At 40.7% G+C, this 121,896-nt stretch overlaps 5 protein-coding genes across 14 annotated transcripts; 2 read left to right on the top strand and 3 right to left on the bottom strand.

Moving 5' to 3' along the window:
- Positions 1–2,331: 2,331 nt before the first annotated feature.
- NIPSNAP2 (nipsnap homolog 2) lies at positions 2,332–28,800 on the bottom strand. Of its 2 annotated transcripts, XM_070461255.1 has the most exons (10): positions 28,601–28,797; positions 19,192–19,331; positions 19,064–19,109; positions 16,110–16,204; positions 15,704–15,774; positions 14,757–14,897; positions 13,565–13,596; positions 8,716–8,810; positions 4,622–4,705; positions 2,332–3,475 (listed from the first exon to the last, which is right to left on the bottom strand). In XM_070461255.1, the coding sequence occupies exons 1-10, from the start codon at positions 28,690–28,692 to the stop codon at positions 3,411–3,413; spliced, it is 861 nt and encodes a 286-aa protein (XP_070317356.1). In that variant the 5' UTR covers positions 28,693–28,797; the 3' UTR covers positions 2,332–3,410. The 2 variants fall into 2 exon arrangements, with proteins under 2 accessions (XP_070317356.1, XP_070317357.1); XM_070461256.1 differs by lacking the exons at positions 15,704–15,774; positions 19,064–19,109 and having other exon boundaries at positions 28,601–28,800.
- A 5,012-nt stretch (positions 28,801–33,812) lies between these two features.
- LOC110137419 (small ribosomal subunit protein uS17m) lies at positions 33,813–67,953 on the bottom strand. 8 transcript variants are annotated; one of them, XM_070461254.1, is made up of 6 exons: positions 66,779–66,961; positions 61,318–61,403; positions 55,915–56,041; positions 55,217–55,309; positions 37,536–37,675; positions 33,813–34,238 (listed from the first exon to the last, which is right to left on the bottom strand). In XM_070461254.1, the coding sequence occupies exons 2-6, from the start codon at positions 61,399–61,401 to the stop codon at positions 33,969–33,971; spliced, it is 714 nt and encodes a 237-aa protein (XP_070317355.1). In that variant the 5' UTR covers positions 61,402–61,403; positions 66,779–66,961; the 3' UTR covers positions 33,813–33,968. The 8 variants fall into 8 exon arrangements, with proteins under 8 accessions (XP_070317355.1, XP_020749392.1, XP_020749391.1 ...); XM_070461252.1 differs by lacking the exons at positions 33,813–34,238; positions 37,536–37,675 and adding exons at positions 49,317–50,974; positions 63,062–63,502 and having other exon boundaries at positions 66,779–66,868; XM_070461253.1 differs by lacking the exons at positions 33,813–34,238; positions 37,536–37,675; positions 66,779–66,961 and adding exons at positions 49,317–50,974; positions 67,389–67,953.
- Positions 67,954–72,343: 4,390 nt separating this feature from the next.
- SEPTIN14 (septin 14) lies at positions 72,344–98,819 on the top strand. The gene is made up of 10 exons (XM_020893735.2): positions 72,344–72,549; positions 73,743–73,811; positions 83,040–83,160; positions 83,532–83,727; positions 87,223–87,409; positions 88,559–88,720; positions 92,797–92,893; positions 95,174–95,342; positions 96,526–96,658; positions 97,794–98,819. The coding sequence occupies exons 2-10, from the start codon at positions 73,758–73,760 to the stop codon at positions 97,971–97,973; spliced, it is 1,299 nt and encodes a 432-aa protein (XP_020749394.2). The 5' UTR covers positions 72,344–72,549; positions 73,743–73,757; the 3' UTR covers positions 97,974–98,819.
- On the bottom strand, positions 93,221–100,118 carry LOC110137408 (olfactory receptor 7A10-like). Of its 2 annotated transcripts, XM_070461249.1 has the most exons (2): positions 99,212–100,118; positions 93,221–93,252 (listed from the first exon to the last, which is right to left on the bottom strand). In XM_070461249.1, exons 1-2 carry the CDS (start codon positions 100,116–100,118, stop codon positions 93,221–93,223), a joined length of 939 nt encoding a protein of 312 aa, XP_070317350.1. The 2 variants fall into 2 exon arrangements, with proteins under 2 accessions (XP_070317350.1, XP_020749372.2); XM_020893713.2 differs by lacking the exon at positions 93,221–93,252 and having other exon boundaries at positions 99,180–100,118.
- A 17,722-nt stretch (positions 100,119–117,840) lies between these two features.
- On the top strand, positions 117,841–118,809 carry LOC110137409 (olfactory receptor 7A10-like). Its single transcript, XM_020893714.2, has one exon. It carries the CDS (start codon positions 117,841–117,843, stop codon positions 118,807–118,809), a length of 969 nt encoding a protein of 322 aa, XP_020749373.2.
- The last annotated feature ends 3,087 nt before the right edge of the window (positions 118,810–121,896 follow it).

Raw genomic sequence — 121,896 nt, 5'->3', positions numbered from 1 at the left:
GTCAGAGTATATTTAGAATCTGACCATGCTCCCTAGTTCCACTGCTACTGCTAGTCTGGGCCACCACTTACAATGTCAAGTCAGACCATATGCCCTTCCTCTGCTCAGAACCTTCCAGTGGATCCTGTCTCAGAGTAAAGTCCTTCCAGTGGCCTCCAGCCCCCTATGGATCCAGGTTCGTGACCTCTTCTTCCCCAGCCGCAGCGGTCTCCCCGCACACCAGGCCGGAGCCTGCCTCAGGGCCTGTGCTGTAGCCATGCCCTCAGCAGGAAGGGGTTTCTCCCCAAACACTGGCTAACTTCCTCACCTCCTTCAAGTTTAAGCTTGAATCTCAGCTTTTCAGTGAGGCCAACTCAGACTAAACATTTTTAATATTACGTACTGCCCCTCCCAGCCCAGCCCCAGATTCGTGATCCCCGTTACCTTCTTCCGCTATGGCATTTATCAACTTCTGCCATAGCATGTGGCTTACAAAGTTTTGTATTTAATTGCCAGTCTCCTTTCACTGGACTGCAAGCTTCACAAGGACAGGGATCATGATTTATGTTATTCCAAGTGCCTGGTGTTGGGCACATAATAGCAGCTCAATGTTTGTTGAATTGAATGAAGGGCAAAACCCAGTTTTTACTGCCTCAAGTTGTGAAACCTAATGACTTAATTAGAACAGAAATCGCTCCAGACTCTAGCGGAGGGTGTACTCTGACAGAATTCCATTTTAGACTTGCTTTATTGCTCTGTGCTTTTTTGAACAGAAAGGTTGTTTAAGAAAGCAAAACAAAAAGATAGCAAACTATTTCTAAAAGATCATTTTTTCATAGTCTATTGATATTTAGCACCTAGACATCCAGGTCCTCACTAAGAATGGCCCATGGACGAGCAGTCAGGTAGATGAGGCAATTTAGGGAGGCTCTCAAGCCCAGTTAGTTTTAAGTATCAACTTGCCTGGCCTAAGGGATGCCCAGACAAGTGGTAAAACTTTATTTCTAGGTGTGTCTGTCAGGGTTTTCTTGGAAGGGATTAGCAGGAGATCCCACTGCCCTCCCCAGTGTGGGTGGATATCACCCCATCCATTGAGGCCCAAATGGAACAAAAAGGTGAAAGGAGGGTGAATTCACTCTCTTCGTGAGCTGGATTCCCACCTTCTGCTCTGATACTAGAGCTGGTTCTTGGGCCTTTGACCTCAGACTGGGACTTACATCATCTGCTCCCCCTGATTCTCAGGCCTTTGGACTTGGACAGAATCCTACCACTGGGGCTCTTGGTTTGCCAGCTGGCAGACGGCAAACTATGGAACTTCTTGATTTCCATAATGGCACAAGCCAATTCCTATAAGTCTCTCCTCTTAAATACATCTTTCAAAACAATTTTTATTGAAGTACAGTTGATTTAGAATGTTAATTTCTGCTGTATAGCAAAGTGACTCAGTTATACACACACACACACACACACACATTCTTTTTCATATTCGTTTCCATTATGGTTTGTCACACGACACTGAATATAGTTCCCTGTGCTATACAGTAAGACCTTGATATTTGTCCATCCTATACATAATAGTTTGCATCTACTAATTCCAAACTCCCCATCCTTCTCTCCCCCAAATACATCTATATCTAGATAGCCTATTGGCTCTGTTTCTCTGGAGAACTCTAACACACCAGTGCATGACAGGAGATTCTTAACTTCTACAGGGTTTGTTTCATTTACAAGTCCACATAATTTTGTAAGTGAAAATTCCCTCTGTCCAGAGCAACTTTTTTTTTTTTCAGTTCTGAATAGCTAGATTACCTTTACTAGTAATAGTCATTCTACCAGTTTTCATTAAGTAGTTTAGAAAGTACTTTCTAAATCAATGATTCTTTCATTCACAACCTGCAAACACACTCTGAGCATCTAATCAGTAGAGTAGCTGCTGCTGAACTGCAGGTTTGCCATGGCAGTTCACTACACCCACTTTCCTCAACTGTTTCCTGTGCCAGCAAGAAGAGCCAGTTACAGAAATTCAGAGCTGAAGGGACCTTAGATGCTATTGAATTCAACCTCCACATTTTATAGGCTAAGGACCCAACACCAAAGAGGGGAGGGACCCCATCAACGAGCAGAGCCTGATCTTCCATCAGCAGCCCCAGCTCCCAAACACCAGACCATTATGCGCTGGTATATAGACACCCACTCCCCATAACACCTACCATGTGGCCATAAGAACCAGCTGATGAGCTTACTTTATTCTGTAGACTCACACATGCCCGCTGAACTGGGACAAGCCATCTTTCAAGAGTGATGGGCTCACTCTCAGCATCAGTTCATTAAAAAAAGATCACATACATGTAATATGTTAAAATTAAGAGGATTTTTATTAATTTTTATATGTTCTTGGAGAAAACCATTCACATGTAAAAGCTTGACATTTGATATGAGATTTATTCACACTTTAACATAAATTCTTTGATCTGGGGGTCAGACATAATTTTTCATTTCAACAGGACTTTCACATGATTACAGTCACAAAATTGGCACTATTAAAAAACAAAATCAGAGCTAGACAAAGTATGCAGTTTTATGTCAATTTAAATCTCAACATGCACACCTCCCTCCCCCCATTCATGATCTTGGAAGAATCTGCTGTGAGCTTACTAAAATGCAGGTCACAGATGACTGTTTACAAAATAAAACCTCTTTTCCTAGTGCTACTCGTTTTGTTGTAGAAAAATATTACAAATAAAAATTAGTGCTATTCAAGGTGTTCATTTCAAAGTCACATATGATACACAGGTTCAAGCCATCTTTTCCTCGTGTATAAAGACATCACAATATATAAAGTGGAGACTGAATTACTGATCAACCACTTCCCCCTCAGTAATGACAGTTTACTATGCTGACATTAAAAATGAGAATGAAGCAAAACATTTCCAGGTATTGAGTACACTTATAATTTGTTAGTCTGAAACTCAGAAAAAAATGCTACAGAAACATGATGAAATTTATATTTCTTCCTGATACAAGAAATCTGTCTAAAAAATCTGTAATTATAAAACAGATTTGCTCTTTATAAAGAAATGGCTAACTTTTTTTTCCCATGGTTAGATTCTTACTTGGAGATGACTCCAATTTTCAACTGGGCTCTCTTTTCCTGGGGGGGGTGGGGAGAGGTGGCTTGGTGTTAATATTATACGGTACATTCGACAAACCTAGGGATATTTCAGAGGACTACAGCGCACTTTTACAATCAGCTGAACTGTAACAGTTTCCTGTCCTGTGATTGCATAAATTTTAAAGAAAAGAGGTCTTTTACAAGCTATATACAGCAGTTGACACTTCAGTGTTTCTCTCTCACTGTAACACAGTTCAAGTTGACTGATGACAAGCACATGTCACCTAAACTTCTGTAGGCACATCTCCAGTCCGTCGCTTCACTGGAGGGGCGAGGTCTTCTGTGGGATCATGATTCTGGACTCCATTTCCTGAATAAGTGGGACTGAAAACAAGGGCCATAATCACTGGGGCTCACTGTTTTCTAAACAGATGGCAATAAATACACACTAACAAGTAGGCTGCAAGGATATTCATTCAGAAGACATGCTGCCTGAAATCAGAGTACTGGAATACTTAGGACTGGTCTCGGGCAGAAATATACAAGCTAATGACAGATCAGCTGACATCCTATAATGTGTCATTAAAATATTGTCAGGAGATGTATTTCATGTGTTGGAAATCAGGAAAGTCTATATTGTGAGTAAAATGGTGCTTTCTTAAAAGGCTCTTTGAACTGAATTAAAATGTATATAGAATCAAATAATCTGTATCCTATATACAGCAACAAGACACTGTACCTGTAACGCTGTCAGTGCTGGGGAAACATGTCTTTGGGACCCGATGAAAGTGTAAGAATAAGCAGCAAAGCCACACACAGTTGGAGGACTTATGTTATATATGTGAACTAACAGACAAGATAACCGTTATTTTCCAGAACAAACTACTCTTTGGTCTTCCTGGTAGGGTACAGGCTTAAGTGCACCTGATGTGCATCATGGGTGTACTTATTACCTGCATTGGTGTCACTGGGTGGCATTCAGTCTGGCTGTTTTCTTCTAAAAATCAAGCAACTAGGATTTCATAGTGTATGTATTATATATACACATATGAGTATACACAGATGTATAGGCTTACATGTATGTACACAGGCATACACATGTACATATGGAAAGTTTAAATATCAAAATAATTTTCAAAATTACTTTTTAATTGCTGTATTAAATTGTAATGCTTTAGGGAATAAACAGTTTTGATGAGAAAGCTTAGGAAAAATTTATTGGTATGATAAATTTTCAGAGAATACAGAAATGTACCAAAAAAATGTAATGACGTAAAATTTACAACACACAAAGATCTGAAAACTGTACTAGACAACATGTATACTTGAAAGAATGAATACTCTCTATTGAAAAAGTCATGTAACTATCAAAGAAAAATATGACTATTTCTCTATTCCCTCAACCTTACAATTCATCATCTGACAGCAACACATTATTTTTTTTCAAATACACCATGAGCTTCAGGGTGAAAGAACATTAAAACAATGAGATGAGAAGAATGAAATGCTTTATGCCTATTAAGATATTACCTGTATAATATACTAGTTCTTCCCAGCCATGTTTATGCCATGCTGCATTCCGTATATCTTCCCTGGTCTGAAGATCCTTGTAAGCTTAAAAACAGCCACACAGAAGAATTAACCAAACATAATGCCCTACATTCCACTCGTACAGTGGGGGAATGACTCCAGGACCCGCCATGAACACCAAGACCTGCAGGTGCTCAAGTCCCACTGCTGGCCCTATGTATCCATGGCTCTGCACCCTCGGATTTAACCAGCTGTGGGTTGCATAGGACTGTGCGTATCAACTGAAAAAGATCCATGCGGTCGAAACCTGTGTTGTTCAAGGGTCAGCTGGATGTCCAGTAAGTGCTGATTCAGCTGCTCGTCTTGTTTTCTCAAACAGCCTACATATCTTCCTCGACCTATGATGGGGTTACATCCCAATAAACCCATCATAAGCTAAAAATATTGTAAATCGAAAATGCATTCAATACATCTAATCCACTAGAACATCCCAGCTGAGTCTCCCTTACCTTGTGTGTGTTATGTGTTAGTCATTCAATCGTGTCCGACTCTTTGTGACCCCATGGACTGTAGCCCGCCAGGCTTGTTTGTCCATGGGATTCTCCAGGCAAGAATACTGGAGTGATTGCCATTCCCTTTTCCAGAGGATGTTCCTGACCCAGGGATCAAACCCTGGTCTCTTGTATTGCCGGAAGATTCCTTCCGTTTGAACTACAGGGAAGTCCTTCCCTACCTTAAATGTGCTCAGAACACTCATGTTACCCTACAGCTAGGCAAAATCATCTGATGCCAAGTATATTTCATATCAAGTGTTTAGTATCTCACGTAACTGAATACTGCACAAAAAGCGAAAACCACAATCGTTGTGAGTGTACTGGCTATTCACCCTTGTGACTGCGCAGCTGACCGCTGCCACCGCCCAGCATCATGAGCGAGTGTACCAAAAGCCTGGGGGAAAAGCACAATTCACACTTCAAAGTTTCTACTGAACGTGGATCACTTTTGCACTGTCATAAAGTTGAACAATTTTAAGTTGAACCATCGTTAAGTCAGGGACCATCTATATTCCATGAACTTAGTACTAAGCTGGGCTGTGAGCTGGTTATTCTGAGTAGAATTGTCAGGCCATGTGGGAGAGGCAAAACAATCTGCTCTCAAGGCTTACAGTCCAGTGGATTCAAGATGTGCCTTTACCAACCAAGTGAACTTCCTCATTAATTTGTTAAATCCATAACCAGAAACTGTCAGGCCACAGATAAGCAATAGGAAATTCAATTTTACGCAGTATTTATAAGGCCCTGCAATGATCTGGGAGACCGTGTTCACAATAGTGGAGAACAAGGCGACTCCACAGGGTAAACACAGCTGACCAGGGAAAGCTCCCTGGAAGGTACGATGTGACCAAGTGGGGCTTCCAGGTTGAAACCGACACTTCATTGTCCACATGCAGGAACCGGAGAGAAAAGCCCTCCAGTGGAGGGAAGGGCATGGGCTGAGGGTCAGGGTCCTGGGGGTACAATTCAGATACCCCACTGGGTGCTTTGGTTTCTGCTTCCCGGCCCGGCAAGATCCTTCCAACCACTGAGCCGGGAGGGCTCCCCACTCAGTTCTAGTCCTGTTTTGGGTCTTCCTTCTCCCTGTGAGAAGACCTAACCTTGCAGGCCGAGTAATTTGACCCAAAGTTCCCCACTAGTAAGGGAGTGTAAATTGATTACATAACATTTTGAAGACACTGAAGAACAGAAGGAAAAGGAAATCCTCTACCTCTCACGACCCGGGTGAAAATGGCTAAGATCCAGGTGACAAGTGGCAGTCTTCTTCTCGGGGTCAGGCACACCCCATGTGCACTGTGTGGGGACTCCCCCTTGGAGGGAACACAGGTGGGAGAGGCCTGTGTTCTTTAAAAAATTTTCTTAGTTAAAACAAATTTGGGGGGATAAAATATACATAACAAAATTTACTATTTTCTTTAAAAAAAAAAAATTTTTTTTTGCCACAGCATGCGGCACGCAGGATGTTAGTTCCCTGTTCAGGGATCAAACACATTCCCTTTGCAGTGGAAGTGCGGAGTCTTAATCACTGGACCGCCAGGGAAGTCCCTATTGTAACTATTTTTAAATGTATAATTCAGAGGCAATAAGTACATTACATTGTGCCACTACCATTATCATCCAGGTCCAAAACTTTTTTATCAGCCTCAATTAAAACTTTATCCATTATAAACCATCTCTTCCCATTTCCCTTCTCCCCTCAACCCCTGGTACCTTCCATTCTACGTTCAGTTTCTATGAATTTGCACAAACCACATTTTGTTCATCTGTTAATGGACTTCTGGGTTTGGGGAGGCTTTTAAAGATGGGAGGCACTGAGACTGTTCGTATACTGAGGGAAGGAGCCCACGGATGGGGTGGTGGAGCAGCTGTGGCCGCAGCAAGTCCTCGAGGGAGGAGGGGTGCTGGTGGTGGGAGTGGAAGGCCGGCATCACGTGCGAGGGTAACAGGAAGGGGAGCTCTGCCGGGGGAAGACCTGCTTTGAAGCCAGACGGGCTGACGTCTGAGGCTGGCCCAGCTCCTCCACAGCTGCGGCTGGGGTGATTTCTTTACCACGTCTGAGTCATGGTATCTCATTTTGGTGTGTGGCTGTCAGGGCTAAAGGGAATGGTGCATAAATAACCAACACACGGAGGTGCCTGGTAAGTGTTGGTTCTCTTTCTCTAAAACAGATGGATAAGTGAGGGTAAGTTGTGGCCAACTGAGCATACATCTCTGCATATCTCAATACTTTTTCCTATGAGGTAGGAAGTGGGCAGTGGACATTTGGGGCACTGGCTGGAGACACAAAGGAAGGTGGAGATGGGTGCTGCCTGAGAGTAGACACGAGTCTGACCTTGGCCTGAGCCAGAGGATGGGGTCCAGACCCTCCGGTCCCCATGCTCACTCACTAGAGGCCGCTCTCAGAGGCCCCTCCAGGCTGGGGAAGGGGAGGGGCCTGTCTTTTCAGTTTAAATCCTCTGGACAGATGATACACTAAAAAATCACAATAAAAACGACCTCATCCCTACCTCAAGCCTGTAAAGGTTAAGTTATACTTAACTGGTCTGCTTGGCAGACGTCACCTTGTCCCTGAGCCTCCAGCTGCCCCAGCAGGCGCACGCCCCTGCAGCACTCGGCAGGACCAGAGAAGGCAAACCCACACCTCAGCAAATTAATATGGTTTAGGGTTTGGAAATGAGTCAGGCTTTTCATCTTTTTAACGTTGATAACCATTTACAAGTGTTCCCTGGTAGCTCAGATGGTAAAGGATCCGCCTCCAATGCCAGAGACCTGGGTTTGATCCCTGGGTCAGGAAGGTCCCCTGGAGAAGGGAATGGCTACCCACTCCAGTATTTCTTGCCCAGAGAATTCCATGGATGGAGAAGCCTGGTGGGCTACAGTCCATGGGGTCGCAAAGAGTCAGACATGACTGAGTGACACATAACTACTTACAAATGTGCCCAGAATAAGCCAAGCTGCCGCTGTGACCCGCTTCCTGCTCAGCAAGAGAGACGGACACACACAGTCACGACCATGACCACGCATGTGGTAGCAGGCTCTGGGAGCTTGGGGACAGTGACATTCACCGGGGCATGAGGAACATCTGAGTCAGGCCCAGAAAGGCACCAAAGAAGGTGTCAAACCAAAGGGGGCGGAGACGGGAAAGGTGCGAGAAGACGCCTCAGAGGACAACAGATCCAGACCCGAGGCAGTCATGGGCCCTCTTGGAGGACATCTTTCTGTGTGGAGTGTGGGACTGCCCCTGAGGGAGCTGGGGCATGTTCAGAAAGGGAGGCTCGGAAGCCCTGTGAAAGGCCTGCAGCACCTCTCTCAGCCCTGCTCTCACTCACACCAGCTCACGAGGAGCTGCGTGTCTGGGGACCCTTCACTGTGGACCTTTTGTGCTGGGGGGCCTAACACCTACCTTCCATCTGGGACATCTGGGTCAGCTGCAGTGTTCCAGGTTCCTGACCGGAGGTATGATTTACAGGCTAGGACAACTTATTTAGTAATGAATTCTGAAATCCCAGGAACATAAAAATGAAAGGGAAAAAAACATACCCCAAAGATGGTGCACCATATAGAGCTGCCCAATCTGGGAGAAGAACCCTCCAACTGCTTCATTACCATCCTGTCTGAAGCGAATGGCGCGAGCCCTACGAGAAAAAACAACGCTCAGATACCGCGTTAGGTATGTTAACAAAGTGAGTTTCCTCCATTCTCAGCGCAAGTTGTTCGCAACAAAGAATACTTTATTATTGAATGTATTCAAAAGTTATGTTAATGTACATCAGATGTCAATCTACCTTTCTGTAGCAATATTAGTAATTTTTGTAAAACGTGGAGTAATTTGTAACTATTAAAATAAAAACAGCATGAGTTACATGGTTGCAGTCCTGATTTTTTTAAAAAATGGGAGATGTCTTTATTTTATTTTGCATGGCATGTTGGATCTTAGTTCCCTGACCAGGGATCAAACCTGCACCCCGTGCCTTGGAAGCTCAGAGTCTTTAATCATGGACCACCAGGGAAGTCCCTGATGCTAACTTCTTTAACCTTACATTAGGTGTTACATGATCATAATCATCACCCAAAATTACAAACCTGATTAGTAAATTATTAAAATTAGGCAAATCAATATAGTGTGCATTTTAACCCAAAGAGGGGAAAGCCCTCCATATTCATCCATAGTGATAAATGTTCAGGATTGTTCACTTCATTCGGAATTTTTCTCATCCACTTTCTCAGTAGGCAAAGAAAACATACTTGCCTTAGCCTGGAAATAATCAGAAGCATGTAGAGGAGGAGATCACCATCTTAAATAGTTACCTATGTGCCAAAATATAAATTGCATGCTGAACTGGGCTTTGTAAATAATTTTTTAAAATAACTGAAGAATAAACTAAGTACTTCTCTGTGGATTCCACATTGGACATGTCTCAGTAACATGGAAAAATAGAAATGAGTGATTCTGTCCTGTGGGCAACTAAATTACTACACTTCAGGAGACCACCCACCAATTCCTTAATAAAATGATGTCTATAATCAAAGTGTTAGGTAGTTAAAACAGGAAAAAGGAATCCAAAATGGTGGTGGCTGAAGGACAAAGAAAGGAAAAGCCTATGAAAATGAAACAAAAGAAAATCCAAAGACTGGAGTGAGAACATCAGGTCAAACAGCCCTCCTGGCTAGCCCAATTTGCATAGGACAGGCTCAGGGGGGAAGAGACAAAATGTATAAAAGGAGGACGCCAAGACAGACTGGGACCTCTCCTTTGGGGTGGGCAGATACCTATTCAGGACTACAAATGAGTGCCATTCTAATGAACACCCCCCAAATTAAGTTTCTGGGGATAAGCTTTCTCAGGATAGCTCTGAAGAGCCAACACAGCTTGTCAGGAATTATACTCCAAATAGATAGGAGACAGATCGCCTGATCCCTGAGCAAGGAGGGACTTGAGCCATTATGAATGAGGCATGTTGTTTCTGGGTAAATACCTCCAGCTAAGTTGAAGAAAGTTTCACAGTTCTCAAGAAAGATATTCAGATCCTATATCTCAAAGAACGAGCTGGAGAGTTCTCAGGGTGGCTACAATCTCCCTCTGGGGGACCCTTCTCCTGGCAGGGGGGAATTTGGTTGGCTAATGCCCCTACTAATCCCTGTTATCACCACACTGATGCTGCTTTTGATTGCTCCACGTATTATCAATTGTCTAACCCATTTTGTCTCTGCCCAGGTCAACAAGCTACAACATGCAGTGCCAGTTCAACAAAGATATATAAAACTACACCCGACCACGGAAAATATCACTCACTCTTAGATGGACACCGCTATAAGCACTCTGAGGCTTAGATTACCAAGAGGGGGAGACTCAATGCCCCTCACCATCCCAGCTCAGCAGGAAGTAGCCAGAGAAACCTCGATGCCCCTATTCCCAAAGAATTGGGCCTCCCATCTCTTGAGGGGGGAATGTTAAGGAGTTAGAATAGGAAAAAGGAGTACAAAACAGTGGTGGCTAAAAGACAAAGAAAGGAAAAGCCCACAAAAACAGAAGAAAAGAAAACCTGCAGACTTCAGGTGAAACAAACATGCTCCCTTCTTAGCTAGCCCAATTTGCATAGGGCAAGCTCAGTGGGGAGGAGACAAAAGGAGGCAAAAAAAAAAGGAGGAAGTCAAGAGGAAGGCCTCTCCTTTGGGGGTGGCCTGCCCTCACACCTTGAGGGTGTACTATCCTTTGTTTGCCAAATAAAACTGAGTTGTAACCAAGCTGTAACACTGGTCCACCGTTTCAAATTTTTTTTTTTTCCGTTTCAAATCTTTGCTGCAGCAAGACAGAACCGAGGAAATTACACACTCCCCCAACAAGAGCATACAATCAAATATGTATTTCTTAAGTTTTCAAATGAAAGGGAACGCTATCTTGTATTAGTTAGCCTTGATGATCTAAGAAGAAAAGAGTTATTAGAAAGAAAGGTTCCAGAACTGTTTTTGGAGGTAAAAAGATCTTAGAAATTATCAAGCCCAAAGCAATAAATTTCATAACAAGAAAAGAGAACATATATAAACTGAAAATAAAAAGTCATAGCTCTCCGGTTCCAAAGTGGCTGTGCCATTTTACATTCTCACCAGCAATGTATAAAGGCATCAATTCACTGACAACCTCATCAACACTTGTTATTCTTTTTAATTACAGCCATCCTGGGGGGTATGAACAGTTTTCTCAATGTGGTTTACTTCGCATTTCCACAGTGACTAAGGACATCGAGCAGTTTTTCACATGTTTATCAGGCGTTCAAAGAGCTCCTTTGAGGAAATGTCTATTTGAATGCTTTGCCTATTAACTTTTTTTTCAAATTTACTCTACAATTTTATTTTTTATTGTGGTAGAAAGCACCTGACATTAAATTTACCTCAACCATTTCCTACTGTACAGGCCAGTGGGGCCAAGTCTATTCACACACTGTTGTGCAACACATCTCTCCCACATTTCACATGTAAAACTAAAACCACCCACTAGGCACCAACTCCCCTCTGCCCACCCAGGCCCTGGCAGCCACCATTTTGTTTTCTGTTTCTTTGGTTTTGACTACTTTAGAAACTTTGCATTAGTACTTGTCATTTTGTAATGGGCTCACTTTGCTTAGCACAGTGTTCTCAAGGGTAACTGCATTGGCAGGATTTCCTTCTTTGTAAAGGCTGCATAAAATTCCACTATATGTGCATGCAACATTTGTATCCATTCATCTGTTGATGGAAATTTACCTTCCTTCCACCTCTTACCTCTGTGAATGCTGTGATGAACAGTGCTGTGCAAATATCTCTCAGAGATGCTGCTTTGAATTCTTTTGAAGTAGGATTGTTGCATCAGATATAATGCTATTTTTAATGTTTTTAAGAAGTGCTGTATGAGAAAACATTTTCCATGATGGCTGCCCCATTTTATATTCCTACCTACATTACACAAGGGTCCCAACTTCTCTGTGTCTTTGCCAACACTTGATATTCTCTGTTCTTTTGATAATGGCCCTTCTAAAGGGCATGAGATGGTTGGCATATATTTGTGGTTTTGAATTGCATTTCTCTTCTGATCAGTGATGCTGACCATCTTTTCATCTCCTTTTTGGCTATTTGTATATCTTGGGAGAACTGCTTTTACAAGTCTTTTGCCCATTTTTAAATTGGGTCATCTTCTCATTATTGAGTTGTACGATTTCCTCATATATTTGGGATATAAGTCCTTTATCAGATATGTGATTTGCAAAATTTTCTCTCAGTCTGTGACCTCTCTTTTAATTTTTAAAATTGTATCCTTTGAATCACACAGAAGTTTTTTAATTTTGGTGAAATATAATTTATCAATTTTTTTCTTTTGTAGATTGTGATTTTGGTGTTTATCTAAGAACTCTTCGCCTAACCCTACGTTACAAAGATTTTCCCTTATGTTTCCTTCTGAAAATGTTATATTTTAGCTCTTACACCTAGGTCTACAATTCATTTTCAGTTAATTTTTGTATATAATATGAGGTAGGGATCTAAATTCATCTTTCTGCAAGGATAGCCAACGTTTCAGAACCCTTTGATGAAAAGACTATCTGTCCCCATTGAATTGCCTTTGTACATCTGTCAAAAACCAATTGTTCACATACGTGAAAATCTGTTTCTTATCTTTCAACTCTATTCCATTGACCTAAATGCTGTCTGTAGGTCAGTACCATACTGTCTTGATTACTCTAGCTTTGTAGTCAGGTTTGAAGTTGAGCAGTGAGTCCCCCAACTTTGTTCCTCTTTTTCAAGGCTGTTTTAGCTATTTTGGGGTCCTTTGCATTTTTAGAGTCTGCTGAGATTTTGACTGGGATTCTGTTGAATCTGTAGATCTACAAGATAGAAAAACTGGTATTTTGCTAACTAAAAAAAGAAGAAAAAATGGAAGCAGTTATATCATTGTGGTGTCCTGTTTATGTGACAAAAGCAACATTTCAGAAAAGATAATATCCAAGAATATGAAATAACCTCATGTACCACTGGGGTTTTGTTTTATAGAGAGTCCTTATCTCTTGGGAGATATATGCTCACTTAAATACCCAGAGATGCAATGTTATGTTGTTTGGGATTTACTTTCAAATACTCTGGGTGGGGCATTTAGACTTAAGCAAGACTGGCCATGTGTTGATAATTACTGAAGTTAAGCAATAGGGGGAAGGAAGGGGGACTGGTGGTATTATTCTCTCTAGTTTTGTACTTGTTTGAAAAATCTCATAATACAAATATGTCAAACAAAGCAACAGTCTAATATAAAATTGTGGCATGGACCCCAGATTTTATTTCTAGAATTAACACTATGGGGTAAAAGACTCTAAGACTTACAAATCAGTCTAAGACTTACAAACTCATCATTTGGTAATATACTCACCAGTAATTGCCCCATTCAATCATAGTTCCTGGCTGAAAAGAGATTTGGATTTCATTTGTTAATTTTTCTATGAAGAAATATGGAAACAGCAGCATGAAAAATATCAGATAACGAGACTAACAAAAAAATTAACTTTTAATAATGTGAGATCTAACAAGTAAAAAAATATAACAAAGCAACATTATGCACTCTGTTCATACCTATCCTATAGTGGGAGTAATAATCCTATGGCTTCATCTAAGGAGACAACATATACACAAGGTTAAGAGTTAAGGTCATCCAGTTATAGCTATGAAAATCAGTTAGGCCAAAACATGATTAAATTGTTGGTACCTATCAGACTTTATTGAGAAATTTTAGTTTTTTATTTATTAATTTTTTTGCTGTGAAGCATGTGGGATCTTGCTTCCCCGACCAGGCATTGAACCCATGCCCTGTGTAGTGGAAACACAGAGTCCTAACCAGGGAAGTCCCTACTGTGAAATTTTAAAATAATTCAATTTAAGTAAACCTAACAAAGACATTCCTTGATTTCTGCCCTCCCCCCAGTATAATACTGAATGTTAGACCACTGAGATCTACTGATATGTTTTCACTTTAACTATGCTGTTATCTGGACATTTTTTTTCAGTTGTGTCCTAGCAGGGAAACATCTAGAAAGTTGTAGAAATATTATTCCCCTTTTCTCTTACAGTGCTGTATAATGTATTCGTAATCACATGCTTATTAGTTGCTCTAGTTCAATGACAATAGATGCTATATAATGTACCTGGTCCTGCATTTTAGGTCTTTTCTCTTATGTCTAAGGCTATAAAAAACAAATGTGCTTAGCAGAAGAGAAAGAATGAGAAAGAAGATTAAAAAAAAAAAAAAAAAGAAACAAGGGACTTCCCTGGTGGTCCAGTGGTTAAGACTCTGCTTCCAATGAAGAGGGGTATGGGTTCGATCCCTGGTCAGGGAACTAAGATCCCACATACTGCACAGCAAAAAAAAAAAAAAAAAAACCAAACAAACTAAAAAAGGAAATGAGGAGAAGAACTGGACAGGGGAGAAAATGAACTGGACAGGGGAGAAAATGAGCCAAGCACACATCACAGAACACATGCCCAGTGACTGCTCTCAACATCAGGCGTGTGTGTCCTGCTGCACACAAGAACGAGGGGACGTGGTGACCTCCTACTCCAGGACTTACTCGGAGCTGGTAGGATCTGAGTTCGTATATGTTCGGTCCTGACCGTGGGATGGGTTCATTCCAGAAACTGAACTCCAACAGCAGCTGATTCTTTCTCGAGAGAAGCATGTTGCTTCTTGCCTTACGGAATTCTGAAAATTCCTTTGAGTGAACAAAGGCGCTCATGAGATTTGCTAATATTTATATACAATATAAACCTACCCGAGTAACATGTATGTTCCTCTTCTAGTAGAATACTATTATAAACAGGGTCCCTTGGCTTGAGACAGTCCCAGTTCACATCTTGTTGAGTCAGCATAATGGCTATTAGCATTCCCTTTCACTTTCAAAAGTGTCCAGGTTTATACAACAAACTTCACAGTCATCTTGATTATTTAAATGACAATGGAAACAAATTTAATTTCCTATGTTTTTAGGTCGTCCTGACAGTGTTTGACAGCATTTTAAGGCAGATGACATGGATACCTCAAAACATCAGATAATCTAAAAGCCACTTATATAGGGAAAGGGAATCTACACAAAACATTTTCTTCTCTAATAATGTTAAGCTGGTAGAATTTTTCCATGAACACTTTTCTATTAGTGAAGGGAGGGAAGAACAGCAAAGTCAGCCCAAGGTGAATATGTGGTTGGCAGTTCATAAAGCAGGTATGTGTTAGGTAACTCAGGCTGACTATGGTGACTAGGCTAACTTACTGGCTTCAAAGTACCAGCCTATCAGTTTCAAAGTACAACTGACTTTTACAATAAGAACTGTTATTCTAATAGTATTATAACTGATGACTCTGTTCAAATACAACTGCAAGAAACCAAATAATAAAATCTTTACTACCAAAAACCAACAGTTTGCTTACAAAAACTGATGCTAGAAAAGAGTCATTTAATTCTGTACTAACATCTACTATATCGATAGTCTGAATAAAGCAAATATTTTTCAAAATTATTACCTGATTTTCTTTGAGTTTACTCATCACCTCTGTGAGGGCTGGATAGCCTCCTTCATACCTCCAAAGGTGAACTGAAATATATTTTAAAAGATAACGTACATTTAGACTTTTATGATACTCTGATCTTGAAAATATTCCAGATATGCTTAGTGTTAATACAGTATAAAACTGTAATGTGTGTTGGCCTGAGTTATACCGTAAAGTTTCTATAATAGATTCAAATGTGAAAAATAATCAAAAAGGAGTTTTTGCAGTGATTTACTGAGAAACTACTTCAACCATAACGCTAGATCAAAGACTTGGAAAACCTTGATTATAAAAACAAGCACTAAGTTGAAAATCATTTAAGTGATGACAGTAAAGGCTTAAGGAACAAGTGTTTATTCCAAAGACTTCTGCTTCCTACCAGCTTGATCCTGCTCGCCATACCACGTGTTCCAAGTCCCCACCAAAGTACAAGGGTAATGTTTATCTTCATGAATCTTTGGCAACACCTCTTGACTTAAAGAGAAGAAAGAGCAACACTAATTAAACAAGCAACAAAATTACATCAGGTGGATAACACACGGTCAATAATAGGAAAAGGTCATCTACTCTGTCTTCTGACAACTGACCTCAGAATACGTTTATGATGCAACAAACGACAGAATTACCTTTTTAGCTGAATTCTGTTGTAAAACCCTAATGGCCCAGTTATCAAATGCTTAGGTGACTGATAACCCAGCTATCTAGAACAGTGGTAAGTAACTCAAGTATATTGATAAAAATGATAAAGAGCCAAAGGTCCCCGAATTCCACAACTATGAGTCTATTATTCATCATTTCAGGAGAAAAAAGCACTTAGGAACGGTGATATGTATAAAAGCTAAGTTCTGGTAGTTCCAAAGATAGGACGGATGAGAGTAATGGGAAAAGAACGTGCGAGAAGCAAGAAAGAGATGAAAGTAATGTTGAGGATGGGGGAGATGACAGAAGCGGCCTGAGAGGCAGAGGAAGCAGGGGCAGAGACGGGCGGGCTTTAAGGAAGAAGATGAAGCTGAAACACAACAGAGTCTGGAAGTACCTCCACCCCACCGATCCCAAAGGGCATCCATGGTGCAGGAGAATCCAAACGAAAGACACAACATGAAGTACAAATTGGTTTCTACCCAATTCAACCAGCTAAGGGGATGTGAAAGGTATCGCAGAATGCCACGCTGGAAACAGTGCCCAGGCTGTTGCTGTCCATCACACGTGGTCAGGGCAGGGTGTTAGCTAGCAGAGGTGGCAGGGCCTCATCCCACGGAAACCCTCCCACAGTACAGATTTTAATGGACAGGGAAAGACAGAGGGAAGAGGCATAGCTGAATCATACCAAGAGGAAAGCTAAAACCTGCACGCTTTTTTGAGTAGAAAAATTAAGATGAAGAAGTACAATACAGATCCAACAATGGGTACAAAAAGATATCAAGGGTCAGAAATGGAAACTGTTCAGATTATTTGCTGACATCAGGTGATATTAAGCTAGTGATCATCACTCGATGTTGGGGCCCTAAGACGGGGTGGATGTGACTGGATAATGGAGAAAAGCTCTGAATGGTCTTATGTCTAACTAACTGAAAACTCAAATGTCTTTCTGACCAAGTACAATGACCAAACCATGTATTATTTTTTGAAGGGTAGCATTTACTTTTACAATTAAGACCAGATATTAAATCTATTTGATATATGACCCATGAATGTTCAGAAGTAACACGGGATTGACGGAAATCGGGAAAGATGGATTATGTTAGGGAAACAAGTGGGTTTTCTTTTTGCCATATGACACGAGCAGGAAGTAAAGAACCCAGCACTGGAGCAAGTGTGGCTGACGGAAGCCTGCACAGATGACTGACGTGAATCGGGGCTGTTAGGTAGCTAACCCTAGTACCAGAACTGGATGGGTTGGGCAGAACCGCATTACTGGAGCCCCTAAAAACCAGGCAGGTGTTAAGTCTTTATGTACTGGAAACAGGTTGCTGCTGAAAGTTCCAGAGAAAAGGAAAACAAACAGGATGAAGGAGAAAAGAACTCAAGCAGACCAATTTGACAAACTTTTGGGTAATGGACTGCAGTGGGTTGTGGGGAGGGAAGGTCTGAGGCACCGGTGCAGCTTCAAGCCCAGGAAGGCAGTCAGAAAGGGCTACCTGGAAATGGGCCTCAGCCGGCCTGGAGAGGGCAACAAGCAAAGAGAAGCAAAATGCACGTCAAATGAAGACGCCCAGCCCTTAGCGACGGACTGGTCACAGCAAACTAAGGCAAGAGCCAATAAAACCGCAGTGAGTCTCACACATGGGGAAGCGGGAGGAGCGGGGTGATTCTACATTTTGAGTTTGAAGTGAGAACAAGACTTTCAAATAGAAACACGAGTAGATGGGCAGGAATCTGAGACAGGAGATGAACTGATAAAAAAAACAGAACAGGAAAGATAATCTGGGGAAATATAAGCATACAGAAAATTTTCATCTTATGAAAAGAGGGTTAGAGAAAAACCATCTGCTTTGTTTTAGGTCATTTTTTAAATAAAGAGAACAGTGCCGAGGTGAGCAAGAAACTACCCTAATGTTACCTTTTGAGACCCACCTCCAAAAATAAAACAACAACAGTTTTTTTTGCTTCTGAAAGTTAGGCTCATTATGGTAACAAAATCATTTGCTTTCTCATGAAAGCAGTAGATATGAATGGTTTTTAAAAAGTGCTTTTAAATCATGTTAGCAGACAACTGATCATTGAACTGCTATTTCTATTAACTTAAGAGCTGGTACACTTAATTCTCTTTGGTCTTAAAGTTACAAATTCTATAAGAGTATATGGATTTCACATCACTCTAAGAATCTGCTGAATGGATCTGAACCCAGGCAGATGGAAGACTGAAAGAAATGGCAGCTCTACTGAAATCATACAGGGCTCTCACATTGCAGGGGTATTTCGGCGTAAAACTGGAAATAGGGGCAGTCCCAGGGACGTGCAATCTAACTCTCAATGTTCAGAGCTGTCCAGAGATGGAGCCTATGAATGTATTTGAGAACAGTGTCAGGAAGGACTCCAGAAAAGACTCAAGCCCTGGATGAGTAGCTGGACTGCACAGACTAGCAAGGTTCCTTGCAACCTGAAAGTCTAGTAACATTCCAAAGTCTGACAGTCTATGCAGACTTCGGTTAACCAGTGCTTAAAATCAGAATGCCCTTGGTAACCCCACACAGAGCTCAACTTAAGAGCCTCTCAATGTTCAGCTTTAAGAAGAGGCAAGAAAGATCTCGTTCTGCTATCAAGGGTTAGCGCAACCAACAAATATTAAAATCATTACTTTTCCCCAAGTAAAGGATAGTTTGGTATACACACCAAATTTTGTTGTATGCTTCTAGGCATTCCGGTTTAACATTGTGAACTGAAACAAAAGAAAATTCAACGATAAACTTATGAACCAAGGGAAAAACGTTAACTATGAAGATAGCAAACCTAGGACTCACACTGTAATTTGTACAGACTGCTGGTTTCCTTTTTGGCTAGGAGGTTAGAGTGAGCATCTTTCCTTGGGTCAACTTTCCGGACAAACAAGGATTTTAACCAGCTGTCCTCTCGAGGTCTGTTATTGGAAGATGTCAATTTCCTACGGAATCACAAATGCAAAAATTTGAGTTAAAAAAAAAAAATCTGAGTTTAATCAGAGGTACAAAGATGTCAGGGTCTTTGGGTGGCAGCGCGTGGCACACCGTTTTCATAAACTCATCAATCCATCAGCAAACATGCCCTGGGCACACATTCGAAGCCCTGCTCTAGAACTTGAGATATCATGTGTCCACTTTCCACGCCAACCGTGTGCACTCTGAACGCAGGAGCAAAGTGTGAGAAAAGGAACTTCGGCAATCCTCGGAGAATCCTCACGTGCATCTCCACGAGTCCCACTGTGTTCTTCCCTCCTCCGAGGAAAATTTTCAACATAGGAAAAACACTTGGAAACTGAGAACAGTCAAATTCACAGAGAAAGAAAGTAGACCAGTAGGTTCCAGGGGCAGAGGAGAGAATGGGGAGATATTAGTGGGTGAGGAAGATGACAAGGTTCTGCAGGTAGATAACAGTGACAATTATACAACAGTGTGAATATACTTAATGCCACTGAACTGTACCCTTAAAAATGGCAAATGTTTTATGTAATTTACCACAATAAAAAATGTGAAAAGGAATATACGGAGAAAGTGACATGAATTCCTTCTTTAAAAAAATTATCTTACCCCTAGAGTCAAGATTTTTAACTCACAAAAACTTAAGAATATAAACCTCATGAACATATAAATGACTTGCTAATTTTCATCTTATAACTGAACTTCTACTGTACACACTGTTGGAGTGATGATAAATCTGACTGAACTAACAAGCAACACTTTACCAGTGAAATTTGAGCTGAGTGTTTAACTCCCATATACTTGCTAGTGGGATCACAGATTTGTGTGACTTCCCTAGAGGGCAGTGTGGCATTTATCTACAGCAAAATGCAAACTGTGTAGGCCTTTTGGCCTAAGGGCTGTACTTGCAGTTATGTCCGAAGGGCAGCTATATTTAGACAAGTGCACACAGCTGAATGCAGGAGAGCATTCCTTACTGCCTTCCAGTTTGTTCCTGGTAAAGGCAATCTGGACTCCATTAATGGGGCCTGGTCAGATAAAACAAGGCAGATCCAAAATCAGGACAGAATGCAGTCATTAAAAAGAATGAGGCACACCTACACGCACTGACATGCTGGTATCTGAGATGAGTTCCGTGGAGAAAGCAGGCCCAGAACAGTGCCATAAATACACACGCACAGTGAAATGCTAATAGTGAGGACATCCAGGCTATGTGACTGGGCTTGGGGTGTGAGGAGTGAGTTTTCCTTTTCACTGGCTAACCTTCTGCACTCTGTGAATTTTCCATATACATATATTATTTTTATACTTAACATTAGCTAAAATATCTAAAAGTGCATGTTTAAAAACTCCTTTATGGGTAAGCTAGATAGGTATATATAACCTGAGAAAAGATTTAAAAAATTAAAGCCTGGTAGGGACTTCCCTTGTGGTCTAGTGGTTAAGACTCTGTCGCACCTCAAATGCAAGGGCTGAAGGTTCAGTCCCTGGTCGGGGAACTAAGACCCCACATGTTGCATGGCGTGGCAAAAAAAAAAAAAAGAATGAATGAATTACAATTCACACATCACATAAAATTCTACTCTTCCACTGAGTGGAAGAGCCAGATACGTAAGTTCAAAACCAGACAAAATTAATCCAAGATGTCAGAAGTCAGGGTAGTGTTACCCTTGACAGAGCTCACCGAAAGGGACACAAGAAGGGCTTTGAGGGCTTGTGATGTCCTGTATCTTGACGTGGGTGCTGGTTACATGGTTGTGTTTATACTGGGAAAAATTCATTAAGCTATAAATCTAGAATCTGTGTACTTTCTTGACTGTATGCTATACTTCAATAACAATTTTTAAGTTAAAAGGGCAAGTATTTTAAATAAAATAACGCATGTAGGATCTTAGTTCCCTCACCAGGAATTGAACCCACACCCCCTGCACTGGAAGGGGAAGTCTCAACCACTGAGCCAGGGAAATACCTCTCTTGTATATTTTTAAATAAGTACACATTTAACACACTTAAAACATGTAGGACAGTACCTGATTAATGGTCAGAGATTTAAAAATTATTTTTAAAACTACTTTAAAAAACGAAAAAAAGTTATATATAAAAACGATTAGATCTTTGAAAGTTGCTCAGTTGTGTGACTCCTTGCAACCCCATGGACTACAGTCCATGGACTTCTCCAGGCCAGAATACTGGAGTGGGTAGCCTTTCCCTTCTCCAGAGGATCTTCTCAACCCAGGGATCGAACCCAGGTCTCCTGCATTGCGGGTGGATTCTTTACCAGCTGAACCACAAGGGAAGCCCAAGAATATTGGAGTGGGTAGCCTATCCCTTCTCCAGCAGATCTTCCCGACCTAGGAATTGAACCTGGGAACCCGGGTCTCCTGCACTGCGGATTCTTTACCAATTGAGCTATCAGGGAAGCCCTTAAGTATTAGCCCTTTAGTAAAAATCAAAATCATATGGTATTTATCTCTGTTTTCAATTCATTCTTTAATTATATAAACTAATTCTGAAGATGGCAGTTCTCCAATGAGTCATGGTAAAATTCATTTCAGCAAAAATAAAAACATTTTGTCAGTTTGCTTGAAGCATTTTCCTTTCTTTTTTGGCCCTACCCTATGGCTTGTGGGATCTTAGTTCCCCAACCAGGGACTGAATCCAGGTCCTATGCAGTGAAAGCGCTGAGTCCTAACCACTGTTCTATCAGGGAAGTCCCGTGTTTAAAGTATTTTAAACACACCACGTTTTAGGATACTGGGTTAAATAATATCATGAAGCAAAATGGCAAGCATAAAAAATTAGTGATATGCAAAGTAGAAAGTTTTAATATTTGTGAGCAGGACTTTGTATAGTTCCTCGAGTTTTAATTTTAGATTTCCAATTTACTAAACAGAAATTGTGTTTAAAAATATGTTTTGGTTAAATGAATTTTAAGACTTTAGGAATAACAATTATGAAAAACTAGGAAAGAGATACAATGGAAGTTTCTGAAAACATCAGTACTAAGGAACTTCATTAAGAAGTAACTCACTTGAATTAGCCTCCAACTAATAAAAATAAATGAAAAAAAAAAAAAAAAAGAAGTAACTCACCAAGGTAAGCACTACTCACAGTTCTTAATGAATCCTTCCAGAAGTACATAGACAAGCATATGTCATGTACACATATATCGCTATTTAACTCCTAGTGTATTTAATGCTTTGTAAAATAAGAGCATAATAAAGAATTATTGACAGGCTAAATCTGGAGGGGAAAAAATTCTGAAGTAATTCTTCCCTTCCTCTTTAGAATTTAAGGGGATTACAAGTTAATAAGCACAGACTTCCTGTCAAGCTCTGGACAATTTGTCTATGTCTTCTCATTTAATCCCCAGAACAATCTAACAAGGTAGGTTACTATTGCATTTTAAGGACTGGACCCCAGAAGTTATTATTATTCAACCTGAACTAAGAAGTGGCAAGATAAAAAATATGAACCCAGATCTAACTATAAAGTTCAAAATATTTTCACTGATAAGGGACACCTCACCCACACGGATCTCCCAAGTAAGCATTTGTTCCAGATTTTTACCACCAAAGGGATTTACTTTAGGATGGGTAAGATGAAGTAAGGGTTATGACAACACTTTGTAAACTAAGATTAACGTAATAAGAAACAGTCAACATCACGGGACACACATAAGAACCCACGTGCTGTTTACTTGTCAAAGTTGGGTGGCAATTGTCTTGACAAATGAAAGGCAGTATGACTCAGCATTAGTGCCAAATGACTCTTGACCTCTGAAATCTTTCAAGCGGCAGGTGACTGAAGCTGCCCCGGGTGCCCAGGCCACCTCACTGAGCCACGGCAGTGGGCTGAAGGAGCCAGGCCAACAGCCATTGGCACTGCAAGGCCTGGGCTGGCTCTTGACTGAGAGCAGCAAACAGTGATCAGCTGTTTTTACACCATCATATACGGGTCAGGTGGTACTTTACGGAGTGTGGGGTAGGGGGCAGCATATCCAACCAAACATCTTCTTTTATTAATTTACTATTATTTCTTTTGACTAAGCTGCAGGGCTTGTGGGATTTTTTTAGACCCCGGACCAGAGATTGGAACCTGGGCCCTTGGCAGTGAGAGGTAAGAGTCCTAACCACTGGATTTCCAGGGAATTCCCCCAAACACTAGGTTTTAAACAGAATAAGCATTGAGGGCCTGGCTCAGTGGATACAAAGATGAACAGATGCTAACTCTGCCCAGTCTCAGGGGAAAAACCTATTAGTAAACACACAGAGCGGTCATGGATGCCGTGGACTCGCAGGCACTGTGGGAACTTGAGGGAGTGACCCGTCCTGGCCTTGGCCGGCAAGGAGCCGGAGGGACTTCGGGGCAGGGACTCCGGCTTCGTCTTGGAGGACAGGCAAGACAGGTGCACGAAGCCGGTGATAATTCTAGTCATAGGACAACGTGTCCAGGGGTATGGAATCGTGAAGCCATGTGGCATATTTCTGGAACAGCAAAGCATTCAGGAAGGCAAGAGAACGCAGTGGGAGGACATTGAGGGGGACAATGGGAAGGCAAGGCGGGGCAGGGGACAGGGAGGGCTGGGCTCTATCCTATACATGGGGCAATGTCAGCAAGTTTTCAGAAAAGATCTAGGAGTAAAAAGCAGCCTGGCAGTGGTGAGGTGGGTGGGCAGCAGGAAGAAAGTACGGGGTACGCACCCAGCAGGACCGGGCATTCGATGCTTGCTGGACAGACCAAAGGATGATCCTGGGTTCAGACGATGACAGGAGGGATGAAGGGGAAAGAATACATTCAAAAGATACTCCTGGGAATTCCCTGGCAGTCCGGTGGTTTGGACTCTGTTCACTGCTAAGGGCCTGGGTTCAATCCCTGTTCAGGAACTAAGATCCCACAAGCTGCATGGCATGGCAAAAAATTAAAAGAAAACCCCAACCAAACAAAAGGAAAAACTCCTGAGGTGAAGAGGAGGAGACTTGGGTCCTGATTAGGTGTGGAAGATAGTTTTGGGTTCAGTTGGAGCAAATTACAGAAGGGAAATACATTTAACATGGAGACCATGGGATGAGGAAGCAGTGGTGCAAAGGGCTTTGGTCACCTCATCACCGGCATTTACTGATTACGCACTGCACGTGCCAGGCTGAGGAATAAACCCGGCCCCGACTTCATAGAGCTTGCTGTGCCGTGGAAGCAGGCAGACAGAAGTAATCACAGTGCAAAGCAGCAGGAAGGAGCCCCTCGGTGGAGATGGAGGTGGTGGGTGTGGCAGCGACAGCGGAAGGTCGGCCTCACGGAGACATGGACCAACTCTCTGGGGAGACACTTGTTGAGCTGGACCAACTCTCTGGGGAGACACTTGTTGAGCTCCGGACTTGGAAGACGGGGAGCAGTCTGTCAGGTTGCTGCCGGTGGGAGGATGGACATTCTCGGAAACAGAACTCTACCTGCTGCCAAAGCCAGGAGTGTGTGAATATGGCAGGGGTGAGGGGGAGAGGGGAGGCCGAAGGACTGGATCCAGAGAAGAGTTCTGCCTTAAAAAGGAAGCTATCGGACTCCCCTCTCCACCACCCAACGCCCCCCTCCCCCCGGAATCCCAGTGAATCTGTCTTCACCGTGGCTGCTAGAGAGAGCTGTCCCCAACATTTCATTCTAAAAAACTTCAAACACAGAAATGAAAGAACAGTACAATAAAGACCTCTATGCCCTTCATCTAGATGGAAAGATGATGACTATTTTATCCTTCTGAGTCTTTATGTGTATTTGTTTATTTTTACCAAACCATATGAAACCAGAGTGCAGACATTATACTACTCCATCCTTCAATACTTCGGCACACAGCTCCTAAGATCAAGGACAAACTGAATCTCTAATAATGTCACATCTAAGGAAAACAGTAATCCTATAATATCTAATACCTACTTCATATTAAAATATCCCCAATGGTTCCTAAAATGTTGTTTACACCTTTTCTTGGTGGAGGTGGGGTGGAAGGGAAGAGGAATGAGGACCCGGGCAAGGTTGACGTCATAGAGATCTTTCTAGCAAGAGACGGTCCTGCTCAGAGTTCTCCAGCTGCCCCTTCACCAATGGCTTCACGTCCACACTCTTCACAGGAACCTAGCCAAGAGCCGCGCAGCTGGGCTAGGGGCATGTTCCTGCAGAGGCAGAGTCAAGACATGCCGGAGGCAGAATCAACAGGTCTGGCACCTGACTAGATGGGCGGGAGCAGGGGCAGAAGGGCATGGGGAAGATCTTCTGGTTTCTGGCCTGGGGCACTCAGTGGAAGATGTTCCCTTAGCGGGGAGAGCGAGCCCAGAAGGAGCAAGCAGGATTAGCAGGAGGAAGATGAGTTAAGTTTCCACGCCTGGTCATTTCCAGGGCCTGGGGGAAAGTTCAGTATGCAGCTGAGCGGGGGGCCTGGCACTGAGCAGCGCTAAGATGTGTGTGGCAAACAGGCCTCCCAGGAACACTTCCGCCTTCCCCCTGAAACCACTCTTGCATAGTCACCCACAATACCCTGCTGGTAAGCGGTTTTCTTCTGTCATCTTAACCTTTTACCAGCATCTGGCACAGCTGACCCACTCTGTCTTTGAAATACCTCCTGCCCGGGCACTGACCCATAACAATGACCTCACGGCTGTCCCCTCTGGCTCTCTCGCTGCCTCTCCTTCCAGTGTCCGGCTTGTAAACGACCAGATGTCCCAGGGTTTGTTTCTCAGCTCTTTTCTATCCACACTCCTCAAGCAATCGCACCCAATCCCATAGTTTAAAAAAGCATTTTATTATAAAAAATGTCAATCAAAGAGTACACTGAAACCCATGGATCTATTAACGTTTTGGAGTCCTATGTGCTCACGACTCTCAAATGCGGGTCAGACATCTCGCGGAGGAGTCATACAACTGCCTACTGGGCCTTTCTGTCTGAACAGCTCACAGCCTGTCTAGCATCACCAGGTTCAGAACTGCCCTGGACCCTCCCCTTCCCTCCCTGAATCTGTCCCTCCTTCTCTGAATGACCAGCAGTCTCCCAGATGGCAAGTACCTGTGTGCCTTATTCACTGATGTCTCCCTGGCATGCAGTGGGCACGCTCACCGTGGGAACAGCTGACTCTCGGTGAATGGCACCAGGATCTGCCCAGTTGACCATCATCCTGATGTGGTCCCCTTTTCAAAGTCAGACTGATCTTTTAAAAATATAGATCAGATGACGTCACACTCGAGTGTATACCTTTAAATGTTTTCCATGGCTCTCAGTATAAAAATCCAAGCTCTCAAAATGGCTTGTAAGGCCTGGAATTATCCATCCCTGATCCTGGCCACCTGTTCCCTGTCTTCACTGCTGCTCCTAGATTTTTCTGGGGTTTCCCAGCATGCTCTCCTATTCCCATTTGGTGCCTTCATGGCCACTGATCCTTCAGGTCTCAAGTCGAATGTCACCTTCTCAAAGAGGCCTTCCAAGACTTTGGCTGGGAGGTTCCCTGAGTTTCCCCCAGGGCACCTACCTCATTCTGTAAGTCTACAAGGGTTTTCCCCGTGGCTTCCTGGGGAAAGCAACCTGCGCTATTATGCTCAAGTCGACAGAGCCTCAGTGACACTGTATACATTCAGTATCTGATAGAATCAGTGAATTCACTGGGTCTGGACTGAGTCCTTTCCAATGAAGGAAAAAGTCCTGATGCTGGGAAAGACTAAAGGCAAAAGGAGAAGGGGCAGCAGAAGATGAGATGGTTATATAGCATCACCGGCTCAATGGACGTGAATCTGAGCAAACCCCAGGAGACAGTGAAGGACGGGTGCGTGGTGTGCTGCGTCCATGGGCTTGCAAAGAGCTGGACAGGACTGAACAACAATACTGAGTCCTAAAGATCAGAACACCAACAGTTAAGGCAGACTAGAGCCCTGTACAGAGTCAGAAGGTACTGAGGACCCTGGATATAGACAAAGACTGCAGTGTCAAGAGCACTGGTCCCACCAGGAAGTGGGGGTACCAGGTCCAGTTCTGCAGTTTACAAGCTTAAAGGGATCTTGGGCACTTTAGGTGAACACTCAGTGTCAGCTGTCTTTTTTGTCAAGAATAAAATATCAATTTCACGGGCTTTTATCACTTGTGTGAAAAAAAGCAACAGGAGATACTAAATAACAAAATAAAGATAAAAGGAGGCCGACTTGGTGATCAACTTGGAAACAATAACAAATTGTGAAACATAACTTGAGCATGAGTCCCAGGAAGGGTACTGGGCCTGAAGCCTGACAAACTTGGGTTCAAATGCCTTTTCCAGCCACGTGTCTCAAGTTCTCTGAGGTTCCTTCTCCTCTCTAAAATGCAGATCCTATTAACTTCTTAAGATTGTTACAGGATTACGTTAAATAAACCATATCAGAATCAAGCTGGCCCGCATTAACAACAGGTAGCTAGCTCCTTCCCTCTTTCATTTTTAAGTGTCAACTGTATTTTCTACGGGCTCATTGTTTAATCAACAAACAAAAACATAAACGTTCAAAGTACCTAACAGAAAGACACCGAGTCAGCAAATTGACGTGCAACTTCGTACGGGCTTTGCTTTTTCAATTTGGGAAAACGGGGAATGGTGATGTCAGGGATGGATTCAGAAAACGGAACACTGAATCCAATGAGGTTAGAAAAAAAAGTTTAAACATGAACCCCACGCCGACTCAGTGCTGATAACTGTCCATACTTTTTGGTCCGCTACCTACTTTTAAATACTCGTCTTCACTACCACTCCCCTGACCTCCACTGAGGGCTCACCCCGGACGATGCGTTATTTTATTTTCTTCCTCCCAACAACCCAGGACGTGAGGGTGTCTCTACTGCCACGTGCGATGCTGACACTGAGGCTTCGCGCGGGCGAGCAGCGGTCTCGGGCGGTCCGGCCGGAGCCCCGGGGGCCAAGTTGAAGGCCTGCAGCCTCAGCCACGCGCCCGCCGCTCGGCCACCGCTCCGGGTCAAGGTCCCCCAGGCCGGGCCGGCTCGGCGCGCGGACGTGGCTTCGGCGCCGAGCGTCGTTCTCGCCATGACCTTGAGCCCGGCCGGCCGGACAGGCGCTCGGACCCCGCCGAGGCTCCGGCTTGCCCCGCTGCGCCGACCGCGGCCCCGGTCCCGCCGCCCCGTAGCCCGGGCGGCCCGGCCCCGTGGGGAACGCGGCCGGGGCGGAGACCCGCGCCAGGGATCCCGCGCCCTCCGCCCCGCAGCGGCCCCTCCCCGGCCGCTCCCGGAAAGGGCGGCGCTGCTCACCGGAGCCCGGGCAGGAGGCTGCCGGGGCTGGCCCGCCGCAGGAAGCCGCTGGCTGAGGCCGCTCCGCCGGCGCGCAGCACTCGCGCCGCCATCTTGCTCCGGCACCTCGGCTCCCACTACCCGGGCCGCCGCTGACGCCGCCGCCGCCTCCGCCGCCACGGCCGCCGCGACCCCTCCCCCGGCCGGGCCCGCCGAGGCGGGGGCGGGGCAGGGCGGGGCGGGGCGCGCGACCGCTGCCGTGCGGGGCGCGGCCGCCAGGGGGCGCTGTGTGGCCACAGTGGGTCCCAGCGCCGAGGTCCCGCGACTGCGAGAAAGGAGCGGGAAACCGGAGAGGAACAGATTTTGACTTTAAGCGCCAGCGAAAGGAGTTCGGTGCGCAGCACAGGTTGCGCCAAAGGAACAAGGGCCAGGCTTGTACGTACATGGAGAGATCCACAAGGAGAGAGTAACACGGTCCCTGGAGGAATCCAGGGCCTGGGGGGCGAAGCTGGGAGGCGGGCTTCTCCCCAGATAACTTGTTTTGGACTTCGCACCATGTAAATATATTGACTTTCAAAAGTAAAATACGCTTTATTTTTATTTATTTATTCTATTTAATTTATTTATTTTACTTTACAACATTGTATTGGTTTTGCCATACATTGACTTGAATCCACCATGGGTGTACATGTGTTCCCCATTCTGAACCCCCCTCCCAACTCCCTCCCCATCCCATCTATCTGGGTCATCCCAGTGCACCAGCCCCTAGCATCCTGTATCATGCATCGAACCTGGATGGGCGATTCGTTTCATATATAATTTACATGTTTCAATGCCCTTAGCCAGGACATGGAAGCAACCTAGATGCCCATCAGGAGACGAATGGATAAGAAAGCTGTGGTACATATACACAATGGAATATTATTCAGCCATTAAAAAGAATACATTTGAATCAGTTCTAATGAGGTGGATGAAACTGGAGCCTATTATACAGAGTGAAGTAAGCCAGAAAGCAAAACACCAATACAGTATACTAACGCATATTTTTAGAATTTAGAAAGATGGTAATGATAGCCCTGTATGCGAGACAGCAGGACGGACACAGATGTATTGAACAGTCTTTTGGACTCTGTGGGAGAGGGCGAGGGCTGGATGATATGGGAGAATGGCATTGAAACATGTAAAATACACTTTAATAGAAGCATCCTGGGTGGAAGCATAATGAGGTTCTCTCATGGTCTCAGAACTCCGATGTTCCTGTTGATCTCAGCACTGGTGGCCCCATCCTCGCCCGCAAGCAGTCCCAGTCAAGTGAGGCAGGGTGTGAAATGATGGAGTGTCAAGTGTCGAGATGGAGAGAAGGGAACTGGGACGGAAAGAATGTAACCTGCTCTGGTGCCTGGGAAGGGGAACATAGACCCTGGTGTGCTGGCAGGATAGCTCAGTCCCAAGGGAAGGAGGTGACCTGTGCAAGGAGGTAGGACAACTCCGCCTGGCCAAGGACACAACTTAAAGGCATGGGCCAGGATGGCACTGTATGGAGGAAAATGTATCCTGCGAAAAGATAAGAGCCACAGGTATACTCATGAAACTGCAACCAAGACAAGGTGGGCAGAGAGCGAGCTGGATGGCTCTTCCCTGGTGGTCCAGTGGATGAGACTCCCAATATAGGGGGCCCAGGTTCCATCCCTGGTTGGGGGACTAGATTCCCACCTGCTGCACTGAGGATGCATGTAGCCAACTAAATATGTAAGGAAGGGGAGCTAGACAGTTAGAAGGGGGGTGGGGGGGAGGGGCGGACAGGGATGAGCTCCCCAGCCGCCAGGGGGAGCATTTCGAGGCCAGCTGGAGTCTCAAGAGGAAAGTGCCCTCAGGACTGGGTGGGGCTGGGAGTTCTCTGCTACCTTCTGGTCTTTGCCTAGGAGTGATGGGGGCAATAACTGGGCTTGTGGGACTGGGTTTGGGAGGTGAGGGCAGAGGAGGAGACTCTGACTGGGGCAATGTTCTAATATGTTAAGGCAAGGAGCTGCCAGGGACAGAAATGAGTCCTGTGGACAGAGAAGTGACAGCAGGATCTGCCCCACATCAGGGAGAGGCGAAGGTGGGAAGGAGGCCCAGGCACTCAGGGACAGGAGGCTGGAGGCTGAGTTCCGGATCTGGCTGACACTTCATGAGCCTGGAGAGGATGCAGAGACCCAACAGGGAGGCTGGGGTGAGCTCTCCCCAGGGTGGAGAGGACACGTCCCCAGTTAGCACTGTGGGAGGCAGGGCCTCTTCAAGCCAGTGGTGTCCGTGTGACCTTCTCACATCTTCCCCTGACTTCTCAGTGCTATTTCTGGAGACAAAGTCTTTCAAATCTATTTTCCTGACATGTAAATTTGGTAGGCATGTCCTTACAGACCTGGCTTTTGTGTTTAGTGTTAGGTCCCTCATTCTGCACCTTTTTTCCCACCATCATTTTGCTCTGAAGTTTCATTAATCTGATGCTTTCTCCTGAGGGGAGAGAGGTACTTTTATTTCACAGGTGTGTGACTTAGGTTAAAATATCATCCGGTCAACAGAGGGCATTTTCCTGGAGCAGGATTTTATATCAAGATTGTCAGGAAAAATATCTATGTTAAGATAAAAATGACATATGTTAGTACATAGTAAACATTTGAAATATTTGAGCTTTTCGAGATAACTTGGACAGGTGTCCTGTTCCCTCCGCGGTAACTGGTACCACAGAGCCCCACTTAGATAACACTGAGGTGCCTCCCTTCGGCTCACCCTCCCTGGTGCCAAGCCCTGGGAGCCTGGCACATCATCTACCCAATCTCTATTAACTTCCCTGACCAACTTAGTTCAGGTCTTAGGATCAGGTCACTGCCTCCCACTGGAATCTTTCTCATTCCAGTCTCTTCCTGACACTGATGCTGTTTTTCTTATTGACTCTTATTTACTCTTTAAAAATGTTTCATGGGACTTCCCTGTGGTCCAGTAGCTAGGACTCTGCGCTAGCAATGCAGGGGGCCCGGGTTCAATCCCTGGTCAGGGAACTAGATTCCCACATACCCCAACTAAGAGTTCACAAGATGCAACTAAGGATCCCTCATGCTACAATGAAGATGGAAGATCCTGAGAGCTGCAATTAAGACCTGGCACAGTCAAATAAATATATATATTTTTAAAAGTTACATAACCCAGACTTCCCTGGTAGTCCAGGAGTTGAGTCTCCACTTCCACTTCAGGGGGTGTGGGTTTGATTCCTGGTCAAGGAACCAAGACCCCACATGTCTGCAAGCTGTGCAATGTGCCCCTCCTCCAAAATGCCGAATAACCCACCACCACTTAAGAGTATGAAAAATGAAAATGTGAGTTTCTCAGTCATGTCTGACTCCTTGTGACCCCATGGACTGTAGCACACCAGGCTCCTCTGTCCATGGATTTCTTCAGGCAAGAATACTGCAGTGGGTTGCTATTCCTTTCTTCAGGGAATCTTCCCAACTTAGGGATCGAAGTCAGGTCGCCTGCATTCTGGGCAGATTCTTTACTGTCTGAGCCACGTATAACTCATGCCTACTTCTCTACCTGAAGTGCTCACCACTTCCAGAACCCCACAGTTACACACTTCTCTCATCCTTTGAGGACTTTATACTCCCTTCCCCCTGCCTGGAATGTTCTTTCCACATGCCTCACATACTAACCTGGAGACTCTTCCTTTAAGACTCTATTCTAGCATTCTCTCACTTTTTCTGGAAAGTCGCCTAACTTCTCCCGTACCCATGTACTTCTGAGTTTGCCATGAAGGCACCTGTGCATACCTGTCCAGGAGATTATAAGCCTGGGGCAGGGTGGGAGAGGGAAGGGGGTGGGAGGAGGGCAGAGCCTGAGGTTATTACTGGAACCCAGTGCTTGCACAATACACTTATTAGCTGAGGTTGAAATATAATCCAAGTCCCTTCTGGGAGCCAGAACACTGAAATGTAACTCAGTGTTACATCAGGTCAAAATCTAAATTATCATGGTTTATCAATGAACAGCAGTAAAATTCTGAAACTCTCCAACTTCAATGCATGTGTGAAGGACTTCCCTGGCAGTCTAGTGGTTAAGACTCCACATTCCTGGGAATTTAGGGGAGAATAGATACATGTATATGTATGGCTGAGTTCCTTCACTGTTCAACTGAAACTGTCACATGGTTCATCAGCTATACAGCAATACAAAAGTTAAAAAAAAAAAAGACTCTACCCTCCCAGGAATTAGGGGGAGAATGGATACCTGTATCTGTATGGCTGAGTCCTGCTGCTGCTCACCTGAAACTGTCACAACATTGTTAATTTGTATAGCTGTATACACCAATACAAAAGGAAACCTTTAAAAAAAAAAAAAAAAGACTCTGAGCTCCCAGTGCAGCAGGCACGGGTTCAATCATTGGTCGGGGAAATAAGATCCCAGTGCTGAAAGATGCAGCTGAGGGGAAGAAAAAAGATGCATGGATGAGAAATTCCACTACTTCATCAATGTATTGGATTTTAAGAACTCAGTCCTATTTAATCTAGCCTAGGATACAGGATAAAAGAAAAATGATAGAACTTTAGTTTTACTTCTACATGCCAACATTCTAATTAATACAGACTTTAATCAGATAAAGTCTGACCCAAGCATATTAACTGTTTCTGTCCGTGGTTAAATCAGGAAAACCTGAATTAATTTTGAATATATACGATCAAAACTAAATATTCAGGAAATCAGTCCTGAATGTTCATTGGAAGGACTGATGCTGAAGCTGAAACTCCAATACTTTGGCCACCTGATGCAAAGAACTGACTCACTGGAAAAGACCCTGATGCTGAGAAAGATTGAAGGTGGGAGGAGGGGATGACAGGATAAGATGTTTGGATGGCATCACCGACTCAATGGACATGAGTTTGAGTAGGTTCCGGGAGTTGGTGATGGACAGGGAGGCCTGGCATGCTGTGGTCCATGGGATTGCAAACAGCAGGACACAAATGAGCAACTGAACTGAACTGAAGATTCACTTAATGTGGTCTTATCTGTTTATGATCTCAAAAGGTTTTCTTCTCCCAAAATAAAAGTTTTAAGATAAATTCAAGATTCCTCTGAATGAGAAAAATATATATACCTTCTAAAACAGTGAGCTTACAAAACAATGTAGTGGACTGCTAGGCATATTCTGTGTAACAGAAAAGTACGTTCACCAAGAAGGAAATCTGAAACATGACCATAAACCTTTATGAAAAATTATAACAAAAACTTTACTTCATTTATTTTTAGTGATTTTATAAATACCAGACGAGAAACTGGACGGTTTGCGAGCAAACTGAGAAAAACTTGTCCATAGAGTAAACTTAGAAATTCCCTTTTGGCTCTGTTTTCCGATCCTCCTTCACTGTGTTGTGGAGAGATTGAGTTCTTCCAGGTTTTTGGCTAGGGGCGTGGCCTCCAGATCAACTGGGCTCTCCAGGTAGGTGGTTCCTGCACAGCGCTTTCCGGTCACTGGATCTACGACTTGTCCAACTTTGAAAACGATCTCAGCCAGTTCATGCTTCACGTGCTTTGTTCTCGGGACAGGGAGCGCTTTGAGAAGCACAATATCCCCAACGGTGCACTGCTGGAGAGCATCATGGGCAAAGTAGGTTTTTCGCTTATTAAAATACTGTTGAGAGAAGGAGGAAACACATCAGTAGTTCCCATTCATGACCTGGCAAGGTAGTAGACAGTCTGAAAAAGGAATGTCCAGAAAACAAGCTGGGACTTGGGGAAAAGAAACAGGTAATATACTTATGGAATCCACCTTCCAAATCCACCCTGATGCTGGGAAAGATTGAAGGCAAAAGGAGAAGAGGGCAGCAGAGGAAAAGGTGGTTAGACCGTATCACTGACTCAATGGACATGAATTTGAGCAAATTCTGCAAGATAGTGGAGGACAGGGAAGACAGGCGGGCTGCAGTCCACGGGATCGCAAAGAGTTGGACATGACTTAGAGTCCGAACAAAACATATTTATGGAGGCTTCCAACACAAAAATTAGCTGCTTAGTTTCTGGAAAACAACAATGACTTTTCCAGAGCTGATCTTGTCCCTGAGTTCTCTAGTCCACTGCCTGCAGTATCCTTGCTCTAAATTATCATCCTTTTCTACACTATTTAAACTTCCTGGGATTTCCCTGGTGATCCAGTGGTTAAGAATCCACCTTCCAATGTAGAAGATGGGGGTTCATTCCCTGGTCAGGGAACTAGGATTCCACATAGTTGCCTCGGGGCAACTATGCCTGAGTATCACAACTACTGAGCTCCAGTGTTGCAACAAGAGAAGCTAGAGAGCCTCAACAAAGACCCAAAATATAAATAAATAAACAAACTCTTCCTTCCTGGTAGAGTCTTCTCTCCAGCCAAAAAACACCCAAAGTTATCAAGAGAACAAAACGTTATAATGTATGTAAAGCACTTAGCTCCATGCCTCGCTCAAAGTACTGCAAACAAGCCACAGACAAGAACCAGAACCATCTCTTCCTCCAGACAACCCTGCTACAGCAGGTAGTTCCATTTAAGAGATAAGAAAAACAAGCTCAGGGAGGTTAAGTAGGGTGCAGAGCCAGCAAACAACAGCCGAGGGACTTCTCTGGTGGTCCAGTGGTTAAGAATTCGCCTTCCAATGCAGAGGGCATGGGTTTGATTCCTGGTCGGGAAAACTAAGACCCCATGCGCCATGGGGCAATTAAGCCCGCATGTCCCAACTCCAGAGCCGACCTGGTCTGGAGCCCAAGTGCCACAACTAGCGAGAAACCCACGTAATGCAACTATTAGTAAGACTCGATGCAGCCAAAAATAAACAAACATACATTAAAAAATAACAAAAAACAGCCAGTACCCAAACTAAGGTCTTCTGATGCTAAGACCAATGAACATGTTGTCACTCTTCAGCTTGCTCCTGTGGTTTTATTTTTGTTTTTGCTTTGGGATCAAGCCATTTTATGGAGCGTTTGAAGCAGTCAATGGGCTGGGAGGATGATGAGACTGGCTGTTCTTCTCCTGACTGGGATCTACCCAGCTTCACAAGATCCTATAAGGACTCTGAAAAGGCCCCTGTATTTTTAATACCAGATAACAAACAGCATTTGGGCCTACCAGGGTGCCTAACCTTGCATGCAGAAACATCCCTGGCACTTGCCCCTCCCTAGCACAACTATGTAATCAAGGACTCTGTCCCTTTCTGCCTGAAATCTACCTTTTCCACTCCATCCTCACTGCTCCACAGACTGTTCAGTCCTTTACCAGTTCCACCCTAGACTTTTGCAATAGCCTCCTCACCTATTTCCTTACCTCCTGTCTCTTTTTCTCATGAAGTGAAGTGAAGTGAAGTCACTCAGTCATGTCTGACTCTTTGCGACCCCATGGACTGTAGCCTACCGGGCTCCTCTGTCCACGGGATTTTTCCAGGCAAGAGTACTGGAATGGGTTGTTGCCATTGTCTTCTCCAGAGGATCTTCCCAACCCAGGGATCGAACCCGAGTATCCTGCATTGCAGGCAGACGCTTTACCGTCTGAGCCACCAGGGAAGCCTTTTCTCATAGGCTGAAATCAAAACTATGACAGAGCAGACTCTTCCCACTCCGATTCCAATCATTCTCACATTCATTCAAAGACAAGGCCTACTTAGTGCCAAGCTCTGAGCTCAACCTTGCCAAAGCATTCGCTGCTCCAGTACAGTGTCATGCCTTTTCATGTGTAAGAAATTAATAAACAGAAACTTCAATTAAACAGAGTCAAGGGACTTCCCCAGTGATCTTGAGGTTAAGAATCCACTCGCCAGGGCAGGGGAGATGGGCTCAATCTCTGGTTGGGGAACTAAGATTCCACATGCTGCAGGGCAACTAAGCCAGTGCATCACAACTGTTGAGCCCACGCACAGCAATGAAGACACAGCGTGGTCAAAAATAAATAAGTTACTAAAACACAAAAACAAAAAACTCAGAATTGGGAGACCAGAAGGGGAAGCTCTCATACCCTGTCATGACAGCAGAGCTTAACAGGAAGAAAGATCTCCTTCTCTTCTTTCCCAGCAACAATTCAGCCGACGAAACGCCATGGGCTCTCTGTTTACCGTCCCCTCCCAACTTCTGTCCCCTCTGTAAAAGCATGCTCCTCTCTGGTCACCTCCACTTTTGTGGGAGACCTGCACGTGGCTCATCATGGTTGCAGACCCCGATCTGCAATTCTCTGCTGATTCCAAATAAACCTGTTTTTGCTGTATAAATAACTGGCAGTGTATTTGTTTTAGGTGAATACATGGCTAAAGGAACTTTCACAAACTATTCACCATGGCTGGAATGACTTCCCCCACTCCTGCCCCCAACCTGGTCTTCTGGCTAAAATCTTTTTTTTTTTTTGGCTGCACTGCATGGCATGTAGGGTCTTAATTCCTGATTGAACCCCGATTGGAAGGCGGAGTCTTGACACTGGACCGCCAAGGAAGTTCCTGGATAAAATCCTTTCGAAGATTCAGCTTGATCTTATATAACTAAGAATGCTCTTGGGACTTCCCTGCTGGTCTAGCGATGAGGACTTTGTGCTTCCACTGCAGGGGGTACCGGTTCAGTCCTTAGTTGGGGAATGAAGACCCCACATGTGGTCTGGAATGGCCAGGAAAAAAAAAAAAACAAACCTCTCCTTCAGCAGGCAGGAAAGGAAGATGAGTCTTACCTTCTGCTTCCGCAGTACTCTACACATAGAACGTCTATAGCAGTGTCATCAGACTGAATTGAAATGAACTCTGTGCAGTCTCTAAAGTGTGAGTGTGAACCAGGAATCATCCGTTGTGTTACACCCACTGACCAGCACAATGCCTGATGTTCAGCATTGGCTCAGCCCACCTTCCCTGACAGTGTTTCTGCTCAGAACTCTGAACGTGTTGGTGATTCATCAATGCCATCTGCAAAAAGCGATGTTCCTTACCTTTAATAAATAGGGATCCAGAACAAGTCTGGTCACTCTCACTTTAGCAGTTTTTTGCATGGCTGTCCCAATCACCTTACCCACGACCCATTTGGCATGGACGGATGAACGAACTACGGACATGATGTGGCTTTGGTCACCTGAAAATAAATTCCAAAGTTTAGTCTGACGATTGTGACTCACCAAAAGAATTGTCACTAGAACCACCCAAGTGCAGAAACAGCTTTTGTTGGCCTTCTGGAATCATCACTTCATAGAGGTCCTTACACATTTCACTATTGTAGTTTTAACCTCAAGCCTCAGTTTCCCCCTCTACCAAATGGGAATAACAACTGGGCTTACTCACAGAAGTGCTTCGAGGATTTAACCAATAAGGCGCTCAACAGCGCGAATAAACGCTGGCATTCGCTGGCGTCCCTATTTCTTTCCATCCCGCTGGGCTGCCTCTCCCTAAAGGCTCAGAGCCCGGCTACTTGGGGCGTGCGAGGCTGAGGCGGGCGGCCCGGGAGTTCACCCCACCGGAGACCTTGACTTGGCATTCTTTTCGAGATCAATTAATACTGAGTCCATGTCGCCCAGCCAGGGGAAGGTTTGCGGTGATTGCTCCCTTCGCCCCTAAAACCCGAGGTCATGTAAGTCGACTCTACTCGCCTAAAGGGCTCCCACGCTGCGGCAATTCGAGACCCGCAAACAACCCACTTCTGCGACGGCGCGCGGCCAGCGGTCACCTCAGAACTCCACAGTTTCGGCGTACGCCGGCAGAGCGCCGAGCGGAGCGTGATGCCGTCACGTCGTACGCAGGTCGCTCCGCCCCAGACCGCCCACTCATTGGCTGCGAGTCCTCTCAGTCGTGGGCGGGGTTAAAGACAGGGCTCCACCCTGTCTTTTAATTGCAGCCGCGGGTTGTGGCTCCGCTGAAGACCTTGATGTCTGCTTTTTGCACCCGTACCTAGTCCGGTGCGTGGGGGACTTGGCCTTTACTTTACCTATTCCACTTAGTTTCTCTCTGCTTTTGTTGAGCTCCCAGACATTGGACAAGGCCTTCCAAATAAAAGGAGCTTCATTCATCAAACATTGAAACATTGGAGGCTGCCAAACGCTGAGACTGAAATGCTTTAGCATTTCCACCCCCAGCAGTTGCATTTAAGATAAACTTATGTAGATCTTTATGTCTGGTATGACTTTAGGTGTTAATTCTCAATATTGTGAGATGGAGAGAAGTCTGATGTGGGTACATATATATGTGTGCCAGTTAGGAACATTTTAGATGGGCCATGAGCAGGCTACTGCTGCTGCCTTCTCAGATAGAAGAAAGTCTGGGAATATACCAGGCTTTTGTTAGGCAATTGCTAGACTAGGAGAGACCTAATGGATAGTTAAAAAAATTATACCTATATAGTGATCGTGGCCTTAGATTGAAGTGTGTTTTCAGATAAAGAATTAAGGCCAAGGGCACACTTAGCACATAGATTTAAAAGGAGGGATGGTGATGGGGAGAGTGTGAGATATCTGAAATTTCAGAAATGGGAGCTGATTTTCAATAAAAGTAATTATTTTATATGCAGCGTTGCAGGAGGATTCTTTACCCACTGAACCAGCAGGGAAACCCTATAACTTTATGTACCTTGTTTCATATAAATGAAAACTTTTCCAAGATATTTCCCTCTAGCTATGAAATTAAATCCCTTTCTTTTACAAGCAAGCTTAAACCTCTCTTGCTAATGACACCAATAACATACCCAAAGTGATTTTTTTAAAATGCAAATCAAACCATTTCACACCATCAAAGGTAGAATAAACATCTGTTGATTTTTTTCCAACCCTCTACTTTCCCTCAACTTTCCCTCTTCTAATTTAGGTTTGTGTTTGTGGTGGGACTGTGAATGAACCGGTAATAGCTCACCAGGCAAAAAAAACAGGTTTATTCACAAATGCACTCAAGAGCAAAAGGAGAGACTTGAAAAACTAGATGCAGGGGATATATATACCAAAACTAGAAATGGGGGATTGAGATCAGGAGAAGGGGGCGACAGAGGATGAGATGGTTGGATGGCATCACCAACTCAACGGACATGAATTTGAGCAAGCAAACTCTGGAAGACAGTGAAAGACACAAAGTTTGACATGCTGCAGTTCATGGGGTCGCAAAGGGTTGGATACGACTTAGCGACTGAACAACATATACTAACTTAACAGGGTAAAGGAAGGAGGGAGAAAGGGCCTCTGGGAAAACAAATGGACTTTTAGACAAGGCAGATGGGCTTTTATGAGAACCACAGAAAGTTCAACATTTTGTGATAGTGTTTGTTTAGGCAATTTCTCATCCTGGTGTCAGTGGTTGGTTGATCTCCTTCCTAGTTGGAATCTCCCCTGAGCGGAGATTAACAACAGCTTCACTCTTAGAAAGTTCTGCCTGTAGTCAGATAAGCAACACTCTGAAAAGGTTTTTTGTTTCTATTTCCCTGCATCTGCTGTATCTTCAATGTCCTCAGTTTAAGAGAATCTTTGTACCATTTTGGTGGATTTGATAGAGTCCCATCACCCCTTAGTGTCCTGTCTTTTGGGGTGAGAGCACTTTGTGAATTCCTGTGTCTGCACCTGTTAGGATTCACAAGGGGCTCATAGCGTATAATTAAAATATGGCCCATCGTGGTGACCTGACAAATAAGGGATGAAGTCACAGTGGCCACATTGCCCTGGTGGGCATCCTGTTTTTTTCCTTAAGGTGATACCCTGTTTTTCCCTGCTGGTGCCAGTTTCTCAAGACTACGTGACCACCCAACCATGAGACCCCCCTTCACTACATGAGCACAAGACCCCAGCTGTGGGCTAAAGATAAACTGAGGTCCCATCCCTGAAGGGCACGATTTCCCATTGATAGGGTATAAGAAGGGTTGGCTCTAAGGGGAGAGTGCTGGCTTCTCTCTAAAGCCAGTCTTTCTTCCTATAATAAATCTTCCTCTGCCTGAATGCCCAGCTTGCTATCATTTTCTCCACGCTCGCCTTACATTTCTGGTGCGGAAACCTGGGAGGGAAGACCCAACGCGACTAGGTATGCTCCTCTCCAGAGATTCCCTCCCTTGGACCTCGCCAAGAAACTGGGACGAGCCCCCGGGACGGGACTCTTCACTTACCTTGCTGGATTGACATCCACACACCGGCTCTCATTTCATCGCCTGCAGGGGTGAGTGAATTCCTTCTCTCTCGGATCCTTTTTCTCTCTGGTTTTTGAAACCCTAGCGCTAGGCGGAGGATCCCACGGCCCTTGGGCCCTGGTCTCACTTTGAAATAGGGGATGCCCATTTCATGGGAGACCCTGTCGCTGTCTGAGAATGCCGTGAGAACAGGGGACGCCTTTTCTTTCGGACCCTTCTCCTCCTTTTTTTCATTTGCCCTTGTTTGCCCTCCCTCCCTATTCGACTATAATGGGAAATTCTCAGTCCCAACCTACCCCTTTTAGCCTGCCTTCTCCAAAATATAAAGAATCTTGGGTTTTCAAGGAGAAAGAAGGCCAAAGTGACTCACTTATTACTCTCACACTGTACGGCGACTGGATAATAGGGCCCAGTGGCGAGAATGCAGAACTCTCGATGACACTGCTCTACGGGACCTCGGTAACTTCTGCTACCGCAGTGGCAGTGGTCAGAGATCCCTTACGTTCAGGCTTTCTTTGCTCTCTGCTCTCGGCCCTTCTCTGTACTTCCTCTCCTACTTCCCAAATACTTTTAGCCCATTCTGGGCCACATCCCCCCAGTACTTTGTCTCCTGATCCCTGTTTGGATTTTTCCTCTTCTCTTGACCCTTCTGACCACAGTGCACCTCCAGTCGCCTCTAATCCTATCTTAGCAGACCCGGTCCCACAACCTCCACCTTACATTCCCCTGGCTCCTCTCCCCTGTCAGGCGCAGGCCGCCTCCGCTTCCGACCCTCCCCCCAGGGCTGTTTAGGAAAGGGGCTCTGGGGCTTCGGCTCAACCCCCTACTCCGGAGTCTCAAGTCCCTATCCCGACCTTCCTAAATCCCCTCCTTTTACCCAGCTGCAAACGGCCTTAAAGAGACAGGACCTCGAATCCCTCCCCACTCCCCTCCTTCCCTTATGAGAGGTGGGTGGTACAGAAGGCATTGTTTGGGTGCACGTCCCATTCTCCCTCTCCAATTTGTTTCAAATTGAAAAACGTCTTGGCTCTTTTTCCTCTGACCCTGACACTTATTTAAAAGAATTTAAATACCTCACCCAGTCTTATGACTTGACCGGGCATGATATTTACATTATACTCTTCTCTACTGTCCTCCCAGAAGAAAAAGAACAAGTCTGGCAAGTCACTCAGGCTCATGCCCATGAAATACATCAGACTGATGATTCTAAGCCTGTAGGCTCAGCTGCCGTTCCCAGGGATGACCCTAATTGGGACTACCAGGCAGGTGTCCTGGGCAAACAGCCGGTAATCACATGGTGACTTGCCTTATTGCAGGCCTCCAAAAAGCAGGACATAAAGCTGTTAACTTTGATAAACTAAGAAATAATTCAAGGGCCATATGAAAATCAGCACAATTTCTAGCTAGATTAACAGAAGCCCTACAAAAATATACAAAATTAGATCCAATTTCAATAGAAGGTACTATTGTCCTTAATACTCGTTTTATTTCCTAGTAGTCCTCAGACATTTGAAAGAAGCTAAAAAAGGCAGAGGAAGTCCCTCATACCTCTCAATGAGATCTTTTAAATTTGGCTTTAAAAAATTTTTCAATAACCAGGAAGAACAGGCAAAACCAGAAAAGGCGCAGAGAGATCAGGCTAAATATCATCTCTTAGCCACTGCCCTACACGGCTCCAAACCTCAATCCTCTGACAGAGAAAATAAATCATCTAGGTCCCGTTACAAGTGTGATAAAGAGGGGCACTAGGCCGGCTCATGCCTAAAGCCCAGGCCCCCTCCGGGTCCGTGTCCTAATTGTGGCATAAAGGGACATTGGAAGGTAGACAGACCTAATCCCCCTCTAGGGATCTAGACATATCCCCCCGGTCCTGAGCAGGAGTCCTCAGACCCATCTCTGCCCAGACTCCTCGGACTGGCCGCTGAGGACTGAAGGTGCCCAGGGCCCCAGGCCCCAAGCTCTATCCTTCAATATGTAGATGATCTTCTCCATAGTAGCCCCTCACTCATACACTCTCAGCGACATACAATACAACGCCTCAACTTCCTAGCTGATCGGAGGCTATCAAGCATCTCCTATTAAGGCTGAACTTTCCCTTCCTGAGGTCACCTATCTTGGAGTTCTCCTGACATCACCAAAGAGACATATAACTACTGATAGAAAGTCCTTTATATCTGCCCTACCACTTCCTACATCAAAAACAGAAATTCTGTCCTTTTTGGGCTTAGCTGGGTATCTGTGATCCCCAATTTTGCCCTCCTAGCACAACGTTATACCAAGCTACCCCGGGGGGTTGGGGGGGGGCAGATCTTTCAGAGCCTCTTGAGCCTATGTCAAATGTCTGTTCAGGAGGTAATGCTCTAAAACAAGCTATTCTCTCAGCCCCAGCTTTAACACTGCCTGATCTTTCTCGCCCTTTTATATTCCATATACTGAGAGACATAAAATTGCCCTAGGAGTCTTAGGACAAATACAGGGCCCTTTCTTTGCCGCCAGTGCTTAAAACAACTGGATACCACCATACAGGGATGGCCAGGCTGCCTGCATGTTCTGGCCGCAGCTACACTTCTCGCTCAAGAAAGCAAGGAAACTTACTTTTGGGACACCCACGGTCATTCACTCATCACATGACCTTAAGGACTTAACTCTCACACAGGGCCAGGGCTCTTCTATCACTGTCGTGTATCCAACTAATTCACATCACCCCCCTAGAATCTCCTGAGTTCTCTTTTGAACGCTGCCCTACTCTTAACCCCACCACCCTCATCCCTAATTTTCCTGAGCCTCCAATTCACACCTGCAATGAGAAGACTTGATACCTCAATTCTCCCGTATCTCCTCAGCCCTTTTAAATAACCCTGATCTTGCCAGTCCAGGTTCGATGCATGAGACAGGGTGCTCAGGGCTGGTGCACTGGGATGACCCTGAGGGATGGGATGGGGAAGGAGGTGGGTGGGGGTTCAGGATGGGGAACACATGTACACCAACAAATGATTCATGTCAATGTATGGCAAAAACCACTACAATATTGTAAAGTAATTAGCCTACTATTAAAATAATTAAAAAAAAAATCCAGGGCTGGCAAAGGTATAAGGAAGTGTGCATTTCCAAATACAGTCATGTGACTTGTTTACAAACTTGAAAATAATTAAATAAATAACCCTGATCTTACTTGGTATATCTTTATTGCTCCTAACAACCAAACCTTCCGTATCCCACTAATCCACAATGGACTCAAAAAAGCAATTCAATTTATTCCCTTATTAATAATCCAGCAGGGATTGGAACAGGGACTGCAGGGCTCATGACCTCTTTAAACTACTATCAAGTCTCTCTAAGGATCTTACTGAAAGCCTAGAAGAAGTAGCCGCTGGCCTCATCACTCTCCAGGGCTAACTAGATTCCCTGGCAGCTGTGGTCCTTCAAAACAGAAGAGGGTTAGACCTTCTCACAGCAGAAAAAGGAGGCCTATGTTTTTTTCTAGACAAAGCCTGCTGTTTCTACGCCAATAAATCTGGTGTTGTAAAGGAGGCAGCAAGGAGTCTGAAAAGTAGGGCCTCAAGAATAAGTCAACGTCTCAGTAATTCATGGGAAAACTGGTTAAGCAGTTGGGATTGGATGCCATGGGTTCTACCTTTAGTGGGCCCCCTTCTCATATTAACCCTCATTCTAACTTTCAGCCCCTGTCTAGTGAGTTTTTTTCAAAGTTTCTCCAGGATCGCCTATGAGCCTTCACCAACCAGACTGTTCATGAACTACTTCTAATTTGCTCCAGTTATCAAAAGCTTCAAGCCCACTTAGACTTCCTTTAACCCACATTAACCCACATTCCAGTCTTTTCTAATCTTATCCCGTGACGTCGCCCCAAACCAGCGCAAAGCAGATATAGAAGACTGACTTCGGCCCTTATCCTGTACCAAAAAGGCTAGAATGTTAGGGTTCACAAGGGGCTCATAATGTATAGTTAAAATATGGCCCATTGTGGTGATCTGACAAATGAGGGATGAAGTCACAGTGGCCACATTGCCCTGGTGGGCATCCTGTTTTTCCTTAAGGTGATACCCTGTTTTTCCCTGCTGGTGCCAGTTTCTCAAAACTACGTGACCACCTGACCGTGGGACCCCTTCGACTACATGACCATCCAACCATGAGATCCCTTCACTACATGACCACAAGACCCCAGTTGCGGGCTAAAGATCAACTGAGGCCCCCTCCCTCGGCACACAATTCCCCATTGATAGGGTATAAGAAGGGTTGTCTGTAAAGGGAGGGCACTGGTTTCTCTCTAAAGCCAGTCACTTTCTTTCTTCCTATAATAAATCTTTCTCTGCCTGAATGCCCGGCTCACTTTTTCTCTGCTCGCCTTACAGCACCCTCAGTGGGTCTGCCAATCAATATGCTCTGTCTTCGTTTAGCACAAGGCCCAAGCTGGACCGATCAGATTACCTTCCAGGAATGTGAATCTTGAGTGCTCTGATGGGAGAATGGGAGGTGACAGGGGATAATGGATCCTGGGGGAGGTGTTCTGAAGAGTCAATTCTGCTGCTTGCACCAACAGAAAATTAACCTATAAAGAAGTTGGCACTCGGAAAATAAAAAACAACATGTAATCATTCATGGTGTAAGACACAAATTAGATGCTTATTTCGAAAAGACTGAAAGGTCCCCATATTTGATAAACTTCTTTCTCAGCCATCAGCCCCAACCCATCATTCATTCTCATAGTCAATCTTCCTCACTCTTCCCTCTGCCCTCCCCCAACCCATCCTTCTTGCTATTTCTCTTCATGGTCACTGTTACGTTTGTATCCTGGAGTTTGTATCCTTCCAGGATTCTTATTTTGGATCCTGACCCCCATGGTGAAGATATTAGGAGATGGGGCTTTGAGGAAGTGACTAGGTTTTGCCCTCATGAATGGGATTCAATCTCTTATAAAAGGACTCCAAGAAAACTTTCTTCTACTGGGTGAGGGCACCAGGAAGTGGGTCCCTATTAACACAGATCTTTTGGCACCTTGATCTTTGATTTCCTAGTCTCCAGAAGTGTATGCAATTAATTTCTGCTTTTATAAATCACTCAGTCTATGGTCCCAGGTGGCACTAGTGGTAAATAACCCACCTGCCAATGCAGGAGACCTAAGAGACACGGGTTTGATCCCTGGGTCAGGAAGATCCCTTCGAAAAGGGCATGGCAACCCACTCCAGTATTCTTGCCTGAAGAATCCCATGGACAGAGGAGTCTGCAAAGCTACAGTCATGGGGCCACAATGAGTCAGACATGACTGAAGCAATTTAGCAGTCTATGGTATTTTGTATATGTTGTTGATGTTGTTTAGTTGTTAAGTTGTGTCCAGCTCTTTGCGACCCCATGGACTGTAGACCCTCAGGCTCCTCTGTCCATGGGATTTCCCAGGCAAGAATACTGGAGTGGCTTGCCATTTCCTTCTCCAGGGTATCTTCCCAGATCAGGGATCAAACCTGTGTCTCTTGTGTTGGCAGGCAGATTCTTTACCACTGAACCACAAGGGAAGCCTCATTTTGTATATATAAAGAGATGGAATTTGTATTTACATACACACACACATACAACGTAAGAAATACATATGTAGTATTTTTTTTGTGTGTACATATATATATATATATATATAACTTATACATATATATATATATATATATATATATATATATATATATAACTTTTCCTTTTCCATTCATCAAATAGTACTCAGGTTGTTTCCCTTTTAAAACATTTTTATGATTTTTTAAAATATTATTTAGCATCGCTGGGTCTTAGCTGTGGCATGTGAACTCTTTAGTTGTGCATATGAGATCTAGTTCCCCGACCAGGGATGGAACCTGGGTCCCCTCATTGGGAGCTTGGAGTCTTAACCACTGAACTGTCAGGGAAGTCTGACATTTTTACAACTAGTTTTGGTATAATTATTTTTATATTCTGGATACCTCTTACCTGTTTCTGAATGTGTTTAAGGCACTTAAGTAACATTTGAAATTTTAGGTCTGTGACTTCAATGAAATGTTTCAGTTCAGTTTAGTTCAGTCGCTCAGTCGTGTCCGACTCTTTGCAACCCCATGAATCTCAGCAAGCCAGGCCTCCCTGTCCATCACAAACTCCTGGAGTTTACTCAAACTCATGTCCATCGAGTCGGTGATGCCATCCAGCCATCTCATCCTCTGTCATCCCCTTCTCCTCCTGCCCCCAATCCCTCCCAGCATCAAATATTTAGATGTGTTTAAATCTGATCAGTATTAAGGATATCTCATTTTAGAAATTCTAAAGTATTTATTATTTGCACACCTATGAATAATTAGAGGAATGCTGGCTATTTAAGGAATGTCATTTGGTTTCTTAAATTAATAAACTGAAAATTAATCAAAATCCAAGTGAGTATTTTTCTCCCAGCCCATAAGCCCTTTGGACATAAGAGAATCTGTCAACATGATAATCCTTTTTACTCTAAGATTCTGAGTAAGAGAGTCATACGAATTTTGGTATTGAGCAGCAATCTCTCCTTTTATTAAATTTAATACATTTATCAAATGTTTTCAGGGTGCTATAAAACACTGTTCCAGGCACTGTTTTTATCCACTGGACTAGGAGTAAGACGATCCATGTTCTAGTGACATTCCAGCCTGAGAAACTCTGAATAATTATCACTTATTATCATGTCTAAGCTTAAGTATCTCTTTTCATAAAAGAAAGGCAACATCACCTGGTTCGATGGACCAAATGAATTAATATATGTAAAAGGGTAATATCTTGCCCTCCTAGACACAGATAAGTCATCACGTTAGGTTTCTGAATGAGTAAACCACTCCTATGACTCCCTAGAATTTCGATGTAATAAATATATTTAGGATTCACTTAAATTAGAACATGTTGAAGATAACAAAGGACATGAGAATGAATTCACACCAGAATGACATAGTTTACTGTACAGTTAACATAGCATAATCATTTATGACCCTAAGGATAGATAATAGATTCTAATATTATGAAGAATTGGTAAAAATCCATGGCCAACTGGTTTCCTTCAGTTCAGACTCTTTTCTGAAATTGTCCAAATTCTGCTTATCTTCTTCTGAAAATCCTGTACTGCTCTCCTTTCCCTGTGTCATATACACTGCCTTCTGTTGAAGCCTTTAGCACTCTTTGTGGATTATTCAGATTTTTTTTCTTGGTTGCATACTTTGATCAAAGGCTTCACTAATTGTAATTAATTATTACTTTTTTAACCTATACCTCCTGCTGTCTTGAGACTTCATCTTGCCTCACTCTCTCTTCCTGAAACCTGCGAGCTCTATACTCTGCCTCTTCAGGGCAAATAAATCTTACAAGTCACTTCCTTTGGTGAAGAGACACTTTCAGAACTTATCTGTCTTGAAGTTTGATCTCCATTACACAGGTATTTAAACATATTACTAGAAATCCTCCCTCACTCCAGTATCTCAGGGTTTTATTAACTATTTCATTCACTGATGTGTGGGACAAAAATGTACTTGAAAATTTAACTTCCATGATGAAATAATTTCATTACTTTCTTGGTTTTTAGTGTCTTAATTTTTTTTTTAAATTTAAATCATTCCAGCTTTGGCTTAAGGCCTAGGATATCTAGTCTTTCACAGGAATAAAGAAATGGGGAAGTCTTGAGCTAGGAGATATGTTAGAAGAAAGGTGAGAAAGCAAGGGGACTGTGTTCCAACTTGGTCTCATGGCTTCTTCAGCCAAGACCGGGAAGACAAGAGAAAAACAGAATGCCCAGAAACAAGCAGCTCCCTAGATGTAGCTATTCATGGTTTATGACGGTTTATATTTACAATGCTTTGTGACATCAAACTGTGATTTCTGTCAAACAAGGCAGTGATTATAAAATTTAACCACCTTAAATTCCTTTTGGAAAAAGGTGGTACATAAATATACTTCAATAAATAAAATGAATTATTAAGCAAACTAGTAACACTTACTTGCATATGTGCTCAATCAGCTCCGACTCTTCACAACCCTAGCCCACCAGGCTCTTCTCTCCATGGAATTCTCCAGGCAAGAATACTGGAGTGGGTAGCCATTCCCTTCTCCAGGGGATCTTCCCAACCCAGGGGTTGAACCCACAGCTCCTGCATTGGCAGGCAGATTCTTTCCCACTGAGCCACCTGGGAAGGCCCTACACTTCCTTAGTTGTTTATATAAACCAATAAGGCTCTTTCCTGGTTCTTTGACTCAGTGTGGCACCACTACTCACCCTCTGGTACAGCCCCTACTTCTGACTTCCACAGTGATGCAGGGACGTGAAGGGATTCTTATAAAGTCCCTGTCAGTATGAAATAAAACCTCCTCTCTATTCAAACCTGCAAATATAACAGAAATAACAATTTTGATTCAAAAATCTATGTTTGCCATAGGGAAATTTAAAACTAGAACAGGATAGAAAAGTAGGTTTCTCTGAATCACTTTTCAAAGTTCATCAATATGACCCTTAGTCTCCTCTAAGACTCATCTTAGAGATCCCAGGACTGTTTGATGAAAATAATGAAAGGATTTCTAAAAAATAATATTAGTATTGCCATATCCTATCACATGGCTTCTCAAATGATGGCACAGGAGACTTAGATGAATGAATATTTTCAACTTCAAAATTATATATTTATTTTTATGGAAATTAGAATATAATTAGCATATAAAACTCACAATCTCCATAAATAGTATTTCCTAGGACAAGGCTAAAAATCCCAAGTCCTATTAAAGAAAAATATTAAGTAAACATTAAGTATGATAAAATTGGTAAAGGACACACACAAATGACTTAAGTTTGAGAAATATTGCTTTCTGTTTAAGTTTATGTGACTGGTTATACTACACAATAGCCTTAATTAATTAATATTTATGTAATTTAAAAACTGTATGCTATAAAAATCACAAGGGAATAATGAGAGGTCATTGCCTACAGGATTTCTGGTCATTAAAAAAAGTTTGGAACATGACTCCTAATATAATCTTGTTTATAAAATAAATTATTTTCACTATGTATAACTTCTCCTGGGAATATAATATGCTAAATTTAAGGTCTAAATTTATTTGGCTTCTATGCATTAAAAGTTTATTTATAAGCTTTCTCCCTACTATGAATAATCTGATATTGAACAGGATGAAAAGGTCTGATCCAAATTTTCCTATATTTACATATTCATATGTTTCCCTTACCACCCCCAATACCCCCATTAGAACAAAGCTAAAAATTCTGAGTTATGTGCTGTGGAGTAAGGGAAAGATTGTGGCTTAAGGTTTTCTCACATTTATTATATTCACACAATTTCTCCCGAGTGTGGATTTTCCTATGTTGATTAAGGTGTGCACTCTGGCTGAAGGCTTTTTCACATTCATTACATTTATAGGGTTTCTCTCCTGTGTGAGTTCTCTCATGCTGATTAAGATGTGTCCTCTGGCTGAAGGCTTTCCCACAAAAACTACATTCATAAGGTTTTTCTCCAGTGTGAAGTCTATGATGTTCAGTAAGGGAAGTGATCCGGCTAAAGGCTTTACCACACTGATTACATTTATAGGGTTTCTCTCCAGTATGAATTCTCAGATGCTGAGTAAAGGATGAATGTTGACGGAAGGCTTTCCCACATTCATTGCATATAAAAGGTTTTTCTCCTGTGTGAATTCTCTGATGTTGAATAAGGTGTATTCTCTGGCTGAATCTTTTCCCACATTCATCACACTTATAGGGTTTCTCTCCTGTGAGGATCATCTGAGGTTGAGTAAGAGATGAGTTCTGGCTGAAGGCCTTCCTGCATTCACTGTGTTTCCCTTCAGTATGAATATGACTGGTAAGAAGAAGATGTTGATTGAAGATTTTTCCACACTCATTATATTCATAAGGATTCTCTCTTACATAGTTTCCCTGATAGTAAATCAGGTCTGAATTACGTTTGATGCTATTTCCTTGTGTGTCAGAATTAAGGGGTATTTTCATTGAAGGAATTCTCTGTTGCATAAGGTTTGAGTTCAGATTATAATTTTCCCCAAATCTACTACATTCAAGGCTTCTCTCCTGTGTGATCTTTCTGTGGGTAAAAGATACTTGTCCTAAGTATCTCTGCTGGTTTTCTTGGTTGAATTCTAACTGATAATCAAAATCCCAGAGTCCACCTAAGATGGAGTAGCAGAAACTGTCTCCTGTTAGTCTCTCCATTATTATGTCATGGGTTTGATTTTCATCAGAAATATTATGGTTTGATTTTTTAATTTCCGGTCTATTCTCCCCATCTAAAAGAAATTCAGAACATATAAACACTTTAGTATTCTCTGTTTGAAAAAGAAATTGTTGCATAGTAAATCACCAAATGAAACTGACAGAAGTGCAGACAGTGAAAATGTGGCATTGAAAGTTTTGAACTAAAGCCATGTAACAAAGGGGAAAGACTATAAGAGGATGACAAAGAAGCAGTGAGCAGGGAGAAGTTTTAAAATATGAGTGGTAATCATAAAAAGAAGAGATCAATCAGGAATATACATAATTGGGAGAAAACAGAAAGGAGAATAAGAAATATCAGAAGCAAGTCAGTGCTCAGAGGTGGAAGACAGGAAAACTGTGCTTAGAGAACACAGGGCCAAGTCCAGGACCTTCTCAATCTCACCTGTGGCTTATTCTATTGTAGTGCCCACTATCTGTTTATTTCAAAAGTATTTCTTCCTATTTTAATCTTTTGTTTAAAATTATTAATGCTTAATTTTCAGCTGTGCTGGGTCTTCATTGCTGCATGTGGGCTTTTTCTAGTTGTGGCAAGTTTTGTATTAGTTGCTGAGTTGTGTCCAACTCCTTTTGACCCCACAAACTGTAGCCCATGCAGCAAGTGGAGGCTACCCTAATCTTGTTGTTAATGCTACTCCCATCTCTTTTAGAACCTTGCTCCATCTTTTCTATTTTCTACTTATACTCTCCCTGACCCCTTCCATTCAGCACTTTAAACAAGCTGGAATCATTCATGCTTAGAATGATCCTGTTTTGACACTGCCTTCCAGTCTAGCTACCTGGTTCATCTGGTAAATAATCTGCCTGCAATGTGGGAGACCTGGGTTCAACTCCTGGGTTGGGAAGATCCCCTGGAGAAGGGAATGGCTACCCACTCCAGTATTCAGGCTTGGAGAATTTCATGGACTGTATAGTCCATGGGGTCACAAAGAGTTGGATACAACTGAGCCACTTTCACTTTCTTTCTAGTTAGCAGTCATCCTCTTTTTTTGCTTCACCTTCTCATTTGAGCTTCTTGTAAGAAGTACCATATACGTACTAGCTGCACTGTTTTTTAGTTTTTGGCTGTACCAGCAGCACGTGGGACCTTAGTTCCCTGACCAAGGATCAAACCCACACCCCCTGGAGTGGAAGTATGGAATCTTAACCACTGGACTGTTAGGGAAGTCCAATTACTAGCTATTTTTTTTTTTAAACCTCCTGTTTACTCAGCAACATACAAACTGACTGTTTTGCTAATTACTCCCCTGTCACTTCTCTCATTAATATCATTCCTAATCTTTTCATTGTTAGATCCATCAGACATTTTCCATGTCTCATCTTAGCTTAGAAAGATAATTTCTAGATATTAAGCGGACATCAGCTAATGTCAAAGACAAGCAACACCCCAGAGGGCACACCAGAATGAGGTTGCACAAGCCAGATCATTCTATCTCAGTTCCTTCATCAACAGAAACATTTTACCACATCCTTGTAAGAGAAACAATTGATTGTGTCTCACAAGAAAATGCAAAAATGCAAGCAGTCTCCTTGGAGGACACAGCTAGGCTGCCTGCCCTGACAAAGAGGATACAAAGAAACCACTTATTCAACCTCATCTGTGGACCAAAAGCCTTGACCACCCAAGTACAGCTGATAATGAAGTCTAGAAATTTCTATTCTGGCCATGCTGCACAGCTTGCAGGATCTTAAATTCCAAACCAGGGAGTGAACCTGGGCCCTGTCAGTGAAAGCACTGACTAAACTGCCAGGGAATTTTCTTGAGTGTAGTAGTTATTTTCTCTAGTTGGGAGTCTTTGGGTAGGGACATAATGGGAGACAGTATGGCTCCTTCACGTGGCAGCATATGTACCTGTGGGAAAAAACAGCTCAGGTTTCTGTGTGAGCACCTACACTGGCAATTTGCCTGAAAAGGGAGTTTTCATTTTCCTTTTTTAGTTTCCTATTCTCCAGGTTCCAGGATAGGAAGGTTTGTGGAAATAATGTTACTCATCATTGTCAGGAAAAGTGCTAGGGGTTCTTGACAAACTTTTAATTATCAGCCTCTAAACAGGGTTTAGAGCACTGCAGTGCAGCACCTGTCAGGCTAAAAATTTAGGTCCAATGAGGCTGAAAAAGGAATAAGTTTTCCCACCTAAGATAACAGAGAGCACTAAAAGCAAGAAAGACAAGTGAGTCAGAGTCAGCTTCAGAAAGCTCAAGTTTGAATGACAGAAAACCAAGCCCAAATGATGAAACAAGGTGTCTGAGCAAAGAATCAAGATGGAGTACATTAACCTGGCTTAATGATTCGGTATCTGGAACATACCCATTAGTCCACTGTTTCCTAATATAACCAGGCAGAGCACTATAGGTGGTATGCCCACAAAAAGGAGCCAAGATTGGGGGTTTGGTTTTTTCTTTTTTGGTCAAGAAGTCTCATATTTAGTAGGATGGTTTAAAGGAGTAGACAGTCAATACGTCCAGGGTTTTAAATACTTGATTACAATGACAGTACGACATTCATAAACAAAAACATAATCTAAACTCTGGGAAGAGAATGTACATGAAATACTGAGGCTAGAGATATAGAAATGAAAAAATGACATAGAGAAGCTACTTAAAAGCACAGTACTGCAGAACGAACACCAAGTCCACGAGAAATTTGTGCCTCTAGAAGAATGAGGAGCAAGAGAAGGTATTCAAAAGAGCAGGTAGGATACCTATGATAGATTCATGTTGATGTATGGCAGAAACCAACACAATGTTGTAAAGCAATTACCCTTGAATTAAAAATAATTAAAGAAAAAGAACAGGTAGGGAGACAGGAGAGAGGCTCCAAGAGGCAAGAATGGTGTGAAAGCCAAGGTGCAAGACAATTTCAAGAGTCAAGTCAACACAGTCAAATGCAACCTGATCATAGAACATGATAATGGTGGCTTGTTTTAGCCACTGGACTTCACTGGAAGAAAGTTAGTGGTAATCTCCAAGAAAAAAATTTTAGTAACATAGGTATGACAGGGATCCTATCACAAAGGTGAATAAGAGACTGAGAACCAAGGCTATCGGTTTTAGACAAGTTTAACATGTTTGATAATAAAAAGAAAAAAAATAATGAAAAATAGGTAAAAATGGTAGAGGATTTTTGGTATGGAAAAGAAAAAGATTTAATAGCCAGGACATGGAAACAACCTAGATGTCCATTGGCAGATGAATGGATAAGAAAGCTATGGTACATGTACACAATGGAATATTACTCAGCCATTAAAAAGAATACATTTGAATCAGTTCTAATGAGGTGGATGAAACTGGAGCCTATTATACAGAGTGAAGTAAGCCAGAAAGAAAAACACCAATACAGTATACTAACGCATATATATGGAATTAAGAAAGACGGTAACGATAACCCTGTATGCAAGACAGCAAAAGAGACACAGATGTATAGAACAGTCTTTTGGACTCTGTGGGAGAGGGCGAGGGTGGGATGATTTGGGAGAATGGCATTGAAACATGTATATTATCATATGTAAAACGAACTGCCAGTCCAGGTTTGATGCATGAGACAGGGTGCTCTGGGCTGGTGCACTGGGATGACCCAGAGGGATGGGATGGGGAGGGAGGTGGGAGAGGGGTTCAGGATGGGGAACACATGAACACCTGTGGAGGATTCATGTCAATGTATGGCAAAACCACTACAATACTGTAAAGTAATTAGCCTCCAATTAAAATAAATAAATTTATATTTAAAAAAGATTTAAAGAATCCTGAAAGGATGTATTAAAAAAAACAGTAAGAGAGTGCTTTGTAGAGATTTGCAATATCAATGTATTTATGAACAAACTAAAACTTTCAAAATAATTTTTATGTTGTGCAAATTTTTAAAATAGTAAGTATATATATATACTTTATCTGTTTAATCAGAAAAAAACAGTCATTTCTACTTTGGAAAAATGTCAAATATGAACTGAAATTTTTAAAAGGCCTCTGCTGCGGCTGCTGTTTAGTTGCTAAGTCGTGTCCAACTCTTTCAGACCCCATGGACTGTAGTCTGCCAGGCTCCTTTGTCCATGAGATTTCCCAGGCAAGAATACTGGAGTGGGTTTCCATTTCCCTCTCTAGGGGGTAGTCCCAACCCAGGGACCAAACCCATTAAAAATGCCTTGATATCCTTTAAATCCCAGAGGGATTTAAGATGTTCAGAGCACACTCCATTAAATATTTCAAAAGTGACTATTTTCCTTCACTGAGTCACAAATACTCAAATGCTCTCTTCTCACCTGGATGAGTGTCTGGTGGGCTGACTCTTCCCATCATCCACTGCTCCTCCTGTTCCAACTGAGTGATCACCTCTGGCTTACACAGTTGATGCCCTGTTCAAGAGGAAAATGTGTATCTTAGAATTTTACACAAGGAACAAAAATCTCAGAACTCATTTCCAAACTTTTTTATCTTTAGGGTCTTTGGATTTGGAAAGGGGAGGCTTCTAAGGCAGCAAAATAAAGCTACCCATCTCAAAGTCAACACATTTCACCAGAGGAGAAAGCAGGAAACAGAGGTCTCTTGTCTCCACAACTGATTGGCTTTCTTCCATCCTGGCCTCATGCTTTCTAACTGTGGTGCTGAAGAAGACTCTTGAGAATCTCTTGGACTGCAAGGAGATCAAACCAGTCAATCCTAAAGGAAATCAACCCAGAATATTCATTGGAAGGACTGCTACTGCTGAAGCTGAAGCTCCAACACTATAGGCACCTGATGAGAAGAGCTGATTCACTGGAAAAGACCCCGATGTTGGAAAAGACCAAAAAGAAAGGGAGAAGGGGGCGACAGAGGATGAGATGTTTAGATTGCATCACTGACTCAATGGACATGAATTTGAGAAAACTCTGGAAGATAGTAAAGGACAGAGGAGCCTGGCATCCCGAAGTCCATGGGGTCCCAAAGAATCAGACATGACTCACAGAGATGCCCTCCTTACCCAGTGCAACCAGATTCCTGTAGTTTTCCAGCATCACATCTCGGTAGAGGTTCTTCTGAGCAGGGTACAGCTGGTCCCACTCTTCTCTGGTGAAGTCCACAGCCACGTCCTGGAATGTCAGTGATTCCTGAAACATCAAGTATATCCCTGCTTAGCCAGAAACCTTTTTTTTTTTTTTCCTTTACAGGGGCCCTTAGGGGAAGAGTCAAAGGTGGTGCGGTAGACAAAGGATCCCTGATTCCTTCTAGTGGTTAAATACTGAGCTGCTCTGCTTCCCTAGCTGATACAGGGAGGCAGTCTGTCATGTTCTGCTCTGCTGGTCAAATCCTTAAGTGCTATGCCTGGTTCCTTTTAATGAAATATGGCACTAAGACCCCAAGATCTGGGCACTAGCTGCATCCAGTGCTACTGGAGTACCATTTCTTCTAGGCCCTCTCATGGGTCGTATCTAGGAAAGAGGGGAACATATACAATGATGTACGTATACAGACACAACTCCATATCCAACCCTGTATTTACTGATATTTATTAAAACCCATAGATCAAGAGAGTGACTGGTTAAAAAAAAAACAAAACACCATGGGTCCACATTGATATCTCTAAATCTAATCCAACATAGCAGGGTTCATTCCATCCTCTCTTCTCATATCTGTAATTCCCTTCTCTGACCATGAGACACCTGGTCTCCAGCATTGCAGGCAGATTCTTCACAGTCTGAGCCACCAGGAAGCCCAAGAATACTGGAGTGATAGCCTATCCTTTTCCAGGGGATCTTCCTGACCCAGGAATCGAACTGGCGTCTCCTGCATTGCTGGGAGATTCTTCACCAGCTGAGCTACCAGGGAACACGCCTCTGCACAGAACAAGCCTACAAATGAGAGTATATGAGAACTGTTTTTGCTTTTAGCCTGAGGACATAGAGGACAAGTAATGATTTAGTTTCAAAAGTTAACTCCTTTTCAGCGTGGTTATATCAGTAATCTGAAATACAGTTTGGCTCACTTATTTCTGTTTATTTTCAATTTTAAGCCCTCCTTGCATACTGCCCACCTCCATTCCCTCTTTTTCACCCCGTTTCCATCTAAGTCCTACAAGTAGCCAATCTCATTAGATACAAGTTTATCCTTCCAATGTCTCTTTTCCCTCAAACAAGTATTTGATGCATTTATATATTTTTGTTTCCTCTTTTTTCTCACACAAAGTAGCAGAAGTCTTTTGCTTCTAATTTTTTTCACTGACCAGTTTATACTGAATATCCCTCCACATCAGTTCATAGATTTCTTCCTCCTCCTTTTTTTTATAGCTGTGTGGTATTGTGTGAATGTCCCACAATTTATGCAACTAGTCTACTAACAGGCATTTTAGCTATTTTCTACTCTCTTGTTACTATAAATCATGCTGCAATGAATTATCTTGAATGTATATTATTTTGCTATCTATCTCTATCTCTAGAATCCATTTCCCAGGAGGTGTCTGGCAGAAGAGTATATGAATCTGCAATTTTGATACATATTGTAAAGCTCACCTCTGTAGGGATGGTATCAATTGCTGTAAAACAAACCACCTCCAAATTTAGTGGCTCAATACAACAACAATCATTTATTTTATTCACAGAATCTGGAACATGGGCAGAATTCAGCAGGAGTAGCTCATCTTTGTTCCATTTTGTTTCAGCTGGGAGGCTCAACTTGGGGCTGTAGGATTCACTTTTAAGAGGCTCATTCATGTGGCTGGCAAGTGAGTGCTGGCTGAAAGCTGGGAGCTTGGCCAGGTGTCTTCAGTCCTCTCCATACAAGCCTGTCCACAGGCTGCCTGGGCTTCCTGCCATGGTCACTGGATGCCAAATGCAAAATTCCCAAGAGAACCACCTTTCTTCATCCAGCCTCAAGTCATGTGGCTTCAGTTCCACCACAGTCACAAGCCAGATCCAAGGGGAAGGAACACAATCATACCTCTCCTGACAGAGTAGTTAAATCAGTATAAGAGGAGCCTATGGAATGGGAGAAATTATGCCATTTTCAGAAAATACAACCTGCTACTGTTTACCCTCTGAAGGTAAATATTCACATCCCTTCCTCATGCAAATTTCACTCATCTTCCCCAAGACCCCTACATTTCATCCCGTTATGGCATCAATTTGAAGTCTGGGATCTTATCATCTATACCAGGTCCACAGGCAGATAAGGCTCTTGGAGCATAGTTCCTCAGGTAATTTTTCTTTCTGTGAGCTGAAGAAATAGGTATTTGGTCCCACCCTCTATCCTTCACAAACTCAAAGTGGTGGGAAACTCATAGAAATAACTCCCATAGACACTCCCATTCAAGTAAACAGCAATTCAGAGCAATTCTATAATGTAGCTGAGCTGGGCACATGTTGAGAGGTGTGAATAAGAAAGTTTTATTTTCAAACTCAGTAATTTCTAGCTCCTTTATATTTATTTTTTTGACATTTTAAAAAATTGAAATACTGTTGATGTACAATATTGTGTAAGTTACAGGTATACAATATAGTGATTCATGAATTTTAAAGGTTATACTCCATTTATAGTTATTATAAAATATTGGTTATATTCCCTGTGTTATAGATTCTTGTAGCTTATTTTATACATAATAGTTTGTACCTCTTAATCTCCTATTTCTTGTATTGCTCCTGCCCCATTCTCTCTCCCCACTGGTTCTCACTAGTTTTCTCTCTATATCTACAAGTCAGCTTCTTTTCTGTTTTATTCACTAGTTTGTTGTATTTTTCAGATTTCACATAAAAGTTATATCATACAGTATTTGTCTTTCTCTGACTTATGTCACTTAGCATAAGGCCCTCCAAGTTCATCCATATTGCTGCAAATAGCAAAATTTCATTCTTTTTTTTATGACTGAGGAGTAATTTCATTGTATACATACACCACATCCTTATCCTTTCATCTCTTCATGGACACAGAGGTTGCTTCCATGTCCTGGCAATTGTAAATAATGTCTCTTTGAACACTAGGGTTTATGTTTCTTTCTGAATTAGTGTTTTATTTTATTTTGGGGGGGGGGTTATATACCCAGGAGTAGAACTGCTGGGTCATGTGATAGTTCTACTCTTAGTTTTTTGAGAAACCTCCTTACTGTTTACCATAGTGGCTTCACCAATTTACATTGCCACGAATAGCGTATGAGGGTTCTCTTTTCTCTACATCCTCGCCAAAATTTGTTATTTCTGTTCTTTTTGATGATGACAGCCATTCGACAGGTGTGAGGAGATAGCGCACTGTGGTTTCGATTTGCATTTCCCTGATGATTAAAAATGTTGAGCATATTTTCATGTCTGCTTCCTTTATATGTAACAGTTCTTTATTTAGTTTATCTTTTCCTCTCACATTTTACTTTAACCAGCCAGAAGCTGACAGCTGGCACTTTCAATCTTCTACCTGAAAATCTCCAGTCCATTAAGTATAGTTCCTATTTTTCTTGTTACTGAAGGTGACACTGTTAATCAAAATTCCTTCTTCAAGTGTCCCCTTTCTTCAGCTCATGACAAGATTTTCCTTCTTATCCTTTAAGTCCTGTGAAAGGTCCTTTAGGGCCCCACTAACTCTCCTGGATGCCCTTTATGGTTCCAAAAATAATCTTTTCCTTTCTGTCTTCTGCCCTTTGCTCAGCTGGCGCTCTCTCTCTCTCTCTCTCTCTCTCTCTCTCTCTCTCTCTCTCGCTCCTGTCTTTCTCTCATCAATCTTTTCTTTTATGGCTTCTGGATTCTCAGTTGTAAGTTATAAAGGAATTCTCCCATTTTTTTCTTTTCACAAAAATTAAATCAAAAATATTTAAATTTAAATATTTGATCAATTTGAAGATAGTTCTAATGTAAAGTATGAGGTATGGATTCAACTTCATCTTTTTCCACATGGCTCTACAGAAATATCATCGATTATTGAGTAAACCATCTCTTCACCACTGATTTGAGATGTGATGTTTATCATATGCAAAATTCCTATTTGTTGAACAAATATTTATTCAGTGCTTCCTATAAGCCACCTATAGGGCTTGAGATATACTACTGAACAAGAGAGACTAAAATTCTCTTCCTTTATGAAACTTCAGTAGGGGAAAGTAGACAATAAGGATGATGACTGGGTAAATTATATGTTATTAAAAGACGCCTGTTCTTTGGAAGAAAAGCTATGACAAACCGAGACACCATACTAAAAAGCAGAGACATCACGTCACTGACACAGGTCCACAGAATCAAAGCTATGGTTTTTCCAATAGTCATGTACAGACGTGAGAGCTGGACCATAAAGAAGTGCTGAAGAACTGATGCCTTCTAATTGTGGTGTTTGAGAAGACTTTCCTGAGAGTCCCTTGGACAGCAAGGAGATCAGATCAGTCAACCCTAAAGGAAATCAGTTCTGAATATTCACTGGAAGGACTGATGCTGAAGGCGGCTTAATCTGTCACATGAATTTGTGGCAGCAGAAGTCCTCAGGTGTAGTGGCTCCGTTACCTCCAAGTGGTCAGTGACACGGGCACCATTCATTGTTTGAAGACTGAATGCCAAGTGTTTAAACTCCAGTGAGCTGTTCAAGGGAAGGGTGATTTAAAGAATCTGCCTGCCAATACAGAAAATGCAGACGTGGGTTTGATCTCTGGGTCGCAAAGATCCCCTGGAGTAGGAAATGGCAACCCACTCCAGTATTCTTGCCTGGAAAATCCCACGGACAGAGGAGCCTGGTGGGCTACAGTCCACGGGGTCACAAAGAGTCAGACACAACTGAGCACACACATGCACTATTAAGAGATAGTCTACGGCTTCTTGTGTTGCCTTTACAACATCCAGCACAGACATGAATCTATGAGCTGATAAAAATGCTGAAGGAGATAAGAGCTATAAAGAGGTATGGAAGGTGAGTGGGAAACACCACATACAGATATGTCACATCTGTCACAAGAATCTCAAAGGCTCTGGACTTCGGAGGTTTAGTTCTGAAAATTAAAAAATAAAAGTACCTACATTCTGCGAACCACCATGGCATTTCAGAGGAGAGGAAAACAACTTACCTGGGGTTTCCCTGGTGGCTCCGTGGTAAAGAACCTGCCTGTCAATGCTGGAGACATGGGTTTGATTCCTGATCTGGGAAGATCCCACATGCCTCAGAGCAATTAAGTCTGTGCACCACAACTACTGAGTCTGTGCTCTAGAGCCTGGGAGTTGCAACTATGGAGCCCATGTTCCCTAGAGCCCCCGCTCTGCGACAAGAGAAGCCATTGCAATCAGCAGCCTGCACACCATAACTAGAGAGTAGCTCCCACTTGCCACAACTGGAGAAGAACCCCCACAGCAACAAAGACCTAACAGCCAGAAAAAAAAGACCCAAAAATAAGAAATAAAATTGTTAAAAAAAAACACAAAACTGAACTTACCTGAGACATGACTGTCTGTGATCCAACATTCATTTCCTTTTCTGTGTTTCCTTCCTGGGAAAATATGGCATCCTGAGAGGGCATTCCTGTGAAAAGAAGAGAAGAATCTTGTCAAGGAATGGTATCAAGTCTGCACCTAAATCGTGCACCTTTTGTCTTCCAGCAGGATGGCAGACGGTTTAGAGAAGCCCTCTTAAGACATAAGCCTAAAGGCTGGGTGATGTAACTGTGACATTCTTGTTCCTCTATTACACTGAAGAATTTAAAGTACAGCTGTCTCTCTTCTGTGGTACAACTCCATTTATTGTGACATATGGGAAGCTCAGGGGTGCTCACTGGTTTTCAGCACTAGCTACTCACTTGGGGGGATTTTAAAAAGATGCCAGTGCTCAGCCCCTCTTCCCTGAGATTTGGATTTAACAATCTCAGCTAAGCCTGGGCAACAGCATTTTAAATTCTGAAGTCTCCAAATGATTCCAAGTGGCAGATGAGAACCACTGAGATGATGTGATGCAGAGAACATATGTTGAGGAGTTATTCTTACTCTTTAGGGGAATAAACTCATCCCTAAACTCAAAGTCCAGGCATCTCCTCTACTAAGATGATCCTTCTACTCTACTCCTAGGCATATACCATGAGGAAACAAATATTGAAAAAGACATGTACATGTACAATGAACATGTACCTCAATGTTTGTTGCAGCACTGTTTACAATAGCTAGAACATGGAAGCAACCTAGATGTCCATCAACAGATGAACGGATAAAGAAGTATACGTGGTGCATAAACAAATGGAATATTACTCAGCCATAAAAAGGAATGCCTTTGAGTCAGTTCTAATGAGGTGGATGAACCTAGAGCCTATTATACAGAGTGAAGTAAGTCAGAAAGAGAAAGATAAATATTGTATACCAACACATATATATGGAATCTAGAAAGATGGTACTGATGAATTTCTTTGCAAGGTAGCAGTGGAGAAACAGACATAGAGAACAGATTTATGGACATGGGGAGAGGGGAGGAGAAGGTGAGATGTATGGAGAGAGTACCATGGAAACTTACATTACCATATGTAAAATAGATAGCCAATGGAATTTGCTGTATGTCTCAGAGAACTCAAACAATGGCTCTGTATCAACCTAGAGGGGTGGGATGGGGAGGGAGATGGGAGGGAGGTCCAAGAGGGAGGGGACATCTATGGCTGATTCATGTTGATGTCTGACAGAAAACAACAAAATTCTGTAAAGCAATTATCCTTCAATTAAAAAATAAATTAATTTGAAAAAAGATTAGGAAAAAAAAAAAAGATGATCCTTCTACGGCTTCCCTGCTGGCTCATTGGTAAAGAATCCCCCTGTTAATGTAAGAGACACAGGTTCGATCCTCGACCCAGGAAGATCTCACATGCCGTGGGGCAGCTAAGCCCGTGCACCACAATTACTGAGTCTATGCTCTAGAGCCCATGAGCTGCAGCTGCTGAGGACTGTGCACTGTAGAGCCTCTGCTCGGCAACAACAGAAGCCACCGCAATGAGAAGCCCACGCACCGCAACTAGAGAGTAGCCCCTGCTCGCCGCAACTAGAGAAAGCCTGCACACAGCAAAGGAAGACCCAGCAGAGCCAAAAATAAATAAATAAATAAATAAAAATAAACATTACAAATGATTAAAAGGATGACCCTTCCAATACAGAAAGGAGATTTCACTCTTTTCATTTTTCAGAATGTCCACCTTCCTTTTTGAGTACCTGGATTCAGTCCTCCACGAGGATGACTGCACCTCTTTGCAGTCCTTCAGTTGTAATGTCACTAAAGCCTTCTCTTCGGGCACGACAGTCAGGAGACATACCAGTTCTAACAGCTTCAGCAGCCGTGTCAGTCCCTGAAGGCTGATTTTCCAGTGCCTTAAAGGCAACAGCCAGTCCTAGGTAAAGGTGCCTGATCTCATGAGAGGGTCAGGAGCCAGTGGATACACATGAGAGTGATTTCTGCTTCCCAGGGCAGCCACTCTCAGGATCTTTCCTTGTTCATGTAGAACTGAGATGTGGAGGTTCCTGAAGTTGGCTATTACACTGTTGCTGTTGTTGTTTTTCACTAAAGGCATCAATCCTACATGTACATACGCCACTATGATATTTGAATCTGCCTCCCAGCAGAGATCTTGAGAAATACAATTTCAGGTTGAGCACCTGTAATGAGATGCATCAGAGTCAGCAGAAGAACTCCAGCAGTGTTGGTTCCCTAGAGACCTATGGAGTCTAAAAAAAGACAGACTCACCTATTCATTGATAGAGACAGCACCGTAGGAGGTGGAATTCATTAAAATGATCCAAACAGCGGTTTCAGAATTTCTCAAAGAGCAGAGAGATACAGAAGCAGCAACTACAACAAATTTAGCCTTAGTCCTCTCCCACCCTCTTCTTGGAACAGAAAATATGTGGTCCTTTCCCACAGAAAGACTTTCAAATAGAGTGGCTTTCTCCTCAGAAAGAAGAAAAAACCAGGCATTTCACCAGTACCAATAACAGAAAGAAATGTATTGATCTGTTAATAATCATGAGAATACATTTGTTCTCTGTTCACAAAAGTTGACCTCAAAAACTCCTCTCAAAAACTACTGATAGAAACAAAGAATAAAACCATTTCTGAGAAGTAATAAGAAAAAGAAAGGAAACTGTGGTTCCAATGGAATGGCCCTGTTAGAGAAAGAAGCCACTCAAGCCAAGACATGCCAGGAATCTAACATTTTACAACCAGTTTTCACTAATATGAAGATCTTTCAAGAATAATTTAAAAGCACTTTAAGGATCAGGTCCTTATTTTATCAAGCAAAAACTCTGAAAAGGTCCCATGGTCTGAAAAGGCAGACTGAATTTACAAGAATGTCTTGGGGTTTCAAACCCAATCACCTGAAAACCATATATTCACAACAACAAAAACTGCACTAACCATGTTAGGAAGACCGGTTTCTCCTCCTATGAACCCAAGGGAATGAGGAATATTTCAAGTATATTATACATTGTATACAAATATAGCTAGTTTGAGATTACTTTTTATGGCATCTGATGGGAATAGGGTTCCATAAAACGCAGCTTTGGAAATGCTGATCTTAGAGATCTTTCTTTTTATTAACTTCATAATAAACTACCTTATTCTACTTTTATAGCAGCACAATATTACACTGTACAGATCTATCACAATACATTTAACCACACTCACAGTTAGCATTTAAGTGGTATCCATTTCTCAAATTACAAACAATATTGTAATGAACATCTTTGTACACAAATCCCTGTGCACCTGTGCAAGTATTTCAGCAGGACAGATCTTAGAACAGAATTTCTGAGCCACAGACTGAATTCACTTAACATTTTACTAAGTGTAGTCATACTGCCACTCAAAATACTTCCTCAATTGTACAACCCAGGCCCTGCCCCTCTGCGTCTGCCTCAACACTTTGTTAGCACCAATACTGATATACTTCCTCAGTCTAAAGGGTGAAAAGTATCTTTGTCTTCATTTGCATTCTATAGTTACTTATGATGTTAAGCACTTTTTTTGTTTATTGGTTTCCTCTATTTCGTATAAATTGCCTGTGCATATCCTTTGTCCACTTTTTTTTAAAGTTAAGATTTTCACCTTTATTATTATTATTTATTTGGCTGTGCTATGTCTTAATTGCAGCATGTGGGGTCTTCAGCTGTGGCATGTGGGATCTAATTCCCTGATCAGGGGTTGAACTAGGGCCCCCTGCATTGGGAGAGCAGACTCAGCCACTGGATCACCAGAGAAGTCCAACACTTTTCTTTTTTCAACAAGTCTCTACATATTATGGATACCTTCTCTAACACATGTTGCAAGTATTTTATGTCTCTAATTTTAAGCACTTTGCTCTTTTCAAATACAGCAAATATTTTTCAAAATATTTGGCACATGGGCTTTTCTGATGTAATTTTGATATAATTTAATTAGTGCATTTTCCCCAGAGGGTTTTGGGTCCTGTCCTGGCAGTTTGGTACGCCTATAACATAAAGTGCAAGGACAGAAGGCAAAGCAGTATGCAATATTAAGGTCATAAAGGGCTTTGTCGTTGTTGTTCAGTCACTCAATCATGGCCAACTCTGCAACCCCACGGACTGTAGCATGCCAGGTTTCCCTGTCCTTCACCAACTCCTGGAGTTTGCTCAAACTCAAATCCATCAAATTGGGGACGCCATCTAACCATTCTGTCCTCTATAGTCTCCTTCTCCTCCTGCCTTCAATCTTTCCCAGCATCAGGGTATTTTCCAATGAGTTAGCTCTTTGTATCAGGTGGCCAAGATATTGCAGCTTCAGCATCAGTCCTTCCAATGAATAACCTTTAGGATTGACTGGTTGGATCTCCTTGCATTCCAAGGGACTCTCGAGTCTTCCCCAACACCACAGTTCAAAAGCATCAATTCTTCAGCGCTCAGCTTTCTTTATAGTCCACCTCTCACATCCATACGTGACTACTGGAAAACCATAGCTTTGACTACACCGACCTTTGTTGGCAAAGTAATGTTTCTGCTTTTTAATACACTGTATAGGTTTGTCATAGTTTTTCTTCCAAAGAGCAAGCAAAATCACTGCAGATGGTGATTGCAGCCATGAATTTAAAATATGCTTGCCCCTTGGAAGAAAAGGGCTTTGACGTCACTGTTAAGAAACTAAAATATTATCCTGATGGCATCAGGGAAGTATACAAAAGTTATCAGCAACAGAGTGGCTTTCAATATTCTCCATTTAATAAGAGCACCTACTGTGCCATGATCAATTCTGTCTCTTAGAAAATGGTAATTTTTGTACCTTTAATATTTCCCACAATTCAAAGTAAGTAAAAGAAACAGAAAACTCATTAAATCAAAAGACACAATTATGGGGATCTGCTCTGCCACATATTAAAACTTATTTTATATTAAAACAAAATGGTATCAGTGCAGAAACTGTGAGAGCAATGTAACAGGCTAGAAACAGATTTGAGTATACAAACGTCTATAGAATAGATAAGTGTCATTTCAATTCACTGGGAGATGACGGCAAGATCACCGGGGAAAAAGGCATTTTTCTATCTTACAGGTTATCACAAAATTAATATCCAATAGGTTAAAATGTAAAAACAAAAAACCCAAAAAACCCCACTATTTAAAAAACTCTTTAAAGGTATCGCCGAAAATAAAGGTGAATCTTTTAATACTCTTGAGATGGGAAAAACTTTCCAAAAATGATACCCACCCACGCCTATACAAAAATAAACTGCAGAAAATATTAGAGGAAAATACGTTTGTAATCTTTGGAATGGGGAGGCCTCCCCATGAGAGGGGAACAGAGGGTCCGAGAAGCCGGAGGGCGCCGCTTCGGGGGCTCAGAATCGAGGGCTCCGCGCCCGGTGACCCCCGCCCGCCCAGCCCCCTCGCCCGCCTCCAGCCCGCGGGCGCCGCACTCACCCGCCTGCACAAAGGGCGCCGCGGGCGGCTCCGCCCCCTGACGCCGCAGCCGCCGCCGCCGCCCGTCCGGACCGAGGCGGGAGAAGGTGATGAGGGCCCTGATGCCTGAGCCAATGACGCCCAGTGACGGGGCCCCTGGGGCTGGACCAGCCGCCGGGGCCAGCCAGGCTCTGACGAAAGCCTCCCAGCAATGGCGGCCGCGCTGCGCTGGCTCCGGCTCGGCGATACGCATGCGCCGGCGGTGCCGGAGCCCGACCTCTTCCCACAGGCCGGGCTGGGAACTCCCACCCGCTTCCCGCGGTCGGCCGCTCACCAGGGCCGCGCTGACCACCCGGTCCCCGGCCCCCGCTCCCGGCCTCGCAGAAATGCTTCTTCAGAGAGGACCCAGGACCCTCCCAGAACCCTTGACGATCAGAAGCTCCAGCGTGGGGCGCCGCGCGGTCCCTAGGTGACCACACAAGTCGTCGCTCTCCTCAGTCCTGAAATACCGCCCCTTCCCCAATTTTATATCGACGAAACTAAAGATATAGTAATAACGATTGAATGTATAATACAAGTATACTGATGAGAAGAATGGAATTCTTTTAACGGAGATAAAATTGGAATTCACCAGAATCGATTGCAAATGCTTATCTGTTAATGCAGGAATTCAATGAGGAAGGGAGACACTTTTCAACAGTGCTGGGAAAACTGGATGTGCACTTGGAAAAGAATAAAATTGGACCTTAGACTTAACAGAACATACATAAATTAATTCAAAACGGATCAAAAAACCTAAATGTGAGAGGTAAAATTATAAAACTCTTAGAAGAAAACATAGGAATGGAAAGCTTCATGATGTTCTTTTGGCAGTTATTAATATTTATTGTAGATGGCATCGAAAGCACAGGCAACAAAAGAAAAAAAATGGATAAACTGGACTTCAATATTTAACACTTCTGTCCATCAAAGAACAGTAATAATAGAGTGAAAAGACAATCCACAAAATATTTGCAAGTCATATATCTGATAAGGGATTAAGGTCCAGAATGAATAAAAAATTCCTGTAAGTTAACAACAAATAAACAGGCATCCAGATTTTAAAATGAGCAAAGGGCTACTTCCCTGGTGGTCCAGTGGCTAAGATTCCATGCTCCCATTGCAGGGAGCCTGGGTTTAATTGGTGGTCCGGGGAACTGGATCCCACATGCTACAGCTAAAGATTCACCATGCCCCAAATGAGATCTGACACAAGCAAATAAATAAAAATGAATATTTAAAAAAAAATTAGGCAAAGTAATTTAATAGGGATTTCTTCAAGCAAGGTATACAAATGACCAATAAGCACATGACAAGAGGTTCAGTATCACTCATCATTAAGGAAATGCAAGTTACTGCATTGAGGTACCAAGTCACAGACACTAAGATGACTGCTATTCAAAAAACAGAGTTCGAGTGTTGGCAATGATGTGGAGTAATCCGAACTCCTTTGTGTTACTGATGGGAATGTAAAATGATACAGTTGCTGTGGAAAACAGTTTGGCGATTTTTCAAAACATTAAACATAGCCTTGCAATATGACTCAGCAATTCCATTTTGGGGTAGATAACCAAAAGTATTGAAAACAGGATCTCAAAAGAGATATTTGCATCTCCATGTTTGTTGCAGTATTATTCACAATAGCCAAGAAGTGAAAGAAATCCAGTGTTCATTCACAGATGAATGAATTCACAAAATATGGTATTTATACATGTTCTATGGAATATTATTCAACCTTAAAAAGGAAGGAAATTCTGAAACATACTACAACATGGATTAATACCTTGAAGACATTATTCAAAGTGAGATAATTCAGTCACAAGAGGACAAATACTATTTGATTCCACTTACAAGTGATACCTAGTTAAACACAGATACTGACAGAAATTACAATTGTTGCCAGGGGCAGGAAGTGGGGTGGAGGTGGCTGGTTACTGTTTAATGAGTACAAACTGTCGACTTGAGAATATGAAAGGAGTTCTGGAGATGGAGGAAGCTGATGGTTGCACAGAAATGTGAATTAACTGAATGCCACTGAACTTAAAATGGTAAATTTTATATTATGTATTTTTAATACCATAAAATGAGAAAAAAGACAGCTGGATCCTTGTATCTGTTTCTACCTTGAATCTTCTGAAATATGTTGTTTTGGTTGATGTTTCTGAAGAAAATCTGGCTTCATATAGATACTTAGTTGGAAAAAAAGAATCCTTTAATAAGTCTTCTCACATAATTGTGACTGTTTTTCTTTGATACTCTACCAAAACTCGATGAGATTAGTTGCAATGTAGAATCTGAAAGCATATTCATACACTTTTTGTTTTTACATAAAAATCTGTTGAAAAAGTAGAATTGTTAGTTGCTCAGTCCTGTCCAACCCTACGTGACCGTATACTGCAGCCTGCCAGGCCCCGTTGTCCATGGGATTTCCCAGGCAAGAATACTGGAGTGGGTAGGCCATTCCCTTCTCCAGGGGATCATTTCAACCCAGGGATCAAACCCAGGTCTCATGCATTGCAGGCAGATTCTTTACAGTCTGAGTGACCAAAATCTATTTGTCGGTCTCATTCTCCAAATGGATCTTGAACTCATGTATGACTTTGTAATGTCACACATTGGCCATTTGGAAAATAGCTATTTACTGAGTTACCTTACTCAGTAGGTCCTAGCTGGGTATGATTTTATCCTCCAGGAAATACTTGGCAATGTTTAGAGATTTGGTTGTCCAAATCTGCTACTGACATCTACTGGATAGAAGCTAGAGATATCGTGAAACATTTTACAGTGCACGACAAAGGATTATAGAGCTCCAAATGTCTACAGTGCTGAGGTTGGAAAACCCTAGTTTATTTAGGGCTGACATATTTCACTCTAAAGTATAAAAACGTATATTTGTTAATGTCACCACTAATCTTTTTGGGAAAATTTGTTAAGTGTTTGGAAGCTGTCAAGATGGTAGATACAAGTTCTCCAAAAACTTAAAGCTCAAATGTTGCCATTTACAGCATGTATTTTCAGTTCTTTTCCTTCCTGTTACAAAGCACACTTCATTTATTTTCAAGAACCTGTCTTAGAAATAACCAAGCCTAAAAAACTAGTATTTGTCAGTTGTTTTTACAGTTGAAATTGACATTCCATAAAATAAGGAGTTACTATTTCTCATAGCCACATAACTTGTTTTACTCAAGAATGCCACCACACCTGGTATAAATGTTTTATGGATGCTCACTACCTTGACTGAGCTTCCCTGGTGTCTCAGTCATTAAAGAATCTCCCTGCAATGCATGAGACCCGAGTTCCATCCCTGGGTCAGGAAGATCCCCTGGAGAAGGAAATGGCAACCCACTCCAGTATTCTTGCCTGGGAAATCCCATGGACAGAGGAGCCAGGTGGGTTACAGTCCATGGGGTAGCAAGAGTTGGACACAACTGAGTGACTAAACCACCACCACTTCTACCTTGATTAAAGTAGCAGCAGATTTACCGACTATTGCTTTAGAACCATCAATGCAAATGCTAACACAGTGGAAAAAGCAAATTAACATTAGTATTATTAGAAAAAAGTTGACCTTATGGCCCCCTGAAAAAGAGTCAGGGTCCTCAGGGCCCCAGGGACTACACCTTGTAAACTTCACCTCTAGATTTATGTGAGAGAAGTAAACCCATTAATTAGGTTTTAAAAAACAAGTTAACTTGTACTTCTAGTTTTCAATTTTTCTTCTGCAGACTTGCCAGAGTTGGCAGTAGCACAGAGATATTCTATTTTTTAAAAATTCTCTTTTTTAGATGTCAGATGTTATTGAGATATAATTGAAAATTATAAAACTTCTAAGATAAAATTGAAAATATCGATAGAAATTGTATATATTTAAGGTGTATGATGTGGTGTTTTGATACACACACACACACACACACACACACACACACATTGTGAAATGATAACCACAATGAAGCTAAAATATCCATCACCTCACATAGTTACCGTTTTGTGTGTGTGTCTGTGTCTTGGGGGGAGAAGAACACTTAAGATCTATTCTTTGAGCAAATTTCAAGTATACAATACAGTATCGTTAATTATACTAACCATGCTGTACATTAGATCTCTAGAATTTTTTCATTTCCTTCCTTTTTCGCCATTTCCTTCTCCAGGGGATCTTCCTGACCCAGGGATTGAACCTGGGTCTCATGCATTGCAGGTGGTATCCTACATTGCAGGGGGATTCTTTACTGACTGAAACATGAGAATCTTAAGTTTATACTACTTGACTTCAAATTCTGAGATACAATGGCACCCCACTCCAGTGCTCTTGCCCGGAAAATCCCAGGGATGGAGGAGCCTGGTAGGCTGCGGTCCATGGGGTCGCTAAGAGTTGGACACAACTGAGTGACTTCACTTTCACTTTTCACTTTCACACATTGGAGAAGGAAATGGCAACCCACTCCAGTGTTCTTGCCTGGAGAATCCCAGGAATGGGGAAGCCTGGTGGGCTGCCGTCTATGGGATCACACAGTCGGATGATAAGTATAAGAAGTTAAGAAACAATCACTTTTCAGTGGTGTAAGTGTCTACTGTTAATTAAAACCCAGAAAGCACTGTGATACCCATCATTGTTGCTCTGTTAAATAATACAGTAGACTAGAGTAAACCATGGGCATCCCCAGTGTCTCAGTGGTAAAGAATCCGCCTGCAATGCAGGAGCTGCAGGAGATGCAGGTTTGATCCCTGGGTCAGGAAGATCCCCTGGAAAAGGGCATGGCAACCCACGCCAAGATTCTTGCCTGGAGAATCACATGGATAGAGGAGCCTGGTGGGCTACAGTCCATAGGGTCGCAGAGTTTTACACGACTGAGAACACATGCACAGAGTAAACCATATCACAGAGCATAGCATCATCTGTAATAGAAACCACTGTTTACCATTAGGAGGAAAAAATGAGGTAAATTTATGTATTAAAGTGGAATAATCCTCAGGATATATCAAGTGAAAAGACCATGGTACGGAACCATTCTTTAATTCTGTTTGCTTTTCTCTTTGCTATCAGTTCAGTTCAGTCGCTCAGTCGTGTCCAACTCTTTGCGACCCCATGAACCGCAGCACGCCAGGCCTCCCTGTCCATCACCAGCTCCCGGAGTTCACCCAAACCTATGTCCATTGAGTCGGTGATGCCATCCAACCATCTCATCCTCTGTTGTCCCCTTGTCCTCCTGCCCTCAATCTTTCCCAGCATCAGGGTCTTTTCCAATGAGCCAATTCTTTGCATCAGGTGGCCAAAGTATTGGAGTTTCAGCTTCAACATCAGTCCTTCCAAAGAACACCCAGAACTGATCTCCTTTAGCATGGACTGGTTGGATCTCCTTGCAGTCCAAGGGACTCTCAAGAGTGTTCTCCAACACCACAGTTCAAAAGCATCAGTTCTTATGCACTCATATTCTTTATATAGCAAAGCTTTCTTTATATAGCTCATCAGCTTTCTTTATATAGCAAAGTGCTATTCCCATATATAATATTTCCTTTTAAAACATGCCTCATAGTCTCAATATCTTTGTGTTGTGCTCAAAAACAGGGTAGCATGTCCTTCTCAGGCAATGTTGCTTAGAAATCAGCACAGTGTGCTCTCATGTACCTCTCCTCCCTCATTCCAAATTGTTGCAAAGACAAAGAATATTAAGTTCACAAGTGGGGACAGTGGAAAGAACACCAGCTTCGGAGTCAGTTCAGACCTGTGTCTGCAACAGAGCTGACATCTTGAGCAAGTAAGTCCCTTAATTTTTCTGATTCTGAATTTTCTTTTTTGGCATATGGTGATGAAAATATGTGTATCTCATATTTACTCTGGGGATTAAAATAAAAGCGCATATGTACTCAGCACAATGCTAGGCGCATACTAAGTGCTTCATAAATGAAAACTATCATTAATTTAGTTCCATGTCTATGGGAGTCATTTAGATATTTAGAAGCTCTGCTTTCCCAGTTTTCCTTCAGTAAGTACACTCTTAACACCTCAGTCTCTGCTGATAAGATACTCTGGAAAATTAAGTAATTATGAGTGTCTTTCTGCTTCTTTTAGCACTTTTTAAGAGGAATCGGAGGGTGGGTAAGATAGGGATATAGGCTTAAGAGACACAACCTAGTATGTATAAGTCACTCAGTTATGTCTGAGTCTTTGCAACTCCATGAACTATACAGTCCATGGAATTTTCCAGGCCAGAATACTGGAGTGGGTAGCCTTTCCCTTCTCCAGGGGTTCTTCCCAACCCAGTATGTATAAAATAAATAAGCCACAAGGATATATTGTACAGCACAGGGAAATATAGCCATTATTTTGTAGTGAGTTTAAATGGAGTAGAGTCTATAAAAATATTGAATCACTATTGTACACTTGAAATTATATAATATTGTAAATTAACTATGGGCTTCCCTGATAGCCCAGATAGTAAAGAATCTGCCTGCAATGTAGGAGTCCCAGGTTCAGTCCCTGAGTTGGGAAGATCCCGTGGAGAAGAGAATGGCTACCCACTCCAGTATTCTTGCCTGGAGAAGCCCATGGACAGAGGAGGCTGGTGGGTTACAGTCCGTGGTGACTACACTAAAAAAAAAGGGAGAAAGAAAATTCCCTATTTCCATTTCTCATGACCAGAGAGTCGTTTAAATAAGAATGAACTGTGTCCTTTTGATTTCAAAATGGAGTTTACCTTTCTTTAGATGCTTTTTGTGTATTTATGATTAAATGTATTATTGTATGTTACAAGTTGAATGTTACATATAATATTCTTTATTATATAGAAGCCTAACTAGAAAAATAACCATAATTTAAAACAGGTCAATAGTATGGACTGAAAACCAAAATCTGGGATAATGTCTATATTGGATTCTCTTATTGATATAAATTATATTGTAGGAATGTAGCCTTTTCATCTTTTTAAGGTTTTTGTTTCTTTATTTTCAGCTCCTTCAGTCTGACATGGCAGAAAAACCAATGTGTCCCTCCACACAAATACCCGATGATGAAGACACAGTTGAGTATATCTTTCAAAGAGAACTCTTCATTTTGTACTTCAACAAGATTGCATATTTTCAAAATATTGATTCAGTAAACTGATATAGACCTAGCTGATAAAGGCTTATCTTTATTACTTTTGGGCATGAATTAAGTTTTATGCTGATTGGACTTAATCATTCCTCTGTCAATGGACATTTAGGTTGCTTCCATGTCCTGGCTATTGTAAATAGTGCAATGAACATTGGGGTGCATATATCCTTTCAGATCATGTTTTTCTCTGGATATAGGCCCAGGAGTGGGATAGCCGGGTCATATGATGTTCTGCTTTTAGTTTTTAAGGAGCCTCCATACTGTTCTCCATAGTAGCCATACTGATGTACATTCCCACCAGCAGTGTCGGAAGGTTCCCTTCTCTCTACACCCTCTCCAGCATTTATCGTTTGTGGATTTTTTGATGATAGTCATTCTGGCTGGCATGAGGTGATATCTCATTGTATTTTTGATTTGCATTTCTCTAATAATTAGCGCTCTTGAACATCTTTTCATGTGCCTCTTGGCCATCTGTATGTCTTCCTTGGAGAAATGTCTGTTTATATCTGCCTGTTTTTTGATTGGGTTGTTTGTTTTGATTCTGTTAAACATCACAAGCTCTTTGTAAATTTTGGAGACTAATCCATTGTCAGTCACATCATTTGCAAATATTTTCTCCCAGTCTTCGAGTTGTCTTTTTGTTTTGTTTATTGTTTCCTTTGCTGTGCAAAAGTCCTTGAGTTTAGGTAGGTCCCATTTATTTTTGCTTTTATTACCATTATTCTGGGAGAGCAATCAAAAAAGATATTGCTGTGATTTATGTCAGAGAATGTTCCGCCTATGTTTTTCTTTAGGAGTTTTATAGTGTCCAGTCTCACATTTAAAATCTTTAATCCCTTCTGAGCTTACTTTTGTGTATGGTGTTAAAGAATGATAAAAATTCATTTTTTTTCATGTAGCTGTCCAGTTTTCCCAGCACCATTTATTGAAGAGACTGTCTTTCCTACATTGTGTAGTCTTGTCTCTTTTGTCATAGATTGTGAAACTGTGAAAGTCACTGAGCTGTGTCCGACTGTTTGGAACCCAGGAATTATCCAGGCCAGAATACTGAAGTGGGTGGCCTTTCCCTTCTCCAGGGAATCTTCCCAACCCAGGGATTTAATCTAGGTCTCCCACATTGCAGGAGGATTCTTTACCAGCTGAGCCACAAGGAAAGCCCAAGAATATTGGAGTGGGTAGCGTATCCTTTCTCCAGAGGATCTTGCCAACCCAGGAATCAAACCAGGGTTTCCTGCATTACAGGCGGATTCTTAACCAACTGAGCTATCAGGGAAGCCTTGTCACAGATTAATTGACCATTAATCTATGACTAGGTGCATGGCTTATTTCTGGGTTCTGATGGGAGTTAAATATCAATGATGGTTTAAATAATTGTTGTATATCTCTTGCATCTGCAGACATTTTAACATTTATTTTATTTATTTATTTGGCTGCGCTGGGTCTTAGCTGCAGCACATGGGATCTTTAGTTGCAGCATGTGTGATCTAGTTCCCCAACCAGGGATCAAACCCAGGCCCCCTGCATTGGGAGCATGTAGTCTTAGCTCCTAGACCCCCAAGGAAGTTTTTTTTTTCCCCCAGGCAAGTTTTGCAGACATTTTTAGTAGTGCAAAAGACTATTTCAGTTTTTTTGGGGGGAAGGGCTCTTTTTAAAAATTTATTTTTAATTGGAGGTTAATTGCTTTACAATGTGTTGGTTTCTGCTGCACAACAGCATGAATCAGCCATAAGTATACTTATATCCCTTTCCTCAAGACTATTCTAATTTAACTCCAATGAATAAAAATTGAAAACTCCAGAACCTCCTAGTAGGTGGGAGGAACAGTACTACTTTGATGCATATGCTTGTGAAACTTCAGGCACTGATAATAAATAATTTTAAAATGAAGTTATTTTAGAAAATGGCAGGGTGGCTGCTTTTTAATTACTTTACTGAGTGAGAAATTGAACCAAGTTCAATTTTAAGATAAGCCTCTCTACTAGGGAAAACAGTACCTCACATAAAATTTTGCACTAAAAGAGTAGCATGTCTGAGTGAGTGAAAACTGGGTTTTAGAAATGTCTTTGGTCAAAACACCAAATAGATCCATGAGTACTGAGCTACGTTAAGTAGTGGTTGCTTATGTCTTAGTAATGGTTCTCTTGATGTTTTCCTCCAAACATGCATGTTTTTTCTAGATCTTAGTTTAAATCAAACTATCATTTTTTTTTTACACTGTCGTCATCTTGGATTGAGGTATGGTGCACAGTGCTTCTCCATATGGTGGAGATTGAGGTGTTGGGTGCAGTGGTCTGAACCGGCAACTCTAATCCTCTGCATTTGGCCCCCTTAGGCAAGCAAAACTAGGCTAAACACAAAAGAAGAGGTTGCATCTTATTTGATCACCTAGATTCCATCTTACTTTTACTGGGGACCCTAGTGGGCTTTGCTGGTGTCAAAACTACTGTCAGAGTCCTATCTCAGTGACTAAACCACTGACTTATGCCCATTCCATTTTATCTTTGGCCTCTCTGATGCGTTAAATCATAGTGAGTGCTCCTTTGTTAACATGACATTAAAATGATAACATTTTAGAATAGGCTGATCCCCAAGGTCAATTAGTCAAACTTTAATCTCATATATAAATGTTTGCTACAAACGCTTTAACAAGTAACCTTCCAACCTTTTTTTGAACCCCTTACAATTGGCAACTTAGTTTATTCTCCCTTTTGAAATTAAAAATACCATTCTCACATTATTAAAAGAAAAATTCAAACAGTAGAAAGGAGAAAATTCTCTTCTCAATCTAGTTCTTTACAGGCAATAACTAGTCTAATCTTTGGACAACTTTTTATGTTAGCACGTACAGATCAATCTTATTCTTTTTAATAGCTCTCGTCTTTTACTGTTGTAAATACTTTTCTTCAACAACCAGTCCCCTATTGGTAGCTATAAGGTAATTTCTGGCTTTGTTTTTGTTTTCTGTTATTCTATACAATACTGCTTTGAATATGCTCCTACATACTTTTTTATGTACACGATGAAATATTTTCCTAGAAATGAAATTTTTGGGTCAGATAGTATAAGCCATTTAAATTGATAGTAATTATAAAAATGCTCTATAAAGTTATGTTTACACTCCAGCCACCAACATATGAAGATGCCTGGTATCTCTCTCTTAAATTGGAATTCAAGGCTTAAGTAGATCCATTTAATTTTTGTATAACTTTAATTATGAAAAAATCCTGCTCATATATTGTATAAAATTAGTCCTTTGGAATTTGTCCCTTTTTGCCATTACCTTGAATGCCACAAAATAATGTAATCCTTTTTCCATAGGACAGTCTTCACGTGTTTTCAGATTTGTCCCTCTAAAATGCTTCTTTTGCTCACCTTCAAATTTTCAGTTTATTACATAGTTTTTTAGAAATTGAGGTATCATTGACATATAACATTGGATTAGTTTTGAGTGTGCAACATAATGATTTGATGTTGTATATGTTATATGCGTTAGTTGCTCAATCGTGTCCGACTCTTTGTGACCCCATGGACTGTAGCCCATTAGGATTCTATGTCTATGGGATTCTCCAGGCAAGAATACTGGAGTGGATTGCCGGTCCCTTCTCCAGAGGATCTTCCTGATCCAGGAATCAAACCCTGATCTCCTTCATTGCAGGCAGATTCTTAATCCTTTGAGCTCTAGGGAAGTCCTTATTGCAAGATGACTACCATAATAGGTTAGTTAGCATCCATTACCACATGCTATTCCAACTATTCTTTTCTCACGAGATGTTTTAAATTCTGTTATTAGCCTCATCAACCTCCTTTGGATTCCTGTCTTCATTTCTCCCTCTCTCCTCTCTTTTCCCTTTTCTTCCTCTCATTCTCCCTTCCTCTTTTCCTTCTTTCTTCTCTCGCCCCTTTCCTTCCAGACTTTTTATAATGAGCAGCAACAATGTACCAGAAACTATGCCAAATGTGATGATGTAGTGTTCTAGTGTCCTTCTTAGAGCCGAAGATGAATTTCCAAGGAAAGTTCCCACAGAGATAAGTTCAGACTGCCCATCCTTTTATCTGGATACACTGACTACCCTAGGGTTTTTTTCGTCTACAGTTATATTACAATGTAAATTTTTACCTTTATAATCACCTGAGTTTCTTGCTTCTTCTTCCTCTTTATGCTTTTATCAAGCTTCACTTGCCATTAAGCCATGGATTGTAAATGCAATATGGTGTGTTTAATTCTTTTGGATTTTTCCATAGTTTTCTCATCTGTCACAATATTTTTATAGTTGACACTATTTTGATTCTTTTTTCTGTCTTCTTGTCTGGTTATTCTTCATCTTCTTTTTAGGCTTCTTTTTTCACCTTCTGAGAGTGGGCATTTTCCCATGTCTCATTCTTGTTCTTTTTTATCTTTCTTCAAACCTCCACTGTGCTCAAATATATATAATCACTTTCAGGGTATTTCTATACTTTGTTTAGAATTAGAATTTCAAAATTCTAACTTATCTTGTTCTCACACAGGAATGTACTAACTTCCTTTTCTGATCTTCCTATTACTGGCCATGGTATCTATACCTGATTAGTGGTCAAGTTCTTTTAATTTTTTTTTTCCCGGAAAGCCTCCTCATTCTCTATATTTTCCATTCACACTAGTAATTTTATCACCATTCACTTTAGAAAATGTTATTTATTTCTGGCTGCATTGCTGTCTTCATTGCTACATGTGGGCTTTCTCTAGTGGCGGGAGCTGGGGCTACTCTCTAGTTGTGGTGCATGGGCTTCTCGTGGTGGTGGTTTCTCTTGTTGTGGAGCGTGGGCTTTAGGCACAAGGGCTTCGGTAGTTGCAGCACTCAACCTCAGTAGTTTAAAAGCATAAAGAGGAAGAAGCAAGTGGCATATGGGCTTAGTTGCCCCAAGGCATGTGGGATATTCCTTGACCAGGGATTGATCCTGTGTTCCCTGCATTGGTAGGTGGATTCTTAACCACTAGACCACAAGGGAAGCCCTACCACTCACTCTTATAAGGGAAGGTCTTCCCAACTCACGGCTCTAGTTTCCTCTCCAGGCCACTTTGCATGCTAGTGCCTCATTCATCTCTTTGAAATGTTTCTTCCTTCTATTATTCTCTGACTCAAATCTCCAGCCACTGCCCATTACTAATTCGATAAAAACCCATATTCCTTAGCCTCATATCCAAAAACTCTCTCTTGTTAGGGTCCTTTTTATCTTTTAAGTCTTCCCAATTTAAGTCTTTTCCTTCAGTTTTCCCAATTTAAGTCTTTTCCTTTAGGTAGGCAAGTTCTTTACAACACCAGGGCAAATAGTACATTGTTCATTTGCCATATTTCCCTCTTGCTCATAATATCTACTTCCTCCATACAAATCTTATGCTATTTTCAAGAGCCAATCTGTCATTTTTTAAAATAATTTTTAACTACTCCACGTTAACAGTCATCTATCCTTCTTCCAAATTCCTATATTTTTTTAATTAACTTTTCTAAAATTTTGATACTTAGTATGATATTAATAAATATTTTAACTTTTTCTGCATGGCTTTTATTCTCCTTGAAATTATATGCTCTTCATAAATAAAACTCTCTGACTTATAGAACATTAGAGTGTGAAAGAATTTTAAGCTCACTGGTCAAATGTTCTCATTTTATAGAAGAGAAAACAGGCATTAGTGACTGTCCCAAAGGCTCACAATAATAATGACTTTTCTTATTCAGCTACCTTTCCCCATATGACTGGGAAAAAAGCTCATTGATTACAGGGTAAACATCAGGGCTTCTCAGAGCTTGAAGAGTCCTTTATAATTTACATACTTTGCATGCAGTAATCCCATTTTCTAGATGTAGTCTGTATGTCCTTGTTATCATGAGAGATTAAAATAATGTATGGTTAGCATTTCAGTTTCATTTGAATGCATATGAAATAATCCTTTTCATGGTAGGTTAAACCTTATATTTTTATATACTTATCTTATGTATACCTTATACACCTTCTTAATTTGCTTTACTGTGGATGATGCAAAGGTGAAATCAAGAAAGATATTTGCATGATCATAAATGCCAAATTAGTAGAACCTGAAATATTGAAGTTTTCTACATAAATTATATCATAATTTTATAAAAATAAATATTATAAAAAGAACTTTCAGCCCAATGGAAGACAATTGTTAAGTAATTGTGATGATTCAAAACTTTGCTTGTTCTATTTGTTCTGTGGGTAAAAACTCAGTGCTAATGAGGCCAAGGTTTCTGGTCTTTTCCTGATAAAAAAAATGGGCTATATTTTGTTCTATGGACACTTTGATCTGGTACCTCCCTGAGTTGCAGTTTTTAAAATGAGTGAAGCCTATCACAAGGGAGTCTAGGACAGAGAGAACAATAGAGCATCCAAATCTGTTATTGTTTCATATTATCTTCAGATTTTATGGGTCAAAGTGTTCTCTTTGAATAGAGAACTCAGAATTTGCCACATATATTAAACCCCACTAAGAGCACAAATAGTAACAAATTAAAATTTTTTCTTATTTGATTGTATTTTCAGCTTAGTATTGCCCAATATGCTGTCTTTAAATATAAAATCCCCATGGAATTTTTATTAATTAATCCTTGGTTGATGCCTGGATTCCTGATTGGGACCAAATAGGACCCTGGTAGGGTCCTATCCCTACCCTTCATTGTTCATTTAGCATGTACTAATTCAACTAAAGCTGAGTGCTGAAGAATTGATGCTTTTGAACTGTGGTGTTGGAGAAGACTCTTGAGAGTCCCTTAGACTGCAAGGAGATCCAACCAGTCCATCCTAAAGGAGATCAGTCCTGAAGATCCATTGGAAGGACTGATGCTGAAGCTGAAACTCCAATATTTTGGCCACCTGATGTGAAGAACTGACTCACTAAAACAGACCCTGATGCTGGGAAAGATTGAAAGCAGGAGGAGAAGGGGATGACAGAGGAAGAGATGGTTGGATGGCATCACCAACATGATGGACATGAGTTTGAGTAGGCTCCGGGTGTTGGTTTTGGACAGGGAAGCCTGGTGTGCTGCAGTCCATGGGGGTCACAAAGAGTAGGACATGACTGAGCAACAGAACTGAACTGAACTGAATTCAACTAACAACTATATCATCATCTTTTGTGTATCTAAAATTACCTATTGGGATTTCCCTGGGGTATGGGTTCAATCCCTAGTCAGGGAACAAGATCCCACATGCCAAGTGATGTGGCAAAAAATAAAATAACCTATCACTTAATTCATTAAACTCATCTTTTTCTGTAGATTCTTAAACATGTTCATAATAGTTACAGTGTTTATCTGCCAATTCCTCTTCGTGTGGGTGTTTCTTTTGATTGTGTTTGTCCTTGACTGTGAGAGAGATTCTTTTCTGCTTCTTCCTATCTAGGAATTTTGATTATACATTGTAGAAAGTCTAAGTTCTATTACTATATTTCTCTAAAGATTAGTGAATTTGTTTCAGCAGCTAGATTACTGGCAAGTCATTTGGACCCTGTTGGGTCACGATATTCTTTGTAAAGGTGTATTTACCTTCATTGTACCCTTCAACTTGGGAGTAACTCTTTAACTTAGAACATAATCCTTGATCCTATAGCAAGTCCTTTTACAAATTTAAATAAAAAGTTCAAAGTATTTATTTAAAGTGTTGATGAAACTCATCTAACTGGGAAGAAGCTTAAACTCCAAACTCTGTCCCCTTGGGTCTTGCCAGTACCACTGCTAAAATACCAGCTCAGCGTTCTTAGAATGCCAGTTCTTCTCTGAGTTTCCAGTGAGCTCTTTACAGTCATACCTACATGTACAGAGTTAGACTCAGCCAAGTATTCTAAAGCTTGCACATTTGGGTCTCCCTATGCTGTGGCTTGCTCTTCCAATATTTCTTTCTCTGTATCCTTGTATTTTGGCAGCCCCAAATTCTAACCTTAGATTTCCCAGCTCAAGATTGTCGCTCTTTGCTTGAGCTCTGTGTTTCAAGTTTCTTATTTACTAGGGAGTCGCTTCATGGGAGTATGTGGATAAATCTAGTTTTACCTATTATGCTAACTTGTTTCCAGAATTTGATTTATTCTTGTTTCTGCCTCCTTTTCTTTTTCTTCCAATGCCTTCAAACAGTTGTTCTCATTGTTAACTTAAGGAAAGGTAAAATGCTGTTAAGTTACTTCGCTATCATCAAAAGTTAGGCCTGTACACACTGTTTTATATCTTACTCTTTAAAGAGTTTCACGTATTTTTCAGTTTATTAAAGCATTTTTTATAAATATCTCTAATGACTGAAGAAGGCCCCAGTGTGTATGTGAATAAATATATTATCATTTACTTGGATATTCTATTACAAGGAGTCATATATTTGGATGTTAGAGGGCTATAGCAAACACTTTTCTGCATAAAGCATTTGTGAAAACTTATAGTTGTTTAGGAGAGATTTCCAGAGCTGAGACTAGTATAGATTAATAAGCCTTCTTTGAATTATTTTCCACTTTTAAAAATAATCAATTGGTAAATTTATGTATAATAAATTATAATAAATAAATAAAATAAAAATAATAAAGTGTAATAAATATATTATTAATGGATTTCTGGGCTTCTAGGTTGGTGTTATTAGCAATGGATTCTTTTAACAACTTGATACAACACAACTTCTCAGAGGCATATCACAAATATGAAGTCAAAGTTTTTAGTTACTTTTTTAAAAATTCAAATAAACTTTTATTTCTTGCATGTATTAACATATACTGGATCTCCTGAATATATTACCAAACTGAAATGGAATGAAACAATGTTGTTTTCTTTTTTCCACAAAAATAATTCATTATTGTAGAACAACATATTGGGCTTTCTTGTGGTATGTCTTTAATTTCCTACTTTTAAACTTAGAAACATAGTCTATTTGAGTGTGAACCAAGATAGGGTCACTATTTATAAAAATGATGACAAAAATCTATATTTCTGGTTCTGGTCTCTCTTCTTACAAATTTACTTCATTTGCATCTTGTCTGAAGTATGATAATCAAAAGATATTTGATCATTTGAATGATCATATGAAATGATGTCGTTTCTCAAATAATTATTTCCATTTCTTTGACTTAATATAGTCATTGTCAAGTGATATCTTCTAGCTAATCAAAATATTGTTTTTTTCTTTAAGCAAAAAGAAGATAATATCCGTTGCTTAAATGTGCTTGGCCATTTTGGTTTTGATTGTTTGGCTCATCAGCTGGTGGACAAATGTGTTCAACAAGGATTCTTTTTTAATATTCTCTGTGTGGGTAAGTGCCAAACCCCTCCCATGAATTATTTCTTAATTGTTCATTTCAACTTATTTTAAGCAGCATAACACTGGGACTGTTACTTTAAGACTGGGTCTTTGTGTTTGTATTGGTTCGCATCTTCTTAGCTGTGTGTTACTTTGACATTTTTTCTTTAAGTGTTTCAGTGCTCTTCAAAATCTGATACACCTTTCTGTATATTATCTTTCCATATTTTGTTAATGATGGATGGAGTCAGAAGTATCATATGTATTTCAAGGACATTCCAGTCTTTGAAATATTTGGGACCCTTTGTAAACCATTCTAGGGAGGGGACAGGGTGTTACTTCACAGCTATCTTATGCCCCTATGATGTGTCTGTTTCCCTACAGGGGAAACTGGGATTGGAAAATCAACCTTGATTGACACACTGTTCAATACTAATTTGAAAGACAAAAAATCTTCGCATTTTTACTCAAGTGTTGGACTTAAAATTCAGACATATGAACTCCAGGAAAACAATGTTCAGTTGAAATTAACTGTTGTGAAAACGGTGGGCTATGGTGATCAAATAAACAAGGAAGCCAGGTGAGTGTTTTCTTAATTTGAAAAGTTACTGTTATTTCAAGGAATTTGCTTTTTTTCTCCATATGTTAAAAAGTAATGTTCTTCTAGAATATATCTAAAATTTAATCACTTCGCTGTACAGCAGAAATTAGCACAACACTGTAAATCAACTATACTTCACTTAAAAAATAGTAAAGTGGGTCTATTGTAGATGGCATGTAGTTGAATTTTTTCTTGAATCCATTCAGCCACTCTTTGTCTTTTGATTGGGGAGTTTACTCCTTTCAAATGGGCTTTCCTGGTAGCTCTGCTGGTAAAGAATCCGCCTATAATACAAAAGACCTCGGTTTGATTCCTGGGTTGGGTAGATTCCCTGGAGAAGGGAAAGGCACCCCACTCCAGTATTCTGGCCTGGAGAATTCAGGGTTGCAAAGAGTCAGATGTGACTTTCACTTTTCACTCTTTTCAGATAATTATATATAATATATACTCTATAGCATATAGTGATACATATGAGTAATTATTCACAAGGAATGACTATTATTATTTTGCTATATGTTTTCTGTCTATCTTGTAGTTCCCTTGTTCCTCATTTCCTCTTTTTAGTTTCTTTGTATTTTGTTGATCTTTGTAGTGATGTGTTTTCTTTCTCTTTTTCTTTTATGTATCTTTTATAGGTATTTTCTTTGTGGTTACCATGAGGCTTATGTAAAGCATTTTATAACAGTTTATTTTAAGCTTATAACAACTTCAATCACATGCACAATTTTACAGTTTTACCTGTTCATCACTTTTGATATCAAACTTCATATTTTTATGTTGTTCATCCATTCGAAGATTTTTGTATTTATAGTTATTTATACTTTTTTACTTCTATGGTACAGGTAAAAATGATTAACTTACCTTTTTCATTGTAGTGTTACAATATTCTCTATTTGTCTATATTTACCTTTATTTACCTTTACCATTGAGTTTTATACTCCTGTTTGCTTTCGTGTTACTATGAGTCCACTTGTTTCAACTTGAATAACTCCCTTTAGCATTTCTTTTCAGGTAGATCTAGTGGCATTTCTTTTAAGGCAAATTTAGTGGTGATGAACTTCCTCAGTATTTATTTGTCTGGGAAGTATTTTTTTTTCTTTCATGTCTAAAAGGCAGTTGGTAGGTTTTTTCTTTTTATCACTTTGACTATATTATCCTGTTCTCTTCTAGCCTGCAAATTTTATGCTGAGAAATTGGCTCATGGTCTTATGGGGGCTCCCTTATATGTGATGAGTTGCTTTTCTGTTGCTGCTTGCAAACTTTACTTTTTGTCCTTGACTTTTTAAAAAGAAATTTTATTGGAGTACAGTTGTGCTACAATGATGCATTTTTGTCTGTTGTGCAGCAAAGTCAATCAGCCATACACATACAGGTGCTGTGTGCTCATTTGCTCAGACATGTCTGACTCTTTCTGACCCATGGACTGCAGCCCACCAGCTTCCTCTGTTCGTGGAATTTTCCAGGCAAGAATACTGGAATGGGTTGCCATTTCCTACTCCGACACATACATACAACCCCTCTTTTTTGTATTTCCTTCCTCTTTAGGTCACCACAGAGCGCTGAGTAGGGTTCCCTGTGCTGTACAGTAGATTCTCATTAGTTATCCATTTTATACAGAGTAGTATGTCTGTGTCAATCTCCCAGCTCATCCCACCCCTCCATTTCCCCCCTTGGTGTCCATATGTTCTCTACGTCTGTGTCTCTATCTCTGATTTGCAAATAAATTCATCTCTACCATTTTTCTAGATTCCACATATATGCATTAATATACAATATTTGTTTTTCTCTTGCTGACTTACTTCACTGTATGTCTCTAGGTCCATCCACACCTCTGCAAATGGCACAATTTGTTTCTTTTTATGGTTGAGTAATATTCCATTATATATATATGCCACACCTTCTATATGCATTCCTCTGTTGATGGTCATTTAGGTTGCTTCCACATCTTGGCTATTGTAAATAGTGCTGCAGTGAACACTGGGGTGCATGTATCTTTTGGAATTATGATTTTCTTGGGTATACGCCCAGGAGTAGGATTGCTGGGTCATATGGTAGTTCTATTTTTAGATTTTTAAAGGAACCTCTGTACTATTCTTCATACTGGCTGTATCAATTTACATTCCCTCCAACAGTGTAAGAGGATTCCCTTTCCTCCACACCCTATCCAGCATTCATTGCTTGTAGATTTTTTGATGATGGCCATTCTGACCAGTGTAAGGTGCTACCTCATTGATTTGCATTTCTCTAATAATTAGTGATACCGAGCATCTTTTCTTGTGTTTTTGGTCATCTGTATGTCTTCTTTGGAGAAATGTCTACTTAGTTCTTCTACCCATTTTTTGATTGGGTTGTTTGTTGTTTTGATATTGAGCTACATGAGCTGTTTGCATATTTTGGAGATTGATTCTTTGTCAATTGCTTCACTTGCAAATATTTTCTCTCATTCTGAGAGTTGTCTTTTTCTGTCTTGTTTATGGTTTCCTAGACTGTGCAAAAGTTTTTAAGTTTAATTAGGTCCTCTTTGTTTATTTTTGTGTTTATTTTCATTACTTTAGGAGATGGGTCTAAAAAGATCTTGCTGCGATTTCTGTCAGAGTGTTCTGCCTGTGTTTTCCTCTGAGAGTTTTATAGGGTCTGGCTTACATATAAGAATGCATTGAGCTGTATATCCACCTCCTCAGCTGGGACCTAGAACAGTTGTACCACATCCAAAAATTCTCTTGTGCTTTAGTCAATTTATCCTTGTGCTGATACCATGCTATATTAATTATTTTAGCTTCACAGTAAGTCCTAATATAGGAAGAATATATTTTCTTCATTTTTTTTCAGTATGTCTTGAGTGTTCTTGGTTCTTTGCACTTATATATATATACATATACATACAAAAAACTTGGATTCTACTTGAGACTGCATTGAACTGAGAGAGCATTTTGCCTTTTCTGTAAACAGTGGGTCCTTAAAAAAAACTATTCATGTTGACTGTGCTGGATCTCCCTTGCTGCTCACAGGCTTTCACTCATTGTAGCAAGTGGGGGCTACTCTTCCTTGTGGTTCACAGGCTTGAGGTGGTGGCTTCTCTTGTGGTGGAACGTGGGCTCTAGGCGTGTGGGCTCAGTAATCACGGCACTCAGACTCAATAGTTGCAGAACACCGGCCCTAGAGTGTGGGCTCAGCAGTACACTGCACAAGTTTAGCTAACCCTCAGCACGTGGAATCTTTCTGGACCAGGGATCTAACCCATGTCTCCTGAATTGGCAAGCAGATTCTTAACCACTGTACCACCAGGAAAGTCCAATGATGGGCCTTTTTATTGGTTTATAATTGTTATCTTTGTAAGGACATGTTATGAACATTTTAATTGCTGGGGCAAGCTAGTGAGTGCACATATTCACTATATAGTAAATGATAAAATCACAGACATCAGATGATATTAATCTGTTATGTTAAATGTTTGAATAATCTTTTTTTTTTCAGCTACCAGCCAATTGTTGACTACCTAGATGCTCAATTTGAGTCCTATCTTCAAGAAGAATTGAAAATTAAACGTTCCTTAGGTGACCACCTTGATTCCCGCGTCCATGTGTGCCTTTACTTCATTTCGCCTACAGGACATTCTCTGAAGTCTCTTGATATATTAACCATGAAGAACATTGACAGCAAGGTGCGTTTGGTAAATCCGTCAGCCTGTCAAGATTTGATACTTATTTTGAAAAAATACAAATCTTGAACTTTCCTAGTGGTCCAGTAGTTAAGTATCCATCTGTGGGTGCAGAGGACATGGGTTTGATTTCTAGTCCGAGAAGATCCCATATAACTCGGGGCAACTAAGCCCGTGTGCCACAACTACTGAACCTAAGAAACAGTGCAAATCTTGAAAGCATTTACACACAAGAACTTGGCTTCCCTGGTGGCTCAGATGATAAAGAGTCTGCCTGCAGTGAGGAAGACCAGGTTTGCTTCCTGGGTTGGGAAGATCCCGTGGAGAAGGAAATGGCAACCCACTTCAGTATCCTTGCCTGGAAAATTCCATGGACGGAGGAGTCTAGCAGGCTACAGTCCGTGGGATCACAAAGAGTCGGACACGACTGAGTGACTTTACATATATATCATTTTTTCTGTTAATCTTTAAAGCATTTGTGTTAGTTTTCTAGAGATACCATTACAAAATGCTGCTTAGTGATTTAACAATAGAAAGTGCTTTAAAATAGACATTTTTTTTTCTTACAGTTCCGGAAAGTGTCACCAAGTTTTGTTTTTTCTGAAACCTCTCAATTCAGGAAGTAGATGGCCACTTTCTCACTGTCACCTCACATGATCTTTTGTTTGTACGCACATGTGATGTCTCTGTGTGTCCAAGTTTCCCATTTTTATGAAGACACTGGTGGAACTAGATTAACGCTATTTCAATGGCCTTAGATGGTGCAAATGAATGATAAGTAGAAGGACAAAGTTGATCTATTCTACAATGTTGATGAGAAGTCTCTTCTGACATTTTAATACTCAACTGAATAAGAAATCAAATTGACCATACTTCATTTTGCTACTTACATTTTACCGAACCCAGATGCATTGGAAGCTAAGAAAATTTGAGAAGAGAAAAACCTGAGCCTTCTAAACCTGGTTTCTGATTAAAGTTTAATCTTCAAAAATACTGATGATTTTGGAAAGCAATTTTCTGAAGTAGTCATGAAAGCTAGAGATTATTTGGTTACGAAAATGTGTTGTCAGATATTGTGAGGTTTTGACTGTAAAAATGACATTTAATAATTAATTCTCAATGGTGAGTTTTTCTTTGCTTCTTTCTTAATAGGTGAACATTATACCAGTGATTGCCAAAGCAGATGCAATTTCTAAAAATGATTTACAGACATTTAAGTGTGAGATAATGAATGAATTGATTAGTAATGGCATCCAGATATATCAGTTCCCAACAGATGATGAAACTACCACTCACACGAACTCCTCAATGAATGTAAGCCTCTAACTATTGAGTCTCAATTCTATTTGACAGGGGGAATGAAAATATAATTTATAAGTAGCCTTATTAGTAATACAGAAAAAATTGGAAAACACCCTGATGCTGGGAAAGATTGAGGGCAGGAGAAGGGGGCGACAGAGGATGAGATGATTGGATGGCATCACTGACTCAATGGACATGAGTTTGAGCAAACTCCAGGAGATAGTGAAGGGAAGCCTAGCGTGCTGCAGTCCATGGGGTCCCAAAGAGTAGGACATGACTTAGCGACTGAACAACTATGTTAGTAATATAGTGTCACTTGTATCTGACAAAGAGACTATAAATAAGGTATTTTTCCCCAAAATCCAGTGTGGGAAAATGTTTTTTTTTCTTGATTTTGAAAAATATTTCCTGGGAATCAATTATTTTAGGAAGCATTTTATTCTTTTAAAAATCCTTTTAGAAAGGTATAGTTCACATACCGAATGACTCACCCATGAAAGTATACAATTTAATGATTTTTAGTCTGTTCACAACCACCTCCACAGCCAAATTGAGGACATTTTTATTATATAATAGAAACAGAAATATTATCTCAAAAAGAAACCCCATACTCTTTAGCTTTTCTCCCCTACTGCCTGTCAGCCTTCCTCTCCACCAGCCCTAGGAAACCACTAATCAACATCTTTCTCTTTAGATTCCTCTGTTCTGGATATCATATGAATGGAATTACATAGTATTTGGTCTTTTCATGTTTTAATTGGCTATCAGTATGTCTTCCCAGGGGAAAAATTTACTCAGATCATTTGTGCATTTTTAATTGAGCTTTTTAAAAAAAAATTAATATTATTGAGTTGTTAGAGTTCTTTATGTATTCTAGATACCAGGTGCTTATGAGATACATGATTTGCAATTATTTTCTCCTAATCTATTAGTCATTTTTTCATTTTATTTCTGGTGTCCTTTGAAACATAAGCTTTTAAAAAATATTGATGAAGTCCAATTTATTTATTTTTGTTGTTACTTGTGCTTTTGATGTCATATCTAAGAATGTTTTGTCAAATCCAAGGTAATAAAGATTTTCTTATGTTTCCTTCTAAGAGGTTTTAAAATTGTGGTAAAATATACATAGAATGAAGTTTACCATCTTAAACTTTTAATCTTTTTTATTTAAAAATTCTTAAAAATGTTTTTGATGTGGAGTATTTAAAAAGTCTTTACTGAATGTGTTACAGTTTTATGAAATCATTACTGAATTTGTTATGGTTCAGTTTTATGTTTTTATTTTTTTGGCTGCGAGGCATGTGGGATCTTAGCTCCCTGACCTGGGATCAAACTTGCAACCCCTGCATTCGAAGGCAGAGTCTTAACCACTGGAATGCCAGGGAAGTCCCCAACTTAAATCTTTTGAAGTTCACAGTTGAGTGACATTATCTGTTCATAGTGTTGTGCTAATATCATTGCCACCAACTATATCCACAGAACTTTTTTCATCTTGAAAAACTGAAGCTCTGCAATAAATAATAATTTCCTGTTATTCCTTCCATCAACTTTATGAATTTGACTACTCAAAGTACTTCTAGTAGATAGAATTAAATAATATTTGTCCTTTCCTACCTATACAAATATTTCTTTGAGTCTCTGCTTTCAGTTCCCTTGGGCCAATTCTTATATGTGCCAAGAAGTGGAGTTGCTGGATTGTATGATAATTGTAGGTTAAATTTCTTGAGGAACCGCCATACTTTTTTCCATAGTGGCTTCACTATTTTTGCTTTCCCACAAAAAGTGCACAATGTTTCCAATTTATTCACATTTATACCAACACTTGTTATTTTCTATTTTTTTTTTAAATGGTAGCTTATCTTAATGGATATGAGTTACTATCGCACTGTGGGGTTTGTGTGTGTGTATATAGTCATTTTTATTATAGTTCATGAGTACATTAGAAACTGACATGGATTTCTTTATGAAGACATGTAGATTGTTGTGGGCAGCTGCTTTCCACTTTTACTTGAGAATGGTAAAGAAGCCAATATCAGTGTCATTACATCAAGTTTTCACCTGATAGGAAACCTGAACAGGTCTCTTGGGTCTGCTAGGTCACTGTTATACTGTCTCCAGACCTCCCCGCACCCAAGTGTCTCTGTAATTCCCTAACATTTCAAAAGGCACCTGGGCAACAGAACACTATTACCCTGCTTGTTTTTAAGGTGCAATTCCTGGGTTAAATATTGTGCATATATATCTCCAAATTGCCCGGGCTTATCTTCCAAATAAGGCATTACTCATTTTACTGATCTCCCTGCCAAACAAAGGACCCCAAAGCATTCTGTTAATCTCAAAGAAGTCAGGTGAGGCTCTTCTCTCCTCAAATCAAGTTATTTGAAATCCCAAATGAAATGCTAGTGCCAGAGGGCAAAACAGTAGCCTTTCCTGAAAAGCTGCATTGTGATTTTTTTTTAAAAATTATTTATATATTTATTTTTTGGCCGTGCTGGATCTTCATGTTGCAGCACACGGGCTCTGGGTGCGTAGGTTTAGTAGTTGTGGCACAAGCGGCTTTGTTGCTCTGAGGCATGTGGGCTCTTCCCTGACCAGGAATCAACCCATATCCCTTGCACTGGCAGGAAGATTCTTTACCACTGGACCACCAGGGAAGACCTGCCCTTTTTAAAAAATGGGTTGTTTGCTTTGATATTGTGTTGTATGAGCTGTTCATATATTTTAGGTGTTAACTCCTTAGTAGATATGTCATTTCCAAATATTTTCTTCCATTCCATAGGTTGTCTTTTCATTTTTTGACAGTTTCTTTTGCTGTGCAAAAGGTTTTGAGTTAAATTAGGTCCTATTTGTTTAGTTTTGCTTTTGTATCCTTTGCCTGAGAAGAAAGATCTAAAAAATATTGTGACCACTTATGTCAGTGTTCTGCCTAGAGTTTTCTTTTAGGAGTTTCATGGTTTCTGGTCTTAAATTTAGGTCTTTAATTCATTTTGTATTATCTTTGTATATCTCATGAGAAAAGTTCAAATTTCATTCCTTTACATATTGACTGTGTAGTTGTCATGTATTTATCCCAGCACCACTTGTTGAAGAGATTGTCTTTTCACATCGTATATTTTTCCCTCCTTTGTCATAGATTAATTGGCCATGTGTGTGTAATTTTATTTCTGAGTTCTCTGTTCTGTTCCACTGATCTGTGTCTGTGCTAGTACCATACTATTTTGATACTGCAGTTTTATAGTATAGTTTGAAGTCAAAGAGTGTTATACTTACAGTTTTGTTCTTTATTCCTCAAGATTGCTTTGGCTATCTGAGCTCTTTTGCAATACCATACAATTTTATTATGTATTATGTAACTAATTCCATTAGTTCTGTGGAAAATGTCATGTGTATTTTGATAGGGATTACATTGAATCTGTAGATTACTCTGAGTAGTATGAACATTTTAACATTATTAATTCTTCCAATCCATGAACATGTTATATTTTTTCACCAATTTGTGTCATCTTCACATTCTTTCATCAGTGTTTGATATTTTTCAGAATTTTGGTCTTTCACCTCCTCTTTTAAGCCAATTTCTAGGTATTTTATTCATTTTGATGCAATTTTAAATGGATTGTTTCCTTGATTTCTCTTTTTGATAGTTCATTATTAGTAAATAGAAAAACAACATGTAGAAATTTGTATGTTAACCTTTATTCTTCAACTTTATTGAATTCATTTATTATTTGTAGTAATTTTTTGGCAGAGACTTAAAGTTTTCTATATATAGTATCATATCATCTGCAAATAATGACAGTTTTACTTTTTCCCTTCCAACTTGGATACCTTTTATTTATTTTTGTTGTCTGACTGCTGTGGCTAAGACTTCTAATATTACGTTAAATAGAAGTGGGATCTCACAAATGCTTACAGGAATTAATCTGCACACATTTAATGCTAAGTCATAAAATCTGAGACAGGATAAATCACTTGTTTGAATAAACTTATTATGTATTCTTGTCTCTTTTATTTCCATAACAGGAATAAGAGTAACAGAGTAAGTTATATTGGTATAAGAAAATATGATGAAATTCATTCTTACTCTCTAGGGCCTCTTACCTTTTGCTGTAGTAGGAAGTACGGATGAAGTGAAAGTTGGAAAAAGGACAGTCAGAGGACGTCAGTACCCCTGGGGAATTTTACAAGGTAAATATAACAAACCTCCATGAGAAGGCTTGCTCTGGAGTGATTATACTTAAATATATATAATTATAAAATTATGTAAACTATAACTATAAATATATAAAACAAAATATTTTAACTAGTCAATATTGGTAACTCTCATTAAACAGCAAATTAACAGTTACTGATAAGGAGCAGATTCTGTTTCATTTGAGATCGTGATTATTTTGACTATAATTTATTCTCATGGGAATTTTCTGGAATATTTTTGTACTTCAGGCAAAAATTCAGAAACTGAGCAGAACCTTCTCATTTATCCCAGTCTGCCATATGCAGATTATCTCTGTGGTGCTAAACCATCGTATTCAGAATGCTGAAAAGTTCTTTGAACAAAAGAACTTTGAACAACATGGAAGCATAAATATTGGTACTTGAAACATATTATATAAGTTAATTGCTACCCAATTTATAAAGCACTATTAAGTGGTTACTAGTAAAAGGGAATTCCGTGGATGGAGGAGCCTGGTTGGCTGCAGTCCATGGGGTCGCTAAAAGTCAGACAGGACTAAGCGACTTCACTTTCACTTTTCACTTTCACTCATTGGAGAAGGAAATGGCAACCCACTCCAGTGTTCTTGCCTGGAGAATCCCAGAGACGGGGGAGCCTGGTGGGCTGACGTCTGTGGGGTCACACAGAGTCGGACACGACTGAAGTGACTCAGCAGCAGCAGCAGCAGTAAAAGGGATGGTAAACTATTTCAAAAATAAAGTAATATCATTTTTTGGATAAATTATACCTAGACATTTATATTAGTTATCTAGCATGATGAATTAGAATATTGTCATAACAGTCATTTATTGTCTGATTCATATACTTGTGATAATAATTATTGGGGGCTGGATTATCACTATCTGTAGAGATAATGTTCCAAATGTTATTTTCAATTAATATGTTATAAATTTTTAAATTTATTAAATGTACTTAAAGACAACATATTTTAATGAATATTATATTTGGTTACAATATCATACCCACTACCCAAAATACTGTGACCAGTCTTTGGGATATGACAGGCACAAGAAGCCATGTGAATTTATTGAGTGATTTTGAAAAGTGACTAATTTATTCTCATACATATAGTGTAGAAATATAATTTAATAACTACATCATGTATAATTGTTAAGGCCTTTACATTAGCAAGATTTAATTAAATTATTTAGTTTCGTGAAGTTATCTTATTTAAAAGAAGATAATTTATAGTTTATTTATAGACCAGGAAACTTACTTTAAATTTATTAGCCAGAGACTAAATAGGAAATAGTGAAATAATATGTTACATTATATTGGTATATAGCATCAGTTCATCAGTTCATCAGTTTACTGCTCTGTAAAATACCCTGAGAATGTTCATTTGAAAAATACTAAATTATTAAAGAAAACTTATGCTATATAAGTTTCAAAACCACAAAATTAAAAGACTCTTGCTCCTTGGAAGAAAAGCTGTAACCAACCTAGACAGCATATTAAAAAGCAGAGACATCACTTTGCCGACAGAAGTCCATATAGTCAAAGCTATCGTTTTTCCAGTAGTCATGTATGGATGTGAGAGTTGGGCCATAAAGAAGGCTGAGTGCCTAAGAATTGATGCTTTCAAATTGTGGTGTTGGAGAGGACTCCCAAGAGTTCCTTGGACTACAAGGAGATCAAATCACTCAATTCATGTACTGAATTTCTATATTCAGGAAATCAGTCCTGAATATTCATTGGAAGGACTGATGCTGAAGCTGAAGTTCCAATATTTTGGCTACCTGATTAGAAGAGCCAACTCATTGAGAAGAGTCTTTTCCTCACTGGAAAAGATCCTGATGTTGGGAAAGATTGAAAGCAGGAAGACAGGGGACAGCAGAGGATGAGATGGTTGTATGGCATCACTGATTCAATGGACATGAGTTTGAGCAAGTTCTGGGAGACGGTGAAGGACAGGGAGGTCTGGTATGCTGCAATCCATGGGGTCACAAAGAGTCAGACACAACTGAGCAACTAAACTGAACTGATGCTATATACTAATATAATGTAACATATTATTTCACTGTTTCCTATTTAGTCTCTGGCTAATAAGTTTAAAGCAAATTTCCTGGTCTATAAATAAACTATACCTATAATTGACATATACCATATAAGCATAGTTACATGGTTAAAAGACTTATAGCTATTATTCAGAATGCTCTAAGCTCATTCAAGAATACTTTCTGAGTGATAGGGATTGATAACGAACTTTGCGGCTTTATTATTTTTCTGCCTAGTGGAAAACGAAAACCACTGTGACTTTGTTAAGCTCCGGGATATGCTTCTTTGTACAAATATGGAAGACTTGAAAGAGCAGACTCATACTCGGCACTATGAACGTTACAGGCGCAACAGACTTCACATAATGGGATTTACTGATATGGGTCCAAACAACCAGCCAGTTAGGTGAGTGGAGATCTCACTTGAAGAAGGTGATAGGTGACTTGGAAATCCCCTACAACCGTGAGATATGATTATTTTGGAATGAGAATAGCTCTGCTTCTCATATTCTGGGCCACCTGAATCTTGTGGTTTTTCATTATCTTCAGACCTCGATGGAGGCTTAGTAGGAGCAACATAATGCAAAGGCTCATTTATATGCCTCCAGTATGTACATGTCTCTGGAGGAGGGCATGGCAACCCACTCCAGTATTCTTGCCTGGAGAGTCCCATGGACGGAGGAGCCCAGAGGATTACAGTCCATGGGATTGCAAAGAGTCGGACATGACTGAGCGACTAAGCACACACAATATGTACTTGTGCTGAAACCCTCCATGTCAATCCCAAAGAGAAGTTTTTATAGGCAAAATTTGGGAGGGAGGGCTGCAGGGTATGTAACCCTCCCCTTATCAGTTGGTGGTGAGGTAACAAGATGGTGTTCAATCATCAGCCTTCTGGTTTCAGCCAGTCTGGGGTCCACATGCTTGTGCTCAGCCTGACGTTGTCATCCTCCACCTGGGTCGGAGCCTTGGTTCCTGCAGAACTCAGAGATCTGTTTCTGTGTCTTGGCTGTTGTGAATAGTGCCGCTCTGAGCACAGGGGTCCAGGTATCTTTTTGAATTATAGTTTTGTTCTAGCATATGTCCAAGAGAGGGATTGCTGGATCATATAACAACACTATTTTCAGCTTTGGGGGGAATGTCTATACTGTTTTCCATAGTGGCTCTTCCACTTTACATTTCCACCAGCAATGAAGTTTTGTGTTGTTTTTTTTCTCACACCCTCTCCAGCATTTGTTATTTGTAGATTTTTTTTATAATGGCCTTTCTGACTGGTAGGAGGTGGCACTCCATTATAGTTTTGATTTGCATTTCTCTAATAATTAGGAATGCTGAGCATCTTTCCATGTACCTGATGGCCATCTGTATATCTTTTTCGGAGAAATGTTTATTTAGGTCTTCTGCTTGTTTTTCATTTGGGTTGTTTGGTATTTTGTTTTCAAGTTATATGAGTTGTTTATATCGGGTTGGCCAAAAAGTTCATTTGGGTTTTTCCATACAATGTTACATATTATTAATATACAATATATATTTTTATATGTTTATTTATATTAACGTTTTAATATAAGAGCACACACATTTCTTTTTAGTTTTCAAGAGATCTATGAAGCCAAAAGGCAGGAGCTCTTGGAGCAATGTCAGAGCGAAGAAGAAGAGTTGAAACAGAAGTTTATGCAGCGAGTAAAGGAGAAAGAAACAGCATTTAAAGAAGCTGAAAAAGAGGCAAGTCCTGCTAGTTGATATAATCCATATTCAAGTTTAAGTGTCCTATTAAATTGGAGGTTTTCATCTCAAGAGTTTAGATGATTTTGTTGAAGGATACTTTCTATTCTTCAAAAAGTAGTTATTTACCATGTAAGTTCTGGATTCAGCCTTTAAAAAAATGATTGCCTGTAATCTTATTTTTTCCTAGAGCATTTGGAGAATCAGCTTTTTTGAATTTTTTTTAACTGAAGTATTAAATTGACTTACAATATTGTATCAGTTTTGAGTACACAACATTGAGTCAATATTTTTATATATTAAATACCTTCTGTCAATGAGGAGGGCATGGCATCCCACTCAATATTCTTGCCTGGAGAATCCCATGGACAGAGGAGCCTGGCAGGCTACAGTTCAGAGGGATGCACAGAGTTAGACACAACTGAAGTGACTTAGCATGCACGTATGCACCATCTGTCAGCACAGAAAATTATTAAAATATTATTCACTATATTCTGTATGCTGTACATTACATCCTCATGACTTATTATTTTATAATTGGAAGTTTGTATCCTTTAATCTTCTTCACCTATTTCATTCATCCCTCCATTTTGTTCTCTGTATCTATGAGTGTGTTTCTGCTTCGTTAAGTTTATTCATTTGAATTGTTTTTAGATTCCCTGTATAAGTAAAATCATGTGGTATTTATCTTTCTCTTTCTTATTATCTACCTCTGACTTATTTTACTTAGCATAATACCCTCCAGGTCCTTTCATGTTGTCTCAAAAGGCAAGGTTTTTTTTTTTTAAACGGGTAATGTTCCATTATATGCATGTATGTATATACATATAGCACATCTTTAAGTAAAAAGTTTTCTCAATGATCTTGCTATCATTTATAAATACTACAATCTCACATCCCCAGCCTTTCCAATCATTCTTCTTGCCCTTGTATGTAGATGCTCATTTGCCCTCAGGTCTGAAAATGTATTTACCAGCGATATGACTCCAGCAGAGATACTTTTTGAGACTACTGTTAAGATCAAGTGCTATTCTAATGATTAGGGTAGGTTTGATAATCAGAAGGAAAGAAACCTGTTCCTGGGGGTGTGCCCCCATAGGGTGCTTTGAGTCACAACTGCGGGTTTGTTTTACAGCTACAGGACAAGTTTGAACATCTTAAGAAGATCCAGCAAGAGGAGACAATGAGACTTGAGGAGGAGAGGCGACAACTGGAAGAAGAAATCCTAGCATTTTATAAAATGAAGGCCTCCTCTGGAAACTTGCAGGGTCAGGTGTGCACCAGTATAAAGAAGGACAAAGAGCGTAAGAAATAATCCTTTACCGTACTGTGTGTTGTAGAGCCCTTTCACTCTCTCTCTCATCTTCCTGGGAGGTTTTCCTCATAGCACTTAATTCTGATTGAAATTATGCTAAGTTTTAAAATTTGTTTACTTGCTGTGTATTTTCTTCTGCTAGAAGGTGAGCTCCTTGAGAGCACGTACCTTGATCATTTTGTTAGATGCTCTATCATCAGGGTTTAGAACAAGAGTGGCACAGAATTTGCGCTCAATAAATATTTGCTAAAATGAAAGAAGGTCAAAGATTTATGCACCACAGTGTAAAAGTGTTGATTAGCTGTGGAAATTCTTTTACCATAGCCCTACCTATGACTCTGGTGACCAAGTATATGTATTATATCATATCTAAATAGAAGTAGGGGGTTTGTTGGCATGCAGTATTGCAAAAAGCTAATCCTTATGCTCATGTTCCTTATAAAATTCTACTGATAATAATTTCTTGGTAGTTTTTATTAAGTAAAATGCGGTTTCTGATTGTAACTCTTATACTTTTATGTTAGACCTTGTAAAACTAATATTGGAATAAAACTTCAGAAGTGAAAGAGGGTAGAGAAAAATGGGAAACCATGAGTAACATTTGGATGATAATATTATGCTTTACATACTAACATTTACTTAAAACTAAAGTTACCAAGGTTTTAGAAAATAAAGTAGATTTTTTAAAACTATTTCAAAAGTTTCCTTCCGACTATATATCCTGAATTTTCTGCATGTACAATGTCAGTTCACCTGTTTGTGTGGCTGAACTTTACCATGACTTATTCAGCAAAAGTACTACCCTTGAGGGTCTGTGTATATTTACTCTGAAATTTTTCTCATGTTCCTGAAAGAATAAAAAAAATTTTCTGTTGTAATTTTTTTTTTTTACTGCTTTCATTTCAAAGGCAGCATTTTTTCAGGGCATCAGGATATTGTGATTTAGGTTAGAAAGGTAAAACCTGAAATATTGAAAAAGTTGAGAAACAATGAAGAAAGAAATATCAATACGTCAAAGCAATGTAAAAAAAAAAAGCAATGTCAGAAAATAAAACATATCGTATCGTGTTGATTTAAGGTGCATGGGGTAAAGAAAAAGAAAAAAAAAAGACAACTGAAGACCTCAAAAATATCAGGCTTTTTGGATGCCAGTCTTGTTCTTGGCTATTTATGAGAACTTCTCCAGCCCCAAGGAAAACACTCCTGTCACTCATTGAAAGTGACAGTGCTGACAAGACTTTTCAGAGCCCCTTTTATGTCCTTGTTCCTTAGAGAGTAAATAAATGGATTCAGCATTGGCGTGACCACAATGTACATCACAGAGGCTGTTGCACTGGTTCTGGAATTTTGGGTAGTGGCAGAGCTGAGGTACACCCCAAGACCTGTGCCATAGAATAAGCAAACAACTGAGAGATGAGACCCGCAGGTGGAGAATGCCTTGTACTTCCCTCCTGCTGATGTAATCCTCAGTACGGAGGAGACAATCCGAGAATAAGAAACAACAATACCAGAGAGGGGAATAATGCCCATGAGCACAGTGGCAAAATACATCTCTATGACATTGAGAAGATTGTCAGAACAGGCAAGTTGAATAACCTGATTGATTTCACAGAAGAAATGGGGGATCTCCAAGTCAGTGCAAAAGGACAGCCGCAACACCAGCAAACCTCGTAGCAAAGAGTCCAGGACACTCAATATCCAAGATGCCAGCAATAGCAAGACACAGAGCTGGGGGTTCATCTTGGTTGTGTAGTGCAGTGGATGGCAGATAGCTACGAATCGGTCATAGGCCATTGCAGAAAGGAGGAAAATGTCCAGTTCTGCAAAAAGGATAAAAAAATACAGCTGAGTGAGGCAGCCTTCATAGGTGATGCCTTTGTTCTGGATATAGAGGTTCAGCAGCATCTTTGGGATGGTGGTAGAGGTGAAACAGATGTCTGAAAAAGACAGATTGGAGAGGAAGAAGTACATGGGTGTGTGGAGGTGGGAGTCATAGATGGTGGTCAGAATGATGAGCAGGTTTCCGGAAATGGTTATCAGGTACATGGAGAGGAAAAGCCAAAAGAGGAGAGGCTGCAACTCTGCCTCATCTGACAGTCCAAGGAGAAGAAATCCTGAAAACCGTGTGTGATTTTCCTGTTCCATATAGCTGGTGTGACTGTCTTGAAAGAGGCAATAAAAAAATACAAACAGTAAATATTATCAACCAACTGAACTACCACTGATTATATTTTTTATATTATTTAAATACAGTTCATATTACAGTTTACACATAAAATAAATACATCCCTATATTTTGTTAATGGATCAGGGTTAGTATAGCCCAATTCAGAGGATTAAAAATGTAGCCAATCTCTTTCTGCCACTGTCCCCACTTCAGTATGCAAACTAGCCATTTGTCATATCCTATTCCTCAAAGCCAGCATTATTTCTGCCATTTCTCTGAGATAGAATTATGTAGCTCCTTGCCCTTCATTGTCACTCACAGACTCACAGCATTAGCATCATCTGGAAAGCTTGTTAGAAATGCAGAATTATATAAGAAAACTTAGGGATTTCCCTGGTGGACCAGTGGCTAAGACTCTGTGTTCTCAGGGCAGGAAGCCCAGGTTTGATCCCTAGTCAAGCAACTAGGTTCCATAACTAAGACCACATACCGCAACTAACATGGCCAAATAAATAAATTTCTTTTTTTTAAAAAGAAAACTTTTATGAAGCTCATGGCTAATTAGAATGCAGCCATGGTTCTAACCAGCTTGTTTGTCAATTCATTTGATCCTCATAGTACTACGAGGTAGGCAAATTGCTACTTACTGGCTGCTTAAAGCAACAGTGGCCCAGCAGCAAAGAATCTGCCAGCGAAGCAAGAGACCCGGGTTCAACCCCCGAGTTGGGAAGAGCCCCCGGAGGAGGGCGTGGCAACCCACTCCAGTATTCTTGCCTGGAGAATCCCATGGACAGAGGAGCCTGGTGGGCTACAGTCCGTGGGGTCGCAGAGTCAGACATGACTGAGGTGACTAACACAAAGCAACACCAGTGTATTTTCTTACAGTTCCAGAGTCTATACTTTTGAAATCAGTTTCACTGAGTTAAAGTCAAGGTGTTGGCATGGTTGGCTCCTTCTGGAGGTGCTAGAGTGGAGTCTGTCTTTTCCAGTTTCTGGAGGCTGTCTGGATTCTTTGGTCCCTTTGTTCACATTACTCCAACCTCTTGTTTCCGTCACCTCATGGTCTTCTGTCTCTTTGATCTTTTGACTCCTTTATAAGGAATGCTATGACTAAAATAAGGACTTCCCCGGTGGCTCAGATGGTAAAGCATCTGCCTACAATGCGGGAGACACGGGTTCAATCCCTGGGTCAGGGAGATCCTCTGGAGAAGGAAATGGCAACCCACTCCAGTACTCTTGCCTGGAAAATCCCATGGATGGAGGAGTGAGTAGGCTATAGTTCATGGGATCCCAAAGAGTCGGACACGACTGAGCGACTTCCCTTCCCTTCATGATCAAAATAAGCCCACCCAGACAAGCCTGACCCTAACCCTCCCTCTTGGACCTCCCTCCCACTCCCCTTATCCCACCCCTCTAGGTCATCACAGAGAAGCCAGCTGAGCTTCCTGTGCTTTATACCAGGTTCCCACTAGCTATCTATTTTACACATGATAGTGTATATATGTCAATCCTAATCTCCCAGTTCGTCCCACCCTCCCCTTCTGCCCCTGTGTCCACATGTCTGTTCTCTACATCTGTGTCTCTATTCCTGCCTTGGAAATAAATTCTTCTGTACCATTTTTCTAGATTTCACATATGTGCATTGATACACTATGTTTGTTTCTCTCTTTATCACTTACTTCATTCTGTATGAGATTCTAGGTCCATCCATGTCTCTACAGATGATCCTATTTCATTCTTTTTAGGGGCTAAGTAATATTTCATTGTATGTATGTACCACATCTTCTTTATCCACTCATCTGTCGATGGACATTTAGGTTGTTTCTGTGTCCTGGCTATTGTAAATAGTGCTGCAATGAAACAGCCAAGACATGGAAACACCCCTGGTTCTAAATTCTGGTTACCCCACCAAGAACAAATATTCAGTAAGTACTGGCTTATTCTTATACACCATGTCTCTCAGATATTTCAATTATTTCCCCACTACTTCTGTCCCATCTCTGTGGTCCCTCATCATGTCTTCCTCTGAAATTACAGGAGACTAGCATGTCTCCGGCACAATTATTGCATTGGCCCCAGAGAGATCTTTCTACAGTGTAAACCTACTCATGTATCATAGTTTCCTTTCTTCAGATATTGGACCGGTTTTGTATTAAATTTAGAAATACCCTAATTGTATAACAGGGCAATTACTGATTTTTGTCTTGCCAAGCCAATTTCATCTTTTACTGTTCTTAATCTCCCCCACATTGTTTTCCAGGCATTTAGGATTATTTTTCATATTGTAAGTATGCAATGCACTTCTTAAAAATTGTGATAAAACTCACATAACATAAAATTCACGACTGTGATCATTTGAAAGTATACAATTTCATGGCACTTAGTATAGTCACAGTGTTGTGTGAACATCACCAGTATTTAGTTCCAGAAATTTTTTGCTGTCCTAAAAGAAAACCTCGTACCCATCAAGCAGTCATTCACCATTTACCTTTCCTCTAATCTCTGGCAACCACTAATCTACCTTCTGTCTCTACATATTTGTCTATCCTGGATATTTCATGTAAATAAAACCATACGATATGTAGCCTTTTGTGCCTGGCTTCTTTCGGTTATTTTTACTCCACATTTTTACACCCCAATTTCTTCTGCCAGGAGAACTCGTACCTTGGAAATTCCAATTCCTCCATCAAGACTCATTCCAACATTTTTCTCAGGGTGCATACTCTAATTTACCCTAGGTCTTTATTGCCCCCCGCTCCCTGACAGAGCTGAACAGTATTTATTGCACTCTGTCGACACTGTTTTGCCTACTGTGAGATTTTTTAAAAAATATTTATTTAACTGGCTGTACCGGGTATTAGGGGCAGGATCTTTTCTTTTCTTTTCTTTTAGTTGCAGCATTTGAACTCTTAGTGGTGACATGTGGGATCTAGTTTCCTGACCAGGGATTGAACCCAGGCCCCCTGCATTAGGAGCGTGGAGTCTTAACCACTGGACCACCAGGGAAGTTCCCTGGTGGTCCCTTTTAAGGAGATGGTAGCTGTCTGGCTCCAGCTACTTTTTACCCAGTGGGAATATGGTCCTCAAGCTGTCTAATCTTTCAAATTGTCAAGAGAAACCACAAATCTAGACTGTATATGAACCTCCCCCCAATTTGGTAGGGAAGTCCCTATCATGGGATATTACTTTTAGTTTTTTGGTCCTAGTCCCCTCTTTGATGGAAAGAGTAGCATCTTATCCCTTCCTTTATTCCAGAATACAGTTAAATGTTCAATTTAGAGTAATCATTGCTGATTATTTCCTGAATAAAAGAGTTTGAATAGAAATTGTTGATAGTGGAAGATAAGAGAAACAGAAACAAAAGGAAAAGCTGGCGTGGGTATGGAAGATAAACAGGAGAAAATGGGGGAGAGGAAGGAAGGGGAAGCCCATGCTACTGAACTGAAGCCAAAGCAGATAAAACCATATTAAGAAACAATAGGCCACAGTTGATGCTAAAACCGCTTCCAAGTTCTTAAAACTGGAAAGTCTTGGTTTTGCTGAACTTTTATTTCTTAATCTCTGTAAGGAACCTTGAAAGTTGATACCATTAATAGGGATCCTCCCTCCATAGCTCATTTATTTCATTTTTTTCTGCACTTACAAGGATTCTCTGGCTTCCCAAGTTGTATCACTGAAGAGTCAGTGTAAGTTCCATTTCTCCTGTGAACAATTGTTAAAAGATGGGAGCTCTGTCCCTAGGAAGGGCAGGGAGACAAAATCACTCATAAGATCTCTGGAAGATACAGTTGTGCTTCCTCTATTACTGATTAAGCCAAATTGCCAAATATGTACAAAAAAAGAAAACCATTACAGCTTTAGAAGTTTCCAGGATCAAAGTCTCATTGTGCCTCATTAAATAAATTGTTACATTGTTACTCTGTTCTCTGAGGACTAGAATTCTCTAGAAGCTAAGGAGCTAAATAAAAGTTGATTTTGTTTTGGCAGTCATGCCTCTTGGGAGTAGCTATGGATCTCAATGTATGTCTTCTAATCAAGGTCAGGACTATTCCCTTAGATGTGATCTGTAGGGAGCAGGGTATAAGGATGGTCCCTTTTATATCTAACTCATTATAGTTAACTCATTATAAACCTGAGGCAAAGGGTTGGGGAAAGTCTGCTGAGCTCCCGAGGCTTTGACCAAGAAATTTGAAAATTATAAAAAAATGTAAAAATCACAAAGCTTCATTGTTTCTCTGTATTATTTCTAAACATTGGTTATCTGGACCTTTGTTGCTCCTTCAACTAAAAGATTTTATAACCATTGTTATTAGTAATCACTGTTTATACTTCATTTATCTTATTATTTTACTTACATAAATTTAGTAAAAATGGAATTTCTTAATACAGAGTCTAAATATAGACTCTTTTCAGTGTCTAATGTACATTTTTCATGTAAATGTCTAATGCATTAATACATTTTCCAACATCAATCATTCTCAGCAAATCAAAATAATCCATCAAATGGAAATGGGTCTTTAAATACTTGCCCATTTTTGGACATTTATTTGCTTTCTAAGTTTTCTTTATGATGATATTGTGTTGATTGGTTTTAATTTATGTATTTCATTTTAGAACTATATAAACTATATCTTTAGAGCTATATCTTGCTCAGTTTTTAAAGGTATTTCCTTGATAAAATTCTTATAAATGATCATCTATTCCACGTTTTTCAGTTCAGTTCAGTTCAGTCTCTCAGTCGTGTCTGACTCTTTGCAACCCCATGGACTGCAGCATGCCAGGCCTCCCTGTCCATCACCATCTCCCAGAGTTTACGCAAACTCATGTCCACTGGGGAGAAGGCAATGGCACCCCACTCCAATACTCTTGCCTGGAAAATCCCATGGATGGAGGAGCCTGGTAGGCTACAGTACATGGAGTCGCTAAGAGTTGGACATGACTGAGCGACTTCACTTTCACTTTTCACTTTCATGCATTGGAGAAGGTAATGGCAGCCCACTCCAGTGTTCTTGCCTGGGGATCCCAGGGATGGGGGAGCCTGGTGGGCTGCTGACTATGGAGTTGCACAGAGTCGGACACGACTGAAGTGACTTAGCAGCAGCAGCAGCATGTCCATTGAGTCGGTGATGCCATCCAACCATCTCATCCTCTGTCGTCCCCTTCTCCTCCCACATTGAGTCTTTCCCAGCATCAGGGTCTTTTCCAATGAGTCAGTTCTTAGCATCAGGTGGCCAAAGTATTGTAGTTTCAGCTTCAGCATCAGTCCTTCCAATGAATATTCAGGACTGATTTCCTTTAGGATGGACTGGTTGGATCTGCTTGCAGTCCAAGGGATTCTCAAGAGTCTTCTCTAACACCATAGTTCAAAAGCTCAAATTTTTTATGCTGTCAAATTTTTATTTTTTGTGCCATATTTTTATTTATCTATCTGCATAAAATGCTTAAATAATGAGTAGAAAAAATGTTATTTCTGTCTATAATACTTTTATGTCAGATACCAGGTTACCCTTTAAAACTTCAGAATCATCTAACCTTGTTGCAAGAAAAATACTATGGATTTATTGGATACTCCATTAAACTTAAAATTTAATTTGCAAAGAATTGATCTATTTATTGTATTCAGAATTCCATCCTAATAACAAGAATTTGCCTGTAGGTATTTCAGCCTCTTTTGGGATAAGCTTTCCTGTAGTTTGTAGATTATGCTAATTTACTGATAATAGTATTTGAATATATTTTAGGTTTACTTCCATTAAGGTTTTTTCCCTATTATCTGATATATTAGGAAAACTTCTGATATTTCTGTATTTATGAAGTATCATGTTAGTTTTCAGGATTTTTTTCCTTAATTTTAATATTATTTCCAAAATTCAACTTTATCCTAATAATGTGTGTTAGTAGTTCAGTCTTGTCTGCCTCTTTGCAGCCCCATGGACTGTAGCTTACCAGCTTCCTCTGCTCATGGAATTCTCCAAGCAAGAATACTGGAGTAGGTTGCCATTTCCTTCTCCAGGGGATCTTCCCAACCCAGGGATAAAACCTGGGCCTCCCACATTGCACACAGATTCTTTACCATCTGAACCACCAGAGTTTTATAAAACCTATTACACTTTTAGGTCTTATTGCATTGATTTGACATTTCAGCGCACTATGAAAATTTATGGTAGGAGTTGGGAACTCTTGATGGCAAATTGAAGATGGTGATGTTTAAAGACTCTGACCTCATCTCCTTCTATGGGTACGCCAAAACTGCAACTATTTACAAAGCAACTATCTATGAGAACAATCTCCATGATAACAAGAACAACAATATCCCTGAGACTAGTAGAAAAGATCTTCTACAGCTAAAGATATAAAGAAGGAACCACAGTGAGTCAGGTAGGCAGAGCAGAGATGGGGCCCCACCCACCAGAGGCCAGCTGCTATAGGACCCTCCTGAGCCCTGGTCATCCCAAGACCTGGCCTCACTCACCAAAAACCCAGGACCAGCCACACCCGCCAGCAGGCTGACAGTAGCCCTGGGACCAGAGTAGCCCTATAGCCAGCATGTCAAGACTTGGCTTACCCACTGGCAGGCCAGGAATGAGGCTCCCCCGAGGTGCGACACAGCCCCACCAAGCAGCGGCTGCAGCCTTGGCACAAGACTTCTTGACAACCAACTGGCCCTGCCATGCCCACAATAGACAGCTCACCACAACAGAAGGACTCCTGCAGCCCACACAGAGGGCATCTCTAAACTATATAGCTCTAGTGACCTGAGGGGAGTGCACTACTGGACCCTGTAGGATATTTCCTACATAAGGCATGTCTCCAAGATCAGGAAATGTAAATAACCTACCAAATACATAGGAATAAAAACAACAAATTATGCAAAATGAGGTAATAGAGACGTATGCCCTAAATGAAGAAACAAGATCAAACCCCAGAAGAACTAAGCTAATTGAAGTGGAAACAAGTGATCTATCCAATAAAGAATTCAAGGTAATGATCATAAAGATACTCAAAGAACTTGATGAAGGGATGAATAGAGTGAGAAGTTAGAAGTTTTTAATAAAGGGTTAGAAAATATAAAGAAACAAGGAGAACTGAAGAATATAATAACTGAAACAAAAATACTATAGAAGGAATCAACAGTAGATTAGATGATATGAAGAACAGACCAGCAAACTGGAAGACAGAATAGTGGAAATCACTATAGCTAAACAGAAAAAAGAAATTTAATGAGAAGAGTTTAAGAGAACTCTGAAACAACGGTAAGTGTACTAACACATTCTCATCATAGGGATCCCAGAAGAAGAGGGGATAAAGGGGCAGAAGACATATTTGAAGACATAATAGCAGTAAACTACACTAACCTGGGAAAGGAAACAGATGTCTAGGTTCAGGAAGACCAAAGAGTCCCAAACAGACTCGCCTCAAAGAGAGCCACACTGAGACACCTTGTAATTAAAATAGCAAAAATTAAATATAAAGGCAAAATATTAAAAGCAGCAAAGGAAAAGCAACAAGGTGCATACAAGACTCATTTCAGAGCCAAAGACACACACAGACTGAAAGTGGAATCTGTTCTCCATTGATTTCTGTCTGTCTTCACACTAAACCACAATGTCTTGATTTCTGCACCTTTAGAGTAAGTTTTTAAGTCAAGTAGTATGAGACCTTCTCTTGTTTTCTTTCAAAACTCTTTCAGCTATTGTAAGTTCTTTGCATTGCTACATAAATATTACATAATGGTCAGTTTCTATCAAGCAGTCCTAACAAATTTTAATTTGGATGTTACAGCATCCGTTTAGACAGACTTGCTGTGTATCAGGTCATTTCCCATGAGCTCTAAAATATTACTTATTCTAACATCAATTCATAATGTAGGTGGAATTTCCTGAGTTTATCGATAAAGAACCAAAGACCAAAATGTTTTACTTCCTGTCATTAAGGAAATATTCAACAGGGAGGTGTAAACTTGAGTACGCAGAGACTGAGCTACCAAGCCCCACATTTGACCACCTAATGTCAGACCTGAGGTGTGGAATGGCCCTTGGTAGAGAAGGTCTCAAAATACCTACATCTGACTAACAGTAGACCACAATCTTGATATTCAAAGTGGTAAACAGAACAGGAACAGCAGCATCAATATCACCTCAGAACTAGTTCCAAATGTAGAATCTCTGGTCTTACTTAATCAGAACCTGCATTTGAACAAGATTCCCAAGTGATTCATATACACATTAATGCTATAGATCTTTTGGTCTAAAATACTATTTCTCAATATATTGACTTTTGTGTTGGATAATTCTTTTTTTAAATTAGTTAAGTGTTTTAACTAATGAACCCATGTCTCCTGCTTGGCAGGCAGATTCTTAACTGCTGACCACCTGAGAAGTCCCTGGATAATTTTTTGTGGTGGGAATACCTTGTGCAGTATAGGATGTTGAGCAGCATTCTTTGCCTTGATCCAACAAATGGGAGTAGTACTTTCCCACTTGTGGCAAATAAAATTTCTCCCTCAATTGCCAAGTGTTCCTGCAGGGAAAAACACCTCAGTTGAGAACCACTGGCTTTAAGCATGAGAACTGGAAATAACTTGATGCGGCTCCAATTAAACCTCATCCTTTAGTAACTTAGGGCAGATTACCTCACCCATATAAGACCAATTTCTGCAAATATAGAATGATATTTGAAACAGTATGGACCTCAGAGAGTGGGCTTTAGTAAAAATTAAATAAGACAATTTGCATGAGAATGTTAAGTTCAGTTTCTGAACTGATCCAAATATATATTATAGATCCAAACATATATTATAAAAAAAAAAAAACTAATGTTTTTTGAATGGGTGAATTTAATTCAGATGACCATTATATCTGCTACTGTGGGCAAGAATCCCTTAGAAGAAATGGAGTAGCCCTCACAGTAAACAAAAGAGTCTGAAATGCAGTACTTGGATGCAATCTCAAAAACGACAGAATGATCTCTGTTCGTTTCCAAGGCAAACCATTCACTATCACAGTAATCCAAGTCTATGCCCCGACCAGTAATGCTGAAGAAACTGAAGTGGTTCTATGGTTCTATGAAGACCTACAAGACGTTTTAGAAATAACACTCAAAAGATATGTCCTTTTCATTATGGGGGACTGGAATGCAAAAGTAACAAGTCAAGAGATACCTGTAGTAACAGGCAAATTTGGCCTTGGAGTACAAAACGAAGCAGGTCCAAGGCTCACAGAGTTTTGCCAAGAGGACACACTGGTCATAGCAAACACCCTCTCCCAACAACACAAGAGAAGACTCAACGCATGGACATCATCAGATGGTCAACACCGAAATCAGACTGATTATATTCTTTGCAGCCAAAGATGGAGCTCTATACAGTCAGCAAAAACAAGACCGGGAGTTGACTGTGGCTCAGATCATGAACTCCTTATTGCCAAATTCAGACTTAAATTGAAGAAAGTAGGGAAAACCACTAGACCATTCAGGTATGACATAAATAAAATCCTTTATGATTATACAGTGGAAGTGACAAATAGGTTCAAGGGATTAGATCTGGTAAAGTACCTGAAGAACTATGGACGGAGGTTCATGACTTTGTACAAGAAGCAGTGATCAAGACCATCCCCAAGAAAAAGAAATGCAAAAAGGCAAAATGTTTGTCTGAGGAGGCCTTACAAACAGCTGTGAAAAGAAGAGAAGCTAAAGGTAAAATAGAAAAGGAAAGATATACCCATTTGATTGCAGAGTTCCAAAGAATAGCAAGGAGAGATAAGAAAGCCTTCCTCAGCGATCAATGCAAAGGAATAGAGGAATATAACAGAATGGGAAAGGCTAGAGATCTCTTCAAGAAAATTAGAGATACCAAGGAAACATTTCATGCAAAGATGGGCACAATAAAGGACAGAAATGGTATGGGCCTAAAAGAAGCAGAAGATATTAAGAAGAGGTGGCAAGAATACACAGAAGAACTATACAGAAAAGATGTTCACGACCCAGATAATCGCGATGGTGTGATCACTCACCTAGAGCCAGACATCCTGGAATGTGAAGTCAAGTGGACCTTAGGAAGCATCACTATGAACAAAGCTAGTGGAGGTGATGGAATTCCAGCTGAGCTATTTCAAATCCTAAAAGATGATGCTGTGAAAGTGCTGCACTCAATATGCCAGCAAATTTGGAAAACTCAGCAGTGGCCACAGGACTGGAAAAGGTCAGTTTTCATTCCAATCCCGAAGAAAGGCAATGCCAAAGAATGTTCAAATTACTGCACAATTGCACTCATCTTACACGCTAGCAAAGTAATGCTCAAAATTCTCCAAGCCAGGCTCCAACAGTACATGAGCCATGAACTTCTAGATGTTCAAGCTGGTTTTAGAAAAGGCAGAGGAACCCTAGATCAAATTGCCAACATCCGTTGGATCATTGAAAAAGCAAGAGAGTTCCAGAAAAAACGTCTACTTCTGCTTTATTGACTATGCCAAAGCCTTTGACTGTGTGGATCACAATAAATTGTGGAAAATTCTTCAAGAGATGGGAATTCTAGACCACCTGAGCTGCCTCCTGAGAAATGTGTATGCAGGTCAAGAAGCAATAGCTAGAACTGGACATGGAACAGACTGGTTCCAAATCAGGAAAGGAGTACGTCAAGGCTGTATCTCGTCACCCTGCTTATTTAACTTATATGCAGAGTACATCATGTGAAATGCTGGGCTGGATGAAGCACAAGCTGGAATCAAGATTGTGGGAGAAATATCAATAACCTCAGATATGCAGATGACACCACCCTTATGGAAGAAAGTGAAAAAGAACTAAAGAGTCTCTTGATGAAAGTGAAAGAGGAGAGTGAAAAAGTTGGCTTAAAACTAAACATTCAAAAAACAAAGATCATGGCATCCAGTCATATCACTTCATGGCAAATAGAGGGGGAAACAATGGAAACAGCGAGAGAGTTTATTTTTCTGGGCTCCTACATCACTGCATATGGTGACAGCAGCCGTGAAATTAAAAGACGCTTGCTCCTTGGAAGAAAAGTTATGACCAACCTAGACAGCATATTAAAAAGCAGAGACATTACCTTGCCGACAAAGGTCTGTCTAGTCAAAGCTATGGTTTTTCCAATAGTCATGTACAGATGTGAGAGGTAGACTATAGAGAAAGCTGAGCGCCGAAGTTTGAACTGTGATGTTGGAGAAGACTCTTGAGGGTCCCTTGGACTGCAAGGAGATCCAACCAGTCAATCCTAAAAGAAATCAGTCCTGAATATTCATTGGAAGGACTGATGCTGAAGCCGAAACTCCAATACTTTGGCCACCTGATGCGAAGAGCTGACTCATTTGAAAAGACCCTGATGCTGGGAAAGATTGAAGGTGGGAGGAAAAGGGGATGGCAGAGGATGAGATGGTTAGATGGCATCACCGACTCAATGGACATGAGTTTAAGTAAACTCCAGGAGTTGGTGAGGAACAGGGAAGACTGGTGTGCCGCAGTCCATGAGCTTGCAAAGAATTGGACACGACTGGACGACTGAACTGACTGAGTCTGTGTTAAAAGCATAAAACTCCTAATTGACTTATCAAAGGCATCACGAAGCTCATGGCTATAGTACCTATCGTTTTATCTCAAAGGAAAACATCCCTCAGCCTTGTGGAGGAGGTGAATAGCAATTTTCTAGCGATTTCAGGAGATGTGCCCTGACAGAAGTCAATAATTTGGAGGCTTGTGAGACCTTCGTGACACAGAATCCTCAGTCTTAGAATTGGAGAAAACATGAGCTCAAGATTGAGAGACAGTAAAAGGAGGTGAGACCTTTGAAAGACAGGAGAATTCATGGAAAAAGTAGTAAAAACTGGAGTCACCTGAGGGCCAATCTGGTCTATTAGGAATAGACAATCAGCCGGGGGTTTTCCCCTTGTGTCCAGATCAGTGTCCCACAGGAAAATGGTATGCTCAGAGGTACAGGTAATAATAAATAACAGTGCCTAATGAGCAGACCCCAGAAACTGTAAATATCTTCCCTGCTATTGTTCCTGAGCATGGGCACCCTTAAGCTGGAGAGGGCATGGTTGTTGATTTTAGATTCCTAAGTCTGGCTCGGAAACTGATGTTTCACTTCTTTCTGATGTCCTCTGTGGTAACAGAGCCTCAGTCTCCTTCACTAACCATCCAGAGAAGAATTAAGAGTTCCACACGGAGCCCTTCCTCTCAGATACCCCATTCAGGTGAGTCTGGGAGCTTGGTAGGTACTTCAGGAAAGATTCAAAGAGGAGGGAAGTGGAGAATTTCCACCCGAGGTCAACTGAGAGAAAAACTAAACTAGCCCAGAGCCTAGAGATTATTTGCTAGGTAGACTGATTAATGGATCATTAATTTATTTAGTACATTAGAAGAAGTGTCCTTTGAACTCAGAAATACAAGAATCATTGCAACAATTAAATGATGGCGATGCAAGTCCTTTCAGAGGAGAATAAAGAAGGGAACAAAGGTGTAAAATGGTTCCAATAAAATTATATCTGAAGCATTTTGTATTGAAGAGGAGTAGCAAATAGAGTATTAGCCGTGGAGGCCTATGCAGTGAACTGAAAACATTTAAAAATATTTACTATGGGGTGTATTTGAGCATGTTATGTATTTATTAAAAATCCCAGACCACAAGAAGTCAATATAACTTTGCAACAGCATTCTTAAGATGAACATTTTGCATTGGTAGCATGTTGAATATTCACATGGAAAAAATTATATTTAATATGAAAAGGGAGTATGCTAAAGGGCCTTACTTTACAATTGTTTTATTACCTAGTTGTGGAAGTGATGGATACATTTGAGAGGTAGAATAAAAAGTTTGGCCTCATTGCATCATCATCTTCATCCACAGGAAGGAACTACACTAAACTTTTTACATATGTTGACTAAATCAGTTGACCACCTCAGACATAGACACCGCTATCCCCATCATTTGAGTAAAGATTCATGGGTCAGGAAGATCGCCTGGAAAAGGGAATAGCTACCCACTCCAGTATTCTGGAGAATTCCATGAACTATATAGTCCATGGGGTCGCAAAGAGTCAGACACGACTGAGCGACTTTCACTTCACTTTCACTAACATTTTAAATGATTTGTTTGGCTCTCCATAGACCAACAGCTAATACATAGTAGATCCGATATTCTATAGGTGGTTTCATGATTCTGAAAGTTTTGCATTTAATACTACTTAGACAGTCTCTTGCCATTTCATCTTTTACAATCCCTAATATTGTATGCTGTAATTTTCTGCTGTAAATTGAGGGTTGATTCCCTTTGTTCATTTTTCTAGGGGTATGTTCAATCAACAACGTGTCTCAACATTGTGAGGTATCATTCCTTTCCCTGGAGGATAAATTTTCTTTTTCTTTTTTTTTTTTTTTTTGCTGCTTTAGTAGTTATTCTGGGTGTCAAGGGGCTATACTGGGATGGGAATGCTGCCAGAACCAAAGAAGCTTTCTCCCTGTCACAATCTCTCAGAAATCTCCTGAGAATTTTGGATCTATTTCCTTTCATATGTCTTTGTCTTTTCCCTCTCTCTGTTTTTGAAATGCTTTTTTGGTTTCCTTAAATATGAAACACAAGCTGGTCATATAAATATGGAAACCCATGTCCATGTTAGCTTTCCAACTGGAATTGGGTTACTGTTTCTATGTTCTTTAGGGGAAAAATAGTCAGATGTCCACAGCTTCCCTTGTATCATTTATCTCCTAATCATTGTGACACTGGTGAGAAGATCCTGGTAGTAACATGACCCCAGGAAATCATAAAATGGTAATGCACTCGGTGTGTGTATGTGTTGTATGTTGGTTGCGTGTGTGCCCTTGTATTTTGTGGGGCATGAGCAGTTCTCAGGGCAGTGGTCCCCAGGCCATAAGCTCCAAAATCTGACCTTTAGTACAGATGCCAGAATGTTAACCAACAGATGAAAATAAGAGCATCATCATTACCCACAGGATTCCTTGGAAACAAATTGATGAAGTATGAGGGATGGCCTCATCCCTCATCCACAGGGATGGCCTGTGTCCTGAAGTTTCACTGCAGCAGAAAAGTCAGCTGGTTTGTCCACATCCTCTGACAATATCTTCCATCACATTCCCTCTTGTTTCCTCTCAGCACACTGGCCCCATTTTGAGTTTTGGATGTCTGAAACAAGCCCCTTTTTCAGAGTCTTTGCTAAGTCTCTTCCCCTTGTGAAAGCGTTAGTAGCTCAGTCATGCCTGACTTTTTAACCCCATGGACTGTAGCCCTCTGTCCATGGGATTCTCCAGGCAAGAATACTGGAGCGGGTTGCCATTTCCTCCTCCAGGGGGAACCCCAGGGACTGAACCCCTGCTCTCCGGCATTGCCGGCAGGGTCTTTAACATCTGAGCCACCAGGGAAGCCCCTCTTGTCCTCATAGGGCAACCATTTACCCCAGAGAACCTTATGTCTTGTATTCGGTCTTCCTTGAATTTTCTATTTTTATTTGCAGGACTTTTTGAGTTCCTAATAAAAAATAATACCCTTTCCACTATTTTTATATCTACTCTTTTTTTTCTTCTTGACAGATGATAGTACCTGTCACCATCTGACATGATATATAATATTTACTTACTTATATTTTTCACCATCATTATATTCTAGGGAATTTTTCTCTTAGTGCCTTATACCTTTTGCCTAGAGGATTGTCGGTACTCAGCATTTATTTCTCAAATTCATGAAAGCTTTTCTCATTAAACTTTGCAATATATGACCTCTTTGGGGAAAATCTGAGTATGGGGTAGGAATCGCTTGTCGTAGAAGTCATGGGAGATCCCTTGAAGAGCATTCAGGCGTGCTTGCTTAGTTGCTCAGTCACATCCGACTCTTTGCAACCTCATGGACTGTAGCCCGCCCGGCTCCTCTGTCCATGGAGATTCTCCAGGCAAGTATACTGGAGTAGGTTGCCATTTCCTCCTCCAGGAAATCTTCCCAACCCAGGGACTGAACTCGTGTCTCCTGTCTCCTGCATTGCAGGCAGATTCTTTACCTGCTGAGCCATCCAGGAAGCCCTTAAAAGAGGATGAGATCTGTACAAATATACATGTTGATTTCTTGACTGCCTAATATAAATAGTAGCAATTCAAATGTATTAGCAATGTATTAGTAGTCATAATTTTTTTTCTTGGTAGTCACCACCACCATATGGTACCAGGCAATGTTACACAATTTTCAAGTTTTCTTCTGGGAATGTCAAAAGAACCAGAACTGCAGTCCCTCACATTTGAGCTTTTTTTCCTCCATGTACATAATCACTGTGTTCGGAAATTTGCTTAACACCCCATCCATCAGTTCAGACTCCCACCTCCACATACCCACATACTTCTGCGTCTCTAATCTGCCCCTTGTAGCCATCTGTTTTGTCACTACCACAATTCCAAAGATGCTAGTGAACACACAGAGAAAAGTTATAACCTATGAAAGGTGCATCAGCCATGTGTATTTTTACATATACTTTGTAGCATTGGATGTCTTTCTTCTGACCGTGATGATCAATGACCACTTGTTGGTCATGTGCCACTCCCTGCACTAAGTGATCATGTACAAGTCATCTTATATCAAATAGGATATCATAATACCTTTATTATCAAATGAGATTATATGCTGTAATCTCCTCTGTGCTCTGAGTCTGTAGTCAGCAGTCTCTACACTGTATCTAAGGCTCACCCATGCGCGTGTGGCTGAATGCTCTTCCAATTTATTATCATTTTACTACATTCTTATATTTAGGTTAATCTTCTATTTACAGAGAAATGAGTTTATTATGTGAATTAATTAAAATTAATTCCATTGCTTCTATCTATATATAGCACTTGACTTTCTATCTAGTTAAAAGAGATATTTTCCACCTTATAAAGTGAAAATGAGCTACATGTGCTCCATATACTACCCTTAGCTATGCACCATGCAGTTTTCTTTTTTATCTAAATTATTATAGTATAATTGTATAAATAATAATATATTATAAATTTTATATATTAAAAATTGCATACAACTGTATAATTGCACAAAGTAAACTGCATATTTAAAGTGTGCATTTGATGAATTAACGGAGCTATACAAAAATCAAGGTACATATTGCTTGCTTCCATTTGTGTTTAACTTAAGACAGTGCACATGAATTTTAACTACTTTATTATGTAATTGTCAACAAATTTAAAAATAATTGTTAAATTAAAAAAATTTAGCTTCCTGAGCCTTAGTTTCCTTCTTTCTGAAGATAATGTGGGATACTAAATATAACTTCATATAGATGCTGTGAAGAATGATGAAATGTGTGGTAATTTATTTTTAGTATAAAGAAAATATTCAAGGGCAAAGGTTATATCTGTGCACATGTGTGTATATATTTTTTTCAAGAATATGCACATATATACCCACACAGATATGTATCTTCTAGTCCATCTTATATGTTAAAGGGTAATATGAAAATTGAAAATGATAGAAATAAAAAGAATGAACAGTTGAATTAATATGAAATAAAAGAAAGCTGAAATAGATTTAAAGTAAGATGGGTAATCTTAATTTTAATAATATGTTGCTTTCATATTTCAGTGCCGGAAAAGTCCCACAGTGAAAACCACAGTTACATTTATGCAATGAGAGATTTACTGTGCCAGCTGACAGAGTGGAATATATCCAACTTGATTTAAATTTTTTTTTCTACTTAACCTGAATTTTCAATATAGATTGCCCTTACTCAAGGGAAACTAAATGAATTACTTGATAGGCTTAAACTCATTTCCCTAAAAAAATTTTATTGAATCAATGTCTCTATGATATTCTTATTGCCACTATCACAAAAGACCACTTATTGGCTGAAAAGAAACCAGTTTATGCTCTTACAGTTCTGCAGTTCAGAAGCCTGAAATGGGTCTCAGTGGGCTAAAATCCAGATGTCTGCAGGACTGGGTTCCTTTTATAACCTCCAGAAAAGAATCCATTTAGTTTCTTTTCTAAAAAAGATATATTTGACTGTGCTGGGTCTTAGTTGCTGCACATGGGAGCTTGTCTTCCCTGTGACTTGTGGGGTTTTTTAGTTTCAGCATGTAAACCCTACAGTAGGAAATGGCAACCCACTCCAGTATTCTTGCCTGGAAAACTCCATAGACAGAGGAGCCTGGAGGGCTACACTCCATGGGGTTGCAAAAGAGTCAGGCACGACTGAACATGCTCACATGTGAACTCTTTGATGAGACAGGTGGTATCTAGTTCCCTGACCGGGGATCAAACCTGGGTCCTCTCCGTTGGGAGTGTGGAGTCATAACCACTGGACCACCAGGGAGGTCCTCATAAACTATTTTGTTTGCTTCTGTTCTTTCCCCATCATTGGATTGTCGGGGCTTTGTTTTTTCCAGCACCTTGTACTTATTGCCTAGATAGCACCTGCATTGTGGTGGGCACTCGATAGGTACTCCTCAAGTGCATGAAAGATACTCTCCATAAAGCAGTAGAATGCATGACTTCTTGGGGAAATTGCTGATATGTGACCAAAATTCCTAATCAGGGGTGAAATGGGAGACCCTCTAAAGAAGACAAACCCATACACAAAATATCAAAATTAACTTCTTGAGTGCAAATATATATTGTGACCTTGCAACCCAGCGAGTACTGCCAGTTATGTGAAAATGAGACATGTTATTGTCCTCTTCTCTATTAGTCCCCTTCATCACATGGAACCATGGAATCTTACAGGAGTTTCAGAATTTATTCTTCTGGGGTTTTCAAAGGAACCAGAATTACAGACATTCATATTTGTGATTTTCCTCTCCATGTACCTGATCACTGTGTTTGGAAATCTGCTCATCATCCTGGCCACTGTCTATGACTCCCACCTCCACACACCCATGTACTTCTTCCTCTCCAACCTGTCCTTTGCAGATATCTGTTTTACCACCACTACCGTCCCCAAGATGCTGGTGAACATCCAGACACAGAGCAAAGTCATAACCTATGCAGGTTGCATCACCCAGATGTACTTTTTCCTATTCTTTTCGGGGTTGGACATCTATCTTTTGACCGTGATGGCCTATGACAGGTTTGTGGCCATCTGCCATCCCCTGCATTACATGGTTATCATGAACCCCCGACTGTGTGGACTCCTGCTTCTGGTGACCTGGATTATAAGTGTCTTGCATTCATTGTTACAAAGCCTAATGGTGGTGCGACTGTCCTTCTGCACAGACGTGGAAATCCCCCACTTTTTCTGTGAACTCAATCAGATGGTCCAACTTGCCTGCTGTGACACCTTTCTTAACAACGTAGTGATGTATTTTGCAGCTGTGCTGCTGGCTGGCGGTCCCCTGGCTGCTATCCTTTTCTCATACTCGAAGATCGTTTCCTCCATACGTGGGATCTCATCAGCTCAGGGGAAGCAAGCAGCATTTTCCACCTGCGTGTCTCACCTCTCAATTGTCTCTTTATTTTTTTGTACAAGCCTAGGAGTGTACCTTAGCTCAGCTGCTACCCACAGATCACACTCAGGTGCAAAAGCTTCAGTGATGTATGCCGTGGTCACGCCCATGCTGAACCCCTTCATCTACAGTCTGAGGAATAAAGACATAAAGGGGGCTCTGAAAAGATTCCTGGGGATGGCAGTTATAAAAGGGACAGTGGTCACAGGGCTGAAGAGTTGCCTATGATTTCGGGGCTCAAAGTCTCAGTGTCAGAAGTTATAATTCTTCAATCAATCTGCACAAGTAAAACTTACTCTATTTATTTTCTGAAAACTTTTTTACTGTACCATGTTTTTGTTGAGTCATGCGAGATCTTTGTTGCAGCTTGTGGGATCCAGTTCCCTGACCAGGGATCGAACCCTTGCCCTGGGAATGAGAAGTCTTAACCCCTGGTCCACCAGGAAAGTCCTTGAAATTTTTATTTTTTTTAACTTCTGTGTACAATTTAGTCATTTACTTGATTGACTTTCTTCTCTCTCTGATATCTAACATATTTCTCTCTATTTTCTTTCTGTTTTCTCTAATTTATTCCCAACCACCAATATTAAAAAAAAAAATAAGAACAGTGTCTGACTCCTTGCGACCCCGTGGACGTAGCTTGACAGGCTCCTCTGTCCATGGGATTCTCCAGGCAAGAATACTGGAATGGGTTGCCATTTCCTTCTCCAGAGCATCTTCCCAACCCAGGGGTTGAACCCTGTGTCTCCTGTATTGCAGGCAGACCCTTTACTGTCTGAGCCACGGGGAAGCCCTCTATATATAAAACTATCTTACCTTGTCTTCTTGATAATGTAGACTTAACCTACTAGTTTTTTTTCTTGTCATTGGTTTTTATTCTCTTTATTAAGATATTGTACTCTTTTCCAGGGTCTAGTACACAGTGTCTACCATTGTCACTGAAATAACTGAATATCAAATGCATTTATTCTAATGGCATCTACACTGAAACAGAAAGTTGAGTAGCTTGACTTAATATTGCCTTAGAGTCAGACATAACATTATGATGAAACATATTTTAAATTATACTCTGTATTTCATGCATGAAGTTTCTTTTCAAGGTGTACATCTACTCACTGAACTATGGAATACCAATGTCAATGTGTAAGGGGATTTATTCATTGAGATGAAGAATGTTAGCAGATTTTATGTTTTCTCATTGAATTTCCTCACTGTTTCTGCTTGAAAACTTACAGTGATGCTACAAATATGTCTTCTTCCATTGTTCTAAATAAAATATCTCATTCATTTCCAAATTTTCTCATAAACACTAAACAGTGAATGAACAATATCATCCATTATATATTTCTTATATAGAAAGGAATTTCTTCTATTTGTATGATCAAGACTAACTTGTAAGAGAACTTGAATTCTGCTTAGTCATAAGATTCTTCACTTAATGCAGTTTTTCTTCACAAACATGCACATTCTTGCAAACTCTCCTGGGAACCTGGAAAGAAATACCAAGGTAGTCATTTTTAATACAATTATCTGAAGAAAATGTGGATAACAAAGTGATCAGAAATGTTGTCTTCAAATATCAGAACTAAAGATAAAAATAAGAAGCAATAGGGCTCCCCTGGTGGTCTAGTGGTTAAAGAACCCACCTGCCAATGCAGGAGGCAGGGATTCCATCCCCGGTGGGGTAGATCCCACGTGCCGTGGAGCAGCTAAGCCTGTGTGCCGCAACTACTGAGCCATTTCTCTAGTCTGGGCTCTGCAACAAGAGAAGCCACTGCAGGGAGAAGCTGGCACACTCCAACTAGAGAGTAGCCTCTGCTCTCTGCAACTAGAGAAAGACCCTGCACAGCAACGAAGACTCAGAGCAGCCAAAAAGAAAGAAATCTTTTTTAAAAAGAAGAAGAAACAACAGATTATTACAATTACCCTTAACTAAGTTCACTTTGATTGTTGTATCTTCAGCTATTGCTGCATAACTAACCATGCAAAAATAAAATGGTTTAACACAATGTGTTTAGTATTGAATGAGATGATGGTGGGGAGGCGTTTTGAGTTCTAAGACTCTTCATGAGTTTGCAATTAGTTGCCAATCTCTTCACTGTGTTTCTAGGCTTATTTATGAATCTGTGCACTGTTGCAGTGCCCTTCTGTCTCCAACCCAGTTACAGTCAGTTCATTCATTTTTATATCGAGGTTAATTTTGTCTCTAAGAAAATGAGTCTTTATTTTTTTTTTAATTCCTCAGCTTCCTTTTTTTTTCCTTTTTAAAATTTTTTTATTTTTTTTTCCATTTATTTTTATTAGTTGGAGGCTAATTACTTTACAACATTGCAGTGGTCTTTGTCATACATTGAAATGAATTAGCCATGGATTTACATGTATTCCCCATCCCGGTCCCCCCTCCCACCTCCCTCTCCTCTCGATCCCTCTGGGTCTTCCCAGTGCACCAGGCCCAAGCACTTGTCTCATGCATCCAACCTGGGCTGGTGATCTGTTTCACTATAGATAATATACATATTTCAATGCTGTTCTCTTGAAACATCCCACCCTTGCCTTCTCCCACAGAGTCCACAAGTCTGTTCTATACATCTGAGTCTCTTTTTCTGTTTTGCATATAGGGTTATCGTTACCATCTTTCTAAATTCCATATATATGTGTTAGTATACTGTAATGGTCTTTATCTTTCTGGCTTACTTCACTCTGTATAATGGGCTCCAGTTTCATCCATCTCATTAGAACTGATTCAAATGAATTCTTTTTAATGGCTGAGTAATATTCCATGGTGTATATGTACCACAGCTTCCTCATCCATTCGTCTGCTGATGGGCATCTAGGTTGCTTCCATGTCCTAGCTATTATAAACAGTGCTGCGATGAACATTGGGGTGCACGTGTCTCTTTCAGATCTGGTTTCCTCAGTGTGTATGCCCAGAAGTGGGATTGCTGGGTCATATGGCAGTTCTATTTCCAGCTTTTTAAGAAATCTCCACAGTGTTTTCCATAGTGGCTGTACTAATTTGCATTCCCACCAACAGTGTAAGAGGGTTCCCTTTTCTCCACACCCTCTCCAGCATTTATTGCTTGTAGACTTTTGGATAGCAGCCATCCTGACTGGCGTGTAATGGTACCTCATTGTGGTTTTGATTTGCATTTCTCTGATGATGAGTGATGTTGAGCATCTTTTCATGTGTTTTTTTGCCATCTGTATGTCTTCCTTGGAGAAATGTCTGTTTAGTTCTTTGGCCCATTTTTTGATTGGGTCATTTATTTTTCTGGAGTTGAGCTGGAGGAGTTGCTTGTATATTTTTGAGATTAA

The sequence above is a fragment of the Odocoileus virginianus genome, chromosome 33 (genome assembly GCF_023699985.2).
Source record: "Odocoileus virginianus isolate 20LAN1187 ecotype Illinois chromosome 33, Ovbor_1.2, whole genome shotgun sequence".
In the NCBI taxonomy this organism is placed as follows: domain Eukaryota; kingdom Metazoa; phylum Chordata; class Mammalia; order Artiodactyla; family Cervidae; genus Odocoileus; species Odocoileus virginianus.
The sequence above is the reverse complement of the archived record's forward strand: the minus strand, read 5'-3'. Positions and strand labels throughout refer to the sequence as shown.

Excerpts from the sequence above, each read along its gene's own strand:
- NIPSNAP2 (XM_070461255.1), bottom strand. The coding sequence starts at position 28,692 with ATGGCGGCGCGAGTGCTGCGCGCCGGCGGAGCGGCCTCAGCCAGCGGC. Across the intron at positions 14,898-15,703 it reads GTAAACTCAAAGAAAATCAG|GAATTTTCAGAATTCCGTAA; the intron begins GTAATAATTTTG and ends GTTCACTCAAAG. Across the intron at positions 13,597-14,756 it reads TCAGATCCTACCAGCTCCGA|CCAGGAACTATGATTGAATG; the intron begins GTAAGTCCTGGA and ends ATCTCTTTTCAG.
- LOC110137419 (XM_070461251.1), bottom strand. The coding sequence starts at position 57,640 with ATGAATGAGCCTCTTAAAAGTGAATCCTACAGCCCCAAGTTGAGCCTC. Across the intron at positions 56,042-57,439 it reads TTGATACCATCCCTACAGAG|GAATCACTGACATTCCAGGA; the intron begins GTGAGCTTTACA and ends TTGATGTTTCAG. Across the intron at positions 55,310-55,914 it reads CAGGAATCTGGTTGCACTGG|GGCATCAACTGTGTAAGCCA; the intron begins GTAAGGAGGGCA and ends CCTCTTGAACAG.
- SEPTIN14 (XM_020893735.2), top strand. The coding sequence starts at position 73,758 with ATGGCAGAAAAACCAATGTGTCCCTCCACACAAATACCCGATGATGAA. Across the intron at positions 92,894-95,173 it reads CCCCTGGGGAATTTTACAAG|TGGAAAACGAAAACCACTGT; the intron begins GTAAATATAACA and ends TTTTCTGCCTAG. Across the intron at positions 95,343-96,525 it reads CCAAACAACCAGCCAGTTAG|TTTTCAAGAGATCTATGAAG; the intron begins GTGAGTGGAGAT and ends ATTTCTTTTTAG.
- LOC110137408 (XM_070461249.1), bottom strand. The coding sequence starts at position 100,118 with ATGGAACAGGAAAATCACACACGGTTTTCAGGATTTCTTCTCCTTGGA. Across the intron at positions 93,253-99,211 it reads CATAAAAGGGGCTCTGAAAA|AACTTTTCAGCATTCTGAAT; the intron begins GTCTTGTCAGCA and ends TTTTGTTCAAAG.
- LOC110137409 (XM_020893714.2), top strand. The coding sequence starts at position 117,841 with ATGGAACCATGGAATCTTACAGGAGTTTCAGAATTTATTCTTCTGGGG.